We start from the raw sequence: 112,146 nt of genomic DNA, 5'->3' as shown, positions 1-112,146 counted from the left end.
CAAATTCATAGAGATTCACCCGCCTCTGCCTCCCAAGCGGAATTAAAGATGTGCTGCTATGCCCCGTTTAAAGTATGGTTGACACTTGCCTTTGAACCCAGTACTCAGAAGGAAGAGCTAGGCAGCCTAGTCTACACAGAAAGTTCTGTGTCAACCAGGAATACACAGAGACCCTGTCTAAAAACCTCAAGGCAAAAGAGAATTTAGTTAGGGTGTATCACATTAGAGCTTTACTTCATCCCTTTAGAGGGCACTATATCAGCACACACAGGGCAGGGCAGGGCAGGGAACCAGATAGGAAGACAGGAAAAGAAAGAGAGACACCAGGCTGGATTCAAACTCACAGAGATCCACCTGCCCCTGCCTCCTGAGTGCTGGGATTAAAGGCAAGTGCCACCACTGTCCAGCTAACAAAAACTTTCTTAATGGGCTGGAGAGATGGCTCAGAGGTTAAGAGCATTGCCTGCTCTTCCAAAGGTCCTGAGTTCAATTCCCAGCAACCACATGGTGGCTCACAACCATCTGTAATGAGGTCTGGTGCCCTCTTCTGGCCTGCAGGCATACACACAGACAGAATATTGTAGACATAATAAATAAATAAATAAATATTTTAAAAAAAATTCTTAATAACAAATATCAAAGAACAACGAGATGACTCAGAGGATAAAAGCACCTGCTGCCAAGCCTGATGACTTGAGTTCAAATCCCAGGATCTACATTGTGGAAGGAGAAAGCCAACTCCATCAGCTTCTCCTCTGACCCACAGAAACACTTTGGCGAATGAACACCCATACATGTAGATGGAAGTTTCTGTCTCAACTGGTCCTGCAGCTGTTCAGCGCCAAAGAAACCACAGAGGCTTATATTAATTACAAACGGTTAGGTCTATTAGCCCAGGCTGATTATTAACTAGTTCTTACTAGTTAAATTAACACATAATTCTGGTCTATTTTTAGACAAGACACATGGCTTGGTACCTTTTCTCAGTGTAGCCTTGTCATCTTGCTTCCTCTGCATCTGGGTGGTGACTGCAGACTGAGCCTTTCCTCTTCCCAGAATTCTTAGGCTGGTTGTCCCACCTATACTTCCTGCCTGGCTACTGGCCAATCAGCATTTTATTAAACCAATATGAGTGACAAATCTTTACGGCATAAAAAAAGCATTCTCCCACAGTATTCTCTCTTTTTTTCTTTTCAAAACAAGACCCAGAATCTAATCTCCTTTCTTTAGCTTTTTTTCCTAAATATTGTCCATAACAACTTGTAAACAACACTCTAAATAAAGACAGACATCCATAATCTATTTTTTGGGGTGGGGGGGAATGTGGGAGTAGTTTTCTAGAATACTTCCTGCTGATTAGGAGCATTGGTGATCTTATGGGGACCCTAGGATTATGGTCAAGCTCTGACTGGAGTATTCTGTGAGGCTGGATCATCTCAGCCAGCAGCCTTGAAACTGTTCTGGATGTAGAACTTGGAAGAAACTTAAGCAGAGGTGCTCTGAAATGCTGGATCATCTGGGCCGTCTGCTCCCATTGGAGATTTTTCAGGGGGTCTTCCTTGATGAAACCTTATTTTTCTTTTTTTTTTTTTTGGATTTATTTATTTATTATGTATTCAGTGTTCTGCCTGCATGTATCCCTGCAGGCCAGAAGGGAGCACCAAATCTCATTACAGATGGTTGTGAGCCACCATGTGGTTGCTGGGAAGTGAACTCAGGACCTTTGGAAGAGCAGGCAAAGCTCTTAACCATGGAACCATCTCTCCAGCCCCAAACCTTCTTTTTCTTCATTTCTTAAAAATGAATCCACAGCCTCTGCCCCATGTTGGGTGACAAAAATGGACATTTCTGTCCCACCTGGTCCACAGCCATTCAGTCAAAGAAACACACAGAGGCTTATATTTATTACAAACTGTTTGGCCTGTTAGCTCAGGCTTATTGTTAACTAGTTCTTAAATCTTAAATTAACCTGTTTCTCTTATTTTATATTTTACCACAAAGCTCATGGTTTGTTACCTAACATCTTGCTTCTTGGGAGGCTACATAGCATCTGCCTGACTCTTCCTTCTTTCTCCCTGCATTCAGTTCAGCTTTCTCACCTAGCTATATTCTGCACTGCCATAGGCCAAAGCAGCTTCTTTATTAACAAATGGTAATAAAATATGTTCGTAAATATATTCATAGCATACAGAAGGGAATCCCCCCCCCCCACACACGCACGCACGCACACAAGCAAATATAAAGGGGTTGCAGGGGTGACTCAGTGGTTAAGAGCACCATCTGCTCATCCAGAGGACCCAGTTCAATTTCTAGCACTCACATAGCAGCTCGCGACTCCAGTCTCAGGGGATTTGACACCCTTTTCTGGCCTCCATGGGTACCAGGTACATACAGGGTATGTAGAAATACATGTTGACAAAACACTCATATGCATAAAGTAAATACATTTAAAATAAAAAACAAAAACCAGGTGTCCCCTTATTATCACTTCTTTTTTTTATTATTGATCAATTCCTGATCCAGACAAGGTCTATGTATTTTGACAGGCTGGGTTTCCTTTAAATCTTTCATATATGTATGAAAGATATATATATATATATATATGTGTGTGTGTGTGTGTGTGTGTGTGTGTGTGTGTGTGTGTGTATGTATATATACATATATATATATATAAACTTGTATTTACTTATTATTCTTTTTGTGGCTGAAGAAACTGCCAAGTGGTATTGGAGAGCGTCTCATAAATTGAGATTTTGATGACTGCATCTCCATGATTCTCTAGGTTGGCAGTTAGATCTACAGACTTGATTAGGGGGTGGAGCAAGCTCACTTCCATGGTGTGTGCCTTCCTCAGTAGGAACATAACACCAAGCTGGCTCTTTGGTGTCACAAGATAGCTCCATTAACATCTTACAGAGGGCCTGTGAGGTGGCTTAGGGGGTAAAGGCATTTGTCACCCAGCCTGAGGACCTGAGTTCCATTCCTGCAGGTTGTCCTCTGACCACGCACACACTGTGGCTTTTTGCTAGAGGGCAGGAAGTAGTTCCATCCATCTCAGTATCTGTGGCTTCTTCCTCTTTGGATTCAATCAACTGTGGATCAAAATACTCAGAAAAGCAAAACTTGCATCTGTATTGAACACATGTACTTTTTTTTGGCCACTATTGCTAAAAATATATAGTCTAACAACTTCTTATAGCATTTACCTTGGGTTAGAGATTAGTCACTTTTCTGTTGCTGTGGTAAACACCATGACCGAGGCAGCTTATGGAAGGAAGGGTTTATCTGGGCTTATGGCTCCAGAGGGAGAAGAGTCCATCACCAGAGTTTGAGTGACGGCTCAGCAGTCAAAGCACTCAGAGGACCTGAATTTAGTTCCCAGCACTTATGTTGGCTTACAACTCTCTGTAATTCCACTTTCAGGGGGTCCAGGGCCCTCTTCTTACCTCCTCAGGCATTACATGGTGTAGTTACATACAAGCAGGCAAAACAGAATAAAAATAAGCAGATCTTAACTGGACAGTACTGGCGCATGTCTTTAATCCCAGTACTTGGGAGGCAGAGGCAGGTGGATCTGTGAACATGAGGCCAGCCTGGTCTACAGAGCTAGTTCTGAGACAGCTAAGGCTGTTACACAGAGATACCTTGTTTCAAAAAAACAAAACAAACAAACAAACAAATTAAAAAAAGCCGGGCAGTGGTGGTGCATGCCTTTAATCCCAGCACTCAGGAGGCAGAGGCAGGCGGATCTCTGTGAGTTCGAGGCCAGCCTGGTCTACAAGAGCTAGTTCCAGGACAGGCTCCAAAACCACAGAGAACCCTGTCTCAAAAAAAAATAAAAATAAGAAAAGGAGATTGCATCACCATCATGAAGGAAACATGGCAGCAGGCACAGTGGCTGGATCTGGGAGCTGAGAACTGAGGGTTCACATCTAAAACCACAAACTGGAAGCAGAGAGCAAAGTGGGAAAAGCCAGAGTCTTTGACCGCCCAGAGCCCACTTCCTCCAGCAAGGCCACACCTCCTAATCCTTCCAAACAGTCACTAACTGGGGCCCAAGTACTCATGTGCAGGGATTAGGGGCCTCTCCTTCAAGCCAACACAATACATGTCTCAACGTGTATAGGAGGACATGAGAGTTCTTATAACCAATCCAAACCATTTCGAATAAGGGACCTGAGAGCATCTGTAGAATTTGGAATTCATGGGAGATCCTGTAACAGGAACCCTGTGGATATTGAAGGATAGCTGTGTCTGTTGTTTTCATGTTATTATTATCTGGGAAACAATAGCACCTACCGTGGGCTCAACCACTGAGAAGCATTTCCTAGCTCAGACTCTGGCTTTCACCTTCGGCAGTAGACATTAAAGGACACCCAAGAAAGGAATGGTCCCACAAGGAAGGCACTAAATACCGCCAGTTTACCTGTGGAGATAAAATGTAGAGCTGAAGACAAACGTAGGACAGTTGTGTGATTCTTTCTGGGGAGACCAGAACACTTGCCTGTTCACTCCAGTTAGGGCACTGGCTCTTCTCTCCAACAGCTGTTGCTGCTTATACAACTTTGGGTACTGGGCCTGTGAATCTTGTTTCAGGAGCTCCTAAAACTTATAAGTTGTGTTTGCTTCCTAAGTCCTAAAACTTTACCCACAGTGATAATAAAGATGCTACATCTCTACTGAAAAATTGTTTAGATTTTGATGCTAATTCTCAGCTATTTTCTCCAATTGGGTGAATAAAACAGAGGATGCAGTAGGAATCCAAGAGAAGAACGGTCTATGACAGCTGTATTGGGAATTTCCCTGGCACAGCCACCATTGCCACCTGGGCTTTCCTGGGCTGGTTCCTATTTCAAATCCTGTTTAGTCAAACTTATCTTGATCTTTCTCTCACTTTTTGATCCCATCATCCCCATCCTTAGTTTCTTTCTTGACAGAGTCTCAGGTATCCAGGCTGCAAGCTCACTGTGCAGGTGAGGATAACCTTGCCCTCTGTCTCCACCTCCTGGGTGTTGGCATTACAAGAATGTGCCGTTACGCCTGGTTAGTTATCTTGAATTTTAACTTTAAAAAACACAGTCATAACCTATGTGTAGTGAGTGGTGCATGTCCAAAATCCCAGCACTTGGGAAACTGAGGCAAAATTATTGGATGGAGGTCAAGGTCAGCCTGGGCTACAGCACAAAGCCCTGTGTTCCAACCTTACGAAGGTGTAAACCAGGTGTGGTGGTATGTGCTTGAAATCCCAGCATTCCATTCCAGCCGCAGAGGCAAAGGGATCAGGAGTTCAAAGTCATTCCCAGTCAAGCAAACAGTGAGTGTGAGACCGGCCGAGGATGTGAAAATCTTCGCGAGAGGGCTTAGAGGAGGGAGGAAGAAAAGAGTCCTCCATCTCACTCAGTTTCAAGCTCTACTGAGACAAACTGGACCACTTCCTCTCCAGTTCAAGGCCCCCACCCTCTGGCCTTAAGCTTCCTTCCTTTCAGTCACCCATTCCCTGGTTTTAGTTTTTGTTTTTTTCCTTTTTTTTTTTTTTTGATTTTTTGAGACAGGGTTTCTCTGTGGTTTTGGAGCCTGTCCTGGAACTAGCTCTTGTAGACCAGGCTGGTCTCGAACTCACAGAGATCCGCCTGCCTCTGCCTCCCAAGTGCTGGGATTAAAGGCGTGTGTTATTATATATATAATATTCTGTCTGCGTGTATGTCTGCAGGCCAGAAGAGGGCACCAGACCTCATTACAGACGGTTGTAAGCCACCATGTGGTTACCGGGAATTGAACTCAGGACTTTTGGAAGAGCAGGCAATGCTCTTAATCACTGAGCCATCTCTCCAGCCCTGTTTTTTTCCTTTTTCAAAAATGTATCTGATATTTACAACAATGTTGTTTCATCTGTTTATTGCCAGGAGAATTCTGGGGGCTCCTTAGGCTTCTTTCCATTTATCATGTGTCTTTCATTTCATTTCAAGCTCTTAGTGTTTCTGTTGTGATAAAATGCTCTGGTTGAAGCTGGGTATGGTGATGCACAGCTCTATACCCAGTGCTCAGCTCTCTGTGAGTTCAAGACCACCCTGGTCTACACAGTGAGTTCCAGGATAACCAGGGAGAGTTTGTAGAGAGACCCTGTCACAACAGACAAAATCACCAACAACCACAGCTGATGTGGAACTCTCCTCTGTATGCCATGAATATGTTTTATTACCATTTAGTTAATAAAGAAGCTTCTTTGGCTTGTGGCAGGGCAGAATATAGCTGGGTGGGAAAACTAAACTGAATGCAGGGAAATAAAGGGCAGAGTCAGGCAGATGCCATGTAGCCGCCAAAGGAGAAAGATGCCAGGACATTACTGGCAAGCCACAGCCTTGTGGTGCTACATAGATTAATAGAAATTGGTTAATTTAAGATGTAAGAGCTAGCTAGAAATATGCCTGAGCCATTGGCCAAACAGTGTTGTAATTAACATAGTTTCTGTGTGATTTTTCAGGTCTGGGTGACTGGGAAATGAAAGCACAGTCTCTGGTTACATAACGAAACAACCACCACCACCACCACCACCACCACCACCACCACCACCACCACCACCACCACCACCACAATAACAAAAACTCAGGTTGGATAAATGGCTCAGCAGCTAAGAGCATTTGCAGCTCCTGTAGAGGATAGGGGTTCAGTTTCCACTACCCACATAGTGGCTCACAACCATGTGCAAATCTAGTGGGAATATGACTCTCCTGGCCTCTGAAGGTAGCAGACAAGCATGTGTTACACATAATGACAGACAGATACTCATATACAAAAAGAAAAATGAAAGGATCTGGAGAGATGGATCAGGAGTTCAGAGCACTTGCTACTCTTGCAGAAGAACTGATTCCAGTTCCTAGCAGCCACATTTGGTGAAACCGCCTGTAACTGCAGCTCCAAGGAGTTCCAACACCCACTTCTAGCCTCTGAGGGTACCATGGCATGCACACACAGACACAGGAAACAGGCACATGAAAATAAATAAGGAAATGAAATTCTTGAACACCTAGTGGGTCTCCTGTGTATGAGAGTTCACTCTGTCGGTCAAGAAGCTGCTCACAGGTCCTTCCAAGACCCGCTTTACCTTGTACTCACTACTCACTGAGATATCTGAAGAGATTTATAAATCACACACTCTTTAAAATGTTTTCTCTATAACGAAGCATTCAGGCCTTTGGATCTTTCTGAGGTTGGCCAAACATTCCTTTTTTTTTTTTTGTTTTTTTGTTTTGCTCTTGAACAAACTTTTCTTATAGGCTTATTTCTTTCTCTTTAATAAATATAATATTTTAGCTGGGCGGTGGTGGCACACGCCTTTAATCCCAGCACTCGGGAGGCAGAGGCAGGCGGATCTCTGGGAGTTCAAGACCAGCTTGGTCTACAGAGCTAGTTCCAGGACAGGATCCAAAGCCACAGAGAAACCCTGTCTCGAAAATCCAAATATATATATATATATATATATTTACATATCTATATGTAAATATATATATAATATTTTATGTGAATGAGTGTTTTGCCTGCATCTTTGTCTGTGCACTCAGTGCATGGCCAGGTGCCGAGGAGGCCAGAAGAGTGTGCTGGATTCCCTGGAAGTGGAGTTATGATGGCTGCCCTGTGTGTGGGTATGGAGCTGGGAATGAAGCACAGGTCCTCTGCAAGAAGGTGCTCTTAGCTACTGGGCCAACGCTCCAGCTCCTCAGGAGGTCTCCAGATCTTAGCATCTTTGGTCATCTAGATAGGCCGAGAACTTCCCACATGACCCAGGTCTTCAGTCCTCTTCACTTGACAGTTCTTTCTACCGCTGTTTTTCTCTCAATTGCATTCAGCTAAACACTGAAAAGAGCCTGTGCTGGGCTGTCAATGCTTGACTGGGAATCTCCTCAGCTAAATATCCGGCCTTATGTTCCCATGTGACCATAGAATGTGATTCTACTCAGCTCCTTTCCTTCCAGTTCCCAACAATGTACCCGTCCTTTCCCCCTGAGTCCTCGTCAGCAGTGTCTGTAGCGTCCGTACTTCTCCCCACAAGTTGCTATGCCTAGCATGTGTGCTCTGCAGTGTACAGCCTTTCTCTACATGCTCCTTGTTTCCTCACTGGCTGACTCATGAACATCAGTCTTTCTCCTAATACTGCACTCAAGGGAATCTGGATTCCTTCTGGTATACTTTTCATTGACCAGTTCCACATTTTGGGGCATTTTCCACAGCAGGTATCAAAACCATTGTGAATTTGCCCAAAACCACCCCAAGGCTAGGACTGTAGGCATTCACTCAGGCAGCAGGAGAACTCTTTGGGTATCTCCCTGATCAGTTCCTTTTCTGTTGCTGTGATAGAGCACCAAGACCAAGGCAACTTACAAAAGAAAGCTTAAGCCGGGAGGTGGTGGCGCACGCCTTTAATCCCAGCACTTGGGAGGCAGAGGCAGGCGGATCTCTGTGAGTTCGAGGCCAGCCTGGTCTACAAGAGCTAGTTCCAGGACAGGCTCCAAAGCCACGGAGAAACCCTGTCTCGAAAAATAAAAAAAAAAAAAAAAAAAAAAAAAAAACCCAGAAAGCTTAAGGTGAGAGTTAGAGTTCATGACCACCGTGATGGAGAGCTTGGCAGCAGGCAGGCATGGCGGCAAGAACAGCTGAGAGCTTACATCTTGATCCAAAAGTTGGAGGCAGGGAGAGAGACTGAAAATGGTGGGAGTCTTTGGAAACCTCGCAATCACTCTCAGGGACACACCTCTTCCGGCAAGAGCACACCTCCTGATTCTTCCCAAAGAGTTCCACCAACTAGAGTCTATGGAGACCGTTCTTGTTCAAACCACCATGCTCCCCCTTCATGAGGATTTACAGGGAGTCAATGGCTGCTGGGGGAAGGGACAGTCTTTTCCAGTAGTGTAGTCAACGCTATGTTACTACACTGCTATAAATAAATCTTCACGCACATGACCACATGTAACACTGATAAAACACATTGGCTCCCAAAAATGTACTATTCTGATACGATTTTTTAAAAAGTGTGTTTGTGTGTGTGTGTGTGTGTGTGTGTGTGTGTGTGTATACACTTGTACCGCAGTGCAGATGTCCAGATCAGAACTAACTTGCAGGAGTTAGCTCTTTCCTTCTGACCATATTGGTTCCAGCAATCGAACTCAGGGCTGTCCTAGAGCTCACTATGTAGACTAACCTGGCCTCAAACTCATGGTTATTCACCTGCCTTGCCACTGCTTGCAAGTCTGAAATAATTTCAACATCAAAGTTGGAGACAGGGAATTATGGAAAGCTGGCCTCGGATACCCATGGACAGTGCTGCAATAGAGTGAGACCAGAAGCCAGCTGGTGAGAAGCCGAGAAATGAACTGGGGCTGGACGATGGGGAAGGAGACCCCGTCCTCAGACGTGTGACCTCAGAAGAGGTAGCAATGGACAGCTGCAGAGAGGCAAGGTCACCAGGTCACCAGAGGTGGCGCAGGCCTCTAATCCCAGCACTCAGGAGGCAGAGGCAGGAGGATCTCCATGAGTTGGAAGTGAGCCTGGTCTACAGAGTGAGTTCCAGGACAGCCAGAGCTACACAGAGAAATCCTGTCTCAAAAAACAAAACAAAACAAAAAAAAAAAAGAATAACTAGGAGAGGCAAGGACAGGGGTCATTTTCTTTCTTTTTCCTCTTTACTTCCCTTCCTCTCCTCCTTTCTTCCTTTCCCCTTATGATGGGCACTGGGGTCAGGACATATGTGTGCTAACACCTGCTCTACCATTATCTAGAATTTTTTCATTTCCTTCCCTTCCTCCTCCCTCTCCTCCTCTTCCTCTGGCTTCTCCTCTTCATCCTCCCCTCCATGCCCTTCCTTCTTTGTTTTGATTTCTGAGACAGGGTCTCACTCTGTTGCTCAGGTTGGCACTTACTATGTTGCCAGGGCTGCCCTGGAACTTGCAAGTAAACCTCCTGCCTCAGTCTTCAAATGCTGGGATTTCTGTTGAATGTCACTGGAATTTCTTTTTGTCCCTCTGTCTCCCTGTCTCTTTGTCTCCCCCAACCCTCGCTGGTTTTCTTGAGACAGGAGACAGGGTCATATGTCTCTGAGAATGGCCTCAAATTTTTATGGCTGAGTTTGACCTTGAAGTCCTGTTCTACTTCCACCACCCCCCCACATGCTGGCATTAAAGGCATACACCACCCTGCCCAGCATTTCTTCTAGATTTTTTTTTATTACTCTTGCTGTTGTTTTGAAATATAGCCCCGAACAGGCTAGGACTCACTACACAGCCCAAGTTGGCTCTCTGAGCAGCTCTCCTGACTCAGTCTCTGAGGGATGGGATTGCAGTGTAAACCACCACACTTATTTTCTTTCTTCATTCCTTCCTTCCTTCTTTCCTTCCTTCCTTCTTTTTTCTATCTTCCTTCCTTCCTTCCTTTCTTCCTTCCTTCCTTCCTTCCTTCCTTCCTTCCTTCTTTTTTTCTATCTTCCTTCCTTCCTTCCTTCCTTCCTTCCTTCCTTCCTTCCTTCCTTTCTTTCTTTCTTTCTTTCTTTCTTTCTTTCTTTCTTTCTCCTTTGGTTTTTCAAGACAGCCTCTGTTTAACAGCCCTATCTGTCCTGGAACTAGCTCTTGTAGACCAGGCTGGCCTCGAACTCACAGAGATCCTCCTGCCTCTGCCTCCCGAGTGCTGGGATTAAAGGCATGCGCCACCACCACCAGGCGGCGCTTGTTTCCTTAAGGTGTGACTGAGCATCTCATCTTGGATATCATCTCTGTTCTAAAGTCTCCCAAAATTGACTTTTCCCTCCCTTCCCCCACCCACTCAACCTTTTAGAATTTATTCTGAAAAAAAATAAAGAAACTTTTTTTTTTTTTTTTTTTTTGGTTTTTTGAGACAGGATTTCTCTGTGGCTTTGGAGCCTGTCCTGGAACTAACTCTGTAGACCAGGCTGGTCTCGAACTCACAGAGATCCACCTGCCTCTGCCTCCCGAGTGCTGGGATTAAAGGCGTGCGCCACCATTGCCCGGCCAAGAAACTCTTGATAGGCTTAAGGAAGAAACCACAGGACCAGAGCTTCACACATCTGCACCAGTCCCCTGGCAACGGCAGATCGGGAGAACAGTGCTAGGGGAATTCTCAGAGTCGTTCAAGAAAGAGAGATGGCAGTTTACGTCACGGTGGTGGCGGTAGAAGTAGAAACGACAGGATTTACGGGAGCACAACCTTATTGCTCAAGCTAAGCATGGCAGATTAAACAGTTAAACCGGTTTCTGCGACGACCAGGTGTGCTCAGAGTGGTACGCCTAAAAAAAATACACTGTTTCTCTTCACTTCTCAAACCCCACTACGTTCACAGCTAAGTGGCAAACTCATGGAGACACAGAGAGCAGAAGGCGCTGCTGCAGCGATTGGACAAACTGCAGTTGCTGTGGCCTTGCTGGGAGAGTTCCTTCTCCCGCTAGCCTCATGAGAGTGTTTGGTCATGACTGGGCGTCTAGTTTCCGCAATTCTCTTTCCGTATATGATGCGATGCTCACGATTTGTCTTCTTTATTCTGTTATGTTTTGTTTTTGTTTTTTTTTTGTGTGGATTTTTCGAGACAGGGTTTCTCTGTAGCTTTTTTGGTTCCTGTCCTGGAACTAGCCCTTGTAGACCAGGCTGGTCTCGAACTCACAGAGATTCACCTGCCTCTGCCTCCCGAGTGCTGGGATTAAAGGCGTGCGCCACCATCTTTATTCTGTTAGTATGCTACATTTAGCTTTTAATTTTTTTATTTTTATTTTTTGGCGTGGGTGGGGTGGGGCATGTACACGGTCCACGTGGGGACGTCAGAGAACAGTTTACAGGAATTGGTCCTCTCCTCCCACCGTGGCTCAGGCTTGACAGCAGGAGTTTTATCCACCAAAGTCATCTCACCAATGAATGTTTTGAGAGTATTTTATTTTTAAGATAAGGTCTCAGCCGGGCGGTGGTGGCGCACGCCTTTAATCCCAGCACTCGGGAGGCAGAGACAGGCGGATCTCTGTGAGTTCGAGACTAGCCTGGTCTACAAGAGCTAGTTCCAGGACAGGAACCAAAAGCTACGGAGAAACCCTGTCTCGAAAAACCAAAAAAAAAAAAAAAAAGATAAGGTCTCGCCAGGCGGTGGTGGTGGCACGTGCCTTTAATCCCAGCACTGGGAGTGGGGGCAGAGGTGTGTGGATTTCTATGAGTTCGAGGCCAGCCTGGTCTACAGAGCTAGTTCCAGGACAGGCTCCAAAGCAACAGAGAAACCCTGTCTTGAAAAACAAACAAACAAAACAAAAGATAGGTCTCACTTACCTTTTAACTCACTACGGTGTGAGACAACCCAGGCTATCCTTGAACCCGTGGCCTTCTGCCTTACCGGAATAGTTTTTGAATGTTAAACTGGTCTTACACTCTTAGGAGAAAGTTCAGTAGATACTGACATATTCTTGTCATATACTACTTAAGGACTTTGGTTTGTTGGTTTTTTTTAAATTTTTTTGTTTTTTTCTAGACAGGGATTCTCTGTAGCTTTGGCGCCTGTCCTGGAACTTGCTATGTAGACTCTACACAGGGTGTTTTTGGTGTTTACTTGCACACACCAGGCTACTTGCCTCCCCAGTTCTCAGGGGAGGCTCTTCTGTCTCTGACTCCCATCCTGCCACAGGTGTTCTGGGATTAGAGGCGCAGGCTGAGTGGGTTCTGTGGTCTGTCCTCAGTTTCCCACGCTTGCATCTCTTCCCACCTCCTAGTAGGTATTTCCTAAGTCTGCTAGAACCCAGTAACAAAATCAACTGATTGAGCATTTTCTTTAAGAAGAGACTTGTAACTAAGATTTCAATTTCTTTCACAGATAATATAGACTTTTTCCCTTTATCCATCTGTTAAGTCTTAACATTCATAGAAACTGTCCATTTCATCTCTATTGTGAGACAAGTAAATATAAAATCATTCATAATATTTTCAATATCTGTTGTATCTATAGGGAGCCCGTCTTTCATAACCGATAGTCACTTTATTTCTTGGCATTATTGCTTTTGCACTCGGGGGGACCCCTAAACATTGCAGATTTTCTGATTTGCTTGTGTGAGAATATTAGATTGCAATCTGTTGGAGGTGCTACATAAAAGCACATGAAAGTAAATGAAAAACCTAAATAAATGTTAACTCGGGCAGGTTTATTATATAAACAATAACGCTAAAGTATGAGTGCTGGGGGGGTGTGGTGGTTTGAATGAGAATGGCCCATAGGCTCATGTATGTGGACGCTTGGTCCCCAGATGGCAGAACTGTCTGGGAAGGGTTAGGTGTGGTTTTGTTGAAAGATGTGGGGGAAGGGGGGACAGGGGCGGGGCGGCTTTGAGGTTTCAAAAGTCCACACCATTTCCAGTGATCTCCCTCTCTCTGTCTCCTGCTTGTAAGTCAGATTGAGCTCACAGCTATTGTTCCAATGCTATTCCTGCCTGCCTATGGCCGAGCCCCCCTCCCCAAGCTCATGGACTTGCCCTCTGAGACTGTAAGCCCCAATAAAGTCTTTTCTCTGTAAGTTCCCTGGTCACGGTGTCTCCTCACGGCAACAGACAAGTAACCAAGAGAGAGGTGATCTCAGTGATGGATTTGCCTGGGTTAGGGGAGGACCTGGGTTTGATTCTATAGCAACAAACAAATACATGTTAAAGCAAACAACAAATCCACAGATCTAGCGTGCGCTCACCGTGTATTGCAGCCTTATGTGTGCCTTCGCAGAGGAGCCCGGCTGGGTGGGGGAAGAATGAAGAAAGCACCTACCCACAAACCTTTTAGTATAACTTGGTATTTATTTTATACATCATACAGCTTTGTTTTAATGAAAGCTAAGACAGGAAACAAAACAAAACAGAACAAAACGCAGCCAGTGACATTCTGTTCACATTCTGGCACATTCTGGTTCACAGGCAATGGCAGAAATGACCTCCTCCTGATAATTTGAAATCTGACCCTGTGTAGTTTTCACCTCCCGGAAGAGCTGGCTGGCTAGAAAGCCTTGACGGGAGCAGATCCGGCCTCTCCAGCAGGACACCGGGCATTTGAAGGCAGATCTCTGAGGAATCAGGTCTCCTAAGCCTGCAGCCGCCTCCTCCTCTCAAGTCAACGTTTCTGCACAGGGCCAACTCAGTAGGAAATGGCAGCCATGACAGGCCAGGCTGGAGCTATGGTGAGAGGGTTGAGTAAGAGCTTGACCTTACACCCTGTGATGGGGATTCTTGGCTGTCAACTTGACTGTATCTGGGATGAACTACAGTCCAGAAACGGAGAGCACACTTGTGATCTTGAGACTGGCAGACACGCCCTTGATTTTAGCCAAACCTTCTGCTGAAAGCCTGTACAGGGACGATGGAGTAAGGAAGGCTCCCTTTCTCTTCGGGCCTGCTTGCCCCAGCCTTGCCAGCACGTCCATTCCTTTACTGGCACTGGACCCCACTTCTTTGGGATTCCAGCACATACTGAAGTCCAGCTGAGACATCCAGCCTTCTGGGACTGAGCAGCTACTGGATTCTTGGACTTTCCATTCTCAGCCAGCCTTTGTTGGATTAGCTGGGGTGCAGCCTGTAAGTCATTCTAATAAATCATACACACACACACACACACACACACACACACACACACACACACACACACGAGAAAGAGAGACAACACAGAGAGATTCATTCCATCTGTGACTCTAGAGAACCCTGACTCTAGAATCCCTGACCCCAAGGGACCAACCGTTCTTGTTGCTCACCCCCAGCACACCAGTGGGAACCATCATGACAGGAGAGTCTATGTTCCTGAGCATTCTCCATGCTCTTGTTCTGCCTTTAATCCCGGCACTCAAGAGGCAAAAGCGGTGGATCTCTGTGAGTGAAAGGCCAGCCTGATCTACAGAGTGAGTGGAGGGCTAGCTAGGGTTGTATAGTGAGATCCGGTCTTTTTTTTTTCTTTATGTGTCTGGGTGTTTTAATGTCATGATGTCTCTGCACCACTTGCATGATATCTCTGTCCCACATGTATGCCTGGTGCCTATGGAGGCCAGAAGACAGCACTGAATCCCTCGGGACTGGAGTTGCAGGTGGTTGTGAGCAAACCCCTGCAAGAGTCCTGCACAGATCTAAGTCAGATGGAGAGGGAAATGGATACACCCCAGCCCATCCCTAATCTAGAGTCTATCTGGTTTTGTTTTTATGAACAGCATGCACTCTTAACTGCTGAGCAATCTCTCTAGCCCCAGACTTTGAACTTTCCACTTCACCTTGAGTCCCCAGCCTTCTAGGCCCCCTCATCTGTCTCTAGGACCTTTTAGACCTCAGTCACAGGTTTCTGCCTCTGCTTCTTGGCCCTTATCTGAACTCCCAGCCGTACAAGGTGGCTCTAAGGTGACCCTTGGCTTTCTCCTGACTGACTCACCTCCCTAGCTACTGTTGGCACAGCTTGAGCTAACAGGAGGTTGAAGAGGGAAGAAAGGCGAGATCTCCATGAAGGGCACACAATATCAACTTGAGGACTGGTAGGAATACAAGTTAGTCTAGCCACTATTGAAAACAGTATGGGGATTCTTCAAAAACTACAGGTAGGGTCTGGAGAGATGGCTCAGCAGTTAAGAGCCAAGTTCAGTTCCCAGCACCCATACTGGGCAACTCCCAACTGCCTGTAACTCCAGCTCTAGGGGATCTGCTGCCCTCTTTTTGGCCTCTGTAGGCATCCATACACATGGAACATATGCTGCTTACATAAAGCCACACATAGACACTTGCAAAATTTTAAGGAGAAAGCTTTCTTAAAACAACAGCCACGTACAAACGGATCTACCGTGTGATTGAGCTGTATAGCTATAGCACTTTGGGGCATTTATCAGAAATAAAGCGAGTGTGCAAAAATGCCTGCACACCCATGTTCAGTGCAGCGCTATACACAGCAGCCAAGCTGTGGAATCAGTCTACATCAACTGACGAGTGGATAAAGAGAATACGATACATAACTGCGTGGCTTGAGCAGGAAGGACTCCCATAGGCGCATAGGTTTCAATGTTTCCTTTTAGGGAATGGGATGATGCATCTTGACAGGGATTGGGAGGTGTGGCCTTGTTGAAGTAGAAGCAACAGGATCAAGTCATCTTTGGTTATACAGCCACTTGGAGGCCTACCTGAAACACTGTCTCAAAACAAAAAAACAACAAACGAAACAGAAAACCAAAAACTAAAAAATTGAATCGTCTGAGCCACTAGCGTGCCAGCATCACGGGACGCGTCACAGGAGAGTGGCGGGACTATCTCACTCGGCGGTACTTACGTGTGTGTCTAGCTTTGGTTTTATTTCTGTATTTTGAGACAGGGTCTCGCCAGATTGGCCTGGAATTTATTAAGCAGACCAAATTTCCTTCAGTCTCGAGTGTCTTCCTGCCTCAGTCTCCCAAGGGCTGGGACTTCAGGTGTGGGCCACCATACTTTTTACTGTTGTTGATCGACACTGTTGGGGCATGTGTGGTTTGGGCACATGAATGCAGGTGCCTGTGGGAACAAGAAGAGGGCAGTGGATCCCCTGAAGCTGAAGTTACAGGCAATGGTGAGCTGCCCGATGTGAGTGCTTGGGACTGAACTTGAGTCTCCTGTAAGAGTCATTCATGTAGGGCTGGAGAGATGGCTCAGAGGTTAAGAGCATTGCCTACTCTTCCAAAGGTCCCGAGTTCAATTCCCAGCAACCACATGGTGGCTCACAACCATCTGTAATGGGGTCTGGTGCCCTCTTCTGGCCTGCGGGCATACACATAGACAGAATATTGTATATATAATAAATAAATAAATATATATATATAAAAAAAAGAGTCATTCATGTATGTAACTGTTAGAGCCATCTCTCCAGCCCGTCATAAAGGTTTTGTGTGTGTGTGTGTGTGTGTGTGTGCTCTTGTGTGTGCACACATGCATGCTCTTGTGCTTGCTCTCAACTGTGTGCCTGTGTGGCCGTCAGAGGACAATTTTTGGGAGTTGGACCTCTCTTTCTAGTGTGGGTTCTGGGGATTGAATTTGGGTAGTCAGACTATCATAGCAAATGCTTCCACCTGCTGAGCCATCCTGCTGGCCCAGCCTTTATAATATTAAACATCTCCATCACCTCAGACAGTTAGGATATCTGTGGCACGAACATTCAAATCCTTAGTCATCATGGCGGCACATGCCATTAATCCCAGCACTCAGGAGGCAGAAGCAGCAACTCGTAGCTCTCTGAGTTTGAGGCCAGTCTTATCCTCAAGGTGAGTTTGAGACCAGTCAGGACCACATTTTAAAAAAACCCTGTCTCGAAAAAAAAAAAAAAAAGCATTCAAATTGTATTCTTTCTAAACCAGCTGTGGAGGTGCATTCCTTTAATCACAGCACTCGGGAGGCAGAGGCAGGTGGATCTCGAATTTCTGAGTTTGTAGCCTGGTCTACAGAGTGAGTTCCAGGACAGCCAGGACTACACAGAGAACCCCTGTCTTCAAAAACAAAATATTTTTTCTTCTCTATAAAGTTTTACTACTCAGAGGTATTATACTGAGTCAGAAACAACAAATACTATTTTTCATTTTAAAAATCTTGAGAGTAAATCTTTTGAAGCCAGATCAAATATAAGCGAAGGAAATGACTTCTCTTGCTGCTGACTTGAATTTCTCTTCCCGCCAGTTTTCAGGAAGAAATTGCATTTCTCTGCACCTTGGCAACCTGTGCAGCTGCCGAGCCGCTGTCAGGCCTCTGTGTGGCGCAGAGGGGCCTGTGGCACCTGACGGGCACCCTGAGCTCGCCCTGTGGTATGAGAGGCACGGAGCTGTGTCATGCCAGGTCCATGGGACATGCAGCAGAGTCCCAGGCAGGTGCCCCTACTCAGCGACCCTCAAACAAGAACATCTGTTTCTCTGCATCTGCCTGCCATCCTTGCCACCCTCATTCATGGAACGGTGACGGTAATTTATTGAGAGTCTGCCATGCACTGGGAAAGAGGCCAAACACGTTACATGTTATCTCACTTCCCTCTCACGGCAACGGCACGAGGTTATATACCGTTATCTCCGCGTGACAAATGAGAAGCCGAAGTCTCTGGACAACTTGGTGAATATACCCCAAACCACAACGATATCCTTACTTTGGTGATTTGTATGGTATGTGACTATTATCTCAATAACGCTTTATACGGGGTAGTGTGTGTGTGTGTGTGTGTGTGTACTTGGAGGCAAACCTATGTGAGTTCAGGGCCAGCCTGATCTACACAGAGAGGTCTATGTCAGCCAGGGCTACATGGGACTACAAGGACTGGGGAGGTAACTCCGCGGTGGCACGTTCGCCTAGAAGAAATGCAGTGGGGAACGGGGGCTGCGAGGCCTCTTGTCACATCTGCATAGTGCTGGGTCACTTGACGGCCTGAACCCTGGCAGCCTCTGAGGTGGGCAAGTCACTTCAAGCATTGTTATCAGCATTTGGGCTCCTCAGAGAGTGATCCCATCGGCATGGGGACAGAGAAGAGTTCTTGTGAGGGCAGAAATGGCACCCGGCCTTGGAAGCATCGGCCATAAGCCATTCCACACCAGACTGTCTGCCCCAGAAGCTGCTGCAAACTGGGTGAGGTGAAGAGGCTCAGGGAGCTACTGGGGTGCATGCCCCAAGTGCCCAGCCCCCCCCCCCCCCCCCCCGCACCCAGGTAAGGCAGTGGGGAGTGCTGGCAGCATCAGGATGCACTCCCAGGTGCTACCTCTGCCCCTCAGGAATCCTACTGACCCACCTCCTGCCCTTTGCTGGGTACACAGGCCAGTTGCCTGGTGATTGTAAACAGAAGGTCTGCATTATCCCATAATCCCCGAGGAGCAGGGAATGTCGAGTGGATTTAATTCACTCTGTAGACCAGGCTGGCCTCGAACTTACAGACATCCACCTGCCTTTGCCTTCTAAGTGCTGGAACTAAAGGTGTGCGCCACCATGACAGGCTCCAGAAATCTTACAGAGCCTTTAATATGATTCTTTCAACTTCAGTATAATTTTATATATTCGTTTATTTATTTGGCTTTTGAGACAGTTTCTCTGTGTAGCCCTGGCTGTCCTAGAATTAGCTCTGCAGACCAGGCTGGCCTCACACTCAGAGGTTTGCCTGCCTCTGCCTCCCAAGTGCTGGGATTAAAGGCGTGCACCACCATCATCTGGATAATGGCAGTATAATTTTAAAAGATGGTAAGAGTGCCTTATTTTTTTCTGAATTTAAAATGTGTTCTTCATACAGTATCTATTATTTTAGTTTCTGAATTTTACAAAAATCTGTTTAGATTGGGATTAGCCAAGCATAATTTAACCTTAGCTACACACAGGCTTTTAAATTCTTCCTTCTTTATTCCATTTTGGACAGATTTAAAATTTTTTTTTTAACTTTTGAGGTTATAATTACATCATTTCCCTTTTCCTTTCCTCCTCCTAAATCTTTCCTTGCTCAGTGCAGTCCTCCCTTGCTCAGTATAGTCCTCCCTTGCTCCAGTGCAATCCTCCCATGCTCCAGTGCAGTCCTCCCATGCTCCAGTGCAGTCCTCCCATGCTCCAGTGTAATCCTCCCATGCTCCAGTGCAGTCCTCCCATGCTCCAGTGCAGTCCTCCCATGCTCCAGTGCAGTCCTCCCATGCTCCAGTGCAGTCCTCCCTTGCTCCAGTGCAGTCCTCCCATGCTCCAGTGCAGTCCTCCCATGCTCCAGTGTAATCCTCCCATGCTCCAGTGCAGTCCTCCCATGCTCCAGTGCAGTCCTCCCATGCTCCAGTGCAGTCCTCCCATGCTCCAGTGCAGTCCTCCCATGCTCCAGTGCAGTCCTCCCTTGCTCCAGTGCAGTCCTCCCTTGCTCCAGTGTAGTCCTCCCTTGCTCCAGTGTAGTCCTCCCTTGCTCTCTTTAAACCTCAGGGCTTCTTTTGAATTATTGTAGTGCGTGCGTGCGTGCGTGTGTGTGTGCGCGTGTGTGTGTTCCTCAGACATAAAAACAACCTGCCTAGTCTGTATAATGTTACTCGTCTGTATGTTTCAGGCTGACCATTTGGTATTGGATACCCAGTGGGTGTGCTCTTCCCTGGGGAGACTGTTACTCCGGCTCTCAGCCTTCCTTAGTTGCCTAAAATTCTTTGTCTAGAGCCGAGACCGCAGGAGCTTTCTCTCTCCCTCGTTACCACATCTGTTGGTGCTGCCTTGTTCGCAGTCATGTCGGTGAGACGTCACGGGTGTAACTTTTGACAGTGTCTTTGTTGTTGTTGTTTTTAAGATTTATTTTTTTTATGTGTATTAGTGTTTTGCCTGCATGTATGCCTGTGTGAGGGAATCAGATCCTCTGGAACTGGAGTTACAGACAGTTGTGAGCCACCATGTGAGTACTGGGAATTGAACCTGGGTCCTCGGGAAGAACAGCCAGTGCTCTTAACCACTGAGCCATCAGCTCCAGCCCGACAGTGTTCTAATATTTAAAACATCTATTAGGGTAATATTCACATTGATAGGCAACAACCACGAACTTGAATAGATGATTACTCAAAAATCTTCACTGGTAATATTCATCTCCAGCATATAAAAGGAACCTCTTAAAAAAATGGTTAGCGTTGGAGAGAAGGCTCAGCAATTAAACCCAAGTTTAATTCCCAGTACACACATCAGGTGGCTCCCAACGGCCTCTTAACTTCAGCTCCAGGGATCCCGCTGCAGACACCACACACAAGTGCACACACTGACATTCACATACATGATTGAAAAAAAAAGATTTAAAAATTATTGTTCATGCTCTATTTACCACCGTGGCTGTACAAGCGGTGCTGATCGGGCAGTTACTGGTCACACGGGGCCAAGCGGACACTTAAGCTGTGGCTGGACTGGTCCAACTTGAGGTGTGCCTGTCTCTAAAACACACACTGGACGTCCGACTTAATATATATAGTCGTTGGTTTTTATGCCCACTTGCCACAGATCAGAATCACCTGTGGGGGGCACCTCACCCGAAGGACTGTCCTGTCTGCGCTGATTGGAGTGGGAAACCCCAACCCCATTGGGTGGCTCCGTCTGGTAGCAGACTAGGTTAAAAAAAAAATGGTGTCTCACCCCTGCTCATTTGCGCTTCTCGCTTGTCACTGATCTGCTCTGCTCTGTTGCTGCGGCCGCCGTTGTCCCTTTCGCTCGTAGCAGAAGCAGCCTTTCCAAGCTTTCACGGTGGACTCTCCAGCAGCCTGGGATCCCGACAACAGGTTGGGATCGAAGCGCCCCACTTTATGGACCGAGTAACTACAGGTTGTCGCCCCCTACTGTTGAGATACTCAGCTTCAAGCACTGAGTAAAACTAGTCAGTTCTCGGCTCTCAGATTGGATTCAACTGTTGCCGTTTTTTGTTTGTTTGTTTGGTTGGTTTTTGTTGTTTTTCGTGACAGGGTCTCTCTGTGTAACAGCTCTGACTGTCCTGGAACTTGCTCTATAGACCAAGCTGACCTCGAACTCAGAGATCCGCCTGCCTCTGCCTCTCTGAGTGCTGGGATTAAAGGTGTGCACCATCACCTCCCGGCTGTTGCTACTATTTTAAGCTAATTTATTAAATTCATATATATATATATATATAATGTATACATATCAATCAGAAAAAATACTATCAGAATAGATATATCATATATATCAGAATAAATACATATCATAATAGATAGCAATATACATACATACATACATACACATACACATACTCCCTTGGTTCTGTTCCTCTAGTTAGCCTTGGCTAAAACTAGTTAGAAAACAAGAATGCAAATTATCCCATGAGTGAATTTTATACAGATGACATGTTGAAATCATAATAGTGGGGGTATATTGGGCTAAATAAAATACATTATAAATGTTTTAAAAGTCGTGCTCATAAGGGTAAGCTCGGGTTTCTCATTAAAATTTTGAAAATGTTTTATTTGGAAAATTTCGTACAGCTTTGGTATTTAATGTGTTCTCGGTTTTCAGTTTTATAATTCTTTAATAGAAAGAGAGCATAGTTACTCTTTCCATTAAACTGTACACAGATGTCCCACGTCCCCTCCAGTTGACTTGAATGTGCCATAAAATCCTAAGTCCTTCCTATGAGTGTGAGGACATGATATCGTTAGTGTTTAGAAGAAGCATCCTTGTGTCTGCCCGTACCTCTGGATTCTAGGGGTGCAGAGTTGTTCACACCCTGTTGCATGCGTATTAATCATGTCTCAACCGCACACTAACGACCACTGGCTGCAGAGGCCTTGTCATCTTAGGGAGCCCACAGCTAGCCACATCATAAGGCCAGGATCAGTCTAAGGGGTGACAGAGAAAGACTGGGCCCTGGAACCTGTCGCGCTTTAAGGTTTAAGTAGAGCCCTGGCCTGACTTCTTATTGACTGTTTCCTGCCCCGGTAACTCCTGAAGCCCTTGCTTAGCCACCCAGCGTCTGAGTGCAGGCTCCTGGTAGCCGGTTCGCCCACCAGAAAGCAGGGGCCGGGCGGGCTACCTGGGCGCTTAGAACTCCAGTGTGTTTTATGTATGGCTTTGGCATCCCGTTTGGTCCTCATTAAGCGTCAGACCAATGCCAACGCTGTTTCCAGGCTCACACCTCAGGCTGTGCGGGACACACTCCATAAATGGCCTCCGCCAGGCAGGAAGCCACCTGTGTGCCACTCTCTCAGGTAACTCAAGGGCTACTGGCACTTTCTCAGCTCTCCCGGGTCAGAAATGTGAACCGGGGGTGGCCAGAAGACTGTGCATTTGGATCTCGCCAGGGAGAGAGATCCGAGGGAGGGGAAGTCAGCTCGAGGTCCCGCGCTGTTGAGGTGTGCCTGGAAGTGCTCCGGGTCTGCAGCTCTTTCAGTTCTGTGTGGCCTTGAGCCCGCTCTGTGACGTCACCACGTCATAACGTTCTCCACCTTCGCCCCCCCCAACACCCACGCAGTTGTGCCTGAAGTAATGGGTATACAAATGTGGGTGGCACATATGAAAACTATACGTGTGGATGTGTTTGTTGTAACGGGCGTCCTTCCCGTGAAGGAACTGCGCATTGAGATGGCTGCGGTCAGGGGTAGTCTTCACTATGAAGCTGTTTAAATGTTAAATAGCCATTCTGTAACAATTCAGTTGCAGAGCGGTGGGGAGTTGAGGAAGGCTGAGTGCGTGAAGTCTTGAGTGATTGTGCATTTTGACACGGATGTGACATGAGGCCCAGAATCAAGAGAAATCAGCAAAACTTTTCTTTGAAGTCTGAGTGTTTAGGACTGATTGATCTGTGGGTCAATGACTAACAGCCAGTAGCTTCCTGCTTCCGGATGTTTAGAACTTGAGACTGTTCACTAAGAGACCTTGCCCTGAGGCTCAGGGTTGTGGAGACAGCTGGAGCCGAGCACAACCTATCAAGGCTGGATGTGGGTCCTCGTCTGTCCTTTCTTCGTTCTCTCGCCAAGAAGCACGTGGCACAGGGCATGGTGCCAGCTCTTTTCCCACCTCCTATCAGAAAGGTGTGTGTGTGGGGGGGGGGGATCAGAAGTTCAAGGTCATCTTTGGTCAGTCTGTACCCGTGAGACACCGTAAAAGCAACAATGACAACAATGAAAACTATTCATTTGCTGGGATTGACGGCACACTCTTTGAACTCAGCACTTGGGTAGTCAGTGGCGAGCAAAGCTCTGAGTTCAAGGACAGCCTGGTTTACATAGTGAATTCCAGGCTAGTCAAGACTACTCGGTGAGACCCAGTCTAAACAAACAAACAAAACAAACAGTTCTCTCTCTCTCTCTCTCTCTCTCTCTCTCTCTCTCTCTCTCTCTCTCTCTCCTCTGTCTCTCTCTCTTGAGACACGGGCTTCTCTGCATAGCCCTTACTGGCCTGGAACTCACTATGCAGACCAACTGGTTGAACTTTCAGAGATCTACCCACCTCTGCCTCCCTGAGTGCTGGGATTAAAGGTGTGCTCCACCGCACACAGTAACTATTTAGTTATTTCTAACGTACATTAAAAACATTTTAAAGGTGCTGGAGAGATAGAGTACACACTGCTCCCCCCTAGGACCCAAGATTGGCTCCCAGCACCCATGCTAAATGGCTCCCGGTCTACCCTAAGTCCACCTCCTTGGTAGTGATGCCCTCTTCTGGCCTCTTTGGCTACTGCATTTAAAGTACATACACCCCCTTGACCATTCCCAACAAACAGGCACATACACACACACATACACAACTAAATAAAAATAAACTATCCTTAAAATAAATAAAAATACAGAAGAATGAACAGGCCCTTTGAAGAAATGGTAATTTTTGGAGGCAGGGTCTCAGGAAGCTCAGGCTGGCCTTCAACTCACTACATAACTGAGGACGGTCTTGAACTTCTGATCCTCCTGTCTCTATCTTCCAAGTACTGAAATTACAGGTCTGTAACAGGCTCCGCTCTTAGAGAAAATTTGATGTTTATTATTTTAGTTTTTATTTTTTGAGATAAGATCTCATCATGTGGTGAAGGCTAGCCTTTTAACCTAAGATCTCCCTGCCCCGGGCTCTAGAGAGCTAGGGTTACAGGCATAAGCAACCATACCTGCCTCAGTCTTTCCACTGAAATGTCTAATAACAGAGGAATAAGTCAAATTACAAACAGTTACCACTGATTATCTACACACTGTCTGCCAGGTATGAGAGTGTTTCATACATATTACTTCATTTTTATTTCTTTTTAACATGAGTTTATTGTATAGATGCTTTGCCTGCATCTCTGTCTGGGTACCATGTGTGCCTTGTGCCCATGGAGACAAGAAGAGGTGCTGGATCACCTGGGACTGGAGTTACAGATGGTTGTGACCCACCCTGTGGATGCTGGGAATTGAGCCCACAGGGCCTTTTGGAAGAAGGAACAAATGCTCTTAATTGCTGAGCCATCTCTATAGATCCCTTAGCTGGGCTTCTTATTGCTATGGTGAAACACTGTGACCAAATGCAACCTGGGGAGGAAAGTTTTCATTCTGACTTCAAGTTGTAGTCTGTCATTCAGTGTGGGGCTTGGCATTCGGACTGAATCACATGCTAGCGTGTTCCCGCATCCCAGCCCCCCGCTAGTCACACAACTGTTGTTTATTTGTGTATCTATTCATGTTTTGTGTATGTGTAGGAGTGGTGAGTGTGAGTGTGTGTGTTAGTGTGCCTGTGTGTTCAGGCACACAAGAGCCATGTTGTCTGTGTAGGGTCAGATGATAACTTCGGGGAGTCAGTTGTCTGCTTCCACCTGGTACCTCTTAAGTGGTTGCAGGGATGGAACCCAGAGGCTTGTGCAGCAGGGCCTTTTCCCTCAGTGCCATGAACCAACCCATTTCTTTTTCCTTTCCCTTCCTTCCTTCCTCCCTCCCTCCCTCCCTCCCTCCCTCTTTCTTTCTTTCTTTCTTTCTTTCTTTCTTTCTTTCTTTCTGTTGTTGTTTTAAGACAGTCTCTCTACTATGTAGCCCTGGCTGTCCTGGAATTCTCTATGTCCAGGCTGATTTAGAACTCCCAGAGATCCACCTGCCTCTACTCCCAAGTGCTGGGAGTGAAGGTGTGTGTGACACACTCAGTTCAATCCTATTTCTTTATCATCATGCTTCCCATGATGGTTTCTGAGTGTGTACCACTATGAACCACCATGCCTGTATAACTCAACACTTTTTGAAAATATTTTTTATTTTACGGGTATGTGTGAGCGTGTATTTCATGCATGTCTGTCACCATTGTTTGTGCCTGGTGCTTTCAGAAGTGAGAAGAGGGTTTCGCAGCCCTTGGAGCTGGAGTTACAGATGTTTGTGAGTTGTTGTGTGGTGGTGGTGCACACCTTTGATCCCAGAACCAGGGATGCGGAGGCAGGTAGATCTCTTTGAGTTCGAGGCCAGCCTGGTCTACAGAGTGAGTTCCGGGCCAGCCAGGGCTACACAGAGAAACCCTGTCTCTAAAAACAAAACAAACAAATAATAATAATAAAAACGCTAAAACGGAACTGGGGTGGTGGTGCACCAGGGAGTGGAGGCGGGGACTCAAGACCAGTCTCACCTGCGTAGCAAGTTCAAGGCTAGTCAGAGATAGGTGAGGCTCTCAACAAGCAAACAACCAAACACAAGACACACTCTAAAAGGCCTCATATGGCAAGAAAAAATAACCTTCAACAAAGTATAATATGGGAAAATACTATTACAAGTGAAAAAAACTAGAGATGAAATTATGTATAATATGATCTCAACTATAGAAAAATGTGTTTAAAGCCAGGAAGAAACACATCAAAATGCTAACGAGGACTGCCTCTGGGTGGCAAGATTATAGGGGGTTTTAAAATATTTTTTTTTACTTTTATTTTTCTGCACTTTCTGAATGTGCCTTATTATTTTTTATAATTAGGTCAGTTTGCCAAAAGTGTGTGGCAGGCTGTAAAACACGCGCAGCTGTGGCTGGCACACCGTTGCCACCACCCAGGTTGGGCGGTGTGCTGGGCACTGTTCGTGGACACCAACGGGAACATTCTAATTCCGAGAGGACAGACTAGCGGTGAAGGAGGCTTTTCCTGGGGAAACGGCGGCGGCGGCGGCAGAAGAATCAAAGAGCCGCAGCACAGGAAGGGCGGGAGAGCGTGTGGGCGCTCCAAGGAGGCCCGACTCATCCTGTGAAGGTGCGGGCGGCAGTTACCCTGAGAAGGGGCTCAACCCTGAAGAGCCAGCAGGAGTTTCCAGAGGATCTTGGGGAAATCACTGCGGGTTTGAGAAGAGCCTCTTCATCCCAGCCTGGTCTACAGAGCGAGTTTCAGGACAGCCAGGGCTGCTACACACAGAGAAACCCTGTCTTGAACCCCTCCCCGCAGCTATAGCAATCAGTACCGACATACAGACAGGCATGCAGGCCAGTGGGATGGAACCGAGAATCCAGAAACAAACCCTCATGTATACACTGGCTGATTTCTTACGAAGTGGTCAAGACCAAGAGGAATCAATGGAGAAAGAAGAGTCTTCAGCAAATGATACTGGAGAAAACAGATATCAGAACCAAAAGAATGAAGTTGAGGGGCTGGAATAATATAGCTCAGTGGTTAAGAGCACTGGCTACTCTTCCAGAGGACCCAAGCCTCACAATCCACTTCCAGGGGATCCGATTCCCTCTTCTGGCTTCACCAGGCACACGTGTGGTACACTGAGATGTACGGGTAAAACTCCCACACTGTAAAGTAAAAAATTGAAACAGAAGAAAATTGGCGGCGGCAGCAGCAAAACAGCAACAACAGAGAATGAAGCTGAACCATCATTGCATGGGGAAAATAACTCAAATTTGTGTCAAATTTGTGTCAAAGCACATGCCTCTCTCCTAGAGGACCATAGTTCAGTTTTGAGCACCCATGTTGGAAGGGTCACGACAGCCTGGAAACCCAGCTCCAGGGACTCCAACGCCCTCTTCTGGCCTCCTCCAGCACCTGCATGCATGCGTATGGTGTGTATACGTACACACGTACGTACACACACACACACACACACACACACACACACACACACACACACACACACAGAGTTCCAAAAGCAGAATAAATGAGAACAAAAATAAACTCAGAATTGAGCAAATACCATAATTTAAGATGCATACGCGGGCTGGGACTGACTGGCTCAGTTGGTAGACTGTGCCTAGCGTTATGGTAGCACAGCACACAACTGGGCATGGTACCACACACCTGTAACCTAATCACACCTACATGGAGGGGGATGGGACAGTTCAAAGGCATTCTCAGCTGTCAAATGTGGCCCATAAGGACTCCCGCAACAGCCGGTGTCTCTGCACTGTTAGACTCCCAACATTTCTCCCACGTGAGTAATCAAGTCAGGCATCGGATCCTCTTCATCCAGTGTGCTTTAAGGGGTTCCTGCTCTCCCGCGGAGATCCTGAACTGACACCCCTGGTGCAGGGAAGCCTAGGATGGGGATAAGGAAGAGGTGTGCAGCTTATGCCTCTGGGAGTGCTCCACCAGCTTCTAATCTACATTCAGATAACCAGGGCATCCTGCAAAAATGGAGATTCTCATCTAGTAGTTCTGCACAGGGTCTGAGAGCTCCCCTCACCCTTTAGGGGGCTTGAGAGATGGCTCAGCGGTTAGGAGCACTGGTTGCTCTTCCAGAGAACCCAGGTTCAATTCCCAGCACCTACATGGCAGCTCATAACTGTCTGTAAGTCCAGTTCCAGGGATCTGACACCCTCAGACAGACAGACACACATGCTGGGAAAATGTCATTGCATGTGAAATAAAAAAAAATAATTAATTAAAAAGTATTTTTAGGGCTGGCAAGATGGTTCAGCAGTTGAAGGTGCTTGCTGCCAAAGCCTGGCAACCTGAGTTTGATCCCTTGAGTCGACGTGGTGGAAGAAAGGAAGCAACTCTTGCAGGTTGTCCTCTGCCCTTCATAGGTGCACCACCACCCAAACAAATAAGTGTAATCAATCTTAACAAAACAAATAACAAACAAAAACCATCTTAGGGCCAGTGAGGTGGCTCAGCAGGTAAAGGCACTTGCACCTAAACCTGATGACCCGAGTTCAATTCCTGGGACTGCCAGGTGGCAGGAAAGAACTCCTCCTGCTGTTGGCCTCTGACCTTTACATGTTTGCATACACACACACATGCACACACACAAACATGTAGCAAAAATTTAAATATTTAAAATTGGCTACCATATGATTTGCTACGTGTATAAAATGAAAATTATTAGATTAACATAATTAACATATTATCATCTTCTAATTTTGTGAGCTTTTTGAAGTTTGCTCTATTATATGAAATATGATTAATGACGATAGTCAAGGTGAAATAAATCTCAAAAACTCCTCTTGTCTAACTGAAACTCTGTACCCTTTAACATACCTTCTTTTCCCTAGCTCTGGTGCCCACTCTCTATTCTCTACCTGGAGTTTGATTTTTTTAACGATTTTATATGTGAGATCACATGGTATTTGTCCTTTCGTGGCTGGCTTGTTTCGTTTAGTATGGTATCTTCTGGAACCACCCTGCAGTTTGGGGTGCGGGGATGAAGACCGCATTCCTTGCTCTCAACTCCATCCCAGAGACCGTAGGGGGCATCCCTCGCTGCTCTGTCCTTGGACGAGGGTCGGGTCAGCTCTGGGAGAGACAAGGCAGCTAGAAGGGCTGAACGCTAACAAGACGACTCCCTTTGAATGATAGTTTGATATATTCACTTCCCCGGATGATGGGCACATCCCACCATGCAGGCCTTGGGCTAGGTCAGGAGGCAGAAGAAGCCAGGGAGAAATAGAGACCAGAGTACTTAGTGTAGATTTTATGTGTTTTATTTGTCTGTTCATTTTAACTTGAGATAGGGTTTAACCATGCAGCTCCAACTGACCTGGAATTTGCTATGCAGACCGGGCTGGCCTCAAATTCACGAGACCTACCTGTCTTTGCTTCTCAAGTGCAGCACCATGGCTGACAATGGGTTTATTTTTAAAGACGAGGTCTTCCTAGGTAGCCTAGGTTGTTCTCAAACTTGAGATCCTCCTGCCTCCCTTTCCCGAGTGGCTTATACTACTATGTCCAGTTTATTGATGTTTTGTGGGAAGGAATTAGAACGGTGGGTTAGCTGAGTACAGTGGCTTGCAGCGGCTTGGGTAGCACTATTTGAATCCTTTCCATGGGGCGTGGCCTCTGGGTTGGTCCCTGGATCTTTGGCACCTGCCCTTGGACTCATAATTTGGAGAAAGTGACCTAGGATGCCTTTTCCGATAGAAGGTACCGGGTTGGGGTGGACTTCACTGAATTTTGGATCAGATGGTTTGCATATGAGAGATAAGCTCAAAGGCCAGGCACCTGCTGTCCCTAGGGGTCATTCAGCTCTGGCTTGGGGAGCAGTCAAGACATAAACATGCACAACACACCTGGAGAATGTACTAGAGCATCAGGAGATGTCCACAGGGACCATGACCTCTCCATAACCTTTCCTGTTGAGGTAGAGCCCCAGAAACAAACAGCATGAGAGCCGGGGACTCCAAGTCCTTCACTGGCCTCGTTCTGATGGGGACATCAATGACAGTTTCCACAGCATCTCTCTCCCAGGCTTGGGTCATTCCAGGACTGAGGGCATCCCTGGCTACTCTGTGGCCTTGGACAAGGGACTTCTTGCTGAGCATGGAGGCCATAGGGAGAAGAAACAAAGCATAGGAAGCTTATCTGTGGAGGCCTCTGACTCCGGCTGTCCCTTCCTCCGAGAGCATCCTGGAGGGGACTGGAAAGGTCCTCATTCCAGCCCTTCATACGTGTAAACTGGAGTTAGTCAGACAATGACAAATGAAGACATTTCAGGTGACAGTCAAGAGTCTCTCCAGGCAGGTGAAACAAGCAAAAATGAGAAAGGCCTGCCTATGAGGACCCTGGACGATCACCCTACAGTATGAGACCGTGGGCCCTGGACGGTCAGTCACCCTACAGTGTGAGACCTGGGGCCCTGGACGGTCAGTCACCCTACAGTGTGAGACTGCAGACCTGGACCTGGACAGTCACCTATAAAGGCAGGCTCACCAGTCATGCTAAAGAGATAGGGAGAATAATTATCCCTTTAATGAGACACTATACTTATCCTTCCCAGAATTCCTGACCCCTATGAGCTGCTCCCTCCCAACCTTTGAGCTTCTTTAGTCTTTCTCTAAAGTTGCCTCAGGCTGTGGATGACCCCCATGCCAGCTTAACTCAAATAGCATGGCTTTTCCTTTTCTTTTCCACCTTCCTTTTTTTCTTTTCTTCTTTCTTTTCTTTTTCTTTTTTCTTTTCTTTTCTTTTTTTTTTTTTTTTTTTGAGAGACAGGGTCTCACTATGTCACTCTGACTGGCCTGGAACTCATTAGACTCACAGAGATCCACCTGCCTCTGCCTTCCAAATGATGGGATCAAAGATATACTCCACCATGCCTGGCTCCGGTCTTTCTTTCTTTCTTTCTGAAAGATCCTTTTACTTCTGCCTCCCGAGTGCTGGGATTTTTTTTTAAATATTTATTTATTATGTGTACGACATTCCTTCCATGTGTGCCCACAAGCCAGAAGGGGGCGCCAGGTCTCATTACCGATGGCTGTGAGCCACCATGTGGTTGCTGGGAATTGAACTAAGGACCTCTGGAAGAGCAGTCAGTGCTCTTAACCACTGAGCCATCTCTCCAGGCCCGGTCTTTTTTTTTTTTAAAGTTAATAAAATTATCCTCTCAGAGAAACTTTTGCTTTGCTTGACTCTCAAACTTTTTCTGACTTTTAATTCTTCGGCAAAATCTGTTCCCACACCCCTAGGTCTTATAGTCCCACACCTGAAAGGCTCAACTGTCCATAGGATTGCTGTAATGCTATTGTAGAAATGGGGGTGGGTTCACATAAACACACAGCAAAGCCAGTCTTAGCTCTGTTGGGCTCATGGGAATGGAATGTACAACCTCTAGGAAAAATGAAATATCCCATTATTTTCAAATTACTTGAGGTGCCAGGCTTGGTTAGGCATGCCTTTAAGGCAGAGGCAGGCAGATCTCCAGGCCAGCCAAGGCTATACATAGTGAGACCCTGTCTCAAAAAAAAAAAAAAGGAAGAAAGAAGAAAGAAAGAAAAAAGAAAAGGAAAGAAAAAGTTCCTTGACGTCTCTATGTCCCCTGTAGCCCAACCTGTTCTCAAAACTTGCCAAGCAGCGGTGGTGGCGCACGCCTTTAATCCCAGCACTCGGGAGGCAGAGGCAGGAGGATCTCTGTGAGTTCGAGACCAGCCTGGTCTACAAGAGCTAGTTCCAGGACAGGCTCCAAAACCACAGAGAAACCCTGTCTCGAAAAACAAAACAAAAAAAAAAAAAAAAAAAAAAAAGAAAAAAGAAAAGGAAAGAAAAAGTTCCTTGACGTCTCTATGTCCCCTGTAGCCCAACCTGTTCTCAAAACTTGCCAAGCAGCCAAGAATGACCTTGAACTCTTGATTCTCCTGTCTTTATCTCCCAAGTGCTGGGATTATAGGCTTGTGCCACCATATGCAGCCATGGGGCTTATTATTATTATTATCACTATTATTATTTATTTTATATATGTGTACCATGCATGTACCTAGTGATTGCAGAAGTCACAAAAAGGCACTGGATGCCCTGGAACCGCAGTTACAGAGAGTTGTAAGGTAACCCCAGTGTGTGCTGGGAGCCAAACCCAGGTCTGCAACAAGCACTCTTTAACTGCTGAGCAGTCTCTCCAGCCCCCCGTAGGGGAGCTTCTGATAAAGCAAGCTGTCTATTTTATTTAGTTTTTTGTGCATTGGTGTTTTTTTGTCTGCATTCACGTCTCTGTGAGGAACTGTAGTTACTGTGAGCTGCCATGTGGGTGTTGGGAAGTGAACCGGGGTCCTCTGGAAGAGCAGCCAGTGCTCTTAGCCACTGAGTCATCTCTCCAGCTCAAGTAAGCCGTCTTTAAAAGAGTGACTTTTAGGTGTGTGTGTGTGGTTGTTGTTGTTGCTGCTGCTGCTGTGGGTGTGCATGTGTGGAGGACAAACACAGTATTCTGATCTATTTCCATCATACTGAACCAGAGCTGGGCAAGCAGCCAGCAGTCCCTGGAATTCTAACCTGTACAGCATTGCACACACTGGGGTTACTGGTGCACACACTGGGGTTACTGGTGCACACTGGGGTTACTGGTGCACACACTGAGGTTACTGGTGCACACTGGGGTTACTGGTGTATACACTGGGGTTACTGTTGCACACACTGGGGTTACTGGAATATACTTCAAATTCCATGAAGGCTAAATAAGCTCATATAATTCTCACTGAATACCCATTCTCCGTTGACTTTCTGGAAGAAAGTGAAGTTAAGCCTTCCCACGAGCCTTTAAAAATGTAAACTGGAAACTCCAGTTGTCGGGGTAACACTGCCAGAGTGCCATTTATATATTTTGGTGCTGATGGACGTACGTTACCATGAGAACGAGATGGTAATACACGAAGTGAATTTTGGTGCTTATCTTCCCGTCTCTTGAGAAACAGAATCCAGGCCCATAGAGACAGCATCAGCTCCGCTCAGGGAACCTAAGAACCAAATGATGCCAGTTGCCGGGTTAGTGGGATCTAGATGCCAGTAGGCCATTTGTCTGAATTTTGTTTTGAATAAAATATATTCTATGAAGCTGGGGTAGCACAGGTGGTGGAATGTTAGCCTGGTGTACACAAGGTCTTGGCCTTGTTTCCCTGCCGCGAACAGCGTGGGCAGGCAGATGAGAGAAGCTCCAGGTTATCCTCAGCTAAAATTAGTGATTTTGAGGCCTGTATGGGCCTCATGAGAGAGTCTGGGTTATATGAGATTCTGTATGAAAACAAAACAAAGCAAAAATCCCAAAAGAAGTTTTATTTATTTGTTAACTTTTAAAAAAAGAGTCAGTTGGGGGCTGGAGAGATGGCTCAGTGGTTAAGAGCATTGCCTGCTCTTCCAAAGGTCCTGAGTTCAATTCCCAGCAACCACATGGTGGCTCACAACCATCTGTAAAGAGGTCTGGTGCCCTCTTCTGGCCTTCAGACATACACACAGACAGAACATTGTATACATAATAAATAAATAAATTTAAAAAGAGTCAGTTGATGTATTAGTTGTGAATTTAGACTCAATTAGGCTTGGGTTATTTTCTTGATTTAAAAAAAAATTTGTTGTGTTTGATTGGGTGGATTTTGGTTGTTTTGTTTTAAGTCTGGTCTCACTCGATTGCTCTAGAACTCAGAGCAGTCTTCTGCTGCCCCAGGCTGGGATTACAGGCCAGCGCCACCCTTGGCTCTTCTGTGTGCTTGAGTCTGGGTTTCACAACCAGCTGAGCCTAACCTTGGCTTTCCACAGTCTACCTCCTAAGCAATTGGATTCCAGACATGCACACCACTGCATCCTGCTGCAGCTACAGTAGTGTTAGAGGTTCATTCTCACTGTCCTCTTTTGAAGACAAACTTCTCACTCTGGGAAGAAACCCTAATCATTTCCCTAGGGGGTCTTCACTATACCCTCCCATCCCCCTCAGAGGACTGCCTGAGGGTTCTTCACTCTACCCCCCCACCCTGACCCCACCCCAGAGGACCTGATGTTCCAGCTGTTTCAGATCCATATTCTGTTCATCCGTTCTCTCTCTCACAGCCAAATGTTTGAAAACCCGCGAGCCTTTGGATTCAAGGGCACAGCTTGGGCTTTTTCCGAGCTCCCTGCCATTCTAGTTGATAGCCGCTTTAAGGGTTCCATTTCCATGTACGGAATTAAGCTTCAGCTGACGATTTTAAGTCAGTTAACCTCACAAGATTTGTGTGTGGGAACAAAGCTGAAGATGGGGGAGCTAACCCCATAGTGTGACTAGCAGCTTGTCACCCACACATTTTTAGTGAACCCCACTGACAGAATGTGCCCACCCGGTGTGCTGATGACAGGTGGGCACTGAGCTGAACACATTGCCTGTCTTATTTAATTCTCACCTCTCAGGAGGGTCTGTTTTCACTAGTCCGTTCTGCTGCAGGTTTCCCAAGGACAGACATCTACTTGAAGGCGTAAGTCACAAACAATCCCACAGCAGTTTGGAATTATGATTAATAAGGTGGTATTTATTTAAAGGGGAAAAAACTTACAGATCACCGTCCTAGACAACAGCCCTCTGCGCAATAAGGAAGGAGTCTAGTCGCAGAAAGTAGAGAGAGCGAGGAGGGAAGACTCCACTTTTTAAAAGAGAGAGACCACGCCCCCAATGGTCTGGTATCTCAGCGGCTATTGGCTGGAGGAGCGGAAGGACCTCCCACAACATCTACTGTTCCTGAGGAATGCGGAGGTGATAGGGGCCTTGTGTGTTTCTACCTGTGGCTTCACCTTCAAGCCACGGAATGCACTCTTTACAAAGATATCCTGAATCCAGGGCCAACATCTAGGGAAACTCAACAACAGAAGCTGCCAAGAGCCCCTGCCTCAGTTGCTCATTCTGACTGCTCTCCTGCCTGACCTGGTCATGCACCTGCCAGGCAGAAGCAAAATGGCTAAAAGGATGACATTTGAGACACCGCCAGCAGCCCTAGAAATCTCTTCCTGGCCCTCCAAAAGGATTTTATCCTTACCCAATAGTCCTAAGTATGAGGATTTATTCTAACAAAAACTAAAATACCAATAAACCCGGCATAATGACATATACCTACAATTCCAGCCCTTAGGAGCCCAGGGCAAGAGCGTGGAGAGACTGGGGCCAGATGGGATAGATGATGCGATCCTATCTCTAATAATCATAATAATAACAATAAATACAATAAAACTAAAACAGCGAAAAGAATCCATTAAAATTGGAAGCAACATAAATGTCCCACAAAATAGCTGGGCAAATCCACAAGATCAACTGTGTGGAACATGTGAAGGAGACAAGAGTAAAAGTGAAAATGTTTATGTTAGCATGACCATATTCAGTTCAGCATCTGAAAGTCACCCCTCAGTCCATGCCAGTGTGTTCTCTGTGTGTGTGTATGTGTGTGTGTCTACACACATGTGTTCATATATACTCATAATGTTAAGTGAAAATATAGTGTATCTAGGTAAAAATGGAGCTGGAGAGATGGTTCAGCAGTTAGAGCATACTCTTCCAGAGGACCTGAGTTCAATAACCAGCGTGCAGGTCAGCCACTTGTAACTCCCCACCTTTGGCCTCTGTGGGCACACTCAGGTGAACAACCTTCCCCCACATGTACATATACACAATTAAAAATAATAAAGATAAAAGCAAAAACTCAAAATATACTATATCTGGCATTTGGGAAAGCCTGGAAGTGGTGAAAGGCTACAAAGGTCAGAATCAAGGCCTGGAATATTGTTAGATGCTTGCCAAGGCCTTAGGTTGTTTCTAGCACTGGAGAAAAAAAAGACAGCTGGGCGGTGGTGGCGCACGCCTTTAATCCCAGCACTCGGGAGGCAGAGGCAGGCGGATCTCTGTGAGTTCGAGGCCAGCCTGGTCTACAAGAGCTAGTTCTAGGACAGGCTCCAAAGCCACAGAGAAACCCTGTCTCGAAAAACCAAAAAAAGACAACAGGCTATGGGTTCGATTAGGTTGGTTTTCCTAACACTGAGCCAGTACCTAATGCATAGGAGAGCCAATTGATAGTTTTGGATCTTTTTTCCAGGTGTGATGGTTTACACCTTCAATCCCAGCACTCGGGAGGCAGAGACAAGTAGATCCCTCTGACTCTGAAGCCAGCCTGGTCTACAAGAGTGAGCCCCAGGACAGGTGGGACTATGTAGTGAGTGAGACCCTGTCTCTGAGCAGATTGCTGGATGAGCATGAGAAGATACAAGTTACTAACTTTCCTCTTTTAGTAATTTATTTTATATTTTTTAGGATAATGTTAGTACAACTTTATGTTGTCTTGAGAGAAGGTCTCTTGTAGCCCGAGCTGGCCCTCCAAGCTGAAGATGACCTTTGCCCTATTTGCTTAGGGTTTACGTGGCTTACAACGTACCATCCATCCTTGTGGATGGTGGAGGCGGAGGGGCCTGGAGGCAGAGACGGAAGCAGAGGTCACAGAGAAACCCTGCTTCCTGGCTCCTTCCTCCTGGTTTCTCAACTTGATTTCTTACGTACCCCAGGCCCACCTGCCCATCGGGGGCACAGTCCACAGTGGGCTGCGGCCTCCCACGTCAATCATTGATCAAGAAAATGTTCCACAGACGTGCCCACAGGCCAACGGGGTGGACACAGATCCTCAACCCAGGCTCCCTCTTCCCAGACGACGCTAGTTTCCGTCACGTGACTCTGTGGTGTACCGTTACTGTCTGAGGGAAGGACAGTGTGCAGCCTGCTTCATTTTCACCTGAGGCAGAAAGCAAAAGGAGGATGCAGCTAATCTGTTGGGCCAAGGGAGCCTTCTGCACAGGGCTGTTTCCAGTAACTCCTCCCACAGCCTTCCTCCTCTCTCTCTCTCTCTCTCTCTCTCTCTCTCTCTCTCTCTCTCTCTCTCCTCACACACACACACACACACACACACACACACACACACACACACACACACACACAGAGTCAACATTACCATCTTCCAAGCGTCTGCTCTGTCCTAAGTGACATTTGGTGGCATTCGGGCACACGGAGAGCCTGGCCACACTGCAGCACAGGCTGCCTGCCATTCCTGCTCTGGAAGGCTGATGTGGACAGTGTACGTGGAGCTCAGCCATCTGACTGGAAAGCAACAAAAAATAGCTGCACATCCCTGCCTCTCTCAAGGGTTAGAGATGAAGGAGACAGAGAGCAGGGATCAGGGTGATGATGATCCCACTTCCAAGGCCGCAGGATGGACTGTCTTTGATTTGGAAGGAGGTGTTGACACGGCATTATAGCCCTCTGGGGATGTGAACACAACTGTGCCTAGTGTTACAGTGACCGTGTTCTTGAAGCCAAAGCCTAGGGGGCCAGGAAGACATGGGAGAGGGACATGGAAACGGGCACGGGCAGGGCCGGTCTCCATCTTTGTGCTGAGGCTTTGGCATGAGCCTGATCTCTCATTTCTCATTAGTGCATTGTCTATGCCAGCAGGGATGGAAGCAGGAAGTTAGACAATGGGGAGAGGCTGTCCACAGAGTGGCAGATCCAAGGTGCCAGTTAGCGGGCATCAAACACAGATGTGGAGCCAAGCTTTTCAGCGGTAAAGAGCAAGTGAGCCTGGATAGGAGCTGCCCAGTGTGGGAGGGGGAAATGGGGGTGAAGTAGCAGAGGCCCAGGAGGGCAGTGGCAGGTGCGAAGGCTTGGAGGCTGGGGCAAGCTGTTCACACGTGTACCGGAACATGTGTTGGAGGATAGAGCACACGCTAAGGCTTGGAGGCTGGGGTGGGCTGCACATGTGTACCGGAACATGTGTTGGAGGACAGAGCACACGCTAAGGCTTGGAGGCTGGAGTGGGCTGTGCACATGCGTACCGGACAGAGCACGCCTTCCGGAAGTTAGGTCTTGTGTACGATGGGACACAGTTGCCACACTTACACAGCAAGCCCATCTCCAGAATTCCTCTTTCTAAGGTGTCCCCGTCATCCATACGTGCCCAACTACTTACCAATGACAAAGGAGGCCTGTGGACACTTCCTTTGCATCTGTCATTCCCTCTGTCATGTTAGAGATCATTTTAGGACAGAAGAGAAGAGGAGGAGGAGGAGGAGGAGGAGGAGGAGGAGGAGGAGGAGGAGGAGGAGGAGGAGGAGGAGGAGGAGGAGGAGGAAAGGAGGAGAAAGGAAGAAAAACCCTTGGATTTCCTCTTTCATTCTGGTAGATGCATATAACATAAAGATAACTGCTTTAACTGTAGCATCTAGTGTATTGGGGCCACACACATTGAGACAACAGCAGCACCCACCTTCTGAACTTTTCACCATCCCCCAAAATAGAATGGCTCCCATTGTATTGTCACCTCAACCCCTCATTCTGTGAATTACGTTAGTGGGTCTGCAGTCTTGGACTTTTTGTATCTTTGTCATACATGTTCTTAAGTCTCGTCCACACTATGCTCTCAGAATATCATTCATTTTTAAGAACAAATATTCTACCACCTTTTGTTTGTTCCTTCAAAACAGACAGGGGTGACTTCTTCCCTTGGGGCTGTTGTGGACAGTGGTTCCACGAGCATCGTCAAGTTTCTGACTCCCTGCTTTCAATCCCCTCAGTCATATATCTGAAAACGGTCTTGGGTTATATGGTAGCTCGGTAGCTGTGTTGCTACCACATAACACCAAAGTCGGGGAAGTTACAAACCACAGACGTTTATTTCTTACAGGTCTGGAGGCTTAGAAGTGAAGACCCAAGCCCCGGGATGGGATCTTGGTGACTCCTCAAGAGGCAGAGGGTTGAAGGCAAAACCTTACCACCACTTTTCTTTAGTCAAGAAGTGAGAAACACACTTTCTCCTTACAAACCATAGCGAACATGTTGACTAGGGTGCTTTGATGTCGGTACCCGGATCAGGACAGCCGTTGCGAGTGGATTCTCCGGTGCTATAGGTGAAAAACTGCAGAAGAGGTGAGGAGAGCCCTGTGCTGCCTGTGGTGTCCTAATGGCTTTGCACACCTTGCTTGCTCAGGAAGGAAAACTAGAGAATGGAGCTTTTGCAGGACACTGAGTGCATGCGGACCACCTGGTTCCCTCAACTACTTGGGGACTGCTCGTCCGCAGCTCATTGCTTTAATTAACACTTACTGTTTTCTGGGACTTTTTATTTATTTATTTTTATTTATTTTTTAAAAAGATTTATTTATTACATATACAGTGTCTGCTTGCATGTATACCTGGAGGCCAGAAGAGGGCAGCAGATCTCCTTACAGATGGTTGTGAGCCATCAAGTAGTTGCTGGGAATTGAACTCAGGACCTCTGGAAGAGCAGCCAGTGCTCTTAACCTCTGAGCCATCTCTCCAGCCCTCTGGGTCTTTTTATTATGAAAGGAATGCACGCCTGGAGCAGCTGCTTGTGGTGCACACAGAGGCAGTGGCTGACCTGACGATATCCTGAGACTGTCAAGCTTCTTTTTAAACATTTGTTTATGGTATATGCGTGGGTATGCACACGCCGACATGGGAGGGGACGCAATTGAGGGTGTCCATTTTCTCTCACCCTTCGGGTCCCTGGGATCAAAGTCAGGTTTTCAGAGTTGGTAGCAGGTGCCCACTGATCCGCCTTCCCGCCCAGGTCAAACTGTGCTTGCAGGGGCTATACCACTTGTGTTCTTTCTGGTGACAGCGGGAAATGGCAGTTTCTCCATATTTTGGCATTGATCATTGCTGCTCTTGTTCATTTCAGGCCATCAGTTTTGTGGGGGGCACTTCTATTGTGAAGTGTCCCCCCAACACTATTGCCATATCTTTTCTCCTTCTCACCAGTCCACTGCAGTCATTGTCCCTACCCCTTCTCACCTCCAGGTCTTCTCAGTCTCTAAAGCCCAGGAAAAGGACAGGCTTCCTTCTGCTCCTCGGTCTTGGCCTTATGCTGCATCTGCTCAGGCAGATAGAGTGCATTCATGACTGACTCACAAGGGTTAGGCATGCTCAACTTTTCCAGCAAAGGGACTCATATCATTTCCTCTGACATCTGTCCTGGGATGCAGTCTCCTTTGGCTAACTTCATAAAGCCCTGTCACCCCCACCAGGCAACATGCAGCCCAACTGTAAGTGACTCAAAGTGGAATATGTCTGTCCTACCATGGTGCTTGCCTGAGCACAGAGAATGGAGCAAAGCCTTGCCGGCGTCAGAGCGGTGGGCTGAGGGAAGCAGTGAGGGCCAGGAAGATGGAGCAGGAGGCAGGTGTGGCCCTTTGAGTGCAATGGGCTCCATAATCTCACAGGGAGCAGCACTATTAGGAGGTGTGGCTTTGTTGGAGTGGGGATGGCCTTGTTGGAGGAAATGTCACCACAGGGGTGGGTTTTGAGGTTTCCTATGCTCAGGATACCACCCAGGGTTACCTTCAAGATGTTGATGTGGAAGTCCCCTCTGTATGTTGTGGTTACCTTTAGTGAATAAAGAAACTGCCTTGGCCTGTCGATAGGGCAGAACTTAGCTAGGCAGGAAAAACTAAACTGAATGCTGGGAGAAAGAAGGGTGGAGTCAGGGAGAAGCCATGGTGCCCTGCCTGAAACAGATGCTGGGAACTTTACCCGGGAAGCCACGGCTACGTGGCAATACACAGAGGACTAGAAATGGGTTAAATTAAGATATAAGTGTTAGCCAATAAGCAGCTAGAGCTAATGGGCCAAGCAGTGTTTTAAATAGTATGGTTTCTGTGTGATTATTTCGGGAGTCTAATCAGATCTGGGACTCTTGACTACTATTCCAGCGTAACCTCTGTCTGCATGCCACCATGTTTCCCACCATGACGATACTGAACCTCTGAAACTGTAAGTGAGCCACCCCAATTAAATTTCATGTGATTCCTGTGGTCATGGTGTCTCTTCGCAGCAATAAGAACCCCAAGACAGCAGGTACGGAGAGATGCATCAGGAATGCCACATATACCTGCAACTGCCTTTTTTCCAAGGGTCAGGGCTGGGCGTCAAGGGCTTTGGAAGTCTGTAACTTGTTTTTTGTATCTTACAGGGACACACAGCTAAGGACACGAGTCTAAGAGACTTGGACTTAGATTTTTGTGCAGCCCCAGAACCTTTAAAAATTTGGGGATTCTGGAGCATCTTTTAACATCTTCTGTGTAATGAGCCTGAGTCTTTGGGGCCTAAGGGCAGAAAGTTATGGTTAAATCTGGAATGTTTCACAATGGTTCATGTATTTATTGGAGGTTTAGCCATGGTGCAGCACTATCAGAGGTGACTGGATCATCAGGGCTCTAATCTTATCAGCAGATTAATCTACACTAATGGAGTTGTAGCTGAACTGGGAGGTTGGTGGAAACTGTAGGAGGCAGGGCCTGCTTGGAGTAAGCAGGTCACTGGAGGCATGGTTTTGAAAAGTGTGTCTTAGTCTGGCTGTGATGTATGCACTTAGGAGGCAGATCTGTGAGTTCGAGGCTAGTCTGGGCTACACTGTGACTTCCAGGCTAACAAATCTATATATAGAGAGCCCTTCTTAGGGAAGGAACGTGTTTTGTTCCTGGCCCCTCACTGCCTTCCTTTTCCCTCCCTGGCCACTCTGCCACATGCTCTGACCGCCATGGTATTCTTGTTGTGTCTTATTCCCTAAATAAAGGAGCCAGCCTCCGAAACCGGGAGCGTAAAGAAGTCTTTCTCCTTTAAACCCCTTTCCTCAGGCCCTGGGTCACAAGGGAAGCTAACTTATCTGATTTGTTCCCCTTCTTCCTGCACCCACCACCAGGAGGATCTCTGTGAGCCTGTGTCTGAGTGTGCAGAGAGGCCACCGGCCTACACTGGTGTCTTCCTCAACTGCTTCCTCCAGAATCACTCACTGAGCCTGGAGCTCATCGATTCAGCTGATTGGCCAGAAAACCCCAGGGTTCCTTCTGTCACTAGCATTGGATCTCCCCAGTGCTAGGATCACAAACAGGTACCACCGTGCTCAATTTTACGGGGCTGTGGGGAGCAAACTCAGGTCCTCACGTTTTCACAGCCAGCACCATATCCCCGGAGCCGTTTTCCTCGCCCACATCTCAGTCAGGTGCCTGCAGACCTGGCAGGATTGGAGCACCTATAGCGAGTTTAGTCTCCCTGGAGTCTGTGGTCAATTCAAATTTGAGAAAGATTTCTAAGCAGAAAATTATAAAAACAAATTATTTATTTTCCATTTTGTTTAAAAAAGGGAAGGACTGGGGTAACTTAACGGCAGAGCTCTTCCTGAGTAGAGACCCCAGGTTCATCCCCAGCATTGAAAGAAAAAAAAAAACCCAAAATCAAACCACAGCAGAAAAAAATGCCCAAGAGGAAGGCGCACACAAAGTCAGCCTTTGCTTTTTGCCCCGTCCTCGCTAAACAACCCCTCTCACAAAAGAAAACGACTCAAGAAACTGGAGCTGCCTCCTGAGAACAAGGTTTAATTCAGGTCCAGAACTATGATTATAATACTATAAAAATCACTGCCATTGCCAGTGCCTCCTTTAAGACTTTAAACAAACTCCACTTGGGTTTGGTTTTCCTAATTACTTCTGAAAAAAAACAAAAGTGAAGCCACCTAGTGCCTGGCTTAGCAGTGGCAATAAACGTGCATTTCTCTGCCATTATTCCCATGGAGAAGTACACCGTCTATGAGTTACTAGTCTTCAGTAAGCCTATTTTGCCTGCGCCATTGAGTTGTCCTGAATGCTTTCTCCCACTTTCTGTTCTTGGAAACGAAAATGTGTGTTGGATTCTATCACTTAAATCTTGCTCTTCCCCTTCCTCCCTTTGGCAGAGCCTGGCCAAGGGTAGCCCCGAAGGTACAGGCAGTCGGCGACATTGTGGGCGATATAGTAGAGGTTCAGCATGGCGGCAGGGCTGAGGATGTCCACTTCCGGCTTCTTCGGCTTCTGCTTCTGCTTCTTCCCGGAACTCTTAGCCCGGCCTTTCCCTTTCTTCCCTTTACCTGACTTTCAAAGACAAATACAACACAGGGAGAGGATTAGTTTCCATCACCTTGATGGGATCAAACTCACAGAGATCTGCCTGACTCTACCTCCCAAGCACCGCCAGGATCTAGGGCACGTGTCATCAAGCCCCGCCTTAAGAATTTCCACATTTCATTACTGACTTTAAGGGGAGATGAAAGCAATAAATAAATAAATAAATAAAATAAAAATCCAGACTGCCACCACATATGTTCAAGTTATATGTTCAAGATAACTAGAAGGGTCTGAAGGTTCCCAACACAGGGTTGATTAATGTTGGAAAATCAGTCTGATTTAATGTCTCTGTATATCACATTATTGTATTGCATCCCACAAATATGTACAAATATCCCTATCTTTTAAAAAGATGCTTGCCTGGAGCAGGAGAATCAAATGTGACAGCTGCTACCTAAGCAGTTCACATTTAAAGAAACCCAACCCAACGGGGTGCGCGGTGAGGCACTCTCTAGCTCTCTAGCGTGGCGCCCTCTAGCGTGGTGCTCTCTAGCGAGGTGCTCTCTAGCGTGGCGCTTCCTTCCATTCTTATTTGCATAAGCTTTGAAAAGACATTTTCGAGGAAAGAAGGGAACTCTATGTGTTAGGTCTGATCATGGCATTTGATGTGCTCATGTCTCAGAGATGCACACTGAAACTGCAGAGACCAAATAAAAGACTAGGATTTGCTTTCTAGGACTGCTGTTCTCTCTACACCCTACTGAAGGAAGAAACCATGGATCTGGTCAACTCATGATACTTTCTGACCCAAGGAGTGGACCTATGGGGATTTATCTTATCAAACTATTCTTACGACGTATTTCCGGAGGGTCGCATTCAAAAAATTATATTTAAAACAAATTATACAGACAGGAGACAAATGCGTATTTTGGTACTTGTTATGCAAGTACTTTTTACCTAAGCAGTCATGAGGCTTAAGTGTGATGTCATCCAAGACAGCAGACTCAGAGTCTGAAGCATGCGCTTACTTAGCAAATGCTTCTTGCCATCATCTTTATCACCACAGAACTGTGCTTCAAGGTAGACAGGCACCATGCCTGTCTCCACAACGACATAGCAGGGACTTAGCAAGGCACTTGGTGGGTACCAAGTGACAGTCACCAAGCTCAGAGCCCATGCTCTGTACGATTAACTGAAGAGGTCAGAAACTTCTAGGGAAAGGGAACGGGGACCTTTCTGTTTCAGCAGGAAACTACCTCACACACAGAGAAAATGATGGACGGGTGAGCATTACTCCAGTGCCCTGGGACCACCTCACACACTGAGAGAAGATGGACAGGCAAGGATTACTAACGTGTCTCTTCTAGCTAGGGGAGGAGGGAGAATGTGTAAACGATCAGGGCTTAGCAATGGCTAAATATTAGCATAGAACTGATAAGCAAACAAAACAGTGTGTTTAAAAGACTGAAATATACTTATGTCAGTGAAATGCAGTATATTTCTAGACATATCCAGGAGTAAACAGGAAATGTAAGTGAGAAAATACTAATGGGAGTGCTGGAGAGATGGCTCAGTGGTTAAGAGAACTTTCTGCTCATCCTGAGGACCGAGTTCAGTTCCCAGCACCCACATGAGGTTCACAATCGCTTACCACTCCATGGAATCTGACGCCCTCTTCTGGAATCTGAGGGTATCTGCAAGCATGTGCACATACAATCACACAGACACATAAATAATAAATCTTTTTAAAAAGAAAGCACAAATGAAAACAAATAATACGAAGCCCAGAAGACTGCATTCTGACGGTAAAAAACTCTTCACGAGGTATAGGATGTACACTTTCAAATAAGTGCTTTAAGATTTTGTGCCAGGCAATGGTGGCACATGCCTTTAATCTCAGCACTTGAGAGGCAAAGGTAGGTGAATCTCTGAGTTTGAAGCCAGCCTGGTCTACAGAGTGATCTCCAGGATAGCCAGGGCTTCACAGAGAAACCCTGTCTCAGAAACAAACAAACAAACAAAAGTTTTGAATGTTGGTTCTCTTCAATAATTTCATTGTTTATTTATTTAGCTTTTTTTTTGAGACAGTGATGTAGGTGTTTCTATCTATCTGTTGCCCAACTACAAGACAGGGTTTCTTTGTATAGTTAGCCCTGGCTGTCGTGGAACTCACTCTGTAGTAGACCAGGCTAGCCTTGAACTCAGAGATCCACCTGTCTCTGCTTCCTAAGTGCTGGGATTAAAGGCGTGTGCCACCACTGCATAGCTCTTTATAATTTCATACATTCTTAAATGTCAATGGTGTGCGGCTCACCTGAAAAAATTGCAACATAATGTGTGTGTAACGTATGCACGCACACATGTCTTAATCTTTAAATGGGCTGTGTGTTGGTTTCAAGGAAAATGGCCCCCAAAGGGAGTATCACTATTAGGAGGTATAGCTTTGTTAGAGTAGATGTGGCCTTGTAGGAGGAAGTGTGTCACTGTGGGGGTGGGCTTTGAGGTCTCTTTTGCTCAAGCTACACTTAGTGTGGTTAACAGCTCACTTCCTGTTGTCCGTGGATCAAGACGTAGACTCAGCTCCTTCTCCAGCGCCATGTCTGCCTGTGTGCTGCCATGTCCTGCTAGGATGGTAATGGTCTGAACCTCAGAAACTATAAACCACCCAATTAAATGTTTTCCTTTACAGGGTTGCTTTGGTTATGGTGTCTCTTCACAACAACAGAAAACCTAACTAAGACAGGTTGAGAATTAAAATTCATATCAAAGTTTAACATTTTTAGCCTTTTGTTTTCTTGTTTTTTGTTTTGTTCTTTTTTAAGACAGGGTCTCACCACATAAACTGGGTTGGCTTCAAACCCCATCTACCTCTGCCTCCCAAGTGCTGGGATTAAGGTGTGTCCCACAACGTTCAGTTAAACTTGACATTTTTAGAAACTGGCAAACCAGAGTGGGCAAGATGGCTCAGGAGCGAAGGGCAGTTGTTATCAAGCCAGACAAGCTGAGTTACGTCTCTAGGATTTACCTGGAAGGAGGAAAGAACTGACTCTTGTAAGGTATCTTCTGACCTCCCCGTGTGTGCTGTGTCCTGCCTTGTGTGCGTATCCACACACAAATAATAAATGCAATTAAAAAAAAGAAATTGGAAGATTCATTCCAAAATTCAGACAAAATTGCACAGGTTGTAAGATGAAGGCTATAAGTATTAATTCAAAATTCTCATCTTCTTGTAGACATTTCCAAAATTGATATAGAAATGCAAAAGACTTTGAAGAAGGGCACAGTTGGAGGGTTGATATTACCTTATTTCAAAGGCCATTATAAAGCTACAGGATCAGACGACCTGGTGCTCACGGGGTCAAGACAGAGCAACAGATCAATGGATCAGAATAAAGAGTTGAACAATCGATGCACACATATATGAGGGACTGGTTCCCATGGACAGCATCACCATAGCGATTATCTCTCTACAGTACATGGTGCTGGAATAAGGAAGGTCCATTAGCAAAACACAAAAGCAAAGAACACCAATCAATACTTGAACCATACCAAACAAACAAAAAAACCCTCAAAATTGATCACAGACCCCAGTACAGAATAAATCTCAAATCATAAAACTTTTAGAGACCTTTATGAACTTCAGTCTGGCAAAGATGTCTTGGCTATGACATCAGAACCCACGTGCTGTAGCGTGGCTATGACATACCCCCATAGGTCTGTGTATTTGGACACTTGGTTCCCAGCTGGTGGGGCTGTTTGGGACGGGGAGGAACAGATTTTGAGGTTTTACAGTTGGGCCTCACTTGCTAGTCTCTGTTTCCTGATGCCCAGCTGACCTCACACTCCTGTAGCCAGGCCGTCCCCAGTGTGAGGACTGTGTCCTTTGGAACTGTAAGCCAAAAGTAAACCCTTTCTCTTCATTATGGCATCCAATCTCAGCAACAGAAGAAGAAATGATGTCATGAAGAACAAGTCGCTAAGCTTACAATCAACATGTAAGACGTCTGCTTTCCAAAAGAATGTAAGCCAAGCCAGAGACTGGGAGAAAATCATTCGGAATCAAGCATATGATAAGGGCCCACCTCTACAATAGAGAATGCTCAAAGTACAATAGTAAGAGGGCTACCCATGATAAAAATGGGCAAAATGCTCAAATTAACACTTTTCTGGAAAAGAGACACGGGAAATAAGCCATGAACAGACATTTAACATTGTTAGATAGACATACACAATGAAAACTACAAGCTGCCCAGCACACACCGACTGGAACGGCTCCTTAGGTGACTGGCCATCTCAAGCGAGGAAACGGAGGAACTGAAACTCTCATTCACCAGGGGGGAGACTGAAGCTGTCAGAACTGCTCTAGAAGATACTTCGGCAGCTTCTCTTTAAGTTAAACCACCCCAACATTTGACCTAGCCATTCTCCTAAAGAAGCGAAAGCATAGTCCACTTAGAGACTTGCACATAACTTCTCAAAGTGGCCTAATTTGTTAGAGCTGCAAGCGAAACACTCTCAACGGTTCCTCGGCAGACACCACACATTTTGGTAGAACCATGAAGTGGAACACTACTGAGCAACGAGAAAAGTTGTAACTACATGGACGAACCTCAAAGTAATTAAGTAAACCAATCCACCGCAGCTGGGCCTGGAGGGCATGCCCTTAATCCCAGTGCTCAGGAGGCAGAGGCGGGTGAATTTCTATGAGTTTGGGGCCAACCTGGTCTACGTAGAGAGTTCCAAGGCAGCTAGGGCTGCACAGTGAGAGTCTATCTCAGAAGTAAATAAATATATACATAAATAAAAAGGCAGCCCCAAAGCTAATTTTGATATGTTCTATATGGAGAGCATACCGCAAGCACCTTTACCTGTTAAGCCATCTCACCAGCAACCATCCATGGCTTCAGTTGGCTCAAGGAAACCCTGTGGCTCCACTCTTGGCCTCAGAACACACTTTAAAACCTCACAAACGCCATAAGGAAGGCTACTTGGCTGCATCTATGCTGGCTTTCTTTCTAGCTCCCAAGCTTGCCAAGTTCCTCCTGTTTCCAGAGGCCCTGACTTTTCTGTAGGTTTTCCCCTATACTACAGGGCCTAGAGGTTTCACATAACCGAAGAGGAATCATTTGTTTTATCTCTTCCTTCAGACGCTACTCAAATATCACTTCTTCACGAAAATCTCGCCAGGCTCCGAGGGACACTATATATGTGTATGAGCAGTACAGCCCCGGCCTAGCATCTACAGTGGCCTGGGTTCAGTTCCCACTACAGCAAAGGAGAGAAACCTCCCTGACACAGTCTCCATTCTGTCCTATACCTAGGACAATCATACAACCTTACTGTATCATATATGCCAACACATACATCAACAAACAAGAGAACAGAACCCGAGTCTGTCCCAGGCAAGGTGTTTGTTCCGAGTACTCACACAGTCTACCTGCCTGTTAACTGCTCCACGAGGCCTTTGCCTCTGAAGTACCATTTTCAAGCTCCTTTCCTTGGGCAGTTTTACCTCTGTATTCATTACTTTTCTGTTGCTGTGATACAACATCATGACCAAAAGCAATTACGGAGGAGCGAGATTACTTTCAGCTGACAGAGGAACGATTCATAACAGTGATGGAGGCAATGATAGCAGTCGCCAGGGCAGAGAGCTGAGAGGGAAGTGGGAATGAGGTGAGGCTGTGAAATCTCAAAGCCCTCCCGCAATGACATACTTCCCCCAGAGAAGCTGCACCATCTCCCTAAACAGCGCTGCCAAACGGGGAACATGGATTCCAATATCTGAGTTTATGAGGGACGTTTGTAGTATGAGCTGCGGGCCTCTTCCCACAGCCCGGCTCCTGGCCACCTGGCTAGCTTATGCCCCGAAATAACAACACACAAACTGTATTCTTTTAATCACTGCTTGTCCCATTTCTATTAATGTGTGTAGCACCCCAAGGTGCGCTTACCGGGAAGATTCTAGCCTACGTCCATCCTGGGTCAGAGCTTCATCGCATCTGCTCCAGAGAGCAGAGCTATCGAGTCTGAGCTCACTTCCTCTTCCTCCCAGCATTCTGTTCTGTTTACTCCACCTACCTATGTTCTAACCTATAAAATGGGCCAAGGCGGTTTCTTTATTAGCCAATGACCTTCCTGCACCAGACGTTTCTCATTAAAAGCATTGCAACCACTTAGTAGTAATTTTAGTAGTAGTTGATGGTAATCCGGAGGGTTTGCTTGTGAGTTTACCACTGAATTCCTTAGCCTAAACCATTGTCTGGTACACCAAACAGATGAACAGAATTCGCTGAGCAGATAAATAAATCACAACCACATGCTGTGTTGGTTCAAATCTGAAATGTCCCTAACAGGTTCATGTTCTGACTGTTCCTTTAGGAGAAGGTGGCAGAAGTAGGCAATAGTCTCTCTGCTTTTGGACCTGCCACCATGAGAACAGTTATGGTCCGACCACGGCCACAAGCTCTGCCTTCTCCACTATGAGGAACCTGGGAGTGTAAACCTGAATATGATTAATTACTAAACATTTTTCTGGTATTTGCACAGCACCCGAAAAGGAATGAATACAGACGCAATGCAGGCACAGAGTGGAGAGGACACACAAGTGTTTCCGTTGCTCTCAATTGCAAGAGGCCTTCATTCACTCAACAAGTATCTCCAAACTCCTCCTGTGCTCCTGCCTCTGTACTAGACACAGAGGAGAGGGGGAAAGACGCCCGCCTTTTATCACAAAGGCATGGATCAAACAACCACGCTGCGAAAGAGGGGCCTAGGTGCATCTGGCCTCCCGACAGGGCAGGCAGAAATACTAAGCCATGGTACTGGAGAGGAGGCTGAGAGGTTAGAGAATCTGGAAGCAGAACAAACTGCCCACTGGGACTTAGAGGTTAAAGAGACTACCCAAAGAGGAAGGGGCTAAGCAAGGTCAGAGTGTCTGTCCGCAGGCAAATGGGGTGAGGGTGGTGTGGGGAACGCAGTGAGAGGAATCAGGTCTGGGAAGCAGGTGAAAAGTAGCTCAGGCCTTGGGCTGTAACCTAACAAGTTGGACACCTAAAAGCAGGGAGAAGCAAGTGGTTCCAGGGGTTTGTAAGTCTTACTACTTCACCTTCCGGGGCCTGGGAAAAAACAGTAGACTATATAAATCTAGAAATTTAAGTCAAGAGACACTTAGCACGTTTACTTAAAACTGTACCTAGTTTCCGACCTACGAGGAAGGGCTCCGTACTTACCACATTCCCACACTGCAGGCTAAAAGGAAAGCGAGAGAGGCAGGAAGCCTCAAGTGAGGGGCAAAGGGCTATAGGTGCTTACCGAACAAGAGGAAGCAGAAGACAGTTCTAGTCTAGGAGATAAAAAGATCAGTAACTGAGGTAGGGCAGTTGCAAGGAAATTTCCGGAAGAACCTGGCTGGGTCTGGTAAGGGGCATGCTTTTTCTTCAGCAGAAATGATAATATGATAAACGCGCCAGAAATTGAGGCCCCTTTGGTGCTGAGCGGCAAGTTCAACAGTGCAGTACTCAGCGAACCCCTGAGGGCTGTGGAAAGAGATAACAAAACCATAGCCGTTCTAGAAAGGAAAAAGAGACTGGGAAGGAGGCCACCAATTGCAGGATGCGAGCCGAAGAACAGGAATACTGGCAAAAGGAGGGGTGAGGAAAGGTGGGGTTAGGTGTGGCATGGACACCTCCCACCTCTCTTCCCCGCCCTCCCTGCCAGGGTCAACCTTACTTTCCACAGCAAGGGGGAGTATCCCACCCTGCAACTAGGAGCAGCCTGGTGGTCCCTGTTGGCGTGTACTTAGTTTTGGGGTTCCAAACCTCGTTGCTGATCTCCCTCTATTTTCCACACCCCAAAGCATCTTCTAAGAGCGAAAGTAACTGCACAGAACCAAGGGACGAAAACCGTCTTTTTAAAAGGGTACAGCCTAAACCTGCTGCTGCTGTCCAGCCGATACAGACTACCCAGACTAACGCAAGACTCTCTCGTGCCGCTCCCTCCCACACACGCTCGGTTGAACTATACCCAGCGGTGATGACAGTAGACCTAGGTGCCCTCCCCTCAAAGGCTACCCCGGTTAAGGCGAGCGCTTGCGAACCTTTCCCACTCCAGGATGGGTATTCCCACGGCTATTTCTTTCTCATCTCAGCAGGTGATAGTAACACCAGTCCCCAGTCTCGAGATCAGACCCCCACATTCTATCCCCTCCCATCCCCCCCTCGCCCCCGGCGTCGAGGTCCCCGCGCCCGCTCCTGCCGCTCCCCTGGCCTCCGCTCGTTCTCACCGGCGTGTTGCCGCCTGCTCCGGCCGTGGCCGCAGCTGGGCGCCCTCGCGGTGTGCGGAGGCGCAGATGCTTTCAGGGGAGCTGGGCGAGCTTAGCAAGCAGCCAGCCACCGAGCTGCTGGCACGCAAGGCGCGGTTCACCCGACTCCAGGCGCAGGGCGGCGCCGCACCCAGAGAGCCGGCTGCCAGCGCCTGGGCTCGCCCACCACGCACTGTTTACCTGTTGCTAGGGCACCGGGGCGGGGCGTCGGCAACTGGGCGGAGCCTGGCTGGCCTTCGGGCACCTGTGGGCTCTGAGTGTGTGTCCCGATTTACCCTGCTGCCTGCAGGGGCTTTCGCTTTTCGCTTTACTTTTGCTAGCTGTTGGCAATGGCTACGGAACTCCAACTATCCGCATAATGGGATAATTTTGTCCCTGGTGGTGCGATTGGGCAGTACACGAGGAGAAGAGGCGGGCTACCAAGATGCGCAGTTTTGTCTTTGGGAAGGAAAGGCTAGGACAGGCTAAACCACTCTCGTGAAATTATCTGAACTTGACCTCTCCTGGAAAACAAGAATAACGTCTCTGAGGGTTGAAGAGAAGAAATGTCGGCTTTTTTTTTTTAAGTCTGGTACAGGTTGGAGGAGAGAAAGATGGGCAGGGTTCTTATATTCTGGGTGGGATTAACCTTGTGAGTTCATCCTCTTCTCTCAGAATGCGTTTGGGGCACAATTCTTGCTTTTTATAACTCTCGCCATTCCATTCAATTCACCAAGTGGTTATTGCATATTTGCCAAGTGCCTGGCTTCCCGCTTGCTGTGGGAATTCAGCACCCAACAGGAGGCAAGGTTCTTGAATGTTGGGGCAGGGAGAGGGGAACAGAGCAAAGCGGAAGGGTGTGAAATGAAATTGGCCACAAGTAAGGTGATTGGTGTAGAGAGTTGGCGTTAAGAGCTCTTGCTGGTACAGAGGACCCCGGTTTGGCTCCCAGCACCCACATGGCAGTTTCCACAGCCAGTTCTTCCAGTCCCAGAGAATCCGGTGCCTTTCTCTGACCCCCATAGGCAGCAGGCAGGCATTTAGTGCACAGATCTATATGCAGGCCAAACAAAAAGCCCCTTAATACACTGTGGTAGTTTGAATGTATTGGCCCCATAAACTCAAAGGGAGTGACCTTAATGGGAGGCGTGGCCTTTTTGGAGTAGGTGTAGTCTTGGAGGAAGTGAGTCACTGTGGAGGCAGGCTTTGAGCTCATATATGCTCAAGCCACGCCCAGTGAGACAGACCACTTCCTGTTGCCCTCAAGTCAAGATGAAGGACACTTCTCCAGCACGGTGTCTGTCTGCACGCCTTCGTTTCACACGGTGATGATAATGGACTAATCCTCTGAGAATGTAAAGCCAGTTAAATGCTTTTCCTTTATAAGAGTTAATGTGGTCATGGTGTCTCTTCACGGCAATAGAAACCCTAACTAAGACATACACATAAAATAATAAAGATAAATCTTTAAGAAAAATCCACCTTTGGGGCTTGGAGAGCTGGCTCAGAAGTTAAGGGCACTTGTTACCCTTGCAGAGGACTGGAGTTTGATTCCTATCAACCCCATGGTGGTTCACAACCGTCTGTAACTCTAATTACAGGGAATCACCATGATTACCGAGTAGACACATGGTGTACAGACATACAAGCAGGCAAAACATACATATGGTTAATAACTCGATTAAGCTAAGCGAATGTCTCACCAAGGGGCCATCCCTTCAGCCTCTGTACATTCCTTTTAGATTAGCGATTTGGGAGGGCTTTCTGGGGGAGACAAAGTCAAAACTGGGATCTAGGTGGCAAGCAGCAGTCACCTCCTGTACCATGGGCAGAGCATTGCAAATCCAGTTGAGGAGGAGGAGGATGAACGGCAAAGAGGGTACAACCCTGAAAGGTTCAAGCAAGGCTAGTTTTGCTAGCTTTTCTCTGGACTGATTAGTGAAGTGATTTTCAGAAGCAAATATATTTGGGAGTGCTGGTGGTGTGGTGTGGATGAGAATGACCTCCATGGGCTCGTACATTTGAATGATTGGTTCCTAGTTGGTGGAACTGTTTGGGAAGGATCAGGAGGCATGGCCTCGCTGGAGGAGGTGTGTCACTGGGGGTGGGCTGTGAGGTTTCAAAAGTCCATGCCAGACCCAGCCCTCTCCACTCTGTCTCCAACTTGTGGATAGGATGTGAGCTCTCAGCTACTGCTCCAGCACCATGCCTAGCTGCTTGCTGCCCACCATGATGGTCTTGCCCTCTGGAACTGTAAGCAAGTCCCCAGTCATTGTATCTCTTCACAGCAATAGAACAACACACAGGAGACAGATGGTGGTCATATTTATTCTGAGGGAGGCAATACTTACACAAATGCAGGGCTCTGCATTATCTGAATAGCTCAGTGTAAAATGGAAATATAAAAGGCAAGGAAAGAAACCACTAAAGAATACTCAACTAGGGGCTGGAGAGATGGCTCAGTGGTTAAGAGCATTGCCTGCTCTTCCAAAGGTTCTGAGTTCAATTCCCACCAACCACATGTGTCACGACCACCTCGACCAGCAAGGATGACGCTACACCGGAGCTCTTCTTATAAGCAGTTTTATTCAGGACTTTTGACAATCTAAGAAATCTCTCTCTCCCCCACAACCTCCCCGGGCAAACCTCTCCCAGCCCTTAAGTAGGCCTGGGCTACCAACCCTAGATAGTCACGTGGGAGCCGTTCATTGATCCACGCTCACGCAAGCAGCTTGTGATTATCACCCTATGATCGCAAGGGTCCGGCCTCAGCCAAATAAGGAGTTGTTTATCAGAGAGCACTCACTTTCGGGATCGTGGAAGGCAGAAGCCAGTGCCATCTTTAAGGTGCGGCTCCACGCAGCTCTCTACACACATGGTGGCACCATCTGTAATGAGGTCTGGTGCCCTCTTCTGGCCTGCAGACATACACACAGACAGAATATTGTACCCATAATAAATAAATAAATATTCTTTTAAAAAAGAATACTCAACTCTCCAGCCTGTTCCCTCCCTGACTTTCTCAGGTCTCTATACAGCACTGCACACTCCTAGTAAACCCCAAATGCACCTTGCATCACACCCTGAAAAACCTGTCTTTGGCCCAATGCCCCTCCTCTCAGATCACTACCCTGTTTCAGCTTGGGCTGTCTCTGCCTGGGCTGTTGTGGTCCTGGCACCCCGCTGCCCTTTGACTTTGACACTCATCACATTTTCAAGCAGAGATTTAACTGTGAGTCACTCATTTTCAAAAGCTGCCAGTGGCCGTTTCCTACAAAGAGCTAAGAGTGCTTTGGTTTGGCGTCCGTGGCTTTTCCTAACCCCTTAGTCTGTTCTTCTAGCATTCTCTGGCCAGCACAGCGGACTTTATTTTAGTCACGCTCATTCCTCCCTGGGGATTGTTGTACCATCGCACCTCCTGACGTCTACCTTGAATGTCCTATTGATCAGAAGCCTTGTTGAAGGTTAAGGCCTGGCAAACTGTACGACCTCTGTCTGGAGCGATCCTCTGCCTGTTAGACTTGCCCTACATTTCTGCAGCAACCACCTGTACACAGGTGCCATATTAGCTCACTTCTACAGTGAGCAACATCTTTGAGGCCCATGAGTCTATGCTGCGGCGGCAATGACGGACAGACAAGGAGCAAGGTTCACGAGTCAGTGGGAAGGACTGTCCCTTGCTCGGTCCACTGGCCTCTGAGCCTGAGTTACGGGAAGGCACAGCCGTCGTCTTCTGTTGCTATAATAAGGTACCCAAGGTTAGGAGTAACAGAAGATTTATTTAGCACAGTTTTGGAGACTGGATCAGAAGTCCCTTCAGTTTGCCACTTGTGAGGTCACAATGGCAGATGGCATCAGGGCAGGAATGCATCAGAGAATGTAAGAAAAGAGGGAGACAGAAATAATGGCTAGACTCACTCTTTATGACAAACCAGTTTTTTCTTTGCTCCCGAGTGCTGAGATTACAAGTGTGTGCCACCACGGCCACCTAGAGAAGAGTTGGCGAGCTTTCTACTTTACTTTTCTTTTTTATGGAGCTGTGGCCCTAGCTCTGAAGGACATCTCTAGCCAAAGGCCCACTCTCGGAAGAACTACCTTAATACTAGTGATCTAACTGATTTCTAGGAGGCCCCACCTCCTTTTCATTTCTTTTTTTTATTTGCTTATTATTTATTTATTTATTATTTATTTATTTATTAAAGGTTTCTGCCTCCTCCCTGCCACTGCCTCCCATTTCCCTCCCCCTCCCCCAATCAAGTCCCCCTCCCTCGTCAGCCGGAAGAGCAATCAGGGTTCCCTGCCCTGTGGGAAGTCCAAGGACCACCCACCTCCATCCAGGTCTAGTAAGGTGAGCATCCAAACTGCCTAGGCTTCCTTTTCATTTCTTAAACATTTATTTGTGTTTGCGTGTGAGCGTTTGCAAATGCAGAGGTCAGGACAGTGTACGGGAGTTGGTCCTTTCCTTCTCCCACAGGGATTGAACTCAGTCTGCAACTTTGTGGTAAGTGCCATTACCTTAGTGCCCCCTTGCCAGTCTCTGTATTGGAAACAGGGTTTCCTAGCCCTGGGCGGGCTGAGACTCACTGTGGAAACCTGGTTGCTCTTGAACCTGTGGATGTTTCTCCTGCTTCTGCCTCCTGAGCACTGGGGACTTGGGGACTTGTTCTTTTTTTTTTGAGAGGTTTCACTGTGAGTGCTCACTCCAAAGGAAAATGTTGGAAGAAGAGAGGAAGGGGTGGAAATGATGTAAATACAGTGTGCTCATGTGTGAAATTCTCAAAAAAGTTAAAATTTAAAAAAAACAAAAACAAAAACCGTCATTTGTCTTACAATCTTCCTTTCTCGGCCCCTTGAGTGCTGGGAGTCTGGGATCGCGGTACCGTGCCTAGCCCACCACCTCGGTGTTGACACACTTGACATCAAGCTCCTAACTTAGGACCCCTGTGGGGACACATGCTGTAGTCAAACTATAGCACTTCCCCTGCTCTCCCACTTGTTTCTGGCGTGCGTCACGCTCTTAGCTCCTCCCACCCTCACGGAGACAGCCCACGTCTATCTGCCTCTTGCTGCACTCCACGTGGGGACTGATGTCACAGCCCTGTGCTCAGTCCCGTGTGGAGTGGTGGAATACTTGCCGAGTGTCCATAAAACCCACTGCCACAAAGAGTTAAAGGCATCGTTTGGAGTTAGATGTGCTGACTCCTGGCGTGTGGGAGGCCGAGTGAGCCTGAAGAGTTTAAATCTAGCCCAGGCTACGTAGTGAAACCCTATCTAAAACCAACCCAAAACCTTAATGTCGAAGAGTTTAAATAGAACTCCCCCCCCCACACACAAAAACTGAACAAATCCTAAGGTGTAGATGAGGGGGATGCTAAATTTGGATTGCTATTGAATCTCACTTCAGAAAAGCCGTGGTTCATTTTATCTATTTATGAATACACATCCTTATGTCTTCTTTATAAATAGTAAAACTAACTGTACTGTTGTTAAAAAAAAATGACCAAAATTGAAGCACGCATTCTTAGAACAGCTAAACTTAGGAGTGTTCCAGCACCTTCTTTCCTAGAAGAGATGCTTGAAAAGCCCTCTCGTCCTCTCCACCCTGCTCCCCTCCGACTTTTCTTCCTTCCATCCATTACAGTCCTCATACTGAAGAGAAAAATGTCCCCCCCAATAGCATTTTTCTGGAGGGGTTTCCTGTGTCAGCCAGTAGGGTTCCAGCCGCAGGCGCCTCAGGGTACAGTGAGACCAGTTAGGGTGGACCTCGGAGAGGAATGTTAGGAGCTGGGATCCACAAATCGTGGAAGGGGACAGAGTCAATATTTTTGAGTTGAAGGGTCTTGAATCCCTTGTAAATACAAGGCTTTGTTGGTACAGAGCACAGAAGCCTTCCACACCCCATGGACATGAATGGGCGTGGCTGTACTCCAGGAAAACTGCTCTGGAAAGTGAAATTTGAATTCCATAGAATTTTCCTGTCAAAATATTTTTCTTCATTGGATGCCCCCACCAGCTAAAACTGTGAAACCAGATTTTGATATGGCTCAGTAGGTAGAAAACATGCCCAGTAGGCATGAGGCTGTGGGTTCAATCCTTGGATCACATCAATTGGTTATAGTAGCCTATGTCTCCAATCTCAGTACTGGACAGAGGAGGCTGTAGGATCAGACGTTCAAGGTCAGGGCTAGGAACTGGCTCCGTCTGTAAAGTGCTTGCTGTTCAAGCGTGAATTTAGATCTGCAGCAGGCATGTAAAAAGTCTGACGATCTTTGGCCTCATAGGCATGCGTGTATACCATCATGTGTATACAATCATGTGCCGTCACCCGAAACGTTCACAGTCATCCGGGGCTACATAGTGTAAGACCAGAAATACCTGTACGAGAGCCTGTCTGAAAAACCAAAAGAAAAAAGGACGTAAAAGCCTTTCTTGGTTCACGGGTCATATAAGACTGGTGGTAGGCCAGAGCTGGCCATGAGCTGTAATCTACTGATCCCTAATGCAGAGACCTGAAGTGCTCTCTATTCTTCCTGGTGGGGAGGGGGGCTCTTTGAGAGGGGGCGATGTGAAAAACAAGCCACTATTTATCAGTGATGCTTAGCAAGCATTATCCTGACACCCACTACTCCCCAACTGTCTCCACTCTGCCATGCTGCTTTTCTGGGTAACATATCTTGGGGCTCAGAACTATTTCATATACGAATCTCTGTCCTGCCAGTTCTATTAAGCATTTGAACAAGAAGTTACCAAATGTGCAAAGTCTTGTTTCCATGGGAAGGCGAGGGGACAGATGGCACTGTCTTAGACAGGAAGTCACTGCCATCAGAGAGGTTTGGGCGACTTTTGTATTCTGCAGTTCCTTAAAAAAACTTTGGCATTTTCTACAAGGTAAACATTTAAAAGTCTTGTTTTTAAACTTTAAGTCTGGCCAATCTAAAGCCCAAAGCCTACACACCTCCCCACAGCACAGTTAGACACAATCTCATTATGTTTATAAGACTTGAAAGCCTGAACAGCCAGACCTGCTGGGAGGAAATTATATTTCAGACTGTGTTGTCCTATTGCTGCTTTGGAACTGAGTCAGTCCCCCATCCCAATACACACACACACACACACACACACACACACATACACACACATAAACACAGACACACACCATACCACACAATACACAGACATACAGACATACACACCACACACACATACACATACACCACACACACATACATACATACACGCATATACACACAGACACACACACCACACACATACACACAGACACACAAACTACACACACATATATACACATACACACACAGACACACATACCACACACACATACACACAGACATACACATACACACATATACACACATACACACACAGACACACATACCACACACACACATACACACAGACACACACATACACACATATACACACACAGACACTCACAGACACACACACCACACACACATACACACACACCATTTTTCCACTTATGCCATTTCTTTTAACCAAAAAATACTTCAAGTTGGTGTCATGGAAGAACTATCTAATTATTAAATAACCACAACTGTCCATCGCTGTGATAAACACCATGACTGAAAGCAACCTGAGGAAGAAAGGGTTTATTTCACCTTACAGTGTATAAGTCCATCGCTGAAGGGAAGCCTGGGCAGGAACTGAAACAGACGTCATGCAGGGACACTGCTTACTGGCCCGTGGTTTGCTCAGCCTGCTTTTTCACCATCCAGGATCCCCCCCCCCCATCCAGCAGAGGTGTTGCCCTCAGTGGAACAGGCCCACCGCAGCAATCTTGATGAGAAAATGCCCACAGGCCAATCTGGTGGGATGTTTTCTCAGTCAAAAGTCCCCTCTCCCTAACTGGGCAGTGGTGGTGCATGTCTTTAATCCCAGCACTTGGGAGACAGAGGCAGGAGGATCTCTAGAGTTTGAGGCCAGCCCGTTCACAGAGCAAGTTCCAGGACAGCCAGAGCTGCTACACAGAGAAACCCTGTCTCAACACGCCCCCAGCAAAGTTCCCTCTTCCAGAATGACTCTAGCCCATGTCAAGTTGATATTAAAAACTAGCCAGTCCAACAATGTTATTACACAACTGTCTGTAAAATGGCCAGCCATGGTGACTCATGCCTTTAATCCCGGCGCTGGGTAACCTGAGGCAGGATTAGGAGTTCCAGGTCAGCCAGGGTTACAGAGCGAGACCCTCCAACTAAATATAAATAAATAACTCCAGATAATTGGATAATAAGAACAAGAATAGGACAGACTGCATGGCATTCCCAACTACTTACAGAAAAGTGATAAGGAGAGCCTGTGGTGATGGCGCTCGCCTTTAATCCCAGCGCTGGGGGAGTTGAGGGGCAGAGGCAGGTGGGTCTCTGAGTTTGAGGCCAACCTGGTCTACAGGCTGAGTTCCAGGACAACCAGGGCTGGCTACACAGGGAAACCTGCTTCAAAAAACAAAACCAAGTGGTAGGAGAATATAGGAATTTGGGGAGTTCTGAAAAGATAAAATCACATTGGTGGTGATACCTTGTAGGGAACAAGACAGGAAAGCAGGCCACGGGCCTGCACTCTTCATCGTGTGTGCCATGTTTCTGAGTCCTTCACATGCATCTTCTTAACAAAACACTGGCAAACCACTCCAGCTCGACACTCGCTCCTTCGTAGATCCTTTCCCCAAGTCTGAAAATTTTTACTTGATTCTATACTTTTGTTTTTAAACAAAATAAACATCCTTATTTCTAATAACTATAAAAGAAAACCAATTCATTTTGCTGTGTTTTATGGTTTTTTTGGAGTGTGTTGTGTGTGCACATATGTTGAGGCACAATATGTGTGCATGAATGTGGAGGTCAGAGGTTAATGCTGGACGTCTTCCTCAACCGTGCTCCACCTTATCTTTTGAGATGGGGTCTGTTCCTGAGCCTGGAGCTCACTGATTTGTTTAGACTGGCTAGCCATGGAGTCCCTATTTTCCACACATGTATCTGGGCACATCTTAACACAGGGGTACAGGTTCATTATGTATTGTTTTGTGTGGGTCCCAGGTCCTCTTAACACAGGGGTACAGGCTCATTACATTTGGCTTTGTGTGGGTACCCAGGTCCTCTTAACACAGGGGTACAGGTTCATTACGTTTGGCTTTGCGTGGGTACCCAGGTCCTCATTCTTGCACAGTAAACACTTTACCGGCTGAGCCATCTCTCCAGTCTCCTATGATTTAGATTTTTTTTTTTTTTGGTGTTTTGAGACAGGGTTTCTCTGTAGCTTTGGTGCCCGTCCCGGAACTAGCTCTTGTAGACCAGGCTGGCCTCGAACTCCCAGAGATCCGCCTGCCTCTGCCTCCCGATTAAAGGCTGGGATTAAAGGCGTGTGCCACCACTGCCCGGCTATGATTTAGATTTTTGATGAGCATTAGTTGGCATAATGAATTTAATAGATCATCCATATTCTAGCCTTCAGAAACTACGAATATTATATAGCAAAATGTTGAGTGTTTTTATGTATGGCAGACAGTGTGAGGAGGGTGAGGACTCAGGGAGAGAAGCCTATCCAGGTGGGCCTTAGATGTAGCCACATGGATCCTTATGGAAGCAAAGCTGAAGAGGTTTCGAGAAGAAGAAGCATTGTGACCACAGAGGCAAAGACTGGAGTGACGTGCTACAAAGAAATTCCCTGGACTCCCAGAAGGGGCAAGGAGTAGTGCTTCCCTGAGAGCCTCTGTGTAACGGCGTAAACGAATGCAGACAGATTGTAAAACTATACAGACAGCTTTAATGGCGAAATAGACTTACAGAACCACCATTCCCGCGGAGACCAGGAAAAGCAGAAGAAGAGCCGGGCGATGGTGGCGCACGCCTTTAATCCCAGCACTCGGGAGGCAGAGGCAGGTGGATCTCTGTGAGTTCGAGACCAGCCTGGTCTACAGAGCTAGTTCCAGGACAGGCTCCAAAGCCACAGAGAAACCCTGTCTCGAAAAACCAAAAAAAAAAAAAAAAAAAAAAAAAAAAGCAGAAGAAGGGACGGCTGGGAGCACGCTTGCCAAATTTATAGGCCAACATTAGCCCAAGGCGAACACGCCCCCTAAGGGCGGGACTTATCCCTACACCTCTGGAAGGAGGGCAATGCTAGTGAGACCTCTTTCTCAGGTCTCTGGCCGCCAGGATTCTAGATGAGTTTGTGGGTCTCTCAGTGTGTGATGCTGGGGTTCAGCCTAGGACCTTGTACCTGTAAAACCTGTTCTACCACTCAGCCATCTACTCTCAGTTCCATTTATGCTGTCATTGTCTTACATTTTATTATTTATTTTACATCCCTACCCAAGTTTCCCCTCCTTTCCTTTCCCCTCCCTCTCCTCCCCTCCACCCTTCCCTCATTTCTGTTGTTTTAATATTATCCAGTTCCCAGTAACTTGTAACACCCCTAGGACATTAATACAGTAAGGAAATATACAACTGATGGCTACTTTGGTTTTGTATTCCACAGAGATATTTATGGTTCTTCTGCTCCACATACCAAAAGGAGTCAGTCCTGTATTGCAACTTCGTTCTGACACAGACAGTTGCCACCAATGACACTCTGGCCTGTGGAGGCCAGAGGAGGGCACGGGATCCCCTGACACTGGAGTTACAATTGTGAGTTCTGGGCACTGGGCCCAGGACGCTTGCAGCAACTGCTCTAACGCACTGAGCCGCCACCTGTCCAGCCCCCAAATGGCGAGGTTCTTGTCGGCGAAAATACAAGAGGTTAGATGATCGCTTAGATGCTATAAAAGGAAGTCCTCCTGTGGTTGGAGATTGGCCTATACAGCCTCAGAACCTTTTCATTTCAAGAATACATATCTTAGTCTGTCCTGGCTGCTATAACGAAATGCCATAACCTGGAAGCTGGGGAGTCCAGGACCAAAGCAGACTCAGGCGCCACGCTCATAGAAGACGCTTTCTTACCCTGCGCATGTGCAGACTCTCCCAGGTATGTTTAACACAAGCACTAACCACGCGTTGGAGGCTTTGCCCTTGTCACCTTTGTCCCAAAGGCTCCACCTCCTAGGACTCTTATTTTGGGGACTAGGATGGCAATACAAGAATTGGAAACAGGCTGGGCGGTGGTGGCGCACGCCTTTAATCCCAGCACACGGGAGGCAGAGGAAGGCAGATCTCTGTGAGTTCGAGGCCAGCCTGGTCTACAAGAGCGAGTTCCAGGACAGGCTCCAAAGCTACAGAGAAACCCTGTCTTGAACCCCCCTGCCCCTGCACACACCCCCAAAAAATTGAGAACAGAAATACACATTCAGTGCAATGACAGGTTTGGTTTTTTAAGGAGCATAGTAGACAACATTTGGGATGTTAATTCATTTGGACGATGTCTTGAAGGTATAAAGTGCTCAGGCCTTAACATGGAAACTTCCAGCTAAGGATTTCTCACAGAATACCAGGAGCTACTGAAAGTTCACCGGTGGAGGATAACTAAAAACACGAACCGTGCTAATCCTCTGTCACTGCAACAAAACACCGGAGTTAGCCTGCCATGGTAGCACACGCTTTTAACCCTGGACACTTGAGAGACAGAGGCAGGCAGACCTCTGAGTTCAAGGCTAGCCTGGCCTACATAGAGAGTACCCGTCTAGGCAGGGCTATATAGTGAGACCTGGCAAACAAAGATCCCATGAAACAACAGAAATATAAGGGAAACATGCTATCTTGGCTCACAGGACTGGAGGTTCTGCACCCTTTGCTTTGGGTCCTCCTAAGGGCAGTTCACCACGGCAGGAGCATATGGAGAGCAATTACTTATCGCATGTGCCTGGAGACAAAGGAAGAGGTTAGAGTCCCAAGATTCCCGACTGCCAGTGCTGAAAGGCTTGGTCCTTCTGCCACCTCGCCTGATTTGTTATTACAAATCACTGAAAATTTGGGTTTCTGTTGTTGGGTATCAAGTACACTGATACTGGTACCAATAGTGAGATTACCGTATCAAAGTACCCCCATAATTGGTCTACTAGGGCTAGTGCCCTAGTGAGAAGACTGACAACCTATGTTTCAGCAGCAATAAACAAATAAATAAAGTAAATGGCAAATTAGTGCCTGTGATAACTTGAAGACGGAAAATGTGCCTTTTTTTTTCGGGAAGGGGGCGGATAGTAATGGAGACTGAACCTACAGCCATAAGGATGCTAGGTAAACACCCACCCTCCCGCTAAGCTATATCCCCAAAGCCCCAACCCCCTTTTGATATACATTTAATTTGGAGTCCCACCAAATTGCCTGGGTTGACCTTGCTGAGGTAACAAACCAGTGCTACCGGGTTCTGCTAGAGAATGTTGTTGTTCTCTTTTGAGACAGGGTTTCTCTGTGTAGCTCTGGCTGTCCTGGAACTCTCTCTGTAGACCAGGCTGGCTTTGAACTCAGAGATTCACCTGCCTTTGCCTCCAAGTGCTGGGATTAAAGTGTGTACCACCACGATGGCTGAGAATGTTCTTAAGTGAGGTGGCTGGAGGGTTTTTGTTGGTTTATTTGTCTTTACTTCTTTTGGCTTTTTAGAGGAGGGTCTTGAAATGTAGCCCCAGCTGGCCTGGAAATCACTGTGCAGCTCAGGCTGGCCTTGAACTCCCAGTGATCTTCCAGAGTCCTGGGATTACAGGTTTATGTTGTCATGCCTGACCTGGGTGAAAGGTTTGAAAACAGAAATGTTGGTAGCAGGAGTTGGCTAGTATTAGCTGTGTTTGTTAAAATTCTATGAAAAAGGGATGACTGGAAAAATAAAGAAGACAACAATACTGCTCTATTGTCAAGCAGGGATAGGGAAAAGGTAATTTGGAAATTTCAAGATTTAACGAAAGCTGAATATTGCAACTGTTTATTCAGCTTATGAGAAAAACTATGAAAACGCTTTGAATCAAAAGGCTGTTTTAACACATTGCCCTAAAGACCAAACAGCACGTGGTATTCAAAAAGCCCCAGTAAATGCTTGCACTGTACAAAAAGGCTCAAAGAGACAGATAGAGACTCTACGGAGACCTGCTACCTTTAAAGGATCTGTAACCAAATCCAGAGAGGCAGGGAGAGAGCTGTGGTTCTAACTACTGGCAAACAAGCTCACTGGGATTAGACTTTTAAAATGCTTTTGATAATGATTGTTCAAAATAGGAAATGACTCTCGTGCCTCAACAGTCCTTAACCAAGACATCCACTAAGGAAGATGTTCAGTCACCAAGAATACAGAAGAAACATTTTCTAGTCCCTTTTCAGATGTAGCAAAGCGTATTAGAAAAGGACTCACCCCTGTGTTCCCTTGCCCCCAGAGGACATCTTTATTGTTTAATAGATCATCAATTTCTCCAACTGGAATTTCATCCTATTTCCATGCAGAGTCATAAACAGTAATCTACATGGGAAAGAGAACTAAGCTATTACAACTTACTTTTTTTTGCAAGCAGAATATAAATAGATGTACTGTAGAATGTGCAATGGTTTAGTCACTAAGGGATTTAAATGGAATCTTGAAGGATGTAGATCAGTCAGTCCCGGTGTAGTAAAGTCGAGCTGAGATGGGCAACTGTCTAAGGTCCTTGGGGCTGCAACTCTTGGTCCCTAGCTGAACCCTGTGCTAACACCAAATGGAGTTACAGAGAACAGTAAATTGACTTAGCAGCTGTGCACAGGAACCCAAAGGCAGGAGACTACTAAGCGTTGCTGAGAGCATGCGTTCCAGGAAGGACTGGATGGCACTACTCCCAGCGCTGACATGGCGGATCTCATCCACTGTTCCACTTGGCAGTGTGTCTCAGTGGCATAGTGTGTCTCAGTGGCAGTGCCTCCACTATTTATGGCAGAGATGCAACCCCTCAGAGTGACTTTCACCACCGCACCAATGAGGGAGTTGGTTTCCCTGGAAAAAGCTTCCTATTTAAATTCCCCCATAGGTCCATTCCAAACAATCTGCTCAGCTGGAGCCAGCCTCAGGCTGCTGTCAGTACCTGAGTCCAAGCCCATCCAAGTCAACAGTTATGCCAGAGGCCACGTAGCTTGATGAGCTGTAGCATTTTTATCAAACTTGTCATCATTGAGGAAGCCAACAGGCAAGGTAATCTTCATGCCATTTTTTCTCAGTTTTGGACATGAGCTCTTTGTTTTTTTTTTTTAAATATTTATTTATTTATTTTGTATACAATATTCTGTCTGTGTGTATGTCTGCAGGCCAGAAGAGGGCACCAGACCTCTTTACAGATGGTTGTGAGCCACCATGTGGTTGCTGGGAATTGAACTCAGGACCTTTGGAAGAGCAGGCAATGCTCTTAACCACTGAGCCATCTCTCCAGCCCGAGCTCTTTGATAATATCATCATCATACAGAGAAGTGCGACTCTCCATGTTGTTTACTTAAAGAAGGTACAAGCCATTCCACTGACGATGACTATCTTCATTGACTTTGTCCAGCGTTTATTAATCAGCTGCATCTTGTTTGCTACTTTAGTCTCTGCCCAAGATGGTTAGGATCACTTTGGATTCTCTTAAGCCTTGCCAAAGTAGTTCATCTCCTTCATAAAAATAAAACAAAACAACCCCCCCCCAGTCTTCTGTGGAATCCACACCCACCATGTATCTGTAGGCTCAGTGCACAGTCCCCAGAGCGCTGTTGATGGAGATACCCTTCCTTTGGACAGCGAACCTTGGGGAGCATCCATTTCATCTGTTTCAGCTATAACGTTGCTCCCAGAAGCGTCTTTTCCTCCTCTTCCTCCACATGGAAGTGGAGGCTCTCCAGCTGGATGACAGACTCAGCCCCTGGGTTGGCATGGCTTTCTCTGTTTCTGGGCCCACACACTCCAAGAACAGAACATTCCTGTCTAGCAGAGATTTGAGTTCTGTAGCAACTGCTTCTAAGGAGTACTTATCACCCATGGGAACACCATCAGGTGGCTCATAAGGACAACCGACTTGGCTCAAAGTCCAAGCGGAGTTTGATACTTGGAACAGCAACCTTGATCCTTTGGTGTTTGCTATCTGGTTGTTCTTCATAGGAACACTGAAGTCCACTCTCATAATGATCCACTTCCCTTCATGTCCAGCTTTTCCAGAGTCGGCTTTCTAGAAATTTTGGAAACACTTCCTGTGGAGAAGCCAGATGAAGGAGAGACTGCGACAGCTGGCTTGGGCTCCTCAAGGGTGCACCTGTTTGCTTTTGTGAGACAAGGGTCTCATTATGTAGCCCAGGTTGACCCCCAAACCACAATTTTCCTGCCTTAGTTTCTAAGTATAAAAAAAAAAACCTGTTTCTAACTCCATGGAACATTGTAATGCAGGGAACTACTTCTACAGAGAAGCCTAGAGATTTTCCTATCCAAAGGAAGAGGACATTACATTTGTTCAGTGGGATTACTATGGACTGATATACACCAAAGTTTAAGCTCATAACAAGCATGAGATCAGCATGAGCTACATGAGACTCTGCCTCAAAGACAGAACAAAACAAAAACAGTCTTGTTGAGATATTCCTGACAAAAACTGTATGTTTAAGATGTACAAGGATGTCCTGGTGCCGGGCAGTGGTGGCACACTCTTCACTCAGAAGGCAGAGGCAGGTGGATCTCTGAGTTTGAGGACAGCCTGGTCTACAGAGTGAGAAACCCTCCTGGAAACCAAAAAACAAAAGATGTTCTGGTATCTGCATCCATTTGAAATGATCACTGTGATTCAGTTAAACGTATTATTGCTATTCAGCCTTCAAGTCTAACAAGATCAACATGTTTCAAGGATCAGCAGACAGCAATCTAGGCCAAGGTCAGCCAGAGACCCTGTTTCTATAAAAAGGAAAAGATGTGGCACCTAGACTTAAGGAAACCCTGGACTTTAAGATCTCATGAGATAAGATTTTCTTTTTGAAGATTTATTTATTTATTATGTACACAGTGTTCAGCCTCCATGTATGCCTGCAGGCCAGAAGAGGGCACCAGATCTCATTACAGATGGTTGTGAGCCACCATGTGGTTGCTGGGAATTGAACTCAGGACCTCTGGAAGAGCAGTCAGTGCTCTTAACCTCTGAGCCATCTCTCCAGCCCCAATAAGATTTTGAAGCCTGCCTTGGGGTGGAGCTGTGTGCATTCTGTGTAGGATAGGAACAGATATTCATCACCATGACCACCAAAGCATCACACCATCCTATATCTGCCACCCTCAGGTGGAGTGTGCTTCTCTGGCCCACTGTTTGGCTTGTCCATGTGAGCTGATTTTGGCCAATGGCATGAATAACTTGCCTTCTTCCATATCTAAGCAGGATCTCTGAAATGTACTTGCATGGTATGGTTTGTTTCTTGCTTTTGCCTTATGCCTGAATAATTCTAGAGAAAAGCCAATCCAGTAATCTAAGGTGATTCAAATCTCAGACCCATGATGATGAAATAGTTCTGTATTTATCTTGGATCCTTTTCTATCTAACATGACTTTCAGATTATCTTGTGTTAAAGAATTAAAGACCAAATTTCTAATTCCAGGTTTTCTTTTTATTAAAGTATTTGGTGAGATGAACAATATTATCAACACAAATTTCACTAAAATATTCACAGATAAAGTCCCTATTTTATAAATCGTACAAATAGCATGCTTCTATTTAGAAATTATAATCACCATTAAATTTGGTTACTCTGATGCCATTCCTCATCACATACATGAGCTCTCAAATTGGGAGATCCAACCCCGTCATCTTAGCACACGGGGCTAGCTGCTGATACCAGAAGCTAGTCACAGCGAGTTGCAGGGGGAAAAATGGATGTGACTTGAAACTCATTGTTTCTCCTTGCAAGGTAGAGTAGTTTTTCCATCTGCATTGAGAATTAATCTTTTTGAGTAATAAATAATAAAATGTGATATATTAAAGTTTGGCATATGTCTGTGCTTCTGAAAGCATTCGGGTGTGATTTTTAAAAGGCAACTTATTTTTTATTTGCACAACTGACAGGATACAACTTCAAAATAGGTTGGTGATTATTCTCTTTCCTAGAAAAGTATCTTTTTGCACAAATGTCATTAAAATCACAGTAGCCTGATCCTAGATTAATAAAATTGCCTGATGTTATGTTCAGTAAACTGTTTAAAAAGAGGATTGCTGTCATGGTTTGATAAAATTTGCAAATTATTTTAAGACATTTCAACTATTACATAGTATATTTTTGTCACTTTTCCATAGTAAGAAATCCTGCTACCCACAACACAGAGGTACTGTCTGTTCCTTGGGATAGTGCAGGGTCTCTATCATGACCTATGAAAAGAGTAAATGAGCTAGTTTGGACCAGCTCTCTAGGAATAAAGTGCCCTTGTGCCATCATAAAAAGACTTGGTAGTGTATGGGCAGTGGGGAGACGAAAATGAAAAAAGTGCAAAAATTTAAAAACCCCTTAGTTTTGGAAGCATGTGATTTTGCTGTAAAGGAGGAGTAGAGACATCTGCCATGAAATGTGTGAAACTTCCAGTACAAACCATACTGAAACTTCTAGCAGAAAAATAAAAAGGTAAAAAACAACGAACGAACGAACGTGGAAGAAAAAAATATAAATTGTGATGCTGTAGCTTTTAATTTTAAAAAGTCAGCACAAATAGACAAATACCAGCAAATAGAACCTTCTCTAACCAGCTTGTCATTTAAGAATGCGTTGGCTAGAGGGGTGGCCCATGCCTATAATCCCAGGAGAATCATTACAAGTTCAAGGCCAGCTGGCAACACAGTAAGTTCCAGCCTAGTCAGGGCTACATAGCCAGGTCCTGGCTCACACAACACTACCCTCTCCTCACTCAAGTGAAGATCTGGGGTTATACCAGGGAGTAACCTTCTGCGGTGTAGTCAGCCATTTTAAAATAAGTATTTTCTGAAAAACGAGAGATACTTTTTGAGAAGGCCATACATTACACACTAGTTGTGGTTCTTTCCAGATGGCAGAGGAGTCAATGCACTGTACAGATACAGAGGAGATGTTTGTACATTGAACATAGATCTCTTAAGGAAAAATACAGTAATAGACTTTTCTATATCATGCAGTGTTGGAAACAACCATTCTTTAGAAAGTGCAGTGCTCTCAAGACATCTCAGAGCTAATGAGTATTTTATAATGTGAAATAGTCTGAAGTTGGTTTTGCTAAATGATAAGTCTCAGGCATTTAGAGTGAGCAAGAAGAAAATTTGCTCGTTTTATGGCCTGTACCTATCCTATGCTTGAGGGAATACCATGGGTCAAATGCCATAACAAATTTCCTTTCCCTATTGTGGCCAACAGAGGCTAGCCTGGTTCTAGGCAAGATTAAAGCAGGTTCTGTCAAAGAGCCTGCCCAGGACTGATCCATCAAGAGATTCCAAGCTAACTAGGTACCGAGCTGAGCCTAGGGCAAGCTGATGCATGTGCTTTGACTCAGGATCCCAGCCTTGCATCACCTTCAGGCCTAACGGCATCCAGAATAGGCCTGCGCAGTGCCGGATGTCTGCTGGATGTTGGGCTGTGATGCCCATGGGTATAGGCTAGAGTTCAATACGAAGTCTGAAGGGGCAGGACAGGCAAAGCATACTTATTGGAGCCAACCTCCATCTTTGAGATGCTTTGTGACAAGAGCTCAGTGATTCTGGAGCAGCTCCTCCCAACAGATGGGCTGAGAAAACACCTCTCTCTCCAGCCAGAGCTCATAGGAATAGTGGAAATCTTCAGGCAGATCCAGCCTCTGCCCCAACACACTCTGTAAGCAGTTATCCACAGGTGAGAATTCTGAGTCCTGTGGTTTATCATAGCGGCGGCTGTTAAAAGCCTCAATGTTAGCCCTCAGGGTACACTCTTCTGCTTGGAAGTCCCATGGCCTGGCATCAATGTCTGACATAGGAAGAGAGGAAGAAGACATACACAGTTCAGGACATTATTCTCTTCCACAGAGCATGGTCTATGGCATTCTATGAATTCAATGAAACAGTTCAGAATGGTTTTTGAGAACAATGTATAAAGCAGACATGTAACATGCTTACAGTTTTAGAAAGTATACATATGATCACATATGAACTAATATATACAGAAATCATCTTTGGAAGCAGTAGAAACTGGAAACCAGTTACTCCTGAGAAAGGAGATGGGAGGGCTTTGTATTGTAATTCCTTGTTTCTATTAATTATGCCATTCAAAAGAGCAATGGAGTCTTTAATTGAGTTTTCCCTAGGGGATGAAAAGTTCCCATTTGAATAGAACCACCTCTCAAGGAAGGGGAGATTGGAGAAGAACACGAAGAGGCAAGTCTGGACCAACTCAGTTGGGCACGGTGGACATGCCTTTAATCCCAGCCCTCGGGAGCCAGAAGCAGGCAGATCTCTTGAGTTTGAGGCCAGCCTAGCTTATATAGTGAGTTTCAGGCTAGCCAAGGCTACATAGTGAGACCTTGCCTCAAACGAAACAAAACAAAACCCCCCAAAAAACTATACGTAGGCAAACATTTTACCATATAATAAAATCGTGTCATATTTAGGGGCTGGGAAATGGGCATGAAGACCAGAGTTTGAATGCCTAGCACCTACATAAAAGCCATTTATACCCCAGTGCTGCGGAAGCAGAGACAGCCTCATCCCTGGAGCTCAGTGTCCAGCCAGCCTAACCAAACTAACGAGTTCCAGGTTCACCAAGCATACTCACCATTCCCATAAGCCCAGTCATCATTCATGCGGTGGCGCACTTTCTGGTAAATGGCTGACATAGTCTTCATATTGCTTTTCCTCCACTGGCGCCCAAGGTACTTGGTTTGTATCTTTAGGAGCTTCAAGACATAAAGTTGTAGCATGGCCTGTTTGACTTTGAGGGCTCTCTTTAAGATTGGAGCTGATTTAAACACCACCAGCATCTGCCCAATGAAACACAGACATCATCATGTGAAATTTTGAGAATTTCTAACTCAGACAATATAGACAAACCTGGCTATTCTATGAGCCCCCGAGTATCTAAGGTCCAAACTCCTTAAGAATGTCTTCAAGAACACATAAGAACTATATAAGGAGTTTGAGGCTAGCCTGGGGTAGTGAAACACTGTCTATAGTGAGAATTAGGAAGTGCGAAAACTTATGTATCATTCACCAGCTATCTCCAGATCTTTCCAAGTAAGTAATCTACAAATACTAATGATTAAAAAACCCAGTTGAATGGATACGTCTGAGCTCTAAAGTCCACTTACCATGGTCCTGGAGTGCTTCCATTTGGTCAGTTTGTTGAGCAGTCTTAGGAGGTTGATGCAGGAGAAGAGGTTCCTCCAGCAGAACTGGCTATTGTCTCCAGCTTCCTGAAATAAGGGACATTCATCATGATATCTCAGTGCCCACAAGGCTTTCATTCTCCTTGTCCTTGTTGGTTGGTTTAGGTGACTATTCCAGCATGAAATGCTGCTTGATTACTTCCTGCCCTTTGCACACCTAATCTCATTTCTGAGGGCATAATGTCCTTCCTATAGCAGGACGGAGCATGTAGCTCAGTAATAGAGTACTTGCATAGCACGTGTTTCTGCATTATTACTATTATTATTATTATTTATTATGTATGTGTGAAGGTCAGAACACACTATGGAGTTGGCTCTCTTCTTCCACTTTTATGTGGGTTCCAGGTATCAAACGGAGGTCATCAAGCTTGTGGCATGTTTTTACCCACCAAGTCATCTCTCCAGCCCCTCTTTTATGTTTCTTTTTTTAAAAAAAGATTTTTTTTTAAATATTTTTATGGTTTATTTAACTTTATTTTATGTGCATTGGTGTGAAGTGTCAGATCTTAGAGTTACAGACAGTTGTGAGCTGCCATGTGGGTGCTGGGAATTGAACCCGGGTCCTCTGAAAGAGCAGTCAGTGCTCTTAACCACTGAGCCATCTCTCCAGCCCCAAGATTTTATTTTTTACTTAGGTGTCTGTGTATATATGTGTGAGTGACTGCAGAGACCAGAAGGAAGCATTAGAATCCCCAAAGGTAGAGTTCTGGGCAGTTGTAAGTTTCCTGATGTGGGTACTGGGAGCTGAACTCAGGATCCAGGACAGCCCAGTACTCTTACCACTGAGCACCACTGTCTTGTGAGTACCCAACCAGAGACCACAGGGCATTACAGACAGAAACCAGTGTACTCATAGAAATGTTTTGTTTTGTTTTCTGTTTTTTTGAGACAGGGTTTCTCTGTGTAGCCCTGGCTGTCCTGGAACTCACTCTGTAGACCAGCCTGACCTCAAACTCAGAAACCCACCTACCTCTGCCTTTCAAGTGGTGTGATTAAAGGCATATGGTCACCACTGCCCACCTAGAAGCATCTTTCTCAGGAGCAAAAATAAGATCTCTTATTTGACTTTAGGGGATATATATATATATATATATATATCACAACATATTTATATTATAACACACATATATTATATAGAATATATAACATGCCTATAATCCTAAGAGGCAGAAACAAGAGAATTTCAAGTTTCAGGCCAGCCTGAGCTACATAGTGAATTCAAGGACAGTCTGGACCACACAGTAACAAGGCCATGTCTCAAAAACAGCACTGGGACATCAGGATGGCTCAGCTGATAAGGGTGCCTGCTGCCAAGCTGCTAAGCACGATGACCAAGTTTGATCCCTGGATCCTGCTTAATCGAAGGAGAGAACCAACTCCTGCAAATTGTCCTCTGACCTCCAGACATGTACAGTCACACACACACACACACACACACACACACACACACACACACACACGGAGAGAAAGAGAGAATAAATGTAAAAAAAAATCAAAACCTGGAACAAGGCTGAGGATGCATTTAGGTAGTAAAGCTTGCTTAAAATGTAAAAAGCCTTATGTTAGTTTATCACTAAAAAAAAACCCAATAATTTTGACTATGTTCTACCCTCACAGTTAAATTACTATTATAGAATGCCTAGAGTCTAAATTTTCAGTTTGTCCTGCCATTTAGGGCATCATCAAGGAAATACTAGGGTCCTAGTCTCAAAAGGGTGAGGGGCTGAAGAGATGGCTTAGTGATTAAGAGCACTGGCTACTCTTCCAGAGGTCCTGAGTTCAATTCCTAGCACCCACATGGTGGCTCACAACCACAGGATCTGATGTCCTATTCTGGCATGCAGAGCACTCATATGTAAAATATAAATAAATAAAAATTTCAAAAAATCTTCTCATAGCCCACTTAAGTGAGCCAAACCAAATAAAAACCCAGGCTATGCCAATTGTCTAGATAATCCAGATGACTAAAGGAAGAACAGAATTTGTCTTTGATTTTTGACTGAGAGAAAGAGTTTGGTTTGAGTCTGAACACTAAATGGGATTCGGGTGTTGTAGTGAAATTCAGTCATCCACAGAAGCAAAAACTAAGGCCCAGAGAGGGAAAGAGTCTACAGAACAAGACCATACATAACTGTGAACCCAAACATGGCCCAACCATGATAAATGCCCGGTTTCTACTGAATTTGGAGTCTTCTCCCTGCTCCCTTTCTAGTTGCATTCTGGAATGCTAAACACTGAAAGCATTACTGAAAGACATTATCTTTGATTTTCCTCTTTGTGAAAGTCTTTAAGGCTGTAGGGTAGAGAAGGCTACTATAATTATTAATTCAAATCAGCAGAAGGTAAATGTCTATAAAAAACAAGAATAAGAAAAATAGTGAGGTTCTCTTTTAAAAAATCACTTAGGGCTCAGGGGTTAAGAGCATTAGCTATTCTCTCAGAGGACCTGGGTTCAAATCCCAGCACCCACATGGCAGCTTACAACTGAAATTTCAGTTCCAGGGTATCTGGAGTCCTTGCACAGACATACATGCAGGCAAAACATTAATGTACGTAAAAATAAAGAAATAAAAAATTAATGTGCATGTGTGTGTGCCTGAGTACCAGAGGAGGTACAAAGAAGCACCAGATCCCTTGGCACTGGAGTTACCGATGGTTGTGAGCCACTGTATGGGTGCTGGGAATTTTCTGCAAGAGCAGCCAGTGCTGCTATCTCTGCAGCCTGGAGACTCTGCTTCAAAACAGAATATCTGACTGATTTCGTAATGAAATAGAGCCTTTAAAGAAGGGCTTGCTAGGTGTGAAATCTAACACATTTGAACCCCTGTCTGAAGTCTGTCAGTAATGATTCTCGATTCTTACTCTCAGATTGCAAATGAGCGCTGCACGAAGTAGCCGACATCATTGTTAACTTGACGCTCTTATAATTGAGTCTCTCCTAGTCCAGGAAGTGCAGTACAATGGCGGTTTTTATGTTTCAGTAGGAGATCCCTGGCCTCTGGAGTTCAGCGCAGAGACTTAGTTGCAGATTGCTGGCTCTCCGCATATATCGCAACCCGAAGGCTCAGTTCCTGCTTTTGCTCATTGGCGGGTGGTACCATTAGCTAGAGTATCCTGGTTACATATTCTGGTGACTCCATCAGACAGCTTGGGAACCCTCCGATCCATCAAGATGAGCTTCCAGGCCACACCCACACTCCTGCATCTGGCAGTATGGAGCCTGCTGAGGGAAGAGGCCTTGGCCATCTCTGGTCTGCAGGACCTGCCCATGGAGCTCTTCCCACCGCTCTTCAAGGAGGCCTTCACCCACAAACAGTTTGTGGTCCTGAAGGCGATGGTGCAGGTCTGGCCTTTCCCTTGTCTCCCACTGGGAGGTCTGATGAAGATGAAGGCATCCTACCTGGAGACCTTACAAATCATACTGGATGGGATTAATATACTGCTTGACCAGAAGGTTCACCCCAGTAGCCACAAACTGAGAGTTCTGGATTTGCGTGCTATGCACAAGGACTTCTGGAACGTGTGGGCTGGGGATGAGGCATCTTTCTCTAGAAGTCAAGCGTAAGAAGAAAACACAAGACAGAGGTGCGGGGATAGTGGCCAAGCAGTCGTTGAAGGTGTTTATAGACATGTGCCTCAAGCCAAGAGCCCTGGATGTGTGCGTGTCCTACCTCCTGCTGTGGGTGGAAGGGAGGACAGGCTTGCTGGGCTGTAAGAAGCTGAAGATCTCCAAGATCGCTCTCTGGAACATCGTGAAGGTTCTGGAAATGCTGGACCTGGACTATATGGAGGAAGTGGATGTGTGCTGCACCTGGAAACTGTCCACCCTGGCCAGCTTTGCTCCCTACATGGGCCAGATGCGCAGTCTCCGCAAGTTCCTTCTCTCTCATGTCTGCATCCCTGTCCCCATTTCCCTCGAGGAGAAGAGGAAGTTGATCGACCAGTCTACCTCACAGTTTCACAACCTGGAGTACCTCCGCGAGCTCTTGTTGGACTCGATCTCCTTCCTTGAAGGTCAATTGGACCGGTTGCTCAGGTGCCTGAAGGTCCCCTTGGAGACTCTGTCTATCACTGACTGCCAGCTTTCGGAATCAGATTTGAAGTCCCTGACCCAGTGTCCAGGCATCCGTCAGCTCAAACATCTGGATCTAAGTGCTGTCGTACTGACCAACATAAATCCCAAGTCCCTCCGATTCCTGCTAGAGACAGTTGCAGCTACCCTGAAGACCCTGGACCTGGAGAACTGTAGAATTATGGACTCCCAGCTCAGTGCCCTCCTGCCTGCCCTGAGCAGCTGCTCCCAGCTCACCACGTTCAACTACTTAAGGAATCCCATCTCTGTGGCTGTTCTGGAATGCCTGCTCTGCCACACCGCCAGGCTGAGCCGCTTAACCTTGGAGATGTATTCTACCCCGTGGGAGATTTATGGTGCCCAGGGTGCTTTCCACCACAAGAGGCTAGAACAGCTTCGTGAGGAGCTGAGCAGGACAATGGAGCCCCTGAAACACACCAGGACAGTGTGGTTCAGCATCATTCCCTGTCCACCTTGTGGCTACTAGGCCATGTGAGTCAGAACCCAAGCTGCACCAGGGCTCTGGTCCTATCCAGCTGGGTACCAAATGATTCCTTCTAGCTCTTAGAAGCAGGTTCCTTATAGTATAGGTGAATCCCGAAGAGAACACAGAACCTGTGGTCTCAGTTTGTGTTGGGGGGCGGGGGTGGGAAGGGATGGGTCTAGCAAAGGCTACCTCAGAGAGAAATGTTGACCTGAGAATTGATGGGACCTTTAGGACACATACATTCACAATAAGAGGTGACGTTTCTAGAATCCAGATGAAGAAACACTTGAGGGTGTTGTTGACTATGATGTGGACTGAGTAAAGAAATGGCCAGTGTATTCTTCTCTCCTTGATGTTACAGGGTGAGTGGAATACACTGTGATTGTGGTAGCTTTGCAGGCCTCAGTAGCCACCGGCAGCAACCACAAAGTAGCAAGGGATAGGCTTAAACTTTAAATAGGCAACAACCATACACATGCTTGAAAATCAGTAAAGCAAGGCCGGGTGTTGGTGGCACACGCCTTTAATCCTAGCATTCAGGAGGCAGAGGCAGGAAGAGCTGAGCTTGAGCTTACCCTGGTCTACAGAGTGAGTTCTAGGACAGCCAGGGCAGATAAACAGCAAAGCAGACAGAGTAGTTAAGAAACATCTGTGTTGATCTAAAGGTACCTAGGTCACAGTTGACCACCACCACCAGATCTGGTCTTCATCTGACCAGTGTTGGGTCTACAGCTGTTACAACCTCTTGACTAGTCCTAGTGCACTGTGGGTGGGTGGTATTAGTAATACTACTGGAGGATTAAACGTAGGGCTCAGCATGCTGGCCAAACGCTCTATCACTATGAATCTTTAAAGCATTGCACTGCTGGGGGTATATGTTGGATTTAGGGGAATTTTCGTTGTTTAAATAAATGTGTGTTAAAGAAAAAAAATAAACGTAGAAATTGACAGCCCAAGGCAAGCCTAAGATCCACCAACAGCCCTTTACTGATGAGGTTTCTCTAGCCTATCAGAAAGCTGCTCAAGGCTTAGGTCCAGTGGCAAACAGATCTGCCATCCTGTTTCTGCTCTTTGCGTTGTGCTATAGATTGTCCATGCCATGTCTCCACTGCACTTACTAAAAGATTTTTTCCCCCTGGGTTAGGTTTTAATACTTAATGATTGCAAATTAAAAACTATTTTTTTTTGGTGAATGATTCTTCGTTGTTTTCTTTATTATGGCTCACATAACTGAAAATGAAGCCACATTTCTGATTTTTTTCCTCATCATTATAGGATAATTCCTTTACCATGTGAGTTTCCAACAGGTTGCTGCTGGATACAGGATCTAGATACAGCTATAAAGGAGAAATGGGTCTCCAGTCGAGTGGGGGGTAAAGGAGAAACTTTCAAGACCACCCATCGAAGATATTTTGGCAAACTACATTATAGAAATTGTGACCAAGAGGGAAAATGATAAAATGCTTAAGAAGTTTTTAATTATGGGCCTTCCTCTGTATAAATATTTCATGGAAAATGGATATGATGTTACGTTCACAATAGACACATGCTAAGGAACTAACACTAGAGGAACTGTTGGTTTTGTTTTTTTTTTTTGGTTTTTCGAGACAGGGTTTCTCTGTAGCTTTGGTGCCTATCCTGGAACTAGCTCTTGTAGACCAGGCTGGTCTCGAACTCACAGAGATCCGCCTGCCTCTGCCTCCCGAGTGCTGGGATTAAAGGCGTGTGCCACCATCACCCGGCGGAACTGCTGGTTTGAAATAGTGATGATGAATATCAGAACAAAAATTTTACCTATTTTGTTTTTTGGATACAGGGTCTGACTATGTAGCCTTGGCTGCTATGAAATTCATAGTGTTGTCCACGCTGGCCTCAAACACGTAGTAATTCTCCTGCCTCTACCTATTGAACACTGGGATTATGGATGTGCACAACCATGCCTGACAAGAAAAAAAAACGTTTAAACTTTTTGCATTTCCTTGTTTAACTGTAGTGTGTGTGTGTGTGTGTGTGTGTAGGTCAGAGGACAACTCGAGGACATGGCACTCACCTTCTGCTATGCGGGTTCTGGATTTGAACTCAAGCTGCCAGGCTTGATAGCAAATGCGCTAACTTTCTGAACATCTCGCTGCCCTCCCCAGCCCTTCTTTTAGAGGATCATAACTGGTTAAAGAGCATCTGAAAGGAATGCTACACCTAACAGAAATATCTGAAACATCTGACGTACCTGGTGGATTAGGAAGTTGTAAAAACTTTGGTGAGGATTAATAAGAAAACTTGTTACATAAATTTAAATGAAGTAAACATATTTTGTCTTTTTCAACGAAAATCAATCCCAAATTTGAACAGTTTTCTAATGATCCATCTTTTAAACACTAACTTATGAGTTCCATAATCTAGATCTGAAAGGAAATTCCAAACATTTCTTTGGAAATGACTAGTCATACAAACTCTGATCCACTGATAACCTTCCATAGTCCTTTAAAAAGCTTTGGTTATCTCCTTCACTACTCCACCTATGCTCTCATCACTGAAAGGTAATACCAGGCCAAGACAATGTCTTACTGTGGTGTTCTATGGCTTCATAAATATGACCCTGTCCTTATTCCTTCCTCTTTACTCTATTGGTGTGTTAGCCACTTGAACACCATTATTATTCAAAATACGGTGTGATGGTTAAATACTGTCAATTTGACATGATCTAGAATCACCCTGGAGACAAGCCTCTGGGCATGCCTGTGAGAGATAATTTAGATTAGGTAACTGAAGTGAGAAGACCTACTTTTTATGTGGGTGGCACCATTCCAAAGACTAGAGCAGTGGTTCTCAACTTGCAGGTGGAGACCCCTTTGGGGATCAGCCATCAGACATCCTGCATACCAAATATTTACAATTCACATGAGTAGCAAAATTAAAGTTATGAAGTAGCAAAAAATGTGCTGGGATTACAGGTGCCTCCACTTCCCGAGTGTTGGGATTACAGGTGCCTGCCACCAGTGTTGGGGATCAGGACTTCCCTACCAACTCAGTTTTATCCCTAACCCTTTTTCATTTTTTTAAAGACATAATCTCATTATATAGCTCAGGTTAGCAATCTTCTAGCTTCAGCCTCAAGAGTATTAGGCTTACAGATGTATACACTGATACCTGGCAGACGAGACTCTTAATACACTAATGAAGCTGGTAGGGCGGTTCAGTAGGTAAATATGCCTGCCACTAAGTTTAACCTGAATTCAATCCCCACGACCCACATAGGGGAAGGAGAGAACTGACTTCCACAAGTTGTCCTCTGACTGCCACATGTATATAAACAAATTAAAAATATAATTAAAAAATTTAAATAAGTTTAAATAGTCAGGCATGGTGGCACATGCCTATAACCCCATTGTTTAGGAGGCTAATTCAAGAAGATAACCCCAAATTCAAGGTAATCCTGGCTAAATAGAAAATTTGAGGCATGCCTGGGCCATAACAAAACTCTGTATTGAAGAACAAAGCAGAACCAAACAAAGGTAACTGAATAAACAAGCTAAGCAGCAGAGAACTATACACAGTAGCACATTCTTGTAATCTCAGTATTTAGGATATTGAGACAAGAGGATTCCAAGTTCAAGAACAGCCCAAGCTATATAGTGAGTCTGGGTCAGGCTGGTGTAGTGGTACATTATTTGTATTTTAATAAATAAAGTTTACCTGAAGATCAGAAGACAAAGCAGCCATACAGGCCAGGGAGTGGTGGCACACACCTTTAATCCCAGGACTCAGGAGACAGAGGCAGATGGATCTCGTGAGTTCAAGACCACCCTGGCTACACAAGATTAAATCTGTCTAAAAGAAAAACAAAGCTCACACAAAGGTGAACCCAGTGCTTGGTTGGGATCACACTCTTTTAATCCCAGTACTAGGGAACTGGAGACAGGAGTGATATGGCTGGCAGAGAGAGGACTGTAAGGCAGGAGGAGACAGGAGCTCAGTGCAGTGTGGAGTCTGAGGCTGATGGAGAGCATTGCAGGAGCTCTCGCCTCTTTGTCTGAGTCTTGGCAGAGGTAAGATCTCTCCAGTGGCTTGGCTGCTTTGCTTTTCTGATCTTCAGTTTGAGCCCCAATATCTGTCTTTGGGTTTTTATTATTTGTGCTATAGGCTGGGCTATACAAAGATACTCTATCGGGGCTGGAGGTTACGAGCACTGGTTGCTCTTCCAGGAGTCATGTGCTCAGTTCCCAGTGACCACATGGTGGCTCACAACCATCTCTAACGAGATCTGGTGCCCTTTTCTGGCCTGCAGGCATACATGCAGACAGAACATTGTATACATAAGAAATAAAACAAATCTTTAAAAGAAAAAAGATACTCTATCTCAAAATACAAGAAAAAATTAAGTAATAGAATATAGTGAATAGCTGTTACTAATTATCTCCTCAAGAATGTTTATTGGGGCTGAGTTAAATGGTAGTATATTGTATCTGCTTAGCATGTACTTGGGTTTATACTCAATACCACCGAAAAAGAAGTTGTCTAATCAAATCCTACCATGAACGTGTAAATTTAACTACATTAAGCAAAACACACACACACACACATACACACACACACACACACACACACACACACACATATGTAACAGGTTTATATACAAATATGTTTGTTACTAATGTTTCTATATAAATGATTGTATATATTGTAATTGTAGTAAAATATAAGCAATATTTATATGTAAGGTGATAGAAGATATTTTTATTTTATTCCCCATACTTTTTTGTTTTTTTATTTTTCTATCATAAGTATATTACTAATTTTGTAATCAGGATAAAAGCTTGAAGTTATTGAAAGCAAATAACATATACCAAGGTAGTATATTTCTTGTTCTTGCAATTTGGTGAGTCCAAAATGAGACAAAACTTACTAGCCTTTTTCTGGTTACAGAATTTATTCATTTAGGTAAACAATTCACTATACTGAGAACCTATTGGAATAAATCGGCTAGGTACCAAAATCACATGGGCTGGAGAAGCACTTATATTTTAAGAAAAAAGTGGTTACTAAACAAAACCACCAGATGCCACTATTGTTTCACCAGAAAGACTAAAATAGCCACTATGACTTTTAATTAACTCGATAAATGCTTTTGCCTTTTCTGGATAATAATTAAGTCTTAACAGAAGGCATAACCATATAAATAATTATATGCTCATATTGCAAAAGGTCAACTGGAAGTGATGTGAAGGTTTAATTCCCACCAGTTCCTATTCAGGAACTAATGGAGTTGGAATGGAGACAAGATACACATTGTTATCAAGGAAAAAATTAGGGGGCTGGCAAGGTGGCTCAGTGGTTTAAGACACTTGTCAAACCTGATGACCTGAGTTTGATTTCTGAGGCCTCATGGTGGAAGACGAGAATCAGCTCCTATAAGTTGTCCTTTGACCTCTGCACCTGTGCTGCAGCATGCATGTACTCAGCATACTAAATAAATAAACAAATTGAAAATGTAATAAAACTTTTTTCTTTTAAAGATTTTATTTATTTTATGTATACGAGCGCTCTATCTGAATGTATGCCTTTATTCCAGAAGAGGGCATCAGATCACACCATAGATGGTAGTGAGTTACCATGCGGTTGCTGGGAATCAAACTCAGGACCTCTGGAAGAGCAGCCAGTGCTCTTAACCACTAAGCCATCTCTCTAGCCCCGATAAAACTTTTTTAATTTAAAAAGTAATGTATTCATGCCACAAAAGCTGAATTTATATTTTGAAATAGCAATAGTACATTTTTTTTTTTGGTTTTTCGAGACAGGTTTCTCAGTAATACTAGAATTTTTGTTTGTTTTGTTTTGTTTGTTTTGTCTAGCTCTGACTGTCCTGGAACTTGCTCTGTAGACCAGTTTGGCCTCCAATTCACAGAGATCCACCTGCCTTTACCTCGTGAGTGCTGGGATTAAAGATGTGTGCCACTATGCCCAGCCAATAGCAGAATTTTAATGCTATTACATACCACTGTTTATGGGTTAAAATATATTCTTCTTTCCAAATTTAAATCTCAGCGACATACTTTCCTACACTCTCTCTTTTAAAAAAATTACTTTATGTGTATGGGTGTTTGTCTGCATATGTATGTCTGAGCACCATATGCATACAATGCCCTTAGAGGCTAAAAGAAGGTACCAGATCATCTAAAATTACATATGGCTGTGAACTGTCATGTGGGTGCTGGAAATTGAAGCCAGGTTCTCTGAATGAGTAGTCAGTGCACTTAACCACTGAGTTATCTTGCTATTTCCAACTGCCAAGTTTTAACAGCTAATTTCTCCAGATATATGATAGTAATATTGGGCAGAGTGTGGTGGCATTGCCTTTAATCCCAGCACTTAAGGAGGCAGAAACAGGCAGTTCTCTCTGAGTTCAAGGCCAAGCTGGCGTATATTAGCAAGTTACAGAATAACCAGGGTTATATAAAGAGACTGTCTCAAACAAAACTGATGAACTTCATAGAGTTGTTTTACAGATTTTATATTACCACATTGATGACAAAGATTAGATTTTATATTACCACATTGATGACAAAGATTAGATAAATTATAACATCTCTGAAGGAATAAAAACCTTGCAGCTTCCTTGGCTGCTAAGACCATATTTAAATAAGACAGGGATTCTGTTTCAGTAGCAAAGACTATGCTAGGTATAATACGTCAGGACACGGATCTTTTGACTCATATCTAATTGGGGTCTGTCACCTAAGAGAAGTAGACTGTGACATGTCACTTCATCCACTGAGCACTCATGTTTCTCATCTTTGAAATATTAGGGAGTTGGATCAAGTGGTTCTTGACATGCCCTCCCCCCAAAACGAAACCTACTATGGGTTTATAAAACCTGTGCCACAGGAGAAACTTTTCTATTTTTACAGTGTGCTTTCCCGATTCAGCACTTTGCAGATATTAAAGTTGGGGGACAAAGGGCTGTAGCACCCATAGGTAACATCACTTAGCATTATTGAAGTCGTCAATATACCAGACATAGTGTTAGGCTATATGGATATAAAAATATGAGATGGTACCTTCTCTCCCTTCTAAGAGTCTGCAGTCAAACCGAGAAAGTTAGAGGTTGTTACAGTGCAACAGGATGAAAGCAGTTTATCTGAGGAGCGGTGGCAACACAGGATAAAGCAGACCTTAAACACGCTGTTGGCCAAGCAGTTTCAGGGATTTCAGAATAATTCAGAGGAACTTTTCTGATTTGTCTAGACCTGCTTCAGAATGTAGCTCTTCCTGAGCTATCCCTCAGTAGTTAGACTGAATTTTGCCTCAAAGAAGAAAGAAATTTTCTAAAATACATAACTCCTGGGCTTGATAACTAATATGAAAATGAGAAGCAAACTGCCTATAGCACAACATAAAGATGGATTTTTTTATGTGTGTGTGATACATCAGAAGAGATTCTCCTACTATTTAGCACAGATACTGTGTTTCAGTCTTATTATCTATCCAAATTCCCTCTCCTCAGTTATTTTCACGGACTCTTTCCTCTTCTGTATAAGATGCTAGGCTCAGCTTTTCCAAATCCTTCAGCAGCTTTAAACCCCTGCCGCCTTTGTGCCCTTGCCAATATGCCTCATTGATCTGATACTCCCAAACCATGGCGTCACGGGGCTGGAGAAGACATGAAAAAGCAAATGCCAGCCTCTGTCATCAGTCAGTTCAAAGACCACAAATCCTCATCTGCTTACCAGACTCTCAGTAGTCAGCTCTGGCAAATCCTGGATGGTACAGCATGGGTAATCCAGCACCGAGATGCTGCAAGATGCAGAGACAAGAGACAAGCTTTAGGTAAAGGGCAGCAGCAGAGAATGGTGCCTCTGAGAAGGGCAGGAATTATTCCTCCCCAACACATTCCATGTGTCTCTCAAATTGCTTAGTGACCTCAGCTGAAATTGAGGGCAACTCCAACTCCAATCTCATCTCAGGCACAGAGGAACCATGGAGTTCTTTTAAGCTGCTCCTACATCATAGATGCAAAAAGAGTTAAAGCCAAAAGACAGCCCCTTTCCTTCTTAGGTCTCTTAGGTTCTTCAGGAAATATATAAACTTAAGTGCATCTGTCTCTGCATTTAACTGTGTATGTGAATATATTAATATTTCCAGAGACGCTGCCCACAGTCTACTAAATAATAACCTGTGGATATGAAGATGAAAAGATCGCTTGTGTTTCTCACCTGATCCTTCTGAAAGTCAGGAACTCAGGGGTAACTGCCAATGCCACCCTAGAGAAAGCTTGAAGCACAGGGCAACTGATAGCCTGGCTAATCAAACATTAGCCCAGGTATGGTAGAATAATGTCTGTCCCCAAACAGAGGGAATTACAGGGAAGCCACAAGCTCTGCAGTGAGCCCAGAGAGTGGGGCTTGGGTCACGAAAGGAAATAAGGTACCATATAATAATAGGGCGTGGTCAATAAGTGAATGTTTTTTTTTTCCCTCTCCGCTTTACTAGTACAATGCAGAATTTGGGCTAGCTAATTCCCAATGTTCCTTCTGTTTTTAAAAGTCAATGAAATTTCAGCACTAATCTATCTCAACTAGTGCAGTTGGAGATAGGTGAAGGATGTTGGCAAAGTCAGGGCTATCAATTGAGTAGGAGCATTCTTGGGCCTGTCTCTACATTTTGAAAGTCAAAATTTCTAAAAGCAAATCACCCATTTAGCTAGAAATTTACCACTGTTCAAGAAACCCAGGTCAAGATAACTTAGACAAACCAGGGTAGGAGAGAAAGATCAACTCAGGGAGGGAAGTGAATTTACCCATTCACTCCATCATCCTAACTAACTTGTCTGGATTCTCTGGATTGACTCATTCATCCACTTCTCTACCTATCTCCCATTTATAAAGAACCATATAAAAACAGGTGCTGCAACTAGGAAATGGGGGCAGAAAATCAAGGATGGAATTTGCTATAATTGCTCCGCAAACTGAATTTTAGCTCTGTGATATAGTTAGAAGACATAGTCTCATTTATATTAAAAGTGCAATTTCTGTGGCCCAGAGAAACTATCACCCTTAAAATCCAGGTTTCTTGGCTTCGGGCTTTTCAAAGGCAATGTATGTGCAAGGCTGTCACTCCATGGCAGAATTTCAAGCAGAGTCAATAAGCACTTACCTTCCCCTCTCCTTCCTCTCTCCCTCTCCAGTCACCAAGGAAGACATCAGTCTTTATCTACTTTAGGAACTCTGGTAAGGAATTCTGGCAAATTCTACCGACTAACATGCTATACTAGTTTTGTGGAAGCAAATTAAAGAATAAGGATCTACCCTACAATCCCCCAGTCCCAGATTAGCTGAAGAATAGAAAGCAATTTGTACTCACAGAAAAGCCTGTGTCTTTATTTAAAAGGTTACCATGTTAATCTTCCATGTGTGGTATACAGGATGTAGGTGTGCATATGCGTGTGTGCAGATGGATAGGCACATGTGAATACATGCACGTGGAGACCAAAGGTTGATGTCAGCTATCTTCCTCAATTACGTTCTACTTGCCTTTTTGAGACAGGGTTTCATTAGACATGGAGCTCAATGACTTGTCTATGCTGGCTGGTCAGTGAGCTCCTCGGATCTGTATGTCTCCACCCTCTGAGTGCTCAAATTATACATGTATATCGACACACCCTACTTTGTATATGGGTTATAGGGATCCGAACTCAAGTCCTTATGCTTCTGTGGCCCATTACTCACTGATCTTTCTTTGAAGGTTCATAATCTTGTTATTCTTGAGAAAACCAGTTCACCTCTCTGTGTTTGTCTCCTAACTGGCAAAATGAGAACAAAACTTATACTATCTCCTAGCGTTGCTAAGATTAAGTGAAATTATGAATGTAAAATTATATTTTTTGGCCGGCATGATAGCTCAGCTTCTAATGGCAATACTAACAACCTGAGTTTGATCAACAGGACACTTACAGTGAAGAAGAGATGTAGGGATAAGTCCAGCCCCTTAGGGGGCGTGTTTGCCTCGGGCTAATGTTTACCTATAAATTTGGCTAGCGTGCTCCCAGCCGAGCCGCTTCGGCTTTCCTGGTCTCCGCAGGAACGGTGGTTCTTCTGTAAGTCTATTTCCCCATTAAAGTTGTATATATTTTTACAATCTGTCTGCATTCACTTACGCCGTTACATTAAAAACTGCGCCCATGTTCCCAAATATGGTTTATAAACGTTCTTTTACATTTAAAGGGGGATATGATATAGGTATAAATAATTTGCATTGGTGTGGACTTTAAGGGCAATTTTGTTATATGTATATGTATTTCTGATATTGATTAAGGTATTGTGATTGTATAGTTCATTTTTAAAATGTAATGTATAATTAGGAAATATAGGTTGTTAATGGATAATCATCAATAATAGTCAAGCTTGTAGTTATGTTAGTTAGATTTTCTAGATATATAAAGATATATTTCAGTTAGATAGGCATTCTTCATATCTTTCAAAGGCTACAGAATATGGCATTTAAATGTTTTAATAACTTAGGGCTTTTCATGATAATGAGACACGTCTGCTCCTGGCAGCACCAATCTACTTCAAGAGGAAGATGGGCATCGAAGAGGCTCCTTATGGAGTTTGATAGCCATTTGGGCAAGAAACTGCTCTTGCCTGGACTGATGCATAAACTGGACACAAAGAACCTGCAGAGAGAGGACTACTGAACTTTCCTAAAGGTGAGATGGTCTTTCATGAAAGAGTCTGTGAGACATTCTGCAGGACACAGTAGAAAGTGACTGAATTGTCTTTAAAATTTCCTGCTTCATGGAAAAGTCTGCTGGATACTATGGTCCTAAAGGCTGAAGATGGATGCCCCAACAGTACAGAGGAGCAGTTCAGACGAAAGGGCTGTTGTACAACACAAAATCTCTAGGTTCTTTCATCTCCAAAATTTCATCTTGTAACTACATTTCAAAATATTTTTTCAGGTTTGAAATTATTAATATGTAAAGTCTACACAGAGAAGAAAATCACATCTTCCTATCAGTTAATACTGCAAGAGAACTGAATCTCACAGGGAAAGGTCTAAGAAAGGAGGGACTAGGGACGCCAGAAGAAATGAAAGGTGTAGAGATGGAGGGATTTTCTCACTCATTCCACAGTACCCCGTGAAGTCTGTCCAGAGTCCATACCTGTTTTTGGCAGTGATATAGGACAGGATATTTTGATTGAAGAACTTCAGGATCAAGGGGATGCAGTTGGCAAACACTAAATGTTGTGACACATATTCAAACTGAATGAAAAGATCAAAGCAGAAAAGTTTGCTTATTTGGGGGAAGATATAAAACATGTATGAAAAAAAGAGATAGGGAAATACAAATATAGCGTCCATTCCCAAGGATAGCTACTGTCTACCGTGTTATCAGTTTGTAAGTCTCTGAAATGGGGACACTCATCTTCAGCCAGCCTATCTTACACACAGGACAATCTGCAGTGGATGCTACAGCTCTTGATCAAAGCCACATAGCAAACACACTAGAAAGAAAAACATACCCCAGATAAATAGCAAGAATCGCTGTGAGTTTTGCTCCTAAGCTCAGTGGGAAAGAAAATCTCCCCAAGGAAGCTGGTTTCCACACCAAATCTCTGGCTCTTGTTTCAGCTGTGATTGATTTGCAGGGACAGGTGCAACTAACTCTTAGCAACTGCTGGCAGCAGGCTGGAGACAGCACACAGTAACCACTGGAATGTAGGCTTTGGTAGTCTGTCCAGAATATGATGTTATCTCTAATACTTAGACTATCAACGTATAAGTGAATGAGTGAACAAGAGTCTCTTCAGCCAGCAGACACTGCACTGAGATCTTCAGGATGTCTTTGATTAGATAAAACCACTACTTGGGCTTCCATTTGGCTCTCTTAAATCCATATGGGGTTTGTGTCCCAGAAGACCTACTGGGGTAAGTAACCACAAAAGCAATGTTATAGAGTTAGTCACCCTGGATTTTGTTTGTTATGCACTGAGAAGCACCAAGAAAAAAACTGCCTCCAAATTAGGAACTTAGAATGCTGGCAGAATCCAGAAACAAGGCTGAAAAGGCAGAGAACTGTGGTGTTTTAAGCCCCTATCTCTGTGTCATCAGTGAGAAGTATCCATGTCAGAAAAGTGAGCTGCTTTCTGAGCCTGAATATGTGGCCAGAGGTAGGGAGTCAGCTTGTGCCACACTCACTTCTGCTCAAAATTTTCTGAAGCCCCAGACAAAGGAGCCGTACATATTTACTATCTAAAGATGGGAAGTTTTTAAAATTTGAGCCACGCCCAGCCTCTTTTAGGACTACCCACACTGACATACACTGTGGCAAGGCCCATCAGGACATTCGTTGTCTGGCTATAGGTATATCTACTGCCCACTAAGAGCAACCTTGAGAAACACACATTCTAGTGGAAGAGGGTCAGTGTCTCCTAACCACTCTGCTCCACCCAGTCCTGATGCAGCTCAGCAAACACAGGGCCACAGGCCCTGCAGCGGCCTTCCCTGTACACTGATGACCCACTCTCATATCAGGCTTTATTTTGAGTGGTTAGGTGGAAGATGGGACAAGAAATGAGAAGGGCAGAGATGAGAAGACTTCCACATTCTCAAGCTCTCCTTAAAGAAGCATCCATTTACTGGTCCTCGTCTTGTCCTTGTGTCTTGGTGACGCCCACAGGCTCTAGACAAACAATGTCTTTGTGCGGAAGCAAAGCAAAAAAGGTCTTGACTTTTAACTCAAGTCTCTTCACCTGTGAAACAGGGATAAGCTGGAGCACTCAGGAGGCAGAGGCAGGCAGATCTCTGGGTTCAAGAGCAGCCTGGTCTACAGAGTGAGTTCCAGGACAGTCAGGACTACACAGTGAGACCCTGCCTCAAAACAACAAAACAAAACAAAAGCAAGCAAGCAAGCAAGCAAACAAAACCAGCCCCCACCCCCAAAGAAAAACAGGGATAAAGTAAAGTATCCTAGGGGTGAGAAGCTCACAAACGCTTTGTAGGATGTCAAGCACGTCATAGGTATTCCATAATTGTGTGCTATCAGATATATGCTACCTGCCAACCCCTGTGGCTTCATGCATTACCAGAACATCTCTATCATCCCCACTCTACAGCAGAACTCTAGCAACATTTAATTAGTTTCCAAAAATATTCTGTTTTTTCTCCTCTGGGATTTCACATATTAGCCTTTCTGCTTGAATTGGTTCTTATTCTTCCTTGATAACACCCAGTTTCTGGCTAATCTTCTTCTCTGGGACTCAGGTTAAAAGGCACCTCTTGTCTGGAATTGGTATTTCTACAGCATCTAGTACCCACCTGTATCACACCACTCTATAACTAGACATTTATGTATCTGTTACAAGACTGTAAGACCTGTAAAAGCCTGAATTGTCCTCATTTGGAATTATATCTCAAATATCAGAAAAGTGCTTCACAGACAGAAAAGCATTGTCAATATACCCAGTGACCTCTCTGGAATGGTTGAGTTGATTCTGACTGACTAGGAGTATTCTTAAGAATCCCTAGCTAACTTACAAAGAATATAGATTTTTGTGTCTTATCCTAGGATGGCTCCCACATCCCACTCCATATCCTCACCGTATACTCATGCAACAAATAGCTGGACTTTCTAATAGAGGGTAAAGGAAAGGCCAAAGAATGGTCAGCAGTGCAAGGATTCTTGTGTTGCCTCTCTAGGGCATGAGGAATACTTGAAGCTTGTGACACAGCACTCCTACCTGCTCACCTGGTAGATATGGTTGAGTTTGAAGTGTTTGAGCAGTAGAAGGAGCAGGGCAGAGATACTCTTTACGATGATCTCCTTGTGCCTGTTCACATCAATGCCCAGCTTCATGCTCTGGAGAACAGTTATGCTACAAGGGAGAGATGAAACATCAGTATAAAGGTGCTGATGGAGGAAGGCCTAGAAAGAAAAACCCAAGTATTTGGGCTAGATATGATATAGATATATATGAAGATCAGGACTCAGGAAACTTGAACTTCTGTGCTAGGGAAACCTATGGAGCTCCCATTTAGAAATCTGTCCAGGAAAAAGCTTCCATGATCTCTTTTTTGATGTGTCCTCTCTCTGATAAACTTACCCATTGGCACTGTCAACCCATATATCTGGCAGTTAGTCACTGGGACTGAGGTTATTTGTTGGACCCTAGTTCTGAATTACACAGTAAGAGGCCCTGCAGGGGACAGGAGGTACACGCAGAGAAGGAGAGATTTCTTTGAAGACAATTCTGTGTTAACAGAGAGGCCCTGAAGACAAGACGCTGGTGTCTAGCAGCTGCCCCAGTGGAAGCACTCACGGCATCTCTTCAGGCAGGACATCTGCTAGGATATTGATAGAGTCTGTCTTAGCCTTGGAGGTGGGGGCTGCAGCCAGCAGAATCTTAAGCAGAGCAATCTGGGAGATAGAGAAACAAGAAACGCACCCATGTCTCTCCCACTCAGTAAAACAGTGGCTTCTTCTTAACCTCTCTAGACCAATGAAAGGTATTTCAAAGCTTATCTAAGATTTTCCTTCAGTGACTAAGCCTTGCCAGTGCATAGGATGCAAACAAGTGTTTATCCTGATGCTTGTCTGTGAAGCCAAGGAGGGAGGCCAAAGCAAGCTTCTAGGTTGTTTTACTTTTGGATTGAAGCTTCTAAAGGGAGCACGGAAAGAGCAAAGTGGGAGGGGCAATGCAGAGAGATAACATTCTCCCCTAGTTTTCTTCTTCCCTGTCAGCATCTTCACCATTCCTAACCAGAGACTACCAAAGACACGGCAGACGATGGCGGAACTCACGATAGTGGTAATTAGCTAGCAGAAAGGACCTGATGCATCATATGTAGACTTTACTATTCTGCATCCCTGACCCCAGTAGAAAGGCTAGGGAGAATGGCACCCAAAGAGAAGCCACAAGGAAAGTTCAGAATTCTACATTCCTCTTAGCAGAGAGGGCAGCTATGGCCCAGCCTGCTCTTACCATGTACTGAGGGAGGCTGTACAGCATGCCCTGGTAGAGGATTTCACATGGTGTTTCTGGTACCACCTCTTCTCCCTACAGCAAAAACAACAACAAAACCCTCACAGATTAGCCAGGCTACTTTGCGGATACTCCAGGGCACATGTTGGTTGGTGAGAACTGTGCTGGGTGACACCCCTGGGAGGCTGTCCTAACTGTGTTAATGATTCATTATTTGGTTTAGGATGAGTGACCATTCCTCTTTAGGCTCTAGTTCTTTTTCTTTGAACTGGCTTGAGTGATCTTTGATATCTTTTTCCAGTCCCCAAAACCGCTGAGTCTAGTTTTCCTGCTATCTGCAATTAATCACACTTTCCATGTCACATGCTCAATCAGGAGTCAGAACTCTAGCCTAGAAGTGAGGTTAGACCACTGCTTTGGTACATGTACACACACACACACACACACACACACCATCCTGATTCATTCACATGGGGTTAACCTAGGCTATAATACACCTGACACGTTGAGATACCCTACACAGAGGCACTTCCATGGTGTTAATCAAAGATCAACCAAGAACTTGAGTTTTTCTATGATCTGGAAAGGGGGGAAAGAAAAGGTAGGCGATTCAATAGGGAGGGTTAGTGATAGAATTAAGTAACTCACAGTCAGAGAAATGAGATGAGTATCAACAAGGAAGCTTTTAAAGGGTTGGAAACTAATCCCCTCTCTAGTATCCTCATCAACATCACTTTCCTAAGAGGACCATGTATATCACCGTCTTCTTCGTGATCCCTGTGAATCCCTTTATCATAATAGGGGAAGCAGGGGTCCCAGATGCTCAAGAGGCAGCCCAAGCCTCACTGAAATCTTTGGGCAATGCGGTCCTTTTTTCCCTTGAGACCCCCTATTACAGGGCAAGAGTCACTGTCATAAGACTTGGAGGCAAAGGGGAATAATTGGGCCAATGGATATAAGTCTTCAGTGCCAGGCATTCAAGAGAGCCTGGTAACTTTGCATGTGCTCCCCACAAAGCCTACTACTTGCTCTTTTCAACAAACCCCCTCAAGTTGTTGGCTCTGCCTCACAAAAATAGAGTTATCAGACAGATAAACTACATCTCTGGAATATCAGATCTGCCAGTCTCTACTTGCTTTCTGACACATCAGATGACATTCTGTGTGTAGAACATAAATCAAGCCTCTACTTGGGCTTGGGATCCTGTATATAGTTTCAGAGGTTTCGTCCATTATCATCATCGAGGGGAATATGGAGGTGTGCATGCACACATGATGCTTGCTACATCTTATTCAGAAGGCAATAGAAAGTGGACTGACTGTCACACTGAACAAAACTTGAGCAAAAGAGACCTTAAAGTCTGACCCCACAGTGACATACTTCCTCCAACAAGGCCACACCTCCTAATGGGGCCACTCTCTTTGGGGGGGCAGGCATTGTCTTTCAAACCACCACAGATTTCCCTGGATCTAAAGTTACAGACGGTTATAAGCTGCTATGTGTATGCTGGAGATTGATCTCAGGTCGACTGGAATAACAGAAAGTACTCGTAGCCACTGCGTCACCTCTCCAGCCCATATACTCTTTCCTTTCTCTTGACAGAATCCACCAGATCTTTAGTAACTCTGATCATTTCATTTCATTTTTCTTTTCCAAACAGGGTCTCAAGTGGGCCCAGGCTGGCCTCTAAACTGGATAAGTAGCTGAGGAAAACCTTGAGCTCATGATCCTTCTGCCTCTATCTCTCAGGTCCTGAGATTACATAGACACCATAGATTTTCACGTGTTAGCATGAGACTCTCCCTTTATCCCACATCTTCCTCCTGCTACCATCCCACTTTTCTCTCCTTCTTTACAACACTTGTTGGTTGTATACTTCTTTTCTTCACATTCCTTTTCAGTGTGCATGGCTTTCTGCCATTTCGCTGTGATCATTCTTAACCCAGTCACCAATCATCTTAATCCTGCCCAATCCAATAGGCCCTCTGTTCTTATCACGTGCATCTCTCAGCAGCATTTGACCCAGGCAGTCACGTATCAGATTTCTAGATTTTATTCCACTTCATTGGGTATTTTTCTTACTTTTTGTGGCTTCTTTCCTAACTCATTAATTCCCTCCCTTAATCCATTGGCGTGTCTCAGGGACTTTCCTTGGGTTCTCTTTGTCTTTTCTACAGTACTTAACGCTATAACATCAATGACTCTCCCTAGAACTCTAGACCTCTACATCTAACTTCCCAACAGCTCTTCCCAAGTAAAAAACGGACACCTAAAGCTTAGTAGACCAAACAGGATTTTTCATACTCCTCCTTATTCTTGATTCTTCTCTTTGCCTCTTGATAAATGTCTAATTGAACTGCAGTCCTGTCAACCATACTTTCAAAATATCACCCACATTCACCTACTTTATGACCCTAGTTTAGGTCACATCAACTCCACTTTAACTATTTTGAGTGAGTTAAGGCCTCCTCTCTTTGTTTGGTCTGATCTTTGCTTAATTGATGGTGTTTTTTTAAAACCAAAGAACAATGCCTTTCTTCTGCTTAAAATCTCCAAAGGTTGCCCTTTGCACCATGAATCAACTTCAAGCTTCCTACCTCTGCTAACAGGTCCTACCTAACGTGTCCCCAGGCCACCTGTCTGAAGTCATCTCCACAACCCCACCCTTACCCATGGGTTGTTACAACAGCCTTCTTTTGCTGACTCTTGTTCTCTGTGCCTGCTTCTTCTACCCAGATTCTACTTGGAATGTTTTCTTCTCAGATGTTCCTATGGCTGGCTCCTTCCTGTACTTCAGATCTAGGTTAAATGTCACCTTCTTAGATATCTCATCTATCGCAACTACCCAATCCAAAATAGCCAACAGATAGTTTGATGTTATCCTATTTAAATTATCTCCATGGGATCTACCACTCTGTTTAACTAACTCCCTTCCCAGCTTTACTATAGTGTGCCTTTGTCTTCTATAACACACAGTGAGAGCCTAACAAGATGAATGGGTGCACACACAGTGCATGTTCTGTATCAGCACAGCAGACAGAGCTCATTCTTCCTTCCTCCTATATGCCAGAGCCCTTAACTTACCAAAGACATGGGGCATTTCTCCAGTTCCTCTTCATTCTTGATCTGTATATCTGCAATGGAGATATACTTGTGCTGGCAAAGATAAGAAAACATCAACAAGGGTTGAGAACCTAATTCACACGTGTCCTGGCTCTTCTGTAACTTTCCTTGTTCATAGGAAAATCTCCCAAGGGTTTATCATCCCAAACAGACATAAAACCTTTGGAAGCAAGACTCTATTCTCTTCTGCATAATTACCACTGGGCAGCACTTCATAAACAATGTTTCTGGGCATCACATTCCCATACTTGTCGGATACTAGCAAATACCTAGTCATTTAGCCTTAAAGAGCGGGGGAAGTCAAGAGTAGACCTTTGCCCAGACAGGTTTGATGTGCATGCATGTGTGTAAGGAGTGATGACTCCACATTCTTTGTGTTTAACATAACTGGATATAAAGATGATTCCTACCTAGTCTTTGGGCTTTAGAAGCTAGTGAACCTATGGGGAGATAAATACAAGAAAAGGAAACAGAACGGGAAAGGAGAGAGAAGGATAGGAGGGGAAAGGAACAAGAGAAAGGAATTGTTTTCTCATTGATCTGAATGTAAGAAATTGGGTAAGTAGAGAGACACCTGACTTCCTATTTGGCCTAAAGGCCTGCAGAGGGGATGCAGGAGGTCCTGGATATATCTGGAAGCGTATGCAAGGTAGTGGTAACCTGACTTAACTGATGACTCCCTATCCCTGAGGAATGAAAGTCCACCCTGGTCACCTGCTTTAGAGTCTTCACACTCTCGTGGATGGGTCGAGGTAGTCCAACCAAGGTATCTGTGTCCCTGTAGGATTCCAAAACACCAGACCATAAGCTTAACAGAAGAGAAAACTCCATGCACTCTGAAATCACAGGGACCACACATTTTAGCATCTATCCCTGGTACCCTATGCCTTCTTATATAAAGTTCCTGGTCCATCATCTTGCTTAAGGTCACAAAAGTAACAATGACACACAGAAGCGTTTCTGAAAATTAGGAGATTTATATCATATAGTCTCTTATAGTCACTTGACCTGCAGATAACAGATTGCCACTTAAAGGAATATGTGACCTAATGACACCTCTGACAGTAAAATCTCTTCTAGCTTTACAAAGGCTAGTGGGGAAGATTCATGGCCTTCTATGACATACTTTATTCAGTTTGAATATCTAGTACTTACTGCCCCAGGGTGAATCCAATGAACTTATTTCTGCTTATCTCCAAGAAGTGTTCAATGTCCTTCTGTCTGAGATGATGGCGAAGAGACCGATACCAGAGAGAGGAAGAAAGCAAAACAGAACAACCTTGAGAAAGAAAACCTTTCAGGGCTCCTGATCCTTCATTTGAAGGACTAGAGCAGTGGAAGAAGACAGAAATCAACAGAAGGCACTTCAAATCCAGGAGTTCTGATCAGCACACCAGGTTAAGGAACACTGAATATGTGTGCTATCCCACCTACCACTGAAGAAATTGAAATCCCAAAGCTCAGGGTCACTGGTGCCATTAAACCTACCTGACCTTTGGGGCCCAGGGAAGGCCCTTGGGAAAGGCTACCCGGTCAGTAGACAGAGGTGTCTGTGAGGGTGGAGGTGGCACCAGAGGGTCCTGTTCCAGTAGGTCTAACTCTCCATCCAAGGCTCGTTCTCCATCACCTGCAGGCTCCTCTTCTTCCTCTGTGGCTGGTTCCTCAGTCTTGAAGAGATCCCTTTCATTGTAGATGTCCAGGCTGTCTTGCTTGGTGAGGAGTTGCTGGTGGTGGTGGGAGAGAGGAATTAGATAGGGCGTATGGCAACCTTGTCTGAAGTCACTCTCTCTAAACTTCAGGAAACCCACCTACTATGAGAGCATGCCATTATCCATCGCAATCTTACAATTCACTGAACTCAAACGTAGGAAAAACAGCTCCCGGGAAAAATGGCCGTGGCCAGTAAACGGAGCATAGGTAGTGCCAGTGTGGTAGCTAGCCAGCTTCCAGAAAGCACTGGTACTCCCTCCCCACACCCAGACTTCCCTCCCTAATTATGTTCTGCTTAGGTGAACATTCAATGAGTTTGCTTTCTGTCAGCACACACCAGCTGGCTGACTGATGAAGAAGAGGACACAAGCTTGCTGTCACTGAGTTTAGAATGCTAAATCTTATTGCATAAAGAAAAAAAGATAGGACAGAAATAGGCCAAAAAGTTAACAGTCACTGCCTCTGGTTGTTAAGCTTGTGGGTGATTTTTCTCTCTTCATCACATTTTTATATTTGTTCCAAATTTTCTACAATGAGTAAGCATTACTTTATGAAACATGGAAGGTTTAAAAAAATCATACTGCCTACAGTTTAGACCGGCTTGTGTGGCTCCATCACCTTTAATTGGTAAACTCTGGGAAGTCAGGCAGGTGAGTTCATGCAAATATGGCCGTGGCCCAATGTAACTTACTTAGATTTTCTCAGTAATATACACTACCTAGAACCCTAACCAGCCATCTCACAAGTGTAAGCTTGTGTCCAAAGCCAGAAGGAATATTGTGGCTCAAAATAAAACTTCTTGCTGCCAAGAAAATGGTAAGTGATTCATGATAGACATGTGGGTTTGCTAGGTGCTCTTTTCAGGGTCCCTACTCTCAGAATTCTAACATAACCCAAATTTAGGAGGCTAAGCAACTCTAGTCACTGAGGTTCAGATGAATAATACATGGCCAGGGGCCACCTCGGCTACAGAGCCAACCTGGGATGGTCATTTACTGCCCTTTCCTACCACATCGAAAGCATCTTAGAATCTTGATTTTTGACCAGTCAGTACCCCAATACTACCATATGCTTGGTCCATACCCTTCGAGAACCACGGCGGCCCCGCAGCTTGGACGGTGGAGGGGCCAGCTGAGACTCCCCCAGATCAAGAGTGTAAGAAGGCGGGGAGGCAGCACGCATGCTCTTTACGACCTGGATACTGTCCTCAGCAAGTGGAGGCAGGCCCAACTCTGCACGCTTCTGTATTTTGAGAGCCTGCAGATGCTCAAATCCACCAAGTGTAAACTAAAGAGTAAAAAGGAAAAGGGAGGTTATCCAATGCCAGCTGGTCAGCCCTGAGCATGTTGTGTGTGAGTGTGTGTGTGTGTGAGTGTGTGTGTGTGTGAGTGTGTGTGTGTGTGAGTGTGTGTGTGTGTGTGTGTGTGTGTGTGTATAACTATAACTGAAGAAAAAGAGGCCATGGGTTTCAGAGAGAAAGAGGAGGAACAGTGAGTTCATGGAAGGTGTTAGAGGAAAAGGCAAGGGAAAAAATGATGTAATTTTATTGTAATTTCAAAAAAATTGTTATGATAAAAGGAGGAAGAGAAGAGAGGGGAAGGGAGGGCAGTCATAGAGAACAAAGCCAAAGAAACATGGACAGAAGGAAGGAACCACAACTTCCAATTTCCTCACGCTGCCCCTTGAACAAGGAAGCAGAAAAGCTGAAGAAATAAACATTGTCACTACTTCAGTCTGAGGATCTCTAGGGTCAGAATAAAACACAGCATTATTTACTGACTCGGGGCTGGAAACAAATCTAAACATTAGAGGAGAGGGGCTCCACTGGAAAAGTTAAAAATAGGAGGCAATCCTCCCTTTGTTTTGTTTCTTGAGCAGGGTCTCAATGTGTGGCCAAGCTGGTTTAATTGAAGACTAAACTTCAATAGCCTCAGCCTGTCGAGTGCTGGTTTTATAACCATGTGCCACTCTCCTCGGCACATTCAATCTTAGGGAGCACATTCAGATGTTATTGTGTCCTCTGTAATCAAGAGGTGGCTCACTAAGAGGGTATGCTGTTCCTCCAGCCCTATGGGATGGGAGCCAGAGAGAGACTATGGGGTGAAGGATCAGATTAAATAATAAATAACACATTATTAACTATATACTTGTAAGGACACCCTTCCTCTATTGGAAGAAAAGGCATGCATTAATCTTAATATTTCATAGCTACAGAAACAGGCACAGGGCTGTCCAAGGTTCACTGGTATGAACAGTCAGATTCCCAGCGGTCAGCGAGGGTTCTTTCTATGGGAAAGGTGCCGTTGACATCTTCAGCTCATGGAGTTGTATCCAAGAGATCCATCCAATAGAAAGAGAAATCTGATATACAGAGCAAACAGACTCTAGCGGGCCTTTTGTTTCTCTCAGTTAGCTGGGCTAACAGCTGGCCTATTCTGCTGCCTAGCTCTGATCAGGTGAGATAGGAACGGAGATCAGTCACTCACCATAACCACCTTCCAGAGCAGAAGCAGAACCTTCTTTATTGGAAAGTGAGGGGCCATGCCACTGCAGAATTTGGTAACCATGGAAAAGAGCAGGAGGGCAAAAGGCTCTTCATTATGTGTGGAAAAGCCTGAGATACAAAGAGAATCAAGAGAAAGAGATGAAGTAGCTGACATCCTGCCCTAGATTTATGAATTGGAGCACACACTGAGGAAGGCACTCACCTCTCCTGTAAGCTTCTAGAGCATTCTGTCTTGAGAAGGAGGCATGGTGAGCCTCCTTCCTGAGGGAATTCCCTCAGAGGACCGGACTGAGGCTATTGTGGTAAAACAGTGTGCCCCCACCCCAGAAGTTACTAAGGCAATGCTTTCAGGGTCATACCAAACAGGGAGTAACAGTAATGATGTGGTTTTCTGGTTAAAGGAATCAAGGTATTTCGTGGACCACACTTCATTCTTTTCTTATTTACATTAATAAATACATTTTTTAAATGCTTTCACATCCTATCCCTCTCAGATGACCACTTCAACTTACATTAGAACAAAGTTCAACTCTTTTTCCCCCCAATATGGGCTTCATGATAAAATGGGAGAGAAACGATTATCCTCATTCTAACCAGGGGAACTAAGACACACAGGGGTGCAATCACACCCAGCCCTCATGTCCCATAAAATATATGTGTCTTAAAAAAAGAAAATATGCTAATTTTAAAAAGAAAAAGAACAAAATAGAACCGCTTCCCTCCGCTGGGCTTCCCCCGCCCTCAGTACTCTACACCCACCCTCCTCAGGTGCCACTTCTTACTTAGTTCAGTTCGGAAAGTCTCTCGGGCTGTCCTCCACCCACGGGGGTCTATTTCTCGCTCCAGGCGGATATTTTCCACCATTAGGTACATGACACTCAGCAGCACCCTGGAGTCACAAAGGATCATAGGAGATTCCCAAGGCAGTTATAGTTACAGACATCAAGGATGACATCAGTGCGCGTTAGTTAAAAGGTAACTTCTCACTCATCCGGGATTTGGAAAAAGGGTAACCGTGCTAATCACCCCTCTGTCCAAAGCCCACGGTTGCCCTCACTCACCTGAGCTCAGTGCTGTCAGCAATGGACACGGCTGGTTTCCGAAGGGCACTACTAGAGGCCTGGCTGTTGCTGCCATGGAGAGGAAGGAAAGAACAGGAACCCATAAGGCTTCTTTCCTCCTTGTGCTCTCCCTCTTCACACAAACCCCCGCCATTCCCTGGCTATGCATCCACAATAAAATAGGAACACCTGCTACCTCAGTAAATCCTCAGCTATGGTGAAGACAGGAAAAGATAGGGTCTGTGATATCAATTTCTCTTGTGATTCCCCACAATGCTTACCCCTGGGCTGAACACAAAACAGATACCAAGCAGCCTCTGATAAATAATAAACAGACTTCAATGCATCTAAAACTCCGGGATGGCAGGCACAAGAGAAAGAACGTCCAGTGCAGTGGCAGCAGATAAAGCCGCATCGACAGTTACAGCTCACGAGGCACACTGACAGAAACTGGTCTGTTCCTGTGTGTTGTGCTTATGATGGGAAAAGTTTCCTTTATTAATTCCAGAGTTAGGCTCAGCTGAAAAGTTGCTTAGATTAAAAAAGTAATCAAACCAGGCTAGGCCTGTGAAGCCCAGGATTGTAGCTCAGGGAGAAGAACAATCCGGAAAGGAAGTTGGCAGGGGAAACCGCCAGTGAGTGTAGAGGGGAGATGTGAGCGGAGTCAGCTCCCGCAGGGGGACCCACTGACATGTGAATCCTTCCCCTAAAGCTTCTCACTCGATTTCTATGTGGAGGAGCTCCAGGAAGGTCGAGAAGGTCCCCATCTGATAGAGCAGGAAGCAGTTGTATCTGGACCAGTGTAGCACATCCACCTCCGAGTCACATTCCCCGAAAGTACCTAGAGGATCAGACAGTTCCTGTAATTGGGAGGGGGCAGCTACCCCAGTTCTTTCTACCCTGTTACATGATTTAAATTTTTCTTAATACTTTACAGACTAATGAGGCTTATAGAGATTGGGCAGGGCCCATGAGAACTTCCTTAGATGAGTGAGCCAGTGGAGAAAGGGGTTGTCTCCCAGGTAAGTGAGTCGTAAATCACCCCGAGAAGTAGGTTTCATGATAAGGATTCAAGCGTATATGTACAGCCAGTTTGGGAATGGATCTTCAGAAGAGAAACAGGGGGAATAGGGAGGGAAGGAAGGCAACTGAAAGAGTTCAGTCGCAGGGGACTTTCTGGAAACAATACAAAATACACAACTCTCCCAAGAGCTATCTCTTCCAAGAGTGAGATAATCAAGATTATCTTCTCAATCTTGTTAGTCATTTTTATGAGGACTGAGTATATTAATTCTTCCCGCTTCCTGACTGCCCATTGTGGGTTGCAGACAAAGCCCTTACGCAAAAGGATCTTTGTATTGGCAGCTGGAAGTTGCTCAGAGCCTCAGATCTGAGCAATTCAAGAAGTACCACCTTATTTACTGCAGTCTTCCCTTTCCTAGTCTTTTCTTCCCATTTATTGTTCTTTTCTGTTTGTTTTCTTATGGTTTAATTCCCAATCTGTTGGTTTGCCAGAAATCCTCACATGCGTGATCTTAGAACTTATTTTCATTACTCTAGCAAGACTTATATTCAGTGTTCCTTCCAACACCTGGCTAGCAGGTTTCTTCTGGGAAGCTTTACCCAATTCATCTCATTTAGTTCTGGTTATCTCCAAATTACTCCCAGCATCCCCTCCTGCTGCTGCGTTGGCCTGAATCTTCAAAACGCCAATGAGAAATCTCAGTGCTGGTGCCAGGGCACAGCTGGTGAAAGCACTATCTGTGTTAACTCTGTTGGTGGTACATCATCAGCTCTCCCTATGTGGACTCTTGCCAATCTTCATACACACTTAGAGCCCAGATTAGAGGGGGGGAAAATTCACACAAGAAGTCCTGACATGCACCAGGTATGATGACTTATGTCTGTAATCCTAACTTAGGAGGTAGAGGCAGGAGGATCAAGAGTTCACAATCGTTCTCAGAGGAAAAGAAAGAAAAGAAAAGAGGGCCAGGCATGGTAGCACACATCTTTAATCCTAGCATTTGTGAGGGCGAGGCAGATGAATCTCTGTGAGTTCGAGACTAGCCAGAGCTACAAAGTGAAACCCTGTTTTTAAAGGGAAAAAAAGGAAGGAAGAACCTGATGTGCGTGGTAAGATAGAGGCAGATCCCAAGAGATCCAGAACAGTATCCAGTGCTATCTCTTGATCTACTCCTAACATGGCAAGACCCATGACTGGGTTGTAAGGCACCTTGCTTTCCTGGTAAGGTCTGCTTTATCCACTGCCCTCCCTAGTTTCCACCCCTATCAAATCAGCAAAAATAAACACTTACCTTGGGCTAGATAGAGAACAGCCCGGGCCACCTTCAGCCGTTGTTCCCTACTGACCACCTCCAGTCGGTCCAGAAGTCCCATCACATAGGTCTTTTGGGCATCTTCTTCCAACTCCAGCCATTCCTTAGCGTCTTGCACTACGGATAGAAAGCCATACACAGCTGATGTTGGTTACTGCACTTCTTCCTGGAGAGGGCCCTGATAAAACACCCACCTCTGTTCTCGGTTCCCAAAAGATTCTTTTCTTCAAAACCTTTTCTTATTTAAAAGTTTTGGATTCTTTTTTTTTGTTGTTTTGTTTTGTTTTTGGTGACATTGAGGATTGAACCCCGGGCCTTTCACACACTAGGCAAGCTCTACCTGTAAACTACATTCCTACCCCAAGCTTTCCTTATTTAACTAGGAAGACATAAGGGATATATAGGAAAAGGACCCAAAATGTCCTAATCTGAGCCTACTCTGTCCCCACATTGTCACCATTCCCACTTTTGTTCACACAATAAATTCTGCTCTCAGCCTATCCTCAAGGAGTCCCTCTGTCTCCATCCATATCCAGCGCCTAGTCACCCTACAGGCCCAGTAAAAGAGGACCCTTCCACACTCATGCCCTAAACACTCTTTTGCTTTACCGTGACATTTCAAATTCTCCTCCGGGCCTTGGCTACTTGTGTGTTACGCACTCTCTGCCTGCTATCAGACTATGCGCCTTATTTGTAGACACTGCAAATTACTCCCAGCTCAGCCTCCTGCATCTCGGACACAACACATACTCACACACTGCACATTTGTTGAATTAAAAATTAAATTACCACCGAGAAAGTAAGGAAACAGATCTGAAGGGATCACGATGAGGGCATGTAAAACTACTGCTGGCAGGGAGTGGGGTGAGAGACAGAAGCTACACGTTAAGGACTAGGTTAGGCACATGATTCCATTGGGCTGTAGGGTATTGTTCAGCCTTGCTGAGCCGTCCCTCTTACTTTTCTTGGTTTCACCTTCTCTGTATAAGGAAGTCTGTGTTCTATATGCAAGAAATGAGGGGTATGTGGTTGTGAAGGGGATGAAGAATCAAACTTCGATTGAGCCTTTCACTGGGTCAGACTGGGACATCTGTGACTAGGGATGCAGCAGCACCTTGAGTTCTGAAATCCTCTTCAAAGCATCTTCTGTTGGTGGTGAACTCCAGGTTCTCTGTGTAGCTGTATAATTCTGTTACAGGAAGACAAAACAGAGTCACATTTAGAATCTAGAATAGAGAGGCTCACTCGAGGGAGCTGAAGGGTCCAACACATTCTTGTGTCCAATTCAATCTAGAGCCAGTTCCTCCCTTTCAGAACAGCTAAAAATAGCATGTGTGTCCCTGGGTGATTAAACTATCAAACCTGTCCTCCTGCCAGATGGCTGGCAACAGAGAAGGAAGACAGCCTTCGACATTTGGTGAGGGCCAGGGGGAGGGCTGGAGTACAGGTTTAATGCCATCATTTCTGTTTCTTAGGGCTGCAATCTACTTAGTTCTGTCAACCCAGGTTAAAGCTATACCATCTTTAGGGACGAGAAGGGCAACACAACTCGGGATCTTAGAGGAAAGATCTGTGCTGTTTGGGAAGCCAGGACAAGTGCTAGAAAAAACCAAAACAAACAAACAAACAAACAAACAAAAAACCACCAAAAACCACATGCTGGTTGGAAGCCAGTTTGTTTTCCCTATGCTGAGTTTCCTTGAAAGGTACAGAAATTTAGGTTCCTACATATGGCTACCTGGGCAGATGATGTGGCAAATCATGTAAGCACCTAAGGTTGCCAAAAGATTTTGTGTTCAGGAAAATCTAACCTTATTGATTGCAGCCTCTGACTATAAAACAAGGAAACAATGTTCCCTGCCCCTCCAGCACCAGAACATTCACTCTGCACCCTCATTTCACAAATGATTTTAAATCAAACATTATCTCAAAACTTATTCCACCTATATCATGAAGTCATAGAAATCTATGTACATTCTAGCCAATTAGTAAAAGATTGAGAACTACTTGAAAGTTAAAACTCTTAAGTCTTGTGTCTCAGAATCTGGGGACAGCCAGAAACAAATCTCAACTTTGAATCTTAGGTATGTCAATCATTAATTTGTTAATGGAAATGTGAGTATACGTGTATGCATTTATTTAGATCAGAAAAATCAGGAAAGTCTAGTCAGGAATGTAAACAGTGCTGAACCTTGTCCTTATTTTTAAAATGTTAGATAATGAAATTTCATATACAGATAATTATAAAATACATTTAAGATAGTCATGAATCTTCTACTCAGATTAAACAAATGTAACGTTTGCCATATGTGCTCAGACCACTCTCCAGCCTTATTCCTTCCTCGGGAAATAACTACTACCATGAATTTGGCATTCATTCCTCACATGCTCACTTTTAGATTTGTACTACATATGTATGTCCATAAACAATATACCAGGGCTGGAGAGGTGGTCTAGCAGTTAACAGCACTTGTAACTCTTGCAGAGGACCAGGTTCAATTCCCAGCACCCATATGTTAGCTCACAGCTATGCTTATCCCCACATTCAGACCACACACATAGTACACATATACATGGATGCAGGCAAAACATTCCTGCACATCAAGTAAAATGAATCTAAATTTAAACAATATATCTGTCATACTGTTCTATTTTTAATCTTAACATTATCATAAATTGTATAAATTCTTTTTGCCATTGCTTCTTTGCCTCAGCTTTGTTGAGTATTTATTCATACTGAAATATGTTGATACAAATCAATTATATTAATGGTTATATGCAGACTATGATTACACGCTAGTTTATCTATTCCCTTGCAGATGGGGCTTTTAGGTTGTTCTTAACTTTTCGTAATTAAAAACAAGGCTGAAATAAATGTTTTTTTGTGCTCAAGGATAAAGTTCTTTAGATAATACATCTAGAGATAAAGTTACTGGGTCATAATATGTGCACATCTTCAATTTTATTAGATATGCCCTAATTGCTTTCCAGTTTTATACTCTGCACCTTCACACTGCTACACATACGCAGTGTAGAAACGTGCTTACTAGTCCCTCACGAACTTTGTGTGTATGTGTATGGGTATATGTGTGCCATACTGCACATAGAAGTCAGACAACAGCTTGTGGGTGTCAGTTCTCTTCTTCCACCACCATATGGGGCTGAGGTTGAAACTCAGGTCATGAGGCTTGGTGGCAAGTAGCCTTACCTGCTGGGTCATCTTGCCTGTCTTCAAATCTTATAGTCTGATGATTGTGAAATAATATCCTGTTTTTTAAAAATTCACTTCCTTCATTAACTAATAAACTTGAACATCTTTTCAGATACACACACACACTTTCTTCTGTGGTGCTGTGGCCTCATGCACGGCCCTTTAAATATTTACTGACTTCCTGATTTTCTTTTCTGTGAGTTTATATTCTTTGTCTACTTCTCTTTCAGGTTAGTCATCTCTTCTTTGTTTATCTCTCTTTCTCTACACGTGTTCACATTCTAGATTCTAATCCTTTGTTCGTTATTAAACCTAGCTATTTCTGTCACTCATTGCAAAATTTATTCCCTGGGCTTATTCACCAGAACTTCTGCAAAAATGTTTGTCTTTTTGTCTGAAAAAGCATGTCTCAAAGTGTCATTTCCACGTGACAGAATATTTAACTTTCACGCCATCTCCACCCGAAGCTCATTTATTAATAACTAGCATTCACAGCACGTGTAACATGGAGGCCCTTAATGTGCAGAGATCATGCTTGCCCTAGCTAAAATTCTAGACAGGGAGAAGCAGCCCAGAATTGAAAAAGGAATGGGACCACTCAACCCCAGCTCACAGATCTTGACTGTGACTGATGCAGGTGATGTCCAGCCTTACTCAGCCAGCCAATTACCTATAATCTCCTTCAGCTGTGGCTGGAATGTTAATAAGGACAAGTGTTGGGGAAAGGAAGGAAAATGAAGGTAGACAAAGGAGAGAGAGAGAATAGGATAAAGAAAGGGTGGCAGAGAAAATAAGCACACAAATACACGGATTATAGGACGAGAGAGGTGAATAATGGAAACAGAGAGAACTGATTTGATATTTGAGAGTGCAGCAAAAAGGCCAGAGGCCAGAGAGATGGCTCAATGGTTAAGAGCACTGACTGGGCCGGGCAGTGGTGGCGCACGCCTTTAATCCCAGCACTCGGGAGGCAGAGGCAAGCGGATCTCTGTGAGTTCGAGGCCAGCCTGATCTACAAGAGCTAGTTCCAGGACAGGCTCCAAAACCACAGAGAAACCCTGTCTCGAAAAACAAAACAAAACAAACAAACAAACAAAAAAGAGCACTGACTGCTTTTCCAGAGGACCCGGGTTCAATTCCTAGCACTCACATGGCAGCTCACAACTGTCTGTAATTCCTCACATTAGACATACATGTAGGAAAACCACTGATGCACATAAAATAAACAAAATTAAATAAAAGAAAAAGAATGACTAGGAAAGAGGACGAGACTGAGCAAATGAAGAGTACTCTCATCAAGGGGAATGCACTGTAAAGGGATATTCATTATTGGTTGCGGGAAGGATATAGCGATAACAGCCCTTGTTCAGTAGCTCTGGCTAAGACCACAGACGCTGTCGGAAGCTTAGATGCCCACTCCCTTCCCCACCACGTTCCCATTCACTCCTGATCGTCCATTCATACCTGACAGCTCTGCTGCGTGCCCATCTGCATCTCCATATTCAAATTCCAGAGTAGGGCAGTCCACAGAGCCCTATAGTAGAGAAAGTTCTCATTAATGGGGAAGGGGGTTGTCAAAGAAAGAATATACCCTGTACCCTATTTCTACCCTTTTCCCTCTTGGAGGCCAAGGTCAGATCAGAGAGGCATCTAGAAAGCCCGAATTGGCCCTTTCATTTGAGAGTCAACCTCTCCTTTCAACCCAAAATCTGAGGCCCAGTGCAGGGAAGGGCTGGGATTGCTCCCTAGTATCAGCCAGTCTAGGTAAAGGACAGGACTACACACCAGGATAAAAGCTGCCATCTGAGGCAAGGCACGATAACATATGCCTTGTTCCATTCTGGAGGCAGAGGCGGGAGGGTTCATGCTTAAGGTCAGCCTGGGCTGGGGATGATGTTTAGCTAGCATGCATCAAGCCCCACATTTGATCTGCACTACTCCCGGAAACAGAGTATGGTGGCACACACCTGCAGGCCCAGCACTCAGCTGCATGGGGAGTTTGAGGCCAGTCTGGACTGCATAGGACTTTTCCTCACAAAACCATAACCAACTAAAAGCAAAAAGAAAGCAATGATCTAAGCCTATTTCTAATCTACATGAAACAGGGACAAGAGGAACATCTAGGTCATGTCTAAGAAAAAAGATAAGCAAAAACCAAAAGAACTGAATTCTGGCCCAAGTTCTGTTATTAGTCCACTAAATGTGTCTCATGCCGAAGGTTCCTCATATACTTAAGGAAAATAGAAAAAGAAAAAGGAAAAAAGAAAAAGGTTTTGAGCTCTAACATTCAACAACTAATTATCCAGTTAGTATAAATAAGATAGCATCTATATTCCAAGTTGCATCAAATACTAAATTTCCTATGATGTTGTATGTATAATCCACTTTAAAATATTTTAATACTCTCACTTTCTAACCTCTTCAGATTCCTTTTAGTATACTTTTATATAAACTCTGCTTATTTAGACAATGCTGGGATTGCAGACATGTGCCACCACCTAGTGTATGAGTTGCTGGGATTAAATGCAGGACTTTGTACATGCTAAGCAAGCACCTTACCAAATGTGCTACATCCCTAGATATTTTAGTTTCGAGACAGGGTCTAGTTCTACAGGCCAGGATGCCCCAGAACTCACGATATACTTCAGACCAACTGAACTCAAAGGACAATCCTTCTGCCTCAGCCTTCCAAGTGTGGGATTTCTGGTATGAGTCACTGTGTTAGGCCCTATGTGAATTTTTGAAACTCTGGGTTCTGTTAGACCTGATTGCACAAGTCTTTAATCCTAGTACTCAGGATGTAGAGACAGGAGGATCTTTGTGTATTTGAGGTCAGCTGGTCTACATAGTGAATTCCAGGTCTGCCAGAGCTACATAGTGAGATCCTGTCTCAAAAATCAACTAAGCAAAATTAATACAATTTTAATCTTGCTTCTGTCACATATTATATAATCATGGCCAAGTTTACTTCTCTGTACCTCAGTATAATATTAAATAAATATTTGGTCTTTGCCCTTGAATCCTAGCACAGTGTTCCTAAAAATCCTTAGAACATTCTGATCGTGTTGTATGTTACTCAGGATCCCATTAACTATACCAGAATTAATGTTACTGATAACTCATGGGGGACCCTTACATAGTTCTAAGTAAGGATTGGCTCTACCAGAAAAAAAAAAGCACGCTTTGAAGCTAATAATCAGTGCTCTTATGATGGTGGTATGTGGACCACAGATTGAGCTCAGTTGCAAGGCCAAGGGTTTAACTGACCCCATCATGCTCCATATGAAAACCCAGTCAGTCAAGTACTTGTTATGTAAGCCTGAGGTGCCGGCAGTTCTCAGAACCCATGAGTACGTGTTTGTAATACCAGTGCTGGGCAACCATCCTGGCCAACTTGGACTAGCTCCTCACCAGTGAAAGACTGTCTCAAAAAACCGAGGTGAATGGCCCAGGAATGACACCTGAGATGAACCCCTGGCTTTCACACACGTGCACACACATGTACATTTCCAGCTGCACAGGAAGAGAGGGTGTGTGTGTGTGTGTGTGACAGAATCCCTGACACAGTGACTTGCAGTTTGGTGCTGATGAAAAAAATGGCTGTACTACGAGGGTGGTGACCCTTAGAGAGGGCATAGAATCTCCGAACTGATCCAAGCCCATATCCTGTCTTACGAATCTCTTCTATTTAGTTGTTTATGATTTGTACCTTTCATTTAAAAATCAGATTCTTAAGTACACACATTCCTGAGTTCAGTCATTCTAGCAAACCATCAATCCAACTTGAAAGGGGTAAGTAATGGTAACCTGAGTTTTCAGTTTGCCAAGAAGAAATGAATACAATGTAGGAACCTCACTTGTGGCTGGCCTCTCAAGTAGGGGCAATCTTGTGTATGCACTGACCCCGGGTAATTAGTGTCAGAATTGAATTCACATGGAGGACATTGCATTGGCATCAGTAATTATTGTTGGAAAATGCTCAGTATTCTCATCCATAAAATGACAATAATAAGACTCTCTTCAGAGGGTTATTGTCACGATTAATTAGTTAAGTACAAGAAAGGCTCTTAGCATATATAGCTCTCTTGATCTGTGTCAATTGTAATTCTCTTCTAGCAATTTTTTTTCCAGAAGCCCTAGAAAAGAAAACTATCTTCCCTAAGAACTGCCCTCTGCTGGAAAGTAAAGAGGAAAGAAAAGCAGATCTGGGCACTGCAGAGATGGTCGGGGACCGACTGACAAGAATATCCTATACACTGGAAGGAAGGGGGAAAAAAAGCTCGTTTTTGCAGCATGGCTTTTTGGAGGCAATGAGCCCTGACAGAGAAGATGACTACAGTTGTTCACTTCCAAGCATGAAGAATGCAGCTGCAGAAATGCAGCTGTAAACAGCAGCGCCAGGAAAAGTCTGGGGTATCGACACTGAACTCACTGGCAGAAGCAAAGTACCAGGAGAGCCTTTTCCTGCTGGAAGCTGTGATGGTGAGGGTCATTACTTCAGAAGGGCGATCCAACAGAGCACTCTGCGGCCACCTTATTTGCATATCGTCTGTCTCCGCACCCTTCCTAGAATGCTAGCTCACTGTCGTGTCATTAGCATCTAATAACTTCATTGTGATCTCCTGAAAATATCTGATCAAGAACTTCCTCTACTTTGTGCGGCCACGACAAACAGCTCTCCTTCACCATGCCCTCCCCACCATGAAAGACCTCTGAAACCACAAGCCATCTTTTCCTCCAATGGGGGGGGGGGGGAGGCAAAACAGAAACAATGTCTTTCCTGGGGAAGGTGGTACATGGTTCTTCTAAAAGAAAACTAGCAAGGAACCTTGGCTGTGCAAGGTGGTGACTCTAGGGGCAATCCCCCTCCCCCTTTTACCTTTAAGAAAACAGGAGCTGGGGGGGGGGCGGGAAGCTCAGTGATAGTAAACATGCTTAGTTTTGTGAGCCCTCTTTACAATAAATAACCAAATAGACAAATAAATCACGTTGGAAATTGTGATGCATTATTCAGACAAAGCATCATAGACTTGATTTATAGGACTCCCTCTGCCAGTTAATGAGAATGATGAGTTATAAGTACTGACCAATTAATTATGTGAACTGTGATAAGCACTTTATGTTCAATTATTTATAGCGTTAACCCCATTTTAGAGATGAAGAAACTGGAGCTCCGATAGGTTAGGTAATTCGCCACAAAGAAAATAAATAGTAGCACTGAAGTAAAAAAAAAAAAAAAAAAAAAAACTGGCCTGACCTGAAGGACTCTGAACTTGGTGGTCTTGGACACTCCCTTTGCTAGGTGTCTGATAGCAGGAAGGTTGGCTTTATCTCTTTTACTCCCTAAAGGACTCCCCCCTCCCTTCCCGGCCTCTTTTTATGGTGCCAAGGATCAAATTTAGCACCTTGAGCATGCTAGCTAGGCAAACACTCCATCACTGCGCCACATCCTCCAGCCCTGTGTCTTTTGCATAGTAAAATGAAAGGGTTGGGCTCACTTTGGTGGCACGTACTGTAATCCCAGAACGTGGGAAATGGAAGCAAGAAGATCAAGGAGGAGTTCAAGGTTCTCCTCAGCTAACACAGTGAGTTCAAGCCCAGCCAGGGGAAATGAAACTCTTGTCCGTGGCTTTGCCCTGAGCTGTCTCAAATAGCTAAACTAAGATGAAATCAGATAAAATAAGGGCTAACCCAAATGACCTCCACAGCCCCGCAGGCGACATTTCGTCCCCCTGAGTTGTCTCCCCCCCGCCCCCCCCCGCCAATGCAGTTTTGCTCTTACTAATAGATGAAAACTGGCTGGATAAGGGGGTGTGTGTGTGGGGGGGTGATAATAATTCAGTCCTTTCATTGTTCTAGTTAGATTTTTTTGTTGTTGTTTAATTTAGAGGAGGAAAATATCCAAATAGCCAACCCCCTTAGCTGCACCTGGGACCGCTGCACCCAAATGCCGCCGCTCTGGTTCTACCCCAGCTTGAACCACGTCTCTCTTAACCCTCCTAGACAGGGACAAGACCTCCGAGGAAGGCGCTCCCCCAGGCACCTCCATCACCCCGAGATCAGAAGATAGCGAGGGCAAGCAAGTGCTTCAGGCCGGTCTGGTCCAGTCCAGAGCCAGTTGCTGCAGTCTGGAGCGGGAGACGCGCCGCTCGCCTGCCCAACCTTCCCTCCCGCGACCGGGCTGGGGCTCCCACCCCTCCGGACAGTCCTAGCACCTCTGCGCGCTGGTTCCCCATCAGCAAATCGGGGTCCGAAAATCACCCGGCGACAGCTATCAAGTATCTGCAAAGTATCTGTTACGCTCTTCGCGCGGGTTAGGGAAACCGCAGGAAACAGGGCTGGAAAGCCGGCGACCCGCAACGGGAAGGGACCGGGCTGTGGGCCGCGTCACCTCATCCGCCGCTTCCCGCCCGGGGACGTCTCCGGGTTCCTCACCTCCGACTCCCGCCGCTGGCTGCGGAACGCTTCCCGGCCCTTGGGCGCACCCAGTTTCCCTTTGCCGCCGTTGCCGTTGTTGCCGTTGTTGCCGTTGTTGCCGTTGTTGCCGTTGTCATTAGCTGGTGAGCCGGCGGGCCCGGGGGCCGCGGGGTCGTCCATGCTGGGCCGGTTGGTTCCCTCCAGCCGCTCGCCTCCCTCCAGCAGCTCCGCGGTCTCCGCCCGGGGCGACCCAGCCACAGCGCGCGCCCGGACCCAGGCCCCGCCCCCTCCGCTTCTATTGGCTGTGACTACTCCCTGAGGCCCCGCCCCGTGTTGCGATTGGCTGGTCAGCCAGGCCGAGGTTGGGGCTCTTTCAAGGAATATTTTCCCCTCACACCCCAGGCTTTTTTACTGCACTTTGCAGGAGGTTGGCTCCTGGCTCCGCCTCTCGAATTCTGGATCCTGAGCTCGGGCGGCTTACCTCCGCGCTGCCTGCTCCTTTCAGCGCTGTCGGGTCCCACGTAGCGGCCTTTGCCTGCCAGCCCTAGTCTTCGCCCCAGTTCCACTGCAGTCTACGGTTCCACAGACCGGGACCCCCCAATCCTGGCTGCTGCATGCCTCTCATATCCCGCTTTGTCGCAGAGAAGGGCTTGGCCCCTTGGAATAGCCCGAGCCACCACACCACTAA

The 112,146-nt window shown here is 45.3% G+C and overlaps 2 protein-coding genes and 2 pseudogenes across 2 annotated transcripts; 1 reads left to right on the top strand and 3 right to left on the bottom strand.

The window, feature by feature from the left end:
* Window positions 1-42,191: 42,191 nt before the first annotated feature.
* Smkr1 (small lysine rich protein 1) lies at window positions 42,192-54,111 on the bottom strand. The gene is made up of 4 exons (XM_075953981.1): window positions 54,078-54,111; window positions 51,254-51,464; window positions 50,284-50,314; window positions 42,192-42,996 (listed from the first exon to the last, which is right to left on the bottom strand). Exons 1-4 carry the CDS (start codon window positions 54,109-54,111, stop codon window positions 42,787-42,789), a joined length of 486 nt encoding a protein of 161 aa, XP_075810096.1. The 3' UTR covers window positions 42,192-42,786.
* An 11,480-nt stretch (window positions 54,112-65,591) lies between these two features.
* LOC142838519 (phosphoglycerate kinase 1-like) lies at window positions 65,592-69,791 on the bottom strand (annotated as a pseudogene).
* On the bottom strand, window positions 67,776-111,721 carry Strip2 (striatin interacting protein 2). Its single transcript, XM_075953465.1, has 21 exons — window positions 111,477-111,721; window positions 106,506-106,575; window positions 102,945-103,019; window positions 101,810-101,947; window positions 100,215-100,335; window positions 99,495-99,563; window positions 99,216-99,322; window positions 98,414-98,541; window positions 97,011-97,214; window positions 95,706-95,941; window positions 95,373-95,438; window positions 94,932-94,995; window positions 94,179-94,250; window positions 91,095-91,169; window positions 90,432-90,529; window positions 89,861-89,987; window positions 87,275-87,375; window positions 83,841-83,907; window positions 71,480-71,584; window positions 70,948-71,152; window positions 67,776-70,143 (listed from the first exon to the last, which is right to left on the bottom strand). The coding sequence occupies exons 1-21, from the start codon at window positions 111,636-111,638 to the stop codon at window positions 69,893-69,895; spliced, it is 2,541 nt and encodes an 846-aa protein (XP_075809580.1). The 5' UTR covers window positions 111,639-111,721; the 3' UTR covers window positions 67,776-69,892.
* Window positions 74,730-76,116, top strand: LOC142838482 (PRAME family member 12 pseudogene; annotated as a pseudogene).
* Window positions 111,722-112,146: the final 425 nt, after the last annotated feature.

This window comes from Microtus pennsylvanicus, chromosome 19, assembly GCF_037038515.1.
Source record: "Microtus pennsylvanicus isolate mMicPen1 chromosome 19, mMicPen1.hap1, whole genome shotgun sequence".
In the NCBI taxonomy this organism is placed as follows: domain Eukaryota; kingdom Metazoa; phylum Chordata; class Mammalia; order Rodentia; family Cricetidae; genus Microtus; species Microtus pennsylvanicus.
This window is presented reverse-complemented; position numbering and strand designations above follow the sequence as displayed.

Excerpts from the sequence above, each read along its gene's own strand:
- Smkr1 (XM_075953981.1), bottom strand. The coding sequence starts at position 54,111 with ATGGCACTGGCTTCTGCCTTCCACGATCCCGAAA. Across the intron at positions 50,315-51,253 it reads GAGCAGGCGGCAACACGCCG|ACTAGAACTGTCTTCTGCTT; the intron begins GTGAGAACGAGC and ends TTTATCTCCTAG. Across the intron at positions 42,997-50,283 it reads CTTCTGCTTCCTCTTGTTCG|TCAGGTAAAGGGAAGAAAGG; the intron begins GTAAGCACCTAT and ends TGTCTTTGAAAG.
- Strip2 (XM_075953465.1), bottom strand. The coding sequence starts at position 111,638 with ATGGACGACCCCGCGGCCCCCGGGCCCGCCGGCTCACCAGCTAATGAC. Across the intron at positions 71,585-83,840 it reads AGCTGACTACTGAGAGTCTG|GAAGCTGGAGACAATAGCCA; the intron begins GTAAGCAGATGA and ends CCCTTATTTCAG. Across the intron at positions 70,144-70,947 it reads TGACTGGGCTTATGGGAATG|ACATTGATGCCAGGCCATGG; the intron begins GTGAGTATGCTT and ends TTCCTATGTCAG.